The sequence below is a fragment of the Botryllus schlosseri genome, chromosome 13 (genome assembly GCF_051294905.1).
Source record: "Botryllus schlosseri isolate E-star chromosome 13, Bs_hap1, whole genome shotgun sequence".
NCBI classification, from domain to species: Eukaryota; Metazoa; Chordata; class Ascidiacea; order Stolidobranchia; family Styelidae; genus Botryllus; species Botryllus schlosseri.
Window position 1 is genome coordinate 18,751,190 of NC_137248.1, and position 144,179 is coordinate 18,895,368.

The 144,179-nt window shown below is 40.3% G+C and overlaps 4 protein-coding genes and 1 long non-coding RNA gene across 6 annotated transcripts; 2 read left to right on the forward strand and 3 right to left on the reverse strand.

The window, feature by feature from the left end:
* Window positions 1-7,204: 7,204 nt before the first annotated feature.
* On the forward strand, window positions 7,205-19,393 carry LOC145453815 (cytochrome P450 3A11-like). 2 transcript variants are annotated; one of them, XM_080331801.1, is made up of 14 exons: window positions 7,212-7,501; window positions 7,571-7,673; window positions 9,155-9,210; window positions 10,215-10,311; window positions 10,376-10,455; window positions 10,688-10,819; window positions 11,691-11,845; window positions 14,548-14,666; window positions 14,733-14,814; window positions 15,892-16,052; window positions 16,108-16,196; window positions 16,308-16,445; window positions 18,096-18,252; window positions 19,146-19,393. In XM_080331801.1, exons 1-14 carry the CDS (start codon window positions 7,425-7,427, stop codon window positions 19,221-19,223), a joined length of 1,524 nt encoding a protein of 507 aa, XP_080187927.1. In that variant the 5' UTR covers window positions 7,212-7,424; the 3' UTR covers window positions 19,224-19,393. The 2 variants fall into 2 exon arrangements, with proteins under 2 accessions (XP_080187928.1, XP_080187927.1); XM_080331802.1 differs by lacking the exon at window positions 10,688-10,819 and having other exon boundaries at window positions 7,205-7,501.
* A 5,877-nt stretch (window positions 19,394-25,270) lies between these two features.
* LOC145453831 (uncharacterized) lies at window positions 25,271-36,960 on the reverse strand. Its single transcript, XR_013919932.1, has 4 exons — window positions 35,350-36,960; window positions 33,493-35,319; window positions 27,347-33,201; window positions 25,271-27,280 (listed from the first exon to the last, which is right to left on the reverse strand). It is a non-coding gene; the product is annotated as an uncharacterized LOC145453831 (long non-coding RNA).
* On the forward strand, window positions 26,562-52,719 carry LOC145453814 (cytochrome P450 3A31-like). The gene is made up of 14 exons (XM_080331800.1): window positions 26,562-26,657; window positions 26,730-26,832; window positions 30,030-30,085; window positions 31,713-31,809; window positions 34,242-34,321; window positions 34,602-34,733; window positions 36,970-37,124; window positions 45,236-45,354; window positions 45,414-45,495; window positions 47,786-47,946; window positions 48,004-48,092; window positions 48,265-48,402; window positions 49,280-49,436; window positions 52,120-52,719. Exons 1-14 carry the CDS (start codon window positions 26,578-26,580, stop codon window positions 52,195-52,197), a joined length of 1,527 nt encoding a protein of 508 aa, XP_080187926.1. The 5' UTR covers window positions 26,562-26,577; the 3' UTR covers window positions 52,198-52,719.
* Window positions 52,720-53,108: 389 nt separating this feature from the next.
* Window positions 53,109-61,922, reverse strand: LOC145454193 (cytochrome P450 3A16-like). The gene is made up of 8 exons (XM_080332209.1): window positions 61,907-61,922; window positions 60,416-60,537; window positions 60,269-60,350; window positions 56,262-56,422; window positions 56,118-56,206; window positions 55,834-55,971; window positions 55,231-55,387; window positions 53,109-53,518 (listed from the first exon to the last, which is right to left on the reverse strand). Exons 1-8 carry the CDS (start codon window positions 61,920-61,922, stop codon window positions 53,441-53,443), a joined length of 843 nt encoding a protein of 280 aa, XP_080188335.1. The 3' UTR covers window positions 53,109-53,440.
* Window positions 61,923-70,712: 8,790 nt separating this feature from the next.
* LOC145454194 (putative cytochrome P450 CYP13A5) lies at window positions 70,713-71,723 on the reverse strand. The gene is made up of 3 exons (XM_080332210.1): window positions 71,613-71,723; window positions 71,239-71,370; window positions 70,713-71,049 (listed from the first exon to the last, which is right to left on the reverse strand). Exons 1-3 carry the CDS (start codon window positions 71,660-71,662, stop codon window positions 70,713-70,715), a joined length of 519 nt encoding a protein of 172 aa, XP_080188336.1. The 5' UTR covers window positions 71,663-71,723.
* Between the last annotated feature and the right edge of the window lie 72,456 nt (window positions 71,724-144,179).

A 144,179-nucleotide genomic window follows, 5' to 3' on the forward strand; every position in this document is an offset into this window, starting at 1 on the left:
TTCTGGGGGGCTTCGCCCCCCAGACCCCCCTCCGGCGATACACGTTTACCGCTATTCATCATTTTCATTCGGAGTTTGTTTAGTGAATCTGCTTTCGACGCATAAGCGCGCGAAGCGCGGAAAATTTCTAGAGCTGAGTGAGGTGTGTTTGAAAAGGTAGGACCACTCAATATTAATTAAACATCTTCGGGGGTCAGGCCCCTAAAAACGTGGGTCTTGGGCTCCCATAGGATGATGAAACGCCCCCCCCCCCATCACGTTGTTCGCGTTTGCCACGAAATTATCTGTACTATACTGTGAGCCAGCGCCATGCGCGAAAATTTTCGATAATTTATGATGAAATCGATCAATCAGATCGGCGATTGCATATATATTATGCTATCAATTTATTGTCCTCTCTACTCACGTAATTAGATTTACCGGGAGGGCCCGTAAATAATCATTAAACATCTTCGGGCTGGCGGACACGTTGATATGACTTCGTCACATGATGTTATTTCGTGACTTCAAGTCTGCTATATCAAGAAATATAGAATCGTCCAAATGAAGGCTTCTAAACTAAGAGACGCACACGATTTCAAATTGGTATTTCTTCACTGGCATAAAATTTTTCCCAACGGGATGGTATTTGTCTTGTGGGGTTCAGATTGCAAAGACAGGAACATTCGGCGCCAGTCATTTAGGCGCCTATGGACAATTAAACCTATATGTATTTTGTAGGGATGGTGTGAACCCCAGAAAGGTTTGAAAGGTTCTGTGTGAACACGAACGTGAACCTCATGACGTCACGTGACGTCATATTGCTAATTCCGAACTTACATTTCAGTGATGTGATAGCCTTTAACAATGTGAACGTCGACAAACGTCAAGTGTGTCAACTGCGGCAATCAAATCATATAATAATCCCATAAAATCAATATCTTCCGTCGCTTTGCCAACGAGGACTTGCAAGGGAATATAAGCTTACGACTTAACGATCTAGGCCAGACCAGACAATGCATTCCGCGTCTGAGCATTGCTACGTTGATATTGCGCAGAGCGTAAAACGGGTTTCCATACCTGCTACCGATATTGCCCCATTAAAAAGTTATATAGCAGTAGCCAACACCCCAATCGCGACGATTTGTTTTTTATGATGCAATAAACACATGAAATCAAGATTGACCCCGTACGGCAGCTAGATTTTTATTACCAGACAACGATATCAGTTTCATTGATTGGCTGAATAAGCATCATTCGTTGGCTGAATAAGCATCATTCGCTAAGTCAGGGATATCCATGGCTAAGTTGAGTACCTACGTATAGCGTATTTCCCTCTTGATCTTGTGTGATTGCGGGTCAAGCTCACATCACAGAGTCACTAAATATTCACAAACGTAAAGCTGGATATTTCGAGCAAACATTTGTAACCAAGCATGTAGAATTTTTGAGATTTTCAAGGTGCATGGTCGTTCAGTGTTGATTTGTTTTTATGCTGCCAGCGCCACGCATAGAGTGGCTCGCAGTTGACATGCAATAAATTTCAACCAAAGATGTTATAATGAAGTGAAAATTGTAATATATGAAAAAGGTTCGCAGTGCAGAACCTACCAAGGTTCGTTTGTGAACGTGAACCCCTAAATTTCGAAGGTTCACACACAGAACGCGAACGTGAACCTCACGTTCACACCATCCCTAGTATTTTGTATATATAACGAAGTCTTCGGTCTGCATAAGGGCATAGACCTTTTTGGCCAAGCTTTTCTCGCTGCCGATCGTTCTGGCACACCTCTTGGAGTCGCATGTTATATGGCTAAAACTTGATTGTATGTCTTGGTGGGTCGCGGCGCGGTAATGGTCCAATACCCAATACTATAGATAAATGGCTACTTTAATTCGCGCGCAGCGCGAAAAAATTGTGAAAAAATTGCATAAAATTTCAAAAAATACTCTATGATTTATGCTGATTCAGGAAATAATTTTGGGCCCCCTTCGAGCTCGGGCCCCCCCCAATTGGGGGGTTTGGGGTGCGGCAGTTACGGTGCTGAATGCAACGACAGTATTGCCTCAGAGAGAGATATTGGTCGAATGGGTGGAATGTACAATATGACATGGCGAATACACGGGCTAACAAATGGCAAGTCATGTGGTAGCGAGAATAAAGATTAAGTCACGTGATATACAGATATGGCCGATGTACCATAATGCTGTTATATCTTACAAAGTGTATGAACCGTGAGAGGGTGCAGTGCGTTCCACAACACACACAAAACAAAAATGGTTCTTTCAATCATCGGATATCTATTCCAGTGGTTCTCAATCTTTACTAACCTAGGGTACACTAACGCTAGTCTTAGGGTTACCCTATTTTGGAAATCTGAAAAGAGGACACTTTTCAGACTTGTAAAACCGGAGGAAAATCCTGAAAAAAATGGTAAAAACAAGGTCAAATTTCTCGCTCAGTGAACAAAATACAGTTTTTCTTTTACATCAGGTGGTTGGCTAAAAAAAAGGTCCTTTCCGAATCAGCTCCCGAAATACCCGCCGGAGCGTTACTTCGGTGTTGATTTTTACGGTATATCCGTCGAATTTGACCATAATTCTCAAAAAAGAGGACAAAAGGGCGTTCTCCGAGGACACTTTCAAAAAAGTAAAAAAAGAGGACAAATCCTCCTAAAAGAGGATGTATGGTAACCATAGCTAAGCTACATTCAGGAACCCCGATTTTTCGCTGAATAGTAACATCAACCACAATTCGCATCTACTCATCAGTGACATGCTGTTAGTAGGCCAAAGGTGACAAACTCAAATTGTGTCGTGGGCCGGATTCACTCCTTCAGGTCGCTTGCGGGTCGAGCCAGTCAAATAATTCCACAATGCTACCTCAAAATCGATGTCCTTGATTTTCCCACAAATACCAATCAAGCCTATATATTTCGGATCATAGTGTCCTATCTATAGCAGGGTTCGGGAACCTTTTTCGACAGAAGAGCCATATTGACCCAATATTTTCAGATATAACTCCCAAAGAGCCATACATGTCAATCAACTGTTATGTCACAATCGAAAATTCGTGACGTGGTGTATTGGTAACACTAGTACATGGAATTCGTAGTGTGCGCCATATTTTCTCACATGCTCACATGCGTAGGTGTAGTGAAACATGGTCACTACAGCAATAGATATATTGGAACCTCCAATGATTTGGTATTTACTATTGATGCTCATGAATTTGAATGTTTTAACTCCCAATATCAAGCAATTTTGAAATTTATTGTTCGAAAACTAGCGTGCCAAGCCTCGCCTGTGATAGCGCCACTCATCGTAAAAAACTTTATAATCACTAATTGTAATCCAATGTAATTGCGTAGCACTGATACCGAATATCTAAATATTAATCGACTATTCCATTATTCGGCAGCTGATCAAAAGTTGCGCTACACACCTACATTTTAACGGGGCGGACCCCAAGAACATGGATAGCTATGTCGTTGTTTTTTATTTAAATTTCAAATTGTGAATGTCACTTCGAAGGATGAAGTTCATTTCTCGTCGTAGATCAGCAAGACAATGTGTATTTGAAAACTACACTGTCATACAAGCGTCGCTATGTCTGCTGTTCTCTTTGATCATTCAAAGTATCGTGCAATCCAAAATTTTGGGGCGCGCGACGTCGGGTAGATCGAATTCTCGAAAAATGTTAGATTCCGCCGCGACAGCGCTTTAAAAATTTGAGTACTTTGAGAAGGGTATACGAGACTCTAACCATGGATACCCGACTGTCCTGACCGCTCAAAGTCAGTCACGAGAATCTGAGAGAGTTTGTCACTTGAATAATTGTAATGAAAATGTACTAACAAGTTGCTGCCATATTGATAAATTTATTACCAAATTAAAATTTGTTCAAGAGCCATATCTTACACCCAAAAGAGCCATATATGGCTCGCGAGCCATAGGTTCCCGACCACTGATCTATAGCAACATCTTCATTAGCAAACAACGGAAAAAATACGATGATTGGCCGATTGAATACAGCAGTTATATTAAACCGCTAAAACAGTGGCTTAAAAAAGGATCTTGGGTTGACAATCTTGACATATATAGTTCCTATATTTTAGTCGTTTGTTGGTTTTATTCACACAACAATGGCGCTCATCCCGTATAAAGTCATTTGCGTACGATACAGTACTTGCAGTAACGTCAGAAGCGCCCGTAACTTGGTCTTTACTGCCGAATTTCATGGCTCTATGCTCACTTTGGACTTTTCGAAACACTGCTAAGGCAGCGAGGTTAGCAACGAGAAGCCCAGATAAACCTCCGACACATTGAAACTTGGCAGAGTCGAGACTCATCGAATCCACAGCAAGGCCAAAACAGCACTTTGCCAGCCCCCCCCCCAAAAAAAATCGTTTGGGGTGATAAACCAAACTTCTGTGGGGCCTCGCTCCCCCCACCCCATTCGCGATATACTACAATTCACCTCTACTTGTCAGCGACATTTCTTATCCTAATGAGTGAGTATCACTCTACATTGCCTATTGACACGAAGCGCGAAAAAATTTGATGATTCATGATTGAATCGGTCCTTAATTTCGCGAATTGCATATATTGCTATCATTTTTGTATCCTCTGCCCACATAATCAGATTTACCACTAGAGCGCGAGTTAGGTGTTGTCTTGGAAAAAGTAGGGGCCGTAAAGTATTTTACTTCAGCTTAAAATTAGAACGAATTCTCGATAATATAATAATATTGATATTCGAGCGAACGGTAGAGCGAAACATTTACCTAGGACTCGCTCTTTCTATCACTTGAAGACGAGTTGCGACGAAATAGCATTCTTATTTAACATGTATTTTTCGAGAAGAGCACATACAGATTTGCATGTATTAACATGTATTTTTCGAGAAGAGCACACACAGATTTGCAGAATATAAAAGAGAATGTACAGAAGTCTAGTCAAAGTTGCACTAGATCTAGTGTAAAACACTTGGAGTGGTAAAACGAATGATATACATTGTATACATATATGTATGATCAGGGCCGTAACAGCTCTTCGTCAGGCCCCCCCAAAAAAAACTTTGGTCTTGGGCCCCCCATAGGGTTATTGTAGTGGTAGCTCTATGGCGCCACTAGGGTGTGACGACATCGCAGGTGCTTCGGTGCTTGGTCGTCACTGAATACATGGCTGCTTGAGAACCCACGTCTCGTATATTAGACAGACCGTCAGTCACGTTACTACATGGTGGCAGCAGTGGGATTCGAACCCACGCCATCGAAATGACTGGCTTCGCTCCCCAGACCTCCCTCCGGCGATACGCTGTTTACCACTATTCATCGTATTCATTGGGAGTTTGTTTAGTGAATCAAGTTTGTCGCCTATAAGCGCGCGAAGCGCGGAAAAATTCTATAATTCATGATTTCATCGGTCAGTATGATCAGGAATTGCATTTATTGTTATCAATTTTCATCTTCTCTCTGCTCACGTAATCAGATTTTCCGGTAGAGCTGAGTGAGGTGTGTTTAAAAAGGTAGGACCACTCAATAATAATTAAACATCTTCGGGCGTATACCCGCTGGCAGGAACGAAACAGCACCTCGTCAGGCCCCCAAAACGTGGGTCTTGGGCTCCCATAGGGTGATAAAACGACCCCTCCATCCCGTTGTTCGCGTTTGTCACGAAATTATCTATACTGTATTGCGAGCCAGCGCGGGAGGCGCGAAAATTTTCGATAATTTATGATAAAATCGGTCAATCAGATCGGCGATTGCATATATTATCTATCAATTTATTGTCCTCTCCACTCACGTAATTAGATTTACCGGTAGAGGTGAGTGAAGTGTCTTGAAAACGGGAGGGCTCGTAAATAATGATTAAACATCTTCGGGCGGGCGGACCCGTTGATATGACTTCGTTACATGATGTTATTTCGTGACTTCCAGTCTGCTATATCAAAAAATATAGAATCGCCCAAACGTAGGCTTCTAAACTATGAGACGCACACGATTTCAAATTGGTATTTCTTCACTGGCATAACACTTTTCCCAGCGGGATAGTATTTGTCTTGTGAGGTTCAGATTGCAAAGACAGGAACATTCGGCGCCATGCAGTCATTATTTAGGCGCCTATAGACAATTAAACCTATATGTTTTTTGTATAGCCTAGATAACGAAGTCTTCGGTCTGCATAAGGGCATATTATAGACCTTTTCGGCCAAGCTTTTCTCGCTGCCGATCGTTCTGACACACTTCTTGGAGTCGCATGTTATTTGGCCTAAAACTTGATGTCTTGTATGTCTTGGTGGGTCGTGGCGCGGTAATGGCCCAATACCCAATAATATAGATAAATGGATACTTGAATTTGCGCGCAGCGCGAAAACATTTTGAAAAAATTGCAATTGGGGGGTTTGGGGTGCGGCAGTTACGGTGCTGTGTATGATTGTATGTGTACATTAGTACATGTATATAGGGTTACCATATTTTGGAAATCTGAAAAGAGTACACTTTTTCAGAATTTTCAGACTTGCAAAACCGGAGGAGAATTATCAAAAAACGGTAAATTTTTCCCACTTTGCGGTCGGTTGACTAAAAGAAAGGTCAACTTTCCGCCCAGCTCCCGAAATACCCGCCGAAGCGTTACTCCGGTGCTGATTTACGGCATATCAGTCCAATTTTGCAGTAAATATGATCTAAATTCTCAAAAAAGAGGACAAAAAAGCTCAAAAAAGAGGACAAAAGGGCGTTCTCCGAGGACACTTTCAAAAAAGTCAAAAAATAGGACAAATTCTCTTAAAAGAGGACGTATGGTAACCCTAATATATATCATTAGGCAAAACTGCATGTATTTATTAACGAACAGGAATATAGCAATGTTTTCGTGTTTTCGTAACGAAACACGTCACATTATCACGTCACCGGAAATACCGATAGTTTCAGATCGTGATGTCTACTTGCATCATACTGAGAAGAGTTTTCATCATTATGATGCAATATGTGACGTACCATCGAGCCTCGGTACGTATACGACACAAAGATTGCGAAATTGATGATGTAGTCTTGATCGACGCGCCTTAGAGACGCCCATTTGTAACGGTTCGCTGCAAACGTAGACTTTGTTTATAAATACAGTACGCGACAACTCGGCTGGAGTTGAGTTGCTATGCAGCGTGCAGCCGGCATCTGATGTCCGGATGTGTGTGGTTGTGCGTTATGTGCGTTGTCATATGAAAGCTTGAGTTTCAGTGCTGACGAGTGCAGTGTACTGTCAGATCGTATAGACTGGCACACAGAATGAATTTCGCAACCCTCTCGAATTGCTGGATCAGCAATTAAATCATATTCGTTTACTTTTTCCTTCCTCAAAATCACGATCCGATGATGTTATCCAGAAATTGTGATGAGGAAACACCATACTAATTTTTGAGTAAACCTTAAGATAAAACTATTATGATTTCAATGCCTGATTCATCTTTCTTATCCTTCGAATCGCTTATTATATTCATATCTACTTTGTGTTTGCTCAGGTAAGTTATACTGATGTTAAGATTTCGGAGAGGTCTAGTGAATAAAATATCTTTTGCCTTACATTTCAGATATTACATTCACCGAAAGTGGCAATATTTCAAGATAAATGGAATACCACACGATCCGCCATCAATTTGGAATCTTGGTCACATGAGAGGATTTTTTAAGGAGGTGAGAGGCAACTTTGTTAGAAATAATGTTATTTTTCAAGTTGACATCAAGCTCTGAAATTATAAACGAAACTGTTTGACTTCTAAATTCTCTCCTCCAAAAGTCAACAATAGCATTTAGAACTTTGAAATGCCAACTTGGGGCTAATGCTAAGCAATAGTAGGCATTAATTTGTAAGTCATTACTCAAGTAGCCGACAACTTCAAAATATGGTATGGGCTACTATTTGTAAAGCCTACCTCCTTGTAATAAAGAATTGATTAATTGTGGAGAAGGGTGTAGGCCTACCTCACATAAGACAATATCATGACATTTCTTATAAAGTAATGCTCTTTAGCAGTATGAGAAATTATGGCTCACCTGTGTATCGACTTGGAAATTTTGGCATGATTTTCGCTCCGCCTATGACACTCATGTGCGAGAACAAAGTGATATTGATTGATATATTGAATTAGTCATTGACATCGTCATAATAGGTAATGCAGTGATTCCCAGACTGTGTGCCACGAATCTTTTTAAAATTTTGGAAAAAAAGATGTTTGTATTTTTCAAAATCTGGCATGTAGGCTAGCATATGCGACTTGAAAGCGCTCTAAATAAGCATAAGTGAACATTTCAATGGAACCAATCAGGGTATTGACTATTGAGGATGAGTTGGGTGTTTGCAAACGTCAGAATTAGGCTGCTATATGTTGAAGAAAGTCATCATTTCGTTTTACGCTCCTAATGAATCAACTTATAAATAACAAATTACTCAGCGAAATGTGAGCACGCCGCATGGATTTCAACTTTCAATGCAGCATTACTTCTCGGAATTTGTTGCTCGCAACATTATATGGGTAGTTAGTTCATCTGGAAGCATTGAATCGAGCAATCTTCCTGTAGAAGAAAAGCTCATTGGTTTACGAAACGCCCCATATTTAAAACGTTCTTTCCATAAAAATGGACGAGGTATGACTGCCTCATTCCCAATCCTATACCATGGGTGCAAAAGCAATCAGAATTTTATTGCCGTGTGCATCTCTATGACTATGTGAACATAGGCTAGCTTTCTTTGTTTGGACTGGAATAAATAGCAGTGCACGATAAAGACTGCTTGGAATTGACGAAATGCAAGTATGGTTGCCAACAATGCAGCCTCGTTCCAATCGTTGTTCAGTCGTTCGCATAAATAAGCATTTAACCATCACATCGCGACACATTTTTTCAGAGAGGAACTTATTGCAAGTGTGCCACGAGCGTTTCATAAATTTTCAAGTGTACCGCAAGTCAATAAGGTTTGGGAGCCACTGAGTTGATGCAATTTGCCTAGTATGGAGGATCAGTTATCCAAGGTTTAGGTCGGATCTTCTCTGATACAACTCATGTATCAGTGTTTCATCGCTATAGAATTATATCTTCATGATTATTACAATCCACATGAATAACAAGAGCTTAGGCTATACGTATCATGAACAGATTATTCTTGAGATTACTTGCAGGGGTCGTTTTCTGATTCATTTGCGGAACAAAAGAAAAGGCTCGGACCAATTTATGGGTGAGTGTTTGCTATTTACTGACATGCAAGTAGCACTTATAAGCTTTTGGACCTGTGTGTGTAGTGGAAGAAGCTGTACACTGTACAGTGTCCCAGTGATATTGATTACACTTTTGAGCATTGCAAGCAGAAAAGCCCAAATATCCTACGTACCTGCCTTCTTAGCATCCTATTTTCATCCTGCATATTGACACTGGTTGGCGAATAGGCCTGCATTGAAGCCAATATTCAAATTTGGAAATATATAGGTCAGATCATTGCCCAATTTAACACGCTATTCAAGTTGATTGGTTGAGTTTGCTCATGCTCAGTTTTAAATTATTTTGCTGTCGATGTGTGTGGCTATCCAAACAGTGGATTGTGCTGTTAACCCATGATGGAATTTTGCTTAACTGTTTCTTGCATATTCTATTTTTTTTCAACTGTGACATCATGTTAATTTCATTTTCCCAATAAAACAATTGCTTATCAGCTCAGCATCACAGTGATTACTTTTTTGCAAGCATTCAATGATTCGTAGTCACCCGGTTTTACTCATATTATGTTATCAACTTTGATTCCTTATAGTGATTTGTTCCATTAATTGCTATGTAATATTATAAATGATCCTACTTTGTAATTAATAGAAAGTTATTGAGGACATTGGTGAGATGATTATAGCTCTCCTGATTGCTAAGGTATAGCAACGGAATGCTGTTAAAGGCACATACTAGGACAAATATTGTGGATATATCTACAGTAATATACTGGTCATCATCTGTCATCTAAAATTGATCGACCATTGAGCTCCATGACCTGGTATTGTCGAAGCTGTGAGATTATCGACCCTTTGGTGGTTCCATTTTAGTCAACATACCGGTAAGGCGCTGAATACTAATATGTGTCACTGGCCTTTTGGGTCGCATTGCGCCTTGAGAAGTATAGCAGTTATTTTTGTGAGTCTTTTTCTCTTATTTGTGAACACGAACATTGGACAATCATGCAAATTACGACGTTTGTTTCAGCACCTACTTCGGGTTGGAGCCTGCGATTACTATTTTTGACACAGAAATAATGCGGAAAATCTACACCAAAGAATTTCATTCTTTTCCAGAAAGGACTGTGAGTAAAGTTTTCACCATGTACGTCTAAATTTTACTAACGCCATTGTATTTGTATGTTACAGAAAATACTCACCAAACTCAACGGAGAGGATATGAACGAGGCCCTACTACCAAGCAAAGGTGCAAAATGGAAACGAACTAGGTTTGTTTGAGCTTGAACTAGAAAACGTTCAAACATATTGAATGGATGAGTCAATGAAATAGATGATTGGTTTGCTAGTGCAGGCTTCCTGAAATTAGTGAAGGGGTGTAATCGTGGTTACGCATATGTGTTGACCAGAAACGTTAAGCCTTTTCAATAGTATTACTGTGACACGGATTGATAAATTAAAGTAGCCTGGTAATATCAATGAAAAAAGCAACTTTCTGTTCAGATCTGCGTTGTCCCCAACCTTCTCTGTTTCCAAAATAAAGCAAACAACGATTGTTATTCGAGAGTGTGTGGAACAAACATTGACAGTGCTTGACGACATTTGGAAAGATAAGAAGGAATTTTCGGTTAAAAAGTGGGTATCTCTTAGATGAAAATATGTATTAGATATTATTATCGTGATCGCCCCACCAAGGTTTTCGAGTAATCATTATCGTAATCAGTGGTTCTATTTTTATCCACTTAAGACACACAATGTACAATGCTATACACAAGACCCAATGTGACTGATAGGACTGAAAGGACCCAGCTCTGTTTCTCAACAGCCAAATAGAACGAAATGTGACCGTGTTCTATTTAGCTGTCTTCCTTTTTTGGCGCTTTTTCTTGCTCTTGTCATTCGTGCTTCATCAGGTCTTTTTCTGAAAACCTCTTGACAATAAGGTTCAGGCATAGACCAATATTCAGAGAATAACGAAGTCTTTTACTTTGTTTTAATTTGGTCCGATTCTTATTTTAATCTCATACACTTAGGCTATATAAATATACAAATTCCTATGACAAATATGCAATTTCTATTGCTGTTGATGCATCTTATATTTTGCTGAGTCTTGTGTATACTTTGCACAGTACGTGCGCATGTATTACATGAACGTTGATTTGCGAATTATGGAGAAATGGTGAAGATGCGAATGTGTTACTAATTATTGTGAAATCCTGTTTAGAAAGTTGATATAAAATATTGGCTTAATGTTTACGAACTAGATTTCACAATAGTTATCAAATTAGTTCAAGTCAGCGTGGTGGTACGTAGAAGACAAGTTAGACAAACCGTCTTCCAGATCACTGCTGCTGATAACAATATCACCTGTTGATGTGGAAACCTATATGAGAACCTTATTAGGATGAGCCTCCTCTGGCTATCCCGTTGTTTTGTATTCCAGCAGATAATGCGTTAGAAAGAATTTGTCTGCTTGTATAGTATGCATTTGTGTTATATTTTCCAGGCTATACTCAAATCTTTCTTTGGACGCCATTGTCTCGTCTGCTCTCGGCACAAAAGTCAACACTCAAACATCAGATGGCGTGGACACACGACTCACTGAGGAAGTCCGAAATCTCTTTACAAGAGGATTTGCTGGGGCCGTGGGATTTATGAGCAGTGAGTATATAGCCTACTGTACTGCTGTGATTTCTAGCCTCTGTGCCGCCACAGATTCACAGGCATGATGCGAATCTTTTTGTGATTTTCAAAAAGAACTGTTTCAATATTTGAAATAAGGCATGCCATGCTGTCAAGCGTATGCGACTGAAAATCCCTACAACTGCTTCAATAGCTCATAAATAAGCTCGTCATGATTAAACCAATTATGACATTGCCGATTAAGTCGGGTAATTTGCAATGCCATGACTGGGATGCTATGTTAGAATCAACTCATAAACAAGAAACCATCCTGTAAATCATGAGTACCATGTCTGCACTTAGCCTTGTACTCCAACATCACTTCCCATGATTGGCTGTTAAAAACTGTAGGTGGGTAAAGTTAAAGGGGCACTGCACTCAAAAAATAATGTGGTTTCAAATTGAAGGGCAAAACGAAAAAATATTTTTGCCTGCAGCCATTTTCTTCAGAACGCCACCGTAATGGAGCTGCAATTTATTGAAATTTCCACAGGACCTTCACGCTCCAGCTGCCTTGGGGGGCGCGGGAGGCTCTCAGGGGGGGCGCGAGAAATTGACAAAGTCTGTATAAATTGTGACTAATCATGTGTTCCACAACCATTCTGAATAGACGACTGTTGAAGATTAAACTTATTTCGTATTCTAGAAAGCTTGCCAAACTCAAACTCCAGCAGTCGCGCTCAACGGAGTATAGGCTGAGTTCAACTTCATCTGGGCAAATTTTTGATATTTTTTGAAGATTTAGAGCAATTCCTACGTGCAAGCCATTCGTTACTGGATAGCTTTGGCAGTAGCCTAAATCTAAGTGCGCTAGGTAATAGCTGGCGAACTGCACTGATTAAGACGGACTGACATGCAATATAGGTTGCCCGGTTTCGCCCTCAATTAGGCTATAAATCAACACAGTTTAATTCATTTCCAAAACTGATCAAAATTAGCATGGCCGGACAGAACGACGCCGTGCTCTCTGTAGTCACTATACCAGCATCAGGATTAGTCTCAGTGCAACCTACCTTGAAATCAATTGATGTCCTGTGCAATGTTTTTTTGTTATTTTCAATCAAGTTTGGGGAAATTTGCCAGCAATGTAAAAGACTCAACAACTGGAATACGGATTCAAAATTGCCGTAAGATATACCTTATGTATACTATTAGATCAGGGGTGGGCAACCTGCGGCCGTACGCGGGGGAATTTGTGCGGCCGTTGACGCCTAATTCAATTAGTATGTGTTGGCGTCCGTAGATATGCAAATTGCAATTACGAATTCACTCCCGAATTTTTGAGAGATATTATTTAATCTTGAAATTTTGTTCGTGCTCAGCGCAATTCAACAAGACTTAATTTTTCGATTTTAATGCAGCAGCGTCCTTCTTAATCTGAGCCGGAATGGGAATCGTCAAGAAATAACATTCATTCGGGACTCCGAAAAATTTTTGCGCTCAGCGCGACAATATTCACTCCAGCAACTATTCATAACATTGCCACTCGCGATTTCGATGCGTACAATAGGGCGTTGTGAAAAGGGAATGGATATGGACAGTTTACCATAGGTATTTTGCGTCCAGATCGTTCGTTGCGGCTATGCCCTGGAATGCGGCCTTAGGCTACATAAGTAATGGAAATACGGCCATGATTAGCAAAAAGGTTGCCCACCTCTGTATTAGATGATGTGCTCATTTTGACATGACGATAAATGCAAGGAGGGTCAGGGGGCGCGATTTTTTTGACCATCGCTAATGGGGCGCGTGTCAAAAAAGGTTGAGAACCGCTGCCGTAGAGACTGCTTGCAATTGGCAACGGGTATGTTTTTCCAAGAAGGCAACCTTGTTTCAGTCTTATATGGTCATATCAACTGGCATTACACGTGAAAAATTTTATGGCAACTTTGCTTCCCTCGTAAGTGCGCTGCAAGCTTTCCATAAACTTTACGATCTCTCTTCTTATCTTGGGACCTGTGATATTAAAACTGCGAAATTGTTAGCCAAACCTTTCCCACTCGAATCTACGCTCTAATGAAGGTACAGCCAGTTCAGGTGTAGGCTACTTGATGTGGAATATCATATAAGTAATTGTACCGACAGCTGCAGCTCGAGCACCAATATATGGACTTGCATTTGCACAAATTCATCAACAACTAGCAAGGACGATATTTTTTTTATCTAATGAACTGAAATATTAATTTGAGATCATGAAACAGGGATGTTTTTCTCAAGCTGGCTACATTTTACGGTGACTGCATTCCATCAGATTCCTTCATAAATTATTCAATGCTATCACACTTCTGCAGCTTTTTGAGCATGTCTTGCATGTGTGTGGCTAATCATTGCAGCTGCTGCGGTGTTGATTTTTGCCTTTATTAATAAGTTGCGATTTGTGATTTTTAAAAAGAATCTTTGGCCGGTTTTTGTTCACTGCAAAATTTAGATTTGAGCATTGTTTGGTGTAATCGCCCCTGATCTAAACAATGAATTTTTCTGCGTATTGGTATTTCTTGACAGTTGACTGCAAGAGTAGCCTGCAATGGTAGCTCTTATGTTTACTGCTAATCAAACGCTATACGTATCTGTCATTGTATGATCATTTGATCTTATTGTTAACAAATGTTCATCTTGGCGACTTACATGAAATATGAACATTATTCCAGCTATATAACTAGATCACAAAATGGTTTTCTTTCCAGTGCTATTCCCTCCGTTGGAGCATGTATTTGAAAAACTGGGATATGGCCTGTTTCCAGCAAAATCTCTGCAGTATGTACGAAATTTCACTAACGCCGTCATAGAAGACAGGCTCAAAGGGGTAACGCTGCAATCATGGTGATATATATATGTCACTCCAGATTGCATAATCATTATATAATAATAGGATAAGCATCACGTGGACCTCTTGCAGCTTATGCTGGATGCCGAAGTGCCTGACAGCGAAATTACGGAAGAATCTACGAAAGGTGATTTATTTCCATTTTTTGTTGCTTTTTTCATTTCATGTCTAGTAACTTTTGTCACGACATTAAGCAAAGACACCTGTGGCGCATTATGGCAAATTGAGAGATGTCATCTCATCCTACATTCTGTCTTTGAATTACTATTTCCAGGGGTGCTTGACCTGGGCTCCATGAACCCCTTGGGGTCCGCAGACTGGTATCAAAGGGTTCATGACAGACCAATGGACAATGGTGAAACTATAACTATAAAACTACATTGTTCTTTATAGCACCAGTCCTTATTTTTGGCTTAGGACTATTTTGTCTTATTTTCGGTGCTCACCCCCGGGAAGCTTTTTGAATTGTAGCCTATATTCATATTGGAATGAACCCGAATATTTTCGGCTGACACTCGTCAGGGGTAATCGTCAGCAAATAGAAGAGAATTGGAAAGAATATTGTATTGTTAAAATACATGAAATTTCGAATAAGAGGGCGTTCAATGTACTATTTTTGAATGGTACACGAACACCTTTTGTTGACACAGCCTTTGCTGGTGTATTTTGATTAAAGTCGGCTCCAAGGCACACACTGAAATGAATTTAGATATCCGTTCCAGTATGATGGTTTAGAAACACTGTTATTACTGCGAGAGTCAGACTGGCACGAGTGGGTGGGTCGAAATGATCATTGAAGAAAATAAAGGTTAAGTTAAGTTAGAATTAGAGATTCGCAAAATGTTTCGAAACTACATGATGACAAAACTACAACACGTCTCGAGGTGGTCGAGGTGATCACTGATGGGACTCCAGTAGGAGTAGAAGTGATGCTGTAAATGTAGGCTACTCCATACGTTTTAAAACATCTGACAAAAGTTGTGCAATTCATTGTCCAAATATGAAGACCCTAAACAGAAAGTGATCACTTTGAATTTTGGTCACCTTGGGACCAGTTCATATTGATTCAGGTCGGAGAAGCAAAATTGCCCTGTTGTCTGATACCTATTTCAGCAGTCCAGCGTTGGTGTGAAAATAGAGCGGCTCATGCATGAAATTTAGTCTGCATTTAATTGAGTTCACGAGTATAACCGTGCCTATACAGGACTCACAAGAAGAGAATTGATAGGAAATGCGATGCTCATGATTGGAGCCGGCTTTGACAACACTGCAAACGTCATGACAAACTTGTCTCACAGTTTGGCGTTTCATCCCGAGATACAAACCAGGCTGCAGGCTGAAATCGATGAAGCATATCGCACCAAGGTATTGCTTGAAGTCACTGCCTGTTATATATTCATGTCACGTTTCGCATTGACAGGGATGCTTTGACTATGAGACTGTGAAGGGACTCAAATTTCTTGATATGTGCGTAAATGAGACAATGAGATTGTATCCTGCTATTTTGATGTGAGTGTTTTCGAATTATTCAATCTTTCAACGCCTTTCTTGTATAGCAGTTTTTAGCATATGACGCATCACGTGGAAGGTGTGCTTGATTTTTACTGTAATTTTTTTCAGAAACTCACGTGTGTGCAGAAGCGACACTGTCGTTAATGGCCTGCGTTTACCAAAGGATATCGTTGTTCAATTTCCCGCATATTTTCTGGCGCACGACCCTGACTACTGGGAAGATCCGTGGAAATTCAAGCCAGATAGGTAGGTTGCGATTTCAAAGCTCTGCGTCTGTTGGTCATCCAAGCTACACATCCATCTATTGGTCACACTATGTGGCTATCAAAGCAGTCAATGTTTGGTCTCAAGTAGAAGCCGAAGTAACTCTTTGATTCTGTTAAAACGCAATGACAAATGGTAATAGCGATTTCCAAGATTAGTCAACACTACTTCGAAGTTGAAAATGAATGTTTGTAAAGAACTGATATGCAAGTAGTTATAAAAAAGATTTGGTTGAGGGGTCGCATGCTTGTAGCAGTTATTAAGAGGGGGCTACTTTCCAAACTGCAAGGTGCATCATCTCAGCTATTGCATAATGACTAATGGCACTAAAAAAATCTTGAATTTTCAAAACGATATGGAGTTACCATGTTTCAGGGGTAGTTTCACCTGGCTCATATGAGAATTTCACTCATGAAGGTGTTGCTAACATCCAGTGTTGGGATGACTCGAGTCATGACTTGACTCGAGTCAGACTCGAGTCACCTTTTTTGCATGACTTGACTTGACTCGAGTCACTTTGCTAAAATGACTTGACTTGACTTGACTCGGAGTATCAGAAATGGGGATTGACTCGTGACTCGGAGCAAAATTAACGAGTCAATTTCAAGTCATCAAGCAATCAGTGTCGATAACAATCACTATATCTCGCATATGTTCGGATTGTTCGCGAAACGCTGGTGTAACCCGTGAGAGCGACCAATCATTCAATGATCGTGAGTTTCACTGACCCTGGATTGTTTTCTCGCAAATAAATTGACCGCAAACGAAGTGATCGATGCTTACAGCTTACGTTGTCGTAACTCTGGTAGTAAAGTAATAAAATAGCAAAATGTCTATTTCCGTTCTCTGTTCTTACCTTAACCAATAAATCTATTGTTTTATTGAAATTGAATTCGAATATAGTTTATTTAGTCATCAACAATTGGAGCAAGCTCGAATTGTATCATATCTATTTGTAAATGGGTAATGTAGGCCTATTGCATATTATCAATTCGTTTCTATATTCTCTATTTTGGCTGGTAACTATAAACTGTGGTTAGGCAATTACGTAGTTTAACAGTTCTACGTATATGTGAGTGATATAGCGCCTTCTTGCGTGTATATTCAACTCTATATTCGTTCATCGGTTCGGAAACAATTATCACTCAAACTTTATTTCAGACAGCTAGCAAATTGCAATGACGTAATCATGCCTCATACATACTTCAAAAAGGCAACTTGACTTGAAATGTGACTTGACTCGTGACTTGACTTGACTTGACTCGAGTCACCTGCAAAAATCGAGTGACTTGACTTGACTCAAGTCACCTTTGAAAATCGATTGACATGACTTGACTCGAGTCAAAATGTGCAATGACTCAAAATGACTCGTGACTCGAAGGTAGTGACTTGATCCCAACACTGCTAACATCTCTCAACACTAGGCTACTTTCTAATTAACAAAATTCAAAGCGTAAAAAGTAAATAGTTTTGCCCTAAAAATCAGAGTGATCCTGGGAGTGGTTGAAAAACATAACGACGTGAGTAAGCAGTGCACGTTGGCAAAACCTACTTGAGTGCTCTGGAAAAGTAGAAATACTTTGTAACTTTTGCTGCTTACAGTAGGCCTATTATTATATCCTTCTGCTACAGAATGGAGGATATGACACAGATCGACTCCATGATGTTCCAACCGTTTGGTGCGGGACCCCGGAACTGCATCGGAATGAGGTTTGCGGAAATGGAGATCAAAATCGCGATGTGTGAAATCCTGCATAAGTACTCCTTTGAACCTTGCGCGGACACGCCGGTATGTTTATGGTCGTACGATATGATCCAAGTACTATTTATAGTTGGAAGAACTAATTACTGATTAAAGCTTGTCACAGTGATTCGAGTCCATTGGTAAGAAATTTTTTTTTTGTGCTGAAATTACGCTCACCTTATCACTAAGGGTTATATTATCAACGACAATTATCATAGTTGCAATGTCTTTTTCTCAACATGGAAGCTTTGAAACCTCAGTTAGTCGTGTTACACCATCCTAATTTCGGACACGGCTTATCTCATTTCTGCGAAATCGTGATCAACCCACAACATTTCACAATGTTCAATGAAGCCTGGTAGAGTAAATACTAAAATATCTGTTAATGGGGTGTGGAACTGCCATTATTATGTTTATGATTGCATAAAAGGTACATTGAGTGATTGATTGATACGCGAATCGAAGTTGATTACTATATTTGGAGTAGAATCACTCAGCCGTATAACTGATGAGGTTTTTGGATAGCCTACTTTTTTCACGTTAGAAAACTACTGTAGTAATATTACTTCACGAGTGCAATTACATTAGGCTTACAGTGGCGTTGGATAGTGTCCCAGTCACCAGTCAGGGTGCTAAAGGGCAGAATACACCTCCAAATTTTTGACTGGGTCATTCGTGTTCAGTATGTCACAAATATTATTCTTTGTGTAGCATCATTTAAGAGATTCGTCTCATCACACACTAATTTCATCCGGGCTACGCCATGGATGAGGTGGCAATTGAAGGAAAACTGCTGTGTTAGTCAAGGTTGGCCTTGATGAGTTATTGTATCAAGGTAGGCCTTCCAGAGAACTGGGTTCAAATGATCATTTTTCTTAGCAGGAGCAATAAAGACTACTCTAATTTCTCGTGTATTATGGTGGGGTACTTTTTTTCAGAAACCACCACTGCAAATGACTTTTAAGCTGGGCATGACTCCGAAAGAAGAATTCAAATTGCGATTAGTGAAAAAATAGCAATGTGATTGTCTTCCTGTTTTAATAATATACAGGATCTCGCATTATGGTTTCCGCTGTTTTAGAATGGTATCAATACTGAGATATGAGATTGTACCGTCTGGGATATTGACTCTTTATCATGAAGTTCTCATTTCGTGTGTGTATTATAATAAACTTGCAGAAAATGATTTTGCAGATTGTAGCTTGCTACAGTATATTCAGCAGGATCGAAACCGCACTCAGTACGGTGTCAGCCCGTTTCTCCTCGACTATTGTACTCGGACTTGATTCGGTGGTGAATTGAAAATGAAATTACTCCACTTGACTAGGAAGCTTGTGACTTGTTGGTTACAACCCTCACTTCAACATCTAGGACAGAATTCATGTGCATTGCAAGCAGCCGAATTATAATTTCACAATTTTATAAATGGCAACCGCAGTAGTCGTTTGCCGATTGGATCGCTATTTCAACTTCACGTGTTCATATCATAACATTTAGGTTACCGGAATTAAAAATAGCTGATATTACAATTTTTACGGGAAATCTTGTAGTGTAGACTAAAAAACGGTCATCACTTCGACTCGACTCCCACGAACTATACACTTTTAAACGATACTGCTCTGGTGTTGACCGCGTAGCCCGCCGTCTGTCTTTTAGGCCTATATTTAACGTCTTTCCTAGCCTGGAGAGAGAGAGAGAGAGTCTTTATTTTCATCGAACCAAAATACATAGCAAACGGCAGTGATGGTGGTACAGAAAATATGCGTGCACAGCATTCGGTATTAGATAGGAATGATCGATAAGACCGTGAAGGTCATCTAGTCTGATCACACCAGCATCAAACAGGTACACTTGACTCTGAACAGTCTAGCTGTAAAGAAATGTTTAGTTGAAGGAAAATAGAAAAAAAATTTAACAATGGTGGCAAATGATCAATGAAGCAATGTCTGGGCGAGGTAGGGCAACAGTGTTAGTGTAACGACAAGAGGTGATCAAGTAGGGCTTTTTTGAATCTATTATAAGGCAATTCACGGATATGTGGTGGTAATGCATTCCAGATGATAGGTCCCGAGTAGTCGATAGATCTCTTAGTTAGGTTGCTATTGGGTGGGGGTAAGCAGATGTTTCCTTTAGACGAGGATCTCGTGTAATGGGAATGGACATGTTTAGCAGGTATGAAAAAGTCATCAAACACAGTAGGCAGACTATTGGAAAAATATTTGTGAACAACTTTTGATACTTCGAAGCGACATAGTTCATCAACTCGCAAAATTCGATGCTTACGGTAGTAAGGCGATAAATTGGTACGTAAAGGTACAGATGAGATCAGCCGTATCGCACGGTTTTGCAGGGTTCGAATTCTGCACAAAAATGTTGTGCATGCATTTCCCCATACTACGATTCCATATTGCAGATGAGAGTGGAAAAGAGAGAAGTAGATGGTTCGTAGCACTGATCTGGAAACCAAAGATTGGAGACGGGTCATTATTCCCACACACCGAGCTAGTTTTGATATTGTGCATTCAATATGCTGCTTCCAAGACAATTTGGAATCAATGGTGACGCCGAGATATTTTGCTCAGTCACATCATAGTGTCCTATATGGTGTCGACACAAGCAAATTGCACGGTTCAATGAAATTGTATCACGTCACAGTTTCCATTTGGCTACAGGCAATTTGACGGTGATTTTTGACCGGCTTGCCGACCATTAAATTTGATGAATCGGGTATCAATCGAAAGCTGACTTTGCACTGATTACGAAAATATAAATTTTATTCCGCTCGCGGCCCTGGAACCCCCACAATCAGCCCCCAATTATTCATTGTCGAGTAGATTGGCAGTGTGACGCAACAATGATGTCTGGCGAAACGAGAGACTCGCTCAAGAGCAAGGATGCGGCCGAGCGGCGAGAGTGGGATCAGCCGTCACTGACGTTAGAAACCTCTTATTGAACTTTTTTACGAAGACATCAAGGAATAACTGATTGGTGGTGCAAAACTTGAACATGGCTTTTAACAGTAAATTCATATTTATTGACTCGAAGAACTTTTCGCGTGCCTCTTATCAAGAGCAACCGGCACGATAAAGGATACTGAACAGAGATGGAATGTAAACAGAAACTCGCATCAAAATCCCAATCGTACAGCCAAGTGTTGGCAAGCAGTTCTTCAATTGGCCAGCATTTGATCGACAACCCGTCTTGCGCCTCAAACTATTCCGACGACATGTTTTATCCAAGGGTAGAACCATATTTCATTTAACCCTTACGAGGTGGGGCCATATTTTACAGAATTGACCTTCACTTTTCAAATTCTCACCGTGACCCCACCAGGTCTTGAATCTGGGCCGTTCCAGTTTAAAAGTGGGCGGAGTATAGCCCTCTACTGATTCTACCCTTGATCGACACCCCATGACATGTCTGAGGTTTTTTAATAAGTTTAAATAAACAAGCTTTCCCCCCCAAAAAATCTCTCTCTCTCTCAATTTTCAAGGCTGACCCTCAGGATGGCGTCAGGGAGAGGAATGTGATGCTTCAGTGCGTAGTCACTGTTGCCTGGTTTCAAACAAGCCGTCAACCATGGTTGTAAACCGCGCGGTTCGTCAGATATCAAAAAATGGAAAATACATATAAAATTTACAAATGGGCGTGGTCAGTGAGTGGTCATCAAGGTCAAGTTCATGATCAAGACTCAATCGGCCCCTACAGTCCGGTTTATGGCATAAAACGACGCAATATGCTTTCTTTTGTCATATCCAACCATTTGCAGGCACAGTAAACCTGTTTATGACTCATATGCCGACTGAATTTGCACTTGAACTTGACCTAGATCTTGAAAATCACTGAAGCGTGACCAAAATTTACAAATCTATCTCAGAAAACTCTCCAGAAAACGTTTTGATGTTTGAAACGGCGAAAATTTACACAGAAAACCGTACGTGTCGACTTCTGATGTTCTGGCAGATTTTCCGACAATATTTCCCACTCGGAAAATATCCGGAAGTTTTAGGTGATAACCATATTTGATTTGATTTTTGATTTTTTGTTTATTTTTATAAACTAAAATTTTTGAGTAAGGTACAAAATACATTGGAAGAGTCTCAGCTTTTCAAAAAACGTAGTACCCGATGTCTAGGGCGTGTCAACATGGAGAAATCGGTGTCGGAGACATGCCATATCATATATGATACGCCCACCTCGTAAGCCATAGGTTCCCGACCACTGCTATAGGCAGGGTTGCCATACCGTCCTTATTTCTAAGAAATGTCCTTCTTTTCGACTTGCGTCCTTATTTTGTCTTATTTTCAAAAAACTACAGAACTTCGATCCTTTTCCTTTGGTATCTATGTTCCATAATATTCTAAAATTATATGCTTTTGCGAGATTTCATGATATCATAAATGAAAGGAACTCACGTGACGTACACACCACAGGGTTTGACTTCTAAGTGGCGAGGTAGCTATAGGGCTGCGAGTGGTATAGTACTTTCGGCTGTACCAAGCTATCGCACCAAGCTGTGGGGAAGGCAGCATTTATTGCGTACTGGAGAAGGGCGCAGTGCAGTCGACACTTGGTAAAAGTAGTAAAGCTATTAATCATTGATAAGTTTATCTGAATTATATTGCACATATAGTTTCAGCTACTAATAAGGCTATTTAGTTTAATTGAGCGGGCGTAAAACCGTTTTTCGTGACGAATATGAGAGATAATTCAAAAGTATTAAAGGAAGCTTGAAGGGCGAGTGTTTCGCACATTGCAATATCTGCAATTATGACAATAACATGGAGGCAATAGGAATAAACACCGCTATTTAAACTCACATTGATAACCCAAAACACAAGAATTGTGTCATAATGATTGATTCGAGCCAGTCGATTAATAATTGTTTCACAAGTCGATCAACACCAACGACCACATACTACTAGGCAGCTGCTGCTGAGGTACCTGGGCATTTCATACTGTCAAACCTCAACAATCATTCCTCTACTACGATTGCACATCGCAATTGTTCAAAGCAATATTCCCCGATTCCAACATCGCAAAGAAGTTTGCTTTGGCTAGGACCAAGACTATAAGCATTTTTACAAGAGTGGTTGCTGCATTTTGTCTAAACTTGATGTACAGCCTTATTCCATCTTGTTTGACGCCTCTAATCAGAACGAGATGAAGAAGTTTGGTTTATCACCCTATGGGGGCCCCAGACCAACGTGTTTTTTTTGTTGGAGGGGCTGACGAAGTGCTGTTGCGGCCCTGAGTAAAGATGAATCTAGACCTGAACTGTCGCGACATCCATGAAGCACTTTCTAATAACAAGGAGTTGCAATAGCAGTTTCTTTCTTGCGAAAAGTATGTAATCTGAAATGTCACGGCTCGAATAAATACTAAGTATGTACAGAATCGCATTTTATGGTAATCTGATTTTTCGACTGTCCTTATTTTTTGGTCCATGTCGATGGCAACCCTGGCTATAGGCCTACTCTGACTGCGAAATTTGGCAAGATGATGACCAAAACATAATATCGGTGATCAAATTACGTCATGTCATTGTTTTACTCGGTGTTGATGGTGGTGACTACAAAAAAAGTCGACACCTTTCGCCAGACCTTAGCATAACGACCAAATTGCCCGGATAATAACCTTTTGTTTAGCTATAACCTTCCCAAATGCTATTATATGTGGGTGAGTTGGTGTTCCAACCAAATTGTCAGTAAAGATCCTGGTTTGATTCTTGGCATTATCAAGTTCCGCAGCGTCAGAGTTTTATCTGAAATTCTCCTCCACTACGTCGCTGTGCTTACATCATGCTTGCAAAAAGGCTTAGATAAAGCCCCGATCAAGGACGAAATCAAAGAAGAGAATGAAAAGAGTGAGGAAGCCTAACAAAAGATCAAGATCGAACTTTTTTACATCGGGCATTAGGCTCAGGGGATGCCTGATTGAGAATCCGTACTTGGTCGTTTCGAAATTCTCCTATCTGTTCATTATATCGCATTGTACATAGTGTGTCCTGAGCAGATACAAATATTATAACCGCCGACTATGTGTCATAGTCCTATATAGGCCTACGTCAACCATGTATACCACATTCTCTCACTGCGCTCCTGAGCAGTCCAACTGTTGCGAATACGAAATATCTCGATGATGATAACGCAATATATTTTGACTAACAACAAACTATAGTCGTATGTCTCGGGCATATATATTGGTATTTATTATCGGAACGAGTTGTAAGAAATGTTTTATCTTGGAGAACGCATATCTGAAAAACGTTTCCTTCGTGCAGAATAGGCTACCACTTATCACGAGATTCAGCTGTTATAGCTCAGTTTTGTACGAGCATATAGAGAGACTCTAGAGCAGTGGTCCTGAAACTTTTGTTAGACACGCCATCCTTTATGATAGTGAAAATTACGTCCCTCCCCCTTGCCGTCATATCAAAATATGCAACCAGAAGGCTAGCAATCCCAACGGGTAGTTTGGCAGCATGGAATGTTATGACTATTGATGAGATAATTTTCAAATATGAAATTCGGACTATACACAGAGCAATAACTTTTAATCGGAGGTAAATCGCGCCAAGCGCAAAAACATTCAGTTGACCGTAGCTTCGCGCCTCCCCTCAGATGCTTTCACGCCGCCCAGATTGAGAACCCCTGCTCTGTAGATAAATTTCGTGGTTGTAGCTATTATTGCAGTTGTTTTTGTGTCGGTGACGAGAAAGTTGAGATTTTACGTAATATATAACTCTGCGTAAATGATTCCTCGAGACCTTTGTTCGTATCCATAATCCTATACCAAGCCAACAACCAAAGTTTCATGATTGAATAAAGGACAAGGGTATTACTGAATTGTAAACCAGCCCTTTCCAAAAGTGGGGGTAGCGACCGTCTATGCATGATCATACGTTATGACAAACGCCGCAATAGGATTGCTAAAAAGGTATTTAGATTCATGCGATATGACTCAACATGGAATTGTTTCGTACCGCCAGACTTCAGGGTGAATTGAAATCCAGGAAACGACGATAATTATATTCATTTCACAACTAAACGTGAAGACAAAACTCGAAATCGAACGACGGCCTCAAGTGTGAAGCAGCGAATAATGCGCAAATTGGGATGTTGCTTTTGGCAATCCCATATAATCTGAAAGTCATTCTACGTCGAGAGTCCGTGGGGTATTATTGAAATTGGCGGTATGTTGAAGAGAGGCTTGGTAGTGTAATGTGAATGGCCCGAAATCAGTATATAAGGGTTCCATATTGTACACAAGAATAATTATAATTATACTCAAATCATAGCGGCATGGTTTCAATGGAAGTAACCATCAAAAATCACGCCAATATAACTCGTATTTTACAAAGATGAATGACAGCTAAATTATGAAGCCATAGAAAGACATCGTAAAGTGGCTTATGAATGCTGTAGGTCATTGCTGGATGTATATCAGGGGAATTATAGCTTACAGATAAGGCAGAAACTCGCGGAAGTTATTTCTGTTGGCTTGTTGTGCTCATGATAACATACGGAAATGTGAGTCATATCCTACTAATCAATGTGATCACCTGGGTCATGTTGGTATAATATTCTAGAATGTGTTACCCTTGGACATAGATATGTTGTTACAAAATACACGTGCTCCTATATAGATGTTTCTTCAGTTAATTCATGAGTTACTGTAGATCAAGGGTGTCAAACATATACGGCCCGCGGGCCCCGTACGGCCAACCAAGGAATCCTGATGAACCTGAATCGTGATTTCATAGGAATAAAACAAATTCCAATGTCCGTGTTCACAGTTTAATATCTTCTGTTTATCACAACGCATACACAAGTCTAACGCCAGATTACGACTAAAGCAAAGGGAGCATAGAACTATTCCAACTTATATCGTGATTAATGCTACTGTTTTAGCAGCGGTACGTCACTGTATTCGCAATTGACCGATCATCATCAATTCCATTGCTCGCGAATAAAGGTGTTGCTACTTGTTAGAATACGATCCCTATGATCCGTGATACAATTGTAATATACTATTATATCTATACATGCTTGATAATAAAGTAGTCAAGTACAATGCAAACGGGCGGCTCGCGAGCAATTTAAACCATAATTTGGGTTCGATACCCCTGTTGTAGATCATTCGCAATCGCCGTTACATCTGTCATATGAAAGTTTTGAGTTTCAGTGTTGACGAATGCAGTGCATGTACTGATATTTTACAATGGTATGGAGAATAAACTTCACAACCCTCTTGACTTGTTTGATCGGCTATTGAATCATTCGTTTGTTTAATTACCCACCTTAAAATCCTGCGATGTAATGATGAAACACTATACTCATTCTTCCAGTAAACATCAAGATTAGCTATATGATGATTTCAATGCCTGATGCACCTTTTTTATCCGTCGAATCGCTTGTTTTCGTCATATCCACTTTGTGTTTGCTCAGGTAAGTTGTTTTGTTGTTAAAAAGACTCCGGATAGTTCTTTTCAATAAAACATCTTTTGCTTGGTATTTCAGATATTACATTCATCGAAAGTGGCAATTTTTCAAGATACATGGAATACCACACGATCCTCCGTCAATTTGGAATCTCGGTCACATGAGAGGAATGTTTGATGATGTGAGACGGGAAATTTAGTCACAAATCAGTCATTTTAACGATGCCATTTTAAAAATTCACGCCAAGCTCTGAAATTCTACACAAGACTGTTAGAATTATACACCGTAGGCTACTATTTATTCCAGCAGAAATCAAAACTACTATTTAACACTTTGTAGAGCAATATCGGGGCTAATATAAATAATGGAGTATGCGTAAATTCGCAAGCCATTTCTGTAGTAGGGGAGAATGTTTAGATATGGGTCATCAAATTTCATTCCGCTATAACTTTGCATATTGCTATATTTCATCTCAGATGATAACCTGTCATTTAGTAAACTATTATCGAAACAGCCACGCTTTCAGGTCGTTGTATCTGGACGCAACACCAGATGGTATGAGGTATTGGCCATTCCCTGTTAACAGTCAATCAATCCCATGCATCGTCTTTGAACTGGCAATCCTTCAGCTGAATTAGAACACATCCGAATGTAAACGATTTATCCATTTTAATTCTTACAAACATCAAACAAACCTCTTATTCCGTGGTTCTCAAACTGGGAGACGTGAAAGCATCATCGGGTTGCCCATATCTCATCCTGTTTGAGTCAAACATCAGTGTTTGATGACCCACACTTCAAGTGCCCCGTCACAGATAAAATATATACCAAATATCAAAATCAGCGACATTCACATAGAAATAACGCTTTATCCTATTGACTGCCCAATGCAATAATGTTCACGTCCGTAATTGACGTAGTATACAAGACGATGTAGTAATTCAATCAAGTAATGGTAATGCCCAATCGCGATACACATCACACACCAGTGTGAAGTCGGTAATATTGATTTACAAAATAAATTAGTGTAATACTCTCAGTAGTAACTGCAATTCGCTGGATAGAGAAGATCATTGGTGCTTGGTTTAGGGATGTTGTCATGCCCGACACAAATCATCTATCCATTCCGTATATCATCTCTATATCATCATCTTTTCAGGATTACTATAGGAATGGTGTGAATTGAGGTTCACGTTCGAGTTCGAGTGTGTGAACCTCCGAAATTTGGAGGTTCACGTTCCCAAAGGAATCTCGGTGGATTCTACATGTGAACATTCATAGAAATCACAATTTATGTTATTTTACCCTTCTTGACTGTAATTATTACCATATAAATTTCGGATCACGTTCTCCATGGCGCTGACAGCTTTTAATGAACTTCAGCTAAGCTAAAATTGGATTTGCCAATCTCCACAATTATTTATCGTGTTGCAAAAGTCTGATTGGGATATTCAGCTTTTCCGTTCGTGAATATTTAATAGAGTCTCCGGCAGTGACTCTCAAACTGTGCGGCGTGAAAGCATCTTAAGGGAGGCGCGAAGCTGCGGTCAACTGAATTTTTTTTTGCGCTTCGCGCGATGTACCACCGATTAATAGTTATTGCTCTGTGTATAGTCCGAATTTCATATTTGAGAGCTTTCCGTGCCATCAAGCTATCCGTTGGCACTGCTAGCATTCTGATTGCAACCCGTGATATCATCATAAAGGGGCGCGAAATTCTTCGCTATCATAAAGGCGTGCATGTCTAAAAAAGTTTGAGAACCACTGCTCTACGGCCATTGCTGTTAGCTGGGCCTGCAATCTCGCAACATCACGAACATAATACACTGCATATGAGACAGGTAGTCAGCGAACTGCGTAGGCTCAATCAATCAATTGTCAATTTAACGAAATTGACGAAGAGGATGTATCGTTGTCTGCGAAAAAAATTGTGCTTGTGCAAGGTGCACTTACAGTGTACCAATGTATATATGTGATGACTTTAATATTCTTCGGACGGAGGCAAAGGCACTAGACCACTACTCCGTTCGAAAATGACAATAAAAATATAATTATCAACAGGTATAGGCTATTTCGGAAGGAGACTTCAACAACGGATTGGAGAATGCAGGCTAATATCCATTAATCCTGTGATAAACATACACATAGCTGTGTACTGTGTACAATGTACAAAATACATAGGTGAATCGAGTCATGAGGAGTTGATGAGCTCAAGCACGACTATATCCAGATTAGATATTTTAGTACGACAGTATGGTATAATGTGCTATTATTGCAAGTGAAAAGTGAAACTAAATACTAAAATCATTTGTCTCTGAAGTATGATACCACGTACACATTGTTTACATACACAGTTATATTCTACTGGAAATGTCATGTTTAAAATTAGAATTTTGACGTCATGTGACGTCAGAGGCTCGTGTCCACGTTCACGTTCACAGCGAATTTTTAGTAAAGGTTAGTGTCCACACGAATCAGAACACCTGAGGGCTTCACGCTAATGATGGTGCGAACCCGGAAAGTTTCTGGTTCGTGTGAACGCGAACCTTTTTCAAAGCTTCTGTGTGAACGCGAACTTGAACCTATGACGTCATATTGCTACTTCCAACCCTATATTTCCGTAAAGTAATACATTATTGTACATGAGAACTGGCCACGACCAGTTCCATATTATTCCACAATGCTGAATAACATGGTGATGACCTAATGTATCAACTGCATAATCAGATATTATAAAATTTACGCAAAATCGCTTTGTCAACAATCTCGACGAGGACTCGACTAGACCGGAAAGATGCATTCTCAAGACTGAAACACCGACTTCTATACTTGCGTTAGATATTATCTGAAAAACAAGTCATAACCGATTGGTCGACAAAGCACAATTCACGGACTTCCTACATGTAGTGTGTTTCGTTCTTACTAATGCGTGATTGCTGGCAGAACTCCGAGCAAAGAGAAACGAAAGATTGACAAACGGAAAGCTGAATATTCCGAGCAAACTTTCAAGCAAATAATTTTTTAAATTGTCAAGGTGCATGTTTGTTTAGTGCTGAATTTCATTTCATGTTGCCAGCACCACGCGGAGAGTGGTCCGAAGCTGAAATGCAAAGAATTCCAACCAATGTTATGATAACGTGAAAGATTGTAATATATGAAAAAAGTTCTCAGTGCATAACCTAACAAGGTTCGTTTGTGAACGCGAACTTCCAGATTCCAGAAGTTCGCACACAAAACGCGAACCTCAACCTCGCGTTCACGGTTCACACCAACCGCAAGGATTACCGTATTCTACAATCATACATAAAGAAATCAGAGCGCATTAATAGTTTATTGTGATATATATAATCGATGGATCATTCTAATGATGTCTTGCAGGGGTCCTTTTCTGATTCGTTTGCCGAACAAAAGAAAAGACTTGGACCAATTTGTGGGTGCGTGTTAACAATTTACTGGCAATCAAATGGGTAGAACCTGTAAGCTTGTGACCTAGCGTGTGTTGTGATACGTTGATTAAGGCAGCTATAAGTAACTGTAGCTTGTGCCGTATCCTAGTGCCGTTGGCTACTAGGGAGCGGTAGAATGATACGAATATTCAAATTTGAATCAAGAAATATATCTTTTGATTCGAATACTCGAATATGAATTGAGTATGGTAGCCCATTACTATTGATTTGAATACTCGAATCTGAATAGAGTAGTATTTCTATTGATTCGAATACTCGAATCCTAATAGAGTATAGTATTTCTATTGGTTCGAATACTCAAATCTTAATAGAGTATAGTATTTCTATTGATTCGAATACTCGAAGCTGAATCGAGCAGTATTTCTATTGATTCGAATACTCGAATCTGAATCGAATCGTATTTCAATTCATCAGAATACTCGAATCTGAATCGAGAAGTATTTCTATTGATCCGAATACACGAATCTGAGCATTTCAAGAAAATTTCACCTTAGCAACTTTTCAAAAATAAAATAGCATACTGATACCGTTTGGCCAATACGCGATCGCCGATATTCGAATTTGAAGAATATACTTCGACTTATCACCCAATTTATGTAAGACGTTTTCTTCAGAATCATCTATCTGACGATTACTCGTGACGAGTGTCAACCGAAAATATTCGGGTTTATTCCTATATGACTGCAATATTCAATTGTTTAGAATTAGTTGTGTTTAATTGAAGTTATCATTTCGTCGCTGTACAATTGTACATGGTGATCCAATGCGAGGGTTGTTGTTGCGACACGTGTCAGAATTTCCATTCCCTCCCCTGTTTGTGATATATGCTCCTTTTCCTTAATCCGGCAAATGTTAATTTCATTTTCCCTGTATTTATTTTTCCAATACTCTGCATCACAGCGGTTACTTCCACGTATATTATCTCGTTCACTATCACTATCAATAAGGTGCCTTATGATTTGTTTCATTCATTGTTATGTCATATAATGGATGTCTTTGCGACAACCAGTAGTTGCTCATTTTCTTACACCATTTGAAACCGAAGTGTCAGCTGAGCTTGCCTTACATTCTCGAGTAAATGCGTTTCTACTATTCAAGCTTAAGAAATTACTCATAAAATAATAACCGTGCAGGTTTGAAATAAATGTGTGATTGTTGTATAGCTTATCAGCGTAGAGGTATTAATACAATGATGGAAACTTATTCAGCATATTGGTAAGATGATTAGAGATGTCCGTCAATTGCTAAGTTATAGCAACTAAATGCTGCGTAACTCAAATATTTCGACAAATATCGCGGACATACAGTGATATACTGGCGGTCATCCGTCATAGTGACGATATAGTGAGCCCTATCACATGATATTGTCCGAATATGGTGGCATTTTGGTAATTTAGCACTTACACTTCGTTCAACATTCCGATAAGACGCTAAGTATTTCCACATTCAACTTTGAGAACCTCCCCTATTTTGATATATATTATCATATATTGTACCTGTAGCACCTGTGGGCCTAACTACCACTATATTTTTGTGAGCCTTTTTTCTTGTTTGAAAACATGAATAATCATGTTGTTTACTGTGATTTATTCAGCACTTACTTCGGCTTGGATCCTGTGATTACTATTTTCGACACAGACATTATGAGGAAAATCTACACCAAGGAATTTCATTCTTTTCCAGAAAGGACGGTGAGTGTAGTTTTCACTGTCGAATGTTTTTTTTAATGAAACCATTGTGTTTCACAATCACCTGACCTCGTCGAGAATTACTTTCTTACATTTGCCTTGATTTACTATGTGTACGTATAGCCGCCTATGGCATATGCAGTTTTCGAGGAATTTCGAATTCACATGGTAAGTTTCAGTGTTTGGACCAAGTCACTATAGCTTCGAGTCACGGGTCATCTTGAGTCATTGCACATTTTGACTCGATTCAAGTCAAGTCAATCGATTTTCGAAGGTGACTCGAGTCAAGTCACTCGTTTTTTTGAGGTGACTCGAGTCAAGTCAAGTCACGAATCAAGTCAAATCGAATGTTCGAAGCATCAGTAACGATTGAATGTCATTACATTTTGCTAGCTGTTTGAAAGACAGAATAATTGGCCATTTATCTTGAATCAAACAACGAATAAAAAGCTGAATATGTATGCAAGAAGGCGTTGTATCGCTCATGCACACCTAGAACTACGAATGAAATACGCGAGTATCTGTATAGCTGCAGAGGGCTGTTCAAAAATAACTTTTTTTTGGATTCCAGCGATTCACGGATTAAATTGTCAGGTTGTCAGGTTACCATGAAGAAAACGCTGCACACCAAATTTGGTTCAATTCTGACAAGTGTAAGACTCCGCAGATCCAATTAAAAATTTTAAATTGTTAGGGAAAAATAAAATAAAATAAAAATGCTGTCAACCCCATGGATGTGTTGAGCTGTTTTCAAAGACGATGCAAAACCAATTTGACTCAATTCCAACTAGTAGAAGCGTAGTTATTCGAGTTTTCGTTGATAATTCTTGGATTATCCTTGATTGGTGGATAATCCGAGAATCATCAACGAAAAACACAAATAACTCGAGCCCACATCATATAAAATCTCCCTAGAGCTACAAGCTTTGTTTCATCGCTAAATTTACGATCACTCCATAGCAGGGGTTGACAACATACGGCCCGCGGATAGTATTCCGTCTTATATGATAATCTTGCCCGCGGCTACAATCTGCCGAGATTCCCCGCTACTTGCTTACTACGTCAAATTTTAGTAACTGTATGTTCTTATATACAATACATGTATGCGCACTGCGCAGCGTGCGAGAATGGAGCTTACGCGTAAGTTAGTCGAAACGGGAAGAGTTGTATTATCGCCATTTACGATGTACTCAACCCTAATATCGTTTGTGGCAATCATGGTGTTTGTCGACTACAATGGTCATTTACACCAGGCCGATAATCCTTATTTTTGATTCCGTAGCCGGGTCGTGGCTCGCGGGCCACTTTTCAAATGTCGTAGAAGCCGCGATCCGCATGAATTCAATATCGACATGAAATAGGCCACACAGTTGAACAACGACGCTATCACGTCACCTATTCGTGTCGAGATAGCGCAGTGGTATAATCCGCGGCTGCAACACCAATCGGTGCGGGTTCGAGACCGACCGAGGTCGACTTCCGAATTCCGATACCTAAGTGTTGGAGGTTTACCTAGGCTCCTCCTCGCCACCTCATCCGCGTCAGCGGTGTCTTACAAAAGCCTATAGAGGTGGCCGTGCTGTAAGTCGGCAGTTACGGAAAATAAGCAGAATATCGGCCTGGTGTAAATGACCATAGCAGTCGACTAACACCATGAATACCACACAACAAACAAACAAACGTCACCTATTCAGCCCTAATGAATTGATATCTTGGTACATTTGGGGTACTGGGCTTATCGAACGCCTTGGAATCTTAATTAGTGATTGCTGCGTGTGTTGATTGATAAGAGAGAAGCAGACATGGCGGCGCCTGTATGACAATGCTGTTCTCAAATCCACATTGTCTCCGTCATTATCGGCGAGAAATGGCTTTGAAGTGACATTGCTGTCGTTGAACACATTCAATAAATGCGATTTGCACCTTGTATATGTGGATAAATGGGCGAATAATACATCGATTCAGCAATCCGGCCCGCCAAGTACATAATTTTCCTATATCCGGCCCGCCGGCTGGAGAAGTTGCCCGCCCCTGCCCCATAGCATCAATTTCGTTATACCGAGGCACATAGGAAAACATGGGGTAAACCTGTGATCCTCAACTTATCGTAGCGATCTGGCATCTTATCTTCGAAATACAGGGGAACTCAGGTACAATATTAAACCAACTTCGAAATTTCCACTATCGCAGATACCGGTTTGTCTGACGTTGTCAACGCTAACACACGACAGCTACCATATCATGGGTGAATATAAATGGAATACGCTATTAACGCGAGTTTATTCCACTCCTGCGTGTAGGCTGGCATTTAAAACAAATGGTTGCTTAAAACACTTTGTTGTAAACATGTTGTAAACAGTGTTTTAAGCAAACTCCTGTGAACACCGTATCTAGAATGCTATAATAACTACCCCGACTGAATTTGTTTGTTTCAGAAGTCATTCACCAGACTCAACGGAAAAGACATGAACCAAGCCCTACTACCGAGCAAAGGTGCAAAATGGAAACGAACTAGGTATGTTTCTGATGAAATAAAAATTTAGATATTTTGCATTTTATGCAAGTGTTTGAGCTTGAAAACTTTTTCATCAACTTCTACTATCAATGAAATATATGATGTGTTTGTTTGCCAGTGGTGAAAATTTATGCAGGCTTCTTGAAAATATGGACCTGGTTTCATCGTAATTGCTTCTATTTGTTGATCAGGAACGCCAAATCTTTCCATAGCATTACTCTACCATGAATTCAAAAGTTGAAATTCTAATTTCACCAAAAAATGCGGCTTTCTATTACAGATCTGCTTTGTCACCAACGTTCTCCGTTTCTAAAATAAAGCAAACAACATACGTTATTGAAGAGTGTGTGGAACAGACATTGAAAGTGCTGGACAATATTTGGCAAAATGAGAAGGAAGTTTTAGTTAAAAAGTTGGTATCTCCTGTCCATGAAAATATGTAGGAGAAAGTATTATCGTGATTGCACTGTTTTAAATAAGCCCACGGTGCTTGTTGCTTAACTATTCTAGTCCGTGTTCCAAGTTTTGTAGGCATTGATACCATGGTGATGGTCCACATTTATGTTCGTAATTTCAAATAAAATTCGTTATTCATTAACATATAATCCTACATGAAATAGCAGTGAGATAATCCAACCTTCTCTGGTAAACTCAATCAGACACAATCATGCAACACACAGCCCAATGTTAGTTAAAATATTTGCAGGTAATATAGTACCTTTTCATAACACCATTGTATTCAGTGAACAATCCAGTCTTTTGGTGTGGTTCTGTTTGCTCTGATTTTCATTTTGATCACATCATTACGTAAAGCTGTTACCGAGAACAGTCTGCAAACATATCACTCCAAGTTCGTTGTTGGTACTGGGGATGGTGTGAACGTGAGGTTCACCTTCGTGTTCTGTCTGTGAACCTCATACATATGTTACAAATTTCCACGTCATTATAAGAGGGATGGTGTGAACCTCTGAAAGGTTCGGGTTCGTGTGAACGCGAACCTTTTTGAAAGGTTCTGTGTGAACACGAACGTGAACCTCGTGACGTCATATTGCTAATTCCAACCCTATCCTTCAATGAAGTGATAGCCTATATCAGAGGTCTCAAACACGCGGCACACGGGCTGGCTGCATACAGCCCGCCAGATCATTTTGTGCGGCCCGTGACGACATTTTTGATTTTCAATAATTTTACAATATATTAAGTGGCACATATATCTTTTCAAGTTTTAAAGTGAAAATTCGCTCTATTGCTCCGAAAGCCTGGAACTATTCATTAAACTTCACTATCCGCGTCCATGCAGTAGAATTTTCACTATTTCCCCACATTTCCAATTCATGATGATAAACCCTGACCCTTAGACGATAGTCGTTTACAGCACTATGCTTAAACGATGCGTGACTGAAATTTGTGAGTTAGACTTGGACGCGACCTTTATTAGAATTACTCCGACTCGGGCTGACTCAATGGTTAAATAAAAATGACCCGAGTGGACACGGAGTCATGGGAATAGTAATAGACCAGAAGGTCGTTGCATGGTATTTCGCTCACTAAGCAAGTAGTTTTGGCAACCATTGGCAATCTATTCGTTACATCTTGGGTCGCTAAATCATGTTATTAGGCTACTTAAGGTACGAGTACAGTAGTGGTACGCTCCAAGATGTAACAACAATGGGTTGTTCGGCATTTCGACATTTCTATACCTATGACACATTCATTATTATATTTATATTGTTATTTTTCTGCTCCATATTCGCAGGTAATTGACCATGAGCTTAATAACCCACTTATCAGGAGTATACCCAAATCCTGGATTGGGCTACACTGCTGAACCCCAAATGCTGTGATATCAGATCAATCTCTATCATTATCAATCTGTTAAATTCACAATATTCATAGTAGCTGCAAAATTATAACGTGATAGCTTTTATGATAACATTATATATTTTTCCGCTCTCATGGCGTCTATATCTTATAATTAATATATATCAAGTACAACAACATTTCTATTAAAATAGTTATAAATGTGATGATTTTTTCATGCCAGGCCTAAATTGATACAAGAGTAAATCACATTTTACGATGTGTGTTGAATGTCAGTCTGCTGTATCAGCTCACTTTTAATAGCACAACTTCATCCCGTCAACTATGGCCTACTTGGAATGACATGGAATAGCCTTATTGATGCTGCGGCCCGCGGCGTCGTCAAAAACTGGAAAATTGGCCCGCGACCACATTTGAGTTTGAGACCTCTGGCCTATATTAATGTACACGATACCTAGCGAAGACTCGGGCCATATAATGTCACATTGCTGAAGTACATATTGGCGTTTTAAACGTCGCTAAATGTATCAACCGCGGTTATGAAGGCATATAATAATCTCATAAAATCAATACATTCCGTCGCTTTGCCAACAATTTCGACCAGGACTTACCAGGGAATATAAGCTTACGCCTTAACGGTCTTTGACAGACCGGGCAATGTGTTCGGAGTCTGAGTATTGCTACATTGATATTGGGCAGAGTGTAAAACGGGTTTCTATACTCGCTACCGACACCGTAAACAACAAGTTATATAGCAGTAGCCAGCAAATCATGCCTTCGAAACAATTTCGTAGTTGTTCAACCATTCATCTTTCTTACATTTTAAGGCTATTTTCCAATCTTTCTCTGGACGCCATCATCTCATCTGCCCTCGGCACTAAAGTCAACGTTCAATCGCCGGATGGTGTTGACGCACGGCTCACCATGGAAATTCGAAATCTCTTTACAAGAGGATTTGCCGGTGACGTGGGATTTATCAGTAGTGAGTATACGGTCTACGGCTCCCATTTGGATTTTGAGATCTGGTTCTGAACCCAGCTCAGGTAATATCGAAAACAGCGGAACTGATATCCAGATCTTTTCCAGTTACTTCTACTCACTAATAAATATAGGTTAGGGGAGATCGGAGACAATTGTTACACTTTTTGTATTTTCTAACCTTACGTGTTTTTTCTGGTGGATATTTCATTTCCAAGCTTTTATACCAAGAAGCCAACGACTCGATATTGGATATAAAAACCAAAATCCAATTCAATCAACAATCAATCATGGAAACTTTGGGTCGCGAAAATCGTCGCCTAAATGTTACAATAGCCCCGTACCCAAGGACAATTGTAACGCCCATGCGGGGAAATTGTAACAGTGTTATTTATAACTAAATTCAAACGAAATGAACAACAAAAACGGGAGCACAAATTGTATTATTGCATTGAACTATAAAAGAGAAGTTTGAACGCTTCTAGGCTACGCCCCATCGCATTTTGGCATCTGAATAAAGTATCACCCGCCGTGCCTTCTGCATGAGTTCAAAGTGTTTAAGAAACATTCATTCCATCATCTCGCTACACGTATTCGGCCTCTTCTACCAAGGCGCTGTAGTTCAGCGTTTATAATGGGTTGGGCATTCGGTCACCTGCGAAGGTGCGAAACCGAGCTGGCTAAAATATTTTGTTTGAATGGGCCGATGATAGTGTAGCAAAACGAGGACACAACATTGTGTGGTATCAAAGCTAATGGTATTCTTCTGTTCTGTACAAAATAAAAATAAATTGTTCACACCAAATGACAAAATGTAAGTGGGCCACGCTCGAAGTCTGGGGATGAGGATTCAGTCGTGGGTAAGTTCTTAAGTGAACATTGAAGGTCGAAACACCGAAAGTCGATCCACATAAGATAGGGTAGTAGAATCACGGAAATAACCGGACCATAAGATTCACATCACCACTTCTGTATGGCCGTTCCGACAGAAGATCATGTTAGAATTGGTCTGTTCTGGTATTAAACTTCTGGCTGTTGCAAGATTCATCTGCAGTAAATAGTTATACCAACATATGTACAGTGAACACAGATATTCAGCGTTGAAAATATATTGTAACGGGCAAAAAGTAACAGAGTGTTACAATTGTCCCTGACAAGCTGGATCAGGATCGATGTCTCATATACTACCGTCCCGGCGATGCAAGTCCTAGTTTTCCTATCATCATGGTAGCCTATGGTAACATTGTTCCAGCTACATATATTACATTGTAACCACTTGAGGTACTATTCTTCTGAACAAATCATTCCAGACCAGAAAATATTTACTCAAAGTGTCCAAAATTTCGTTTTATCAAATTATTTTCGCGTCGTAGCTCAACATAACTTCTGGTATGTTAGGAGACATAACTACCGCATGTGCACTCAAAACATGAAGGCGATTTCTTCATCCTACTAGCGGTGAGGTCTATCGTTACATTTTCCCCGTTTTACATTTCTGCCCGGTACCCCATACATCAGCCTTTTCGGCACAGAATATACCAACAGCAAATGTAGCAATAATAACAGCTCGAGAACTAATATATCAGTTTCGCTCTTCCGTGTATATAGGCTAGCTGTAATGAAGTTATCGGCAGCGACGAGCTGGATATCGTATACTGGAATCTCACATTAAGATTACAGTAGGCGAATCCCCAATGGTAAGGCTGCATTTTTATTTAGACTGAATTCAATCGGATTCCTCCGTAAATTATTCCTTACTATCGCACTTCTGCAGTTATCCCAGCGTCTTGCCAATGCCAATGTCTTGCCAAGTGCACTGCAAACAATTGCTGCAGCGCTAGTTAAATGTTTGCTTTTGCTTTTCGATTTTTAACATGAAGCTGCGGTTGGGTTTTGTCAGCTCCAAAATGTAAATTTAGATTTATATTGGTATTTTTCATCGTTGGGCTAAGGAAAAACGGCAGAAATCCAAACAACAATAGGATTAGAGACTAGGGTGCATAAGCATCTTTTATTTTAGTGTTATTTTTGCCTTTCCTAAATCCATTTGAACCTGCGTGTAATGTACCAGTGCAGTGCTTTTTAACCTGTGTGACGGTTCGCACTAGTGCAAACGAAAAAAATTGCAGTGTGAATGACGAAGATGGTGCGAACGGTGCGAATGAAAATCCTGGATGAGTGCGAATGACGAAGGTGGAGCGAATGAAAATCCCGAATGAGTGCGAATGAAAATCGTGAATATTAATTGCTAATTTTTCTGACCTGGAATAATTCAAATAAACCTAACAGGAAATTCAAGGACAGTGTAACTTTTGTTGTAGCGACGCAATTGTTAAAACTTGTCTAACTTACGACCCACCACTAATCGTAGATCTCACAAGCCGTCGTGAATTAATACTTTCGCACTATAATTATTATGTATCCAAAAGCCTTGCTTGAAAGCTTTTGTAGTTGCAGACATACAGTATATCATAGGCTTACCATATTTTGGAAATCCAAAAATAGGACACTTTTTCACAAACTTCAGACTTGCAAAATCGGAGAAGAATTCTCAAAAACCGGTGAATTTTTCCCACTTCGTGATCGGTTGACTAAAAAAAAAAGGGTCTTCTTTTCGCTCAGAGCTAAAATCACCGTTTTTAACTCCCAAATACCCGCCGGAGCGTCACTTCTGTGCTAATTTGCGGCATATAACTCGCATTATTCTGACCTAAATTTTCAAAAAAGAGGACAAATCCTCCTAAAAGAGGACGTATGGTAAGCCTAGTATATCAGCCTGTCTGAGCCTGCGACAGGCTAGAAAAATGACGTCAAATTGACTTCCTGCTTTCTTTCGCTAAACAATCATCTTACTTTCGCAATAACTGATTGATTAGTGCGAGGCACGAGGGTAGTAGTAAATACCATCATTACAGACTCCCATTTGCAAGTTATTGTAACACAAATTTTTACCCCTTCAAGGGTTATTAAAGTATGGACCGCAAAGGGTACAATTTTGGGTCGACACGGTGCCAGAGCTATCTGTGTGTATATGTATGTAACATTTGTTGAATTTATTGCGAAAAATTCTGCGATAGTTTTTACAAATCTAAGGTTGGGTACCGTAGCCAATAAGTGAGACACGCAGAAAATATGGCTTTATCATGAGTAGTCATGATAAGATTTGTCCGACTGCTGAACATGGTTGACGACCGTTGGGATGAACTAGTGTAGGGAATAGGGACGTGTAACGAGCGAGTTCAGGTCTATGAGACTCATTCATTTCGAAACCAACCCCTTCTGCGTCGGGTCACATGACGACGTAAGGTTTTGGCCAACGAGCCGCTGATAAAATGCGGTGCCAAAACATAATCGTCGACAAAACCATGGCCAATTATGACCGATACTGGATGGCCAAACCATTTGATATGGATATGTTCTGTTGTCGGCACGGAATAGTCCCGTTCTTGCAATCTCAGTAGACAGTAGTGCCACTGCGACGCGCAGAGGAATTTAATTCACCCTAATTTGAAATCGCGTGCGTGAGACCTATTTTGTAGAGCTGTATTGGATAGAATTGTGGTGTGCGCATTCTGTATGTCATTCATGTCCGTAAAATCGTAGCATAAGCTACTACTGTAATATTAAAAATTAATTCCTTTTCATGGGAGAGGCTCGGGTCGCGAGAAGCCACAAAAACTCAGATTTTGGAGGTAATCTAAAAAGCTGCTTTAACGTTATTAAACTGTTCTTAATTCTCAAGTTAGATTGAGCTAAAAAGCCGAACACACAGCATCGTGAGTTTATTTACTCTTCCACATATTCGCGAGACAGAAAATGGGAAATCGAAAAAAATTGAAGCAACTTATCATAAGGTAGCTAGCTCTAATGTGCCTACTCTCCTTGATCGTTTGGACCTTATTTTCCAAGAGATAAGGCAAAAGCCTCAACACAAATAAGTGAGTTTTTCACTCTTTCGACATACTGGAGCCTCCTAGGGCCTTTTTGTCAGCTCTTGAAATCGAATTCTTTCAGCAAGCATTTTTCACTCGTGAAAAAATACGTTGTATTTTGGATAGGAGTGCAGAGCAGATTCTAAGACCTGGCCATCCAGCACTAGTAGACGTTCTTGTACAAAACCCAACAGCTTCTTTAGCCGAGAAGGGTTTTACTGAAATTGTTGAAATCAAAACGAGCGAAAATAGCAGCCTTTTTAATGAACCGCTTGATCGCTTAAGACACATAGTATAGTCAATTTGTTGCACATCTGAACAAATAAATGTTGTATTTTCATCTTCTTTTTGTATAACAATTTTTGGTTAGTTTGTGCGAATGAACTTTATTTTACAAAAAGGTGCGAATGAATCTCAAAAAGGTTGAAAAGCACTGTACCAGAGCAATCTGAATTAACCCTGCATCGTGTTAATGCTGACGGTGTCCAGTCGTTACCGAGAATGCTATTACCGAGAGGGACAATACCGAGAATGGACATTGCCGAGAATCGACAATACCGAGAATGGACATTACCGAGAATGGACACCACCGAGAATGGACATTACCGAGAATGCAATATATGCCAAGCAGGCATATTATGCATATCAATAGGTCGTGTGTGTGCATCACGGCGTTGCCACATTCGGTATCGATTCTCAGGTATAAATTTATCGACAACGTCCGTTACATTAAGCTAGATTCTTGGCATTGGCCATTCTCGGTAATGTCCATTCTCGGTAATGTCCATTCTGGGTAATGTCCCTTCTCGGTAATGTCCGTTCTCGGTAATGTCCATTCTCGGTAATAGCATTCTCGGTAATGCCCATCTCGGTAATAGTATGGAACCAATGCTGACTTCTTCACGGATACCACAAAGTTTCGCTGCGACGTGCGTTTGACTTGCGGGCAGGATATTGCACGGCACTTGGAGTATACACGGATTTTATTCGATTGTCGGCAATTCTTTAGCATTAACTCTTGTATGAGTAGCCTAACCTGTAATGGCAGTGAGGTTGTTCAGTCATTCACTTGGTACGGTGGTTTCCAACCGTTTTACGTTCATTCCTCACTTCTGATCTTTCAGATCTTCACTCCCCACAACCTAAAATCCCTCTTTTTAACCCTTAAAAATGCTCCCTCCAATAAAATTTGGTAATTACCTTGTTTCGTAAAGACTTTCTATTGGCACAAGGTAATACGACCCAGGATTCATAGTAAAGATACGTGTAAATGTAAAACCAACCAATAATTGTGGCAGTTGCTCATAACTTTTCTCAAGAATCCGAGGTCGAGTTAACTATGGGTGTGTTTGCATTTAACTTCAGTAATTATACGTTTGATTAAGCTTCAAGCTCACCAGAGTAATATACTGGATCTAACGGACTATTGCTGTCTGCGTATTAATTTAAAGTCCTAAATCAAATATTCCCGGGACATAAGACTTGGTGTAGGCCAACTGGTATCCCGCAAAAATCTGCGATAGCCTATTGCACCAGGGCTTTGGAGCAGCCGTAAATTTGCATTGCTCCAGCTCCGGCTCCGGAGCTTTGTTCTATCATACATTAGCTCCGGCTCCAGCTCCGGAGCCGCATTATTACCACTGCTCCAGCTCCAGCTCCGGCCCCGGCTCTGAAAACTATCGAAGGTGTCTGTCTATCAGGGGTGGGCAATCCGCGGCATGCAGGCCATATGTGGCCCGCGAGAAGGTTTTGACTAGCCCGCGAGCTAATTTCCCATTATATTATCGAAATCCTGTTATATTATCGAAATTGAATTGCTCAGATTGTGAACTTGCAAGGCCAACCAGAAATATGATTAGTCTGGCCGCGACACTTGGGATGTTGATGACTAAAATATCAGTTCCGACGCATTGGAAGATCCAGGGTCCAGTCACATTTTTAGTAAATCGTGGTACATTACAATAAACTAAAAAAAGTAGTAAAGTTTTTCTTTACGCCTCGCGTATTAAATTGTCACACGGTTTCTTGCTCTGTAGCCTGCCCCCACCTGAAAATGAAAAAACTCCCGATTTAGCCGATTGAGTCTAACTATATTCGCAATTCCGAGAGAAAGTCTTTTCGCGTTTGCGCTCTCAGAAAGATCGTCGACGATGAAATGTTGGCCAAAATGATTGTCGTATATTAGCGGAAATCTTCGATATCGATATGTGCAAATGCCGAATAGTCCAGTCCTTGCAAACTGAGCCCAGCGGGCGTTATACAGTCAACCCGCAATATACCCAAGTAATAATAATATTACCTTTGAAAATTTTACGCGCCTGGCGCGGCTAGTGGGCAGCGCACTCGTTCGTCAATTTCATGTGACCCTTCAGCCGAAAAGGTTGGCCACCACTGGTCTATATAGATAGATTATTTATTTAACCGTAGGTTAGGTATCTATAGTAATCTAGACTCTGTCATCCGTCAGTAACATCGGATGCAGTAACGAAGACATAGGTGCCGCCGTGCCGGCCTGTGACGTCATAATGAATACTTGTCAATTGTCGATAACATCATAGTTGCACTAGAACGCACTTCATTCCATGCCATTGCTGCATGTGCACAGCATTAGAATTCTGATGCGGCGTTTTAACACTGGCACTGTACTCGTCAACATTAAGCCACACAGCTCAGCTCAATTCAATCTTTAAATGTGCGATTATTATTCAACTGTAACTGTAGTAAGAGCAATATGGGCGGATATCACGACCTGATCAATAGAAATTCGATTTGTACCAAATGGCCAATGGTTTGACGTTCGATATTGGTGCACTCGTTACCAGCCCATCCGGTGTCGATCAAGTTTGTCGGAATATAATATTTTCTCGTTGAAAGGAATCCAATTAAGCACTGTGACATGCACATTGCGCCATGCCCATAACGCATTAAACTATGCAGTATGCACATTGCACATTGACAAGTCACAGTGCGCGATAATCCGGGGAATACTAGAGTATCAAGCAGACATCAAGAATGAATTTACGAAACAGATGATTACAAATTGGAAATCGCGTATCAAATCAGTAATTTGTCTCCAACATAAAATACCATGCGGTCCTGACATAGTGACATCGCATTGAGTAGCTCGCACCGCGACAATTGTTTGCTGAGTGTAACGGCGTTTTGGGCGACTCTTCTGCCATACCCTATTTACGCTCGAAAATCCTTACTGGAGGGAATGACGATCATGCGCAGTAATGAATTCCAATTCTTATGCATAACTGCATACTCAATAACACTGTCCAATTTCGCGGCCCGATTAAAGAACTATCACGAAAGATCGAGTATTTGCTCATCCGATTCAGAGCAACGATGAGATGGAATTTCTCGGCTCGTGCTCGTCATATCGACATGTGCAACGAAATCACGTTTTTATCCTCTATCCCATTCCGCGTAATAGGCTACATAGTGATGATTATTTTCGCACCGTACAATTGGCCAACAAGGTTGTGCTGATGATGAAATTGCCGGTATGCCGAATACCCACAATATTCACAGGCATATTTCGCATACCGAGGTTCGGGACTCATGTATGAAAATTGAACATTGAACATATAACTGCTCTGCTATTAAATCCCCAGGAACATGGTTAGTCGGAAAAGGTAGCGCCAAAGACGAAAAGATTCCTAATTTCGCGAAGGCCTGCTGTTGAATTATGTGGACACAGCAGATATGGTTGTTGCGTGTTGCATATATAATAGCATCTTATGAAATACATCGGAGTCGGAGCTACCCCTCAAATAACTGGCTCCAGCTCCGGCTCCGGCTGAATTTTATGTAGAGCTCCAGCTCCGGCACGGTAGAAATGCACGGCTCCGGGGCTCCGGCTCAGGGCTCCGGCTCCGGCTCCAAAGCCCTGTATTGCACGTCATGCTGATCGGACTTAACCTGTTTGTGACACCAATATAATATGCATATACTGTATGTATTTATTTCGCAAGTGCGTGTGTACACGTACAGAAACTACCGAATTCCCCACAAGTGGGGGATTCCCACAGGTTTGAAACCACTGACTTGGTACGTCATTCATTGTAGTATTACTTGGGTGGTTGTATGGTTAATGAATATTCATCTTGGCGACTTACATGAAATTTGAGCAGTCTTCCAGCGGAATTCCTAGGACACGAACTCGTTATCTTTTCAGTGCTATTCCCGCCGTTAGAGCGTGTATTTGAAAAACTTGGATATGGTCTGTATCCCACGAAATCACTGCAATACGCTAGAGATTTCACAAACGCCGTCATCGAAGACAGGCTCAAGACGGTATGGCTTCAGTCATTGTATTATGCATATGTCAATACGCAATGATTATATAATGATAGGGTACGCGCCGCATGGACCTCCTGCAGCTTATGCTGGATGTCGAAGTTCCGGAAACCGAAATTACAGAAGGATCTACGAAAGGTAATTTTTATCACTATTTTGAATGCTCTATCTTTGATTCTCAAGTCGTTCGATTTCGCATACGTCGATAACAAAGATACCACACGGGGATTATCTGAAAATGACAGTAGTGTAGCATCCATGTTTGCTACTGCCGCAGGTGACCACTGACCAGTATATCAGTTGTAACTTGGGTTCCAATTGATTTCAAACAAACATGTTTAAAACTTGGCCCTTGTTTGAAACAAGTTTTTTATTTTTTGTTTGCTTTGTTTTTATTTCAGTCAAGACGTCACGAATCCTTAATTATGACGTCAGAGTGGATTGACATTGACAATTTGAAATATCGGGTATATAAATATGACTCCATCGACGAAAAAGGCTCCCGACGACCTTCACACACACACCAAAAATATATTTACCGGGGACTGCATCATTATGCAGCATTTTTACAGTCAGCAGTCATCATCATCAGAACACCTAATCCGTACCAATGATATATATCTACAATCTACATGCTATAACGGAAGAACGGATGACGGTTTCGGGGGTTCCTGCTACCCCACATCGTGTACGTCGACTATATTGGGTGAAAATCGCCCGCAAACTGATACTAGATGTTTTTTAAGTATTTCACAATTATGGCATAAATTTACAACTTTTCTATTCTTTTTAAATAGGATTTTTTAGAACGCTGTTTAAAACATCATTTATTTTAAATGCAGCCCTAGTTGTAACGCATGCTGCATGGTGCTCTTTCTTTTGCGTCGGACTGTATCAGCGAGCTCAGTGTCTGGTGCTCGTCCGATATATTGTGGTCTAAGCCTGGTTAGCGTTGTAAGGCTGCGATAAACACTTACTCGGACCGTGAAAAATGGCCCTACAATTGGCTATTTATGTTTACATATCGACTATTACCTCTGACTTACTATAGTGCGAGGATCGACTTGAGGGGTCTGAATGATAAGTGATGGTAGCCTAATGACGGTGAACTAGAAGTAATGACAAATAATTTTACTCAAGTGCGCTAGAACAGTGGTTCCCAACCATTTTGTATTCGTTCCCTACTTCATATTCATTCCGAGCCTCCATTCCCCGCTACCCGAAACTTCTGTCATTACGGTGCAGCTATTTCGCTTGTTTTAGCGCACAAGACACACAAAACAACCACACCAGTACGCAAGACAATCGCCTATAACTACAACATAAAACGTACTGTGAACCGACACCGGTACCCTAAAAATTTAGCGAACGCGTTATTTCACGTCATATTGGTCGTGCTGGATGCGTTTGTAAAATCGTGATTGGTAATCCGGAGTTGACATATGAGTTTTTGTGAACAACACGAAATATAATTTTCGGTGCATACATTCCAGAGAAGTTAACTGGTAACGGTAATTGCGCATGTGTCTTCGTAAATCTGTATACTATCCTGTATATTGTGTTTAAAAAATGGGTCTATTCTCCACCAGAAACCATTAAATTCCCCCCCCCCCGGTTGGGAACCACTGCGCTAGAAGTAGCGATGTGAAAGATATGTTGAAACCATACGGTGACATGGCCACACGGGGCTGTATCGCTGACTTGTTACGAAGGTTGCATCCATCAAATTTTTTTCATTTCATCTACCCCGACTTCGGCAATCCGGTCTACTGGAATAATTGCAACAAACGGTGTGTTTTGATATCAAAACCGTTGAAATTGAAGTGGAAGTAGCCTAACACCAAACTGATTGAGTAGGTAGGGTTGAACGTTGGAGTTGGTCATTTCGTAAGTATGCCGCTTAAAATTGTGGGGATGCCTGTTCACATGTTCATTCCCTCGTGAAACTATCAAATTCAACCTGAAAGAGGACGCTGTCAATTTACACTGTACAGTGCGCGTTCGAACACATGAGGCAAAATGCTGTTATTGAACCCACTACGTGAACCCTTACGGAAATCGATGGCCTTAGAAAGACTTATTTAATTACCTCATTATATTAACATTTATACCATAATCAACCCAGATATTGTTTCAATTATACATGTCTGCAGTTACAAGTTACTTAAAATTACTCTTTATGCAGAGGCAGTGTACTAGTTTGATACCGGTGTGATAAAAATATTTGACGTCAAAAGGTCGTGTAGACCATCCATATTCTACTATGCTTGCGTTGCTCTTCTTCTGCATCATTATTATATTGCTGTATTTTGCTATGTATTTCGGTAGGATAATAAGGTAAAATTCTCTCTCTCACTCTGTCTCTCTTCCTTCATCATTTGATTATGAGTGGGTAATTGAATTACCTTTTGTAACCATGCCTACACAGGACTCACAAGGACAGAAATTATAGGAAACGCAATGCTCATGATCGGAGCCGCATTTGACAACACCTCAAACGTCATGACAAACTTGATTTACAGTTTGGCTTTTCATCCCGAGATACAAACCAGGCTGCAAGCTGAAATTGACGAAGCATATCGCTCCAAGGTACCGGTTGAGGCTACTCTCTGTTAGATATAATCACGTAACATTTCTCATTGACAGGGACAATTCAACTACGAAACTGTGAGGTCTCTCAAATTCCTCGATATGTGCGTAAATGAGACGATGAGATTGTATCCTTCTCTGTTGGTGTGAGTGTTTTCATAATTATTCAATCTTCGTACTGTTTTTTATTATGTGACACACTGATTTTATTGTTTTCAAACGTCTCGCTGCTTCGCTAATTTTACGGCATGGCACAAGACAGGAAATCGAAGACTGAGTCGTTGAATGTGCTTTAAATTTTTGACTTATATTATTTAGAAACTCACGTGTGTGCAGAAGCGACACTGTCGTTAATGGCCTGCTCATTCCAAAAGATATTCTTGTCCAAATTCCCATGTATTTTCTGGCGCACGACCCTGACTACTGGGAGGATCCATGGGAATTCAAGCCAGATAGGTAGGTTACAATTTCAAAGCTATATGCGTTTGGTGGTCATCCAAGCTACACATTTATCTATTGGTCACCCTGAGAGGCTATCATTGTACTCGGTGTTGAGACTCCAGCAGAAGAAGAACTGACGCTGTAAATTTCTAATCAATTACAAGTGGAACTAACGATTTCCAAGACCTGTCAAAGCTACTTCATTTGGGTGCGTTGGAGTCGACTTTTATCAAAATACGCCAACCAAGCCTGGCCTATAGAAGGAGTTTGTGTACCATCTACAAATAGTACATTGAGCCTAACCGCTCTCTCCGCCCCGATTATTCGAAATTTCGTGCCGGGGACGTCATATATTGTGGTACGATTATTGATATACAATGTTCTTTCCAATTATCCGATAGTTGCTGACAATTACGCCTGACGTGTGTCAGCCGAAAATATTCGGATTTATTTCATTATGAATATACGGTACTATTTATTGGTATATTCAAGTGGAAGTATAAAATGAATGTCTCGGAAGTATTCAAGGGGTTTCAAAGAGAGGATATTTTTGACGAATCGCATACTTTTAGCGGTTAATCAGAGGTGGTTACTTTGCTAATTGTAGGATGCATCTTCGCAACTATCGCATTAGTGACAAATGTCACAACAAATAGTTGCGGATTTGAAAAATATATATTCAGTTGCTGTAATTCAATTTCGACTTTCTAAAATCCAAAGTGAAAAAGTAAGCAGTTTTGCCTAAGAAACTTAAGCGAAAGGGAATCAGTTCAAAATAGCCAATTGTGTAAGCTTTGGAAGTATGCAAAACCAACTCAAGTACACTGAAAAGGTATTTGTTTACTGACCACACGTGGTCACTCTTTCATTCCCACGTATCGTATCGTGCCAGGATGGAAGATATGACGCAGATCGACTCCATGATGTTCCAACCGTTCGGCGCTGGACCCCGGAACTGCATCGGAATGAAGTTTGCGGAAATGGAGATCAAAATCGCGATGTGTCAAATCCTACATAAGTATTCATTTGCGCCTTGCGCGGATACGCCGGTATGTTTGTACTTGCTCGATATGTAACAAGCACTATGTCTAATTGAAGGACTAATATGGGCTGGGCCTGATTCGAATACGAATCGAGTACTTATTGTATGAGTCGAGTAGTAACAGACAATTTTTCAGTACTAGAATTATACGCCTCTTTCCAGTAAGAGGTATATTATTATCAAGGATAAATATACGAAAGACAATATAGCGTAATAGTGGAGCGTCCGGCTTCTTGGATCGGTGGATCATGGGTTAAATCCCCGACCGGCTCTGACCAAAGACCTGATTAGTGTCACTGGTGTCCATGACTTCCCAACTTGGCACTCAGCATTACTGGGATAGCATAGAAGTGCGGTGCACTACTGAGAAAGCCGTAAGAGAGCATATCTGTACAGAGCATATCTGCACCTGCCTCGTCCAGTGACATATCCACATCATCATGCCCTCGTGGTGTGCTTATACAGAGCAGAGATGAGCGGATTTAGAATTTCTAAGTCCTAATCCAATCCAAATCCGAAGCATCAAATCCTAATCCTAATCCGATCCAAACTTAAAATTCCACTTAGAAAGCCTACGTTATATGCATATAATTATGAAGAAAGAAATTAAACGCTAAATGAGGGCCAGAGTATTTGAAGTAATTTTGGTAGGAGGTAACACTTTGCCGCGTTACGCCACGGGACACAGTGTTGGGATGACTCGAGTCATGACTTGACTCGAGTCTGACTCGAGTCACCTTTTTCGTATGACTTGACTTGACTCGAGTCACTCTTCTAAAATGACTTGACTTGACTTGACTCGGCGCATCAGAAATGTGGATTGACTCGTGACTCGGAGCAAAATTCACGAGTCAATTTCAAGTCATCAAGTATAATCGGTTTTGATAAAAATCACTGTATCTTGCATTTGTTCGGATTGTTCGCAAAACGCTGATGTGACCCGTGAGAGCGACCAATCATTCAATGATCGTGCGTTTTGCTGAGCCTCCATTGTTCTCTCACAAATATATTTACCGCAAGCGAAGTGATCGAAGCTTACAGCTTACGTTGTCGTAAACTAGTATGGTAAGAATTTTATAACAAAATGTTTATTTTTGTTCTCCGTTCTTACCTTGACCAAACTTCTTGTTTTATTGAAATTGAATTCGAATATTATATCGTCCTCAACCGTTGGCGCAGATTCGAATTGTGTCATATCAATTTGTAAATGGGTACTGTATTGCATCTAATCAATTCGTTTATCTCACTCTATTTTGGCCGTTGACTATAAACTGAGGCTATGCAATTATATACATACGTAGTTTAGCAGTTCTACTCATATGTGAACGATACAGCGCTTTCTTGTGTGTATATTTAAACCTATATTCTTTCATCGGTTCAAAATCAATGACCACTCAGTCTGTATTTCAGACAGCTAGCAAAATGCCCTAACGTAGCATACCTCATACTTCGAAAAGGCAACTTGACTTGAAATGTGACTTGACTCGTGACTTGACTTGACTTGACTCGACTTGACTCGAGTCACCTCCAAAAATCGAGTGACTTGACTTGACTCGAGTCACCTTCGAAAATCGATTGACTTGACTTGACTCGAGTCAAAATGTGCAATGACTCGAAATGACTCGTGACTCGAAGGTAATGACTTGATCCCAACACTGACGGGACATGAATCTCCCCGAAAGTCGGTAAATACAATCCTAATCCAATCCTAATCCGTCAAACTTTCACAAATCCGGTTTTCCCAAATCCTAATCCTAATCCATGCTCATCTCTGATGCACAGATCGTGTGGATGTCATATCATAAGACGGTGTATATGCCACCAGGAAACATCAAGGAAAAAATACATTACATCCTTTATTTTCACATATAGTTTCCATATATTTTTCTCTACATGGAAGCTTTGCATCATCGAAGCATCCAAAATATACAGAACAAGGGGGAGTCGAAATGACATTTCTGCGAAGTTGAGATCCATCACCCGTAGTCATTTTAATAAAGCTCAGTTAAATAATTTTGGTAGATATTGTATCAAATTTGGGATGTAGAACTGGTATTATTTTGTGTACAGTCGCATAAAAGGTAGATTCTTGAACTTCCAGCATCATCGGTACTCTTCTGGTGTAATGATGTGATAAATGGAAGACTGATCCTGCATTTGAATCACTGAAGTAGGCATACTCGATTGTGCTCAGCCCGACAACTAACTTTTCTCCTTTCAGAAACCGTGTAGCCTACTTTCTGTAGCATTCCATACTCTACCTTCGCAGTACATTTAGATAGGTAAAAAGTGATCGTCGGATATTTGACTGGTGCTCCAAAGATGATGGCAGAGGCATAGCCAGCGAGGCGAGAGGCGGGGAAGCCGCTCCGTATTTTCGACTTGGGCATTGTTATGTCATTGTTTTGCCCAGGCGTCGCAATATTAATTCACGATATTCAAGGGCCTGACATCATTCAAAAAGTCGTCACATCTCCCAAAATATTCATCCGAGCTACGCTCTGGATGAGGTTACAATTGTGATGATACTGCTGTTAGGCACGGTCGGTCGTGATAGAATTTTGTATTAAGAAGAGATACCGGAGAGTACCTTGTGAAAATGATTATATGATTATGATTATATATTTTTGTGTAAAGTGATAACGACTACTCGAATTTCTCCGCATTATGGTACATTCTTTTTTTTTCAGAAACCGCCTTTGCAAGTGACTTATAAACTGGGAATAACTCCGAAAGAAGAATTCAAATTGCGATTGATGGAAAGATAGATGTCCTTCGCCATGTTCCTTCTGATTTAATATTATCTACTGTAATAGCACATTATGGTTTCCCTGTTTAGAGTAGTATCAATACCGAGATGTGAAATTGTACCATCTGTGATGTTGAGTTTGTACCATGAAGTTCCATTCCGTATATGTATTTTGCTGAGCTTGTAGTTAATGATTTTGAAGGAAGTCGCCACTCAACGCGATGTCAGCTATTACATTCACATCCATAACCTTCTTTTTCACTCTAATACTTTATTATCAAGGCTATGTATACGTATTCGTATATTACATAATTATAAATGATTTTCCGTCGGCTTAAAACTTTTTTTGCTTTTATTCCTACTTCTTGTGGTGTAATTTTGTCAAATGTAAATGCTGTTTCACCTCGCACTGCATGGCGTAGTACTATATTTGAAGAAGTACTGTAGTATTTTAACCCGATATGCGAATGTTGCACAATAATACATTGAAACAGTATTTGTTCAATCGTTTGGTAACGAAATACTGTCTAATAAAACTAAATTGGAGGTATAACTCTCAAGCGCTTTATGTTATCAATGCCAATTACTGAGGTGCAGTATAGCGCAGCTGAAATTCATCTATTACTCAACGGTACAGAATTTCTAATGCGCTGGTCACCGTTAGCAATCACCGTCAAAAAACAACCGATTTTCCGCTTAAATCGGCCAAAAGTGTTCGAATTAAGTGGAGACGACCGTATTGTAATTGCGACATTATCAATCTAAGCCAATGGTTCTCAAAGTGAGTGCCCACGCCTCCTTGGGGAGTTTGCGATCTTGAAGGGGTGCTAGCTACAAATTTGGCGATTGGGGGGGGGCACTGAGAGAATAAGGGGGACACTACGAGTAAACGCGGGCGGTATGGACTATGTGTAAAACTATCAGCTTTATGAATTTGTGATCTCGTCGTTCGAGGTCGTACAAGATGCATTAAATCGATATGATCGTACAAGCTTGATGAATTCTTGTGTTACAGGACTGACTGACGTAGGCCTATTCTATTACTGAGTACTATCTCGATCCTGATAATTATTCCAGCACCGAGGCACGATTTCACTTCAAAATCCTCTACTGTACGTTTATTAAAATACATATATTTCATGATACAGCGTTGTTACCACAGAAGGTACATTATCACATTGCAATACCGATACCATACTAAAGCAGCGGAAATGATCACACGGAGTTATAGATAATACTAAAACATGAGGACATTTGCGTATCTATCTTTTCACTAATCTCAATTTGAATTCTTCCTTCGGAGTCAAGCCCAGCTTGAAAGTCATTTGCAAAGGTGGTTTCTGAAAAAGAATTTAGCCCACCATAATACAGGGGAAATTCCAGTAGTCGCTATCAGCCCCGATGAGAACAAATATTCATTTGCGCCGGATTCTCCTGTAGTAGGCCTACAACTATAGGGATGGTGTGAACGTGAGGTTAACGTTCGCGTTATCTGTGTGAAGCTCGGAAATCTATAGGTTCACGTTCACAAACTAAGCTTGGTAGGTTCTGCACTGTGAACCTTAATCATATATTACAATATTTACTTCATTATAACATCTTTGGTTGGAATTTATTGCATTTCAATTGCGGGTCAATCCATCAATGGCGCTGGCAGCATAAAAACATCATCACTAAACGAGCATGTACCTTGACAATATTAGAAGTTTTACTTACTTTGTTACAAAAGTTTGCTCGAAATATCCAGCTTTCCATTTGTGAATATTTAGTGACTCTCTTCTGTGAGTTTGACCCACAATCACACAACATCAAGAGCAAAATACATTACATGAAGGTAGACAGCGAATGATGGTTATTCAACGAATCAATGAAATTGATATCGTTGTCTGATGTAAAAATATCTAGCACGCTTACGGGATCAATCTTGATTTCACATGTTTATTATATCACAAAACCAAAATCTGTGCGATTGGGATGTTGGCTACTGCTGTATAACTTGTTAATGGGGTAACATCGGTAGCAAGTAAACCCGTTTCACACACTGCTCATTATCAACGTAGCAATACTCAGACGCCAAATACATTGTCCGGTCTGGCCTGGACCGCTAAGGCGTAAGCTTTTATTCCCTTGCAAGTCATCGTCGAAATTATTGGCAAAGCGACGGAAGATATGGATTTTATGGGATTATTATATCATTTGATTGCCCCAGTTTATACATTTGGCGACGTTGAAAACGTCAATATGTACTTCAGCATTGTGGCATTATGTGGTTCGAGTCGTCGCTAGGTATCGTGTACACTACAGTAATATAGGCTATCACTTCACTGAGATGTAGGGTTGAAATTAGCAATATGACGTCACGTGACGTCATGAGGTTCGCGTTCGCGTTCGCACAGAACCTTTCAAAAAGGTTCGCGTTCACACGAACCTGAACCTTTCAGAGGTTCACACCATCCCTACCCACAACAACACACCACACCGTCCGTGACTTGCCGCAGTATTTTCACAATTGCCATCCACTCCATTGCGTTACCAGGATGCATTGTTTGAGGGACTGGTCGAATTTTTTGAAAAACGCAACGCCATTAATATTAATTGTGACGTATTGAAAACGAATGACGTGACAATGACCAAGTCGCAAAGTTGGGGGAGCATTCGCTCAAATATCAGTCGATTTCGTCATAAATGCCATTTCAAGCCAAATCTAATTACTCGTGTATGGGTGATGAGTATGGGGGATGAGACCACGGACAGTTTCACGCCACATATTTAAAAATTGGTGTTCCCTCGACCATATACCTATTTCATTACGCGGTCATTTCGACTATCGTATATAGCACTGTTCTACATGTTTTGGGTGCTGTCATACGCCCAACGGACGGTTACAGCTTCCTCGTTGGGACAACGATAATGAAACTGTAATTCGCGTTGATAATATAATCTTAGTGATAAGGGGTATGTAATGTCAGAACTCGAAAATAATCATCTCAGCCTAAATTAGTTCATAAACTAGGAATAGTACTTGTTTCGTGTCAAACAACTGTCAACATACCGGCGTATCCGGGCAGGGTGCAAACGAGTACGTATGTAAGATGTGACACATCGCAATTTTGATCTCCATTTCCGCAAACCTCATTCCGATGCAGTTCCGGGGTCCCGCACCAAACGGTTGGAACATCATGGAGTCGATCTGTGTCATATCTTCCATTCTGGCACATAAGGATAAACGGGCATGAAAGCGTGCCTAGAGCTGGGGAGTAACGATGCAATACTATTTTGGAAGTGCGCAAGTAGCTCTTGACTACTTTCACGACATAATGAACCGGTTATGTTTTCCGACTACTTCCACTTTACTGTTTGGATCTTTGGATTTATAACGTAGAAAGTAGTATTGAAATACGTTTGAACCGCCTTCATGAATGAAATGGTCATAGCAAGCTGGCGAAAAATCTTTACGAAGATTCAGTCTCTTCTTCCACTTGAATTATGACAGATCTTCAAAATCGTTACTTCTTCTTCTACTTGAGTGAAATTTGACGGCGCTAATTCCACTTCTACCTGAATACTGATACTGGCTATAACAACGACCTCTCTGAGACTGACCAATAGATTACTTAAATGACGAACAGACGCGTACTTGGAAATCGCAACCCACCTATCTGGTTTGAATTCCCAAGGATCCTCCCAGTACTCGGGGTCGTGTGCAAGGAAATACGCGGGAAATTGAACAACAGTATCTTTTGGAATACGCAGACCATTTACGACAGTTTCGCGTCTGCATACGCGGGAGTTTCTAAAAATATACGCCAAAAATTGAGCACACTGTCGACGACTTGCATTTGCATTCCTCGTCATGAGCCGTACGATAAAAATAGCGTAGCATCACACTGTTATATATTACAAAATTGTAGCAAGATTGAATAATTTGAAAACACTCACACCAACATAGCAGGATACAATCTCATCGTCTCATTTACGCACATATCGAGGAATTTGAGTCCCTTTACAGTCTCATAGTCAAAGCACCCCTGTCAATGTGAAGCTTTACATGATTATCTAACAGATAGTGACTTCAAGCAATACCTTGGCACCATATGACTCGTCGATTTCACCTTGAAGCCTGGTTTGTATCTCGGGATGAAACGCCAAACTGTGAGACAGGTTTGTCATGACGTTTGCGGTGTTGTCAAAGCCAGCTCCAATCATGAGCATTGCGTTTCCTATCAATTCTCTTCTTGTGAGTCCTGTATAGGTTTAGCTTTAGGAATGATCGTACACTATTCATCTCAATTGTATCTAGATTACATTTCACTCATAATCTGCTCTATTTTCACACAAACCCTGATCAGACCCTGGCGCACGTCTCAGACTCAAGGGTAATTTAACTTCTTGGACCCGAATTGCTATGATCTGGTTCAATGTTTGGACGAATAATTGCACAACCTTCGCAAAATGTGTCAAAATCAACGTACAACGTACAACAGCTAGTACAAAGTAGTCTAAAGCAGTCAGCTGTTTCGTGGCGAATTGAATTGACTTCACGCGGGAATGATTATCTAAAACTGGGTTGCTGTACGATTTTCAGCGGCATATTTTCTTTCCAAATGGTAAACTGAAAGGGACGTAGCCTACCTACTAGAGCTGGGCAAGTGGGCATGGACCGGAGCCGGATCGGATATGGGGCCGGATTTGCTCATTTTTGGTCGTAGCCTGCTCGGAACCGGACCAATACTTTTTCTGATCCCGCCGGAGTCGAGTCTGAGCCGGATCAGTACTTTCACTAAGAAGAGGACAACGTTACCCTCTTCCACCCTCGAATGAATAGTTACAGTGAAACGTTCGTGGAAACAAACAACATGCTTAGTCCAAGTTGGCATAATTAGGCCTACTTCAGATAACGGTTGGGCTTGATCTTTGAGTTTTTAATTTACTGTTTGGATTGCTTCAATCAATATTCAATACTATCCCATGAGTATATAATTATTAGCGGAGTTTTTCGAGCCGGATCACAGTCATTTCTAAAATCCGGCCCAGGAGTCGGATCGGAGTCTGACCAGAGCTTTACAAAACGCATCGCAGTAGAACCACAGACATTGTCGATCCGCCAAGCACTACTCTATTACCTATAGTACCTGACATTGTTTCACAAGCTTGCAAAGAGTTCGCAAGGTTGGTAGGCCTACTCAAGAAGTAGAAGAAATGCTGAATATTTTTACTCAATTACAACTAGTAGTTGCGATTTCTGTGATGTGGCAATCTAGTAGTTCCAGAAGTAGCAGTACGTATTTATTTGCCCCCTCTGCATATTATAATAATCTACAGGTATGAAGACAGTGTTCATTCCACGTTGTATTTTGATATACATATGCATTGTGCAACCACAAAGGGCAGTCTTAAATGACCCACCATGAGTGTTAATTATTTGTTCAGACATTCTGCTGCATAAGCACATGGGCTCTGAACTATATTTCAGAAAGATTCGGACATCTTCTAACCAGGGTTGTAACCAAGTCACAAAGCTCCGAGTCACAAGTCAATCTCCTTTTTATAGTTTTGACTCGAGTCAAGTCGAGTCATTGTCAATTCACCACCGAATCAAGTCCGAGTCCAAGTCAGCGAGAAGAGGGTCGAGTCCGAGTCATGGTATTATGACTCGAGTCCGAGTCCAAGTCATTGTGTTGACTGCTCAGTTTCCAGTTAAAGTCTTGGTAAACCCGCTTTTTATAACTCTATTGGGTGATATCAATTGGTTTGCATTTATAATATACTAATTTTCGTCACTTTTGGCAGTTTCTGGTCGCATTTGAAAGTTACAGTACTAATAGACGCAACCCCATTAGTGTGGTTACATTATTATTCTTCGAAATTACAATGAAATGTCGGTGTTGCTGCGTGAGTCTCGAGTCATATGACTTGGTTCGAGTCATGCACACGAGTCTAACTCGAGTCATTACAACACTGGTTCTATCTATCCCATAGGTGACACGCTATACTTCAATTGTTCAAGAGTGAGCGAATAAGTTCAGCCCACTTCTACTGCCTGCTGGAGCAACTTGGTGTTAGGCTATTCCAGGGTTGTAATGACTCGAGTCCGACTCGAGTCACGATTTTCTAATGACTCGACTTGACTCGAGTCATTTTCGCAAAATTCAGAAATGACTCGACTCGACTCGAGTCAATTAGTGTATTGACTCGACTTGGACTCGAGTCATTGCGCATGACTCGATCCAAGTCATATGACTCGAGACTCAGACTTTGAAGACCGACAATTCATTGTAATTTCGAAGAATTGTAAAGTTACCACGCAATTGGGATCTCGACTATTGGTACTGGTACTTGAAATTGCGACCAGGAACTGCTAAAAGTTAGTATATTATAAATGCGAACCATTCGATATCATCAAACAGAGTTACAAAGGGTGGGTTCAACAAGACATTGACAGGAATCTGAGCAGTCAACACAATGACTTGGACTCGACTCGAGTCATAATACCGTGACTCGGACTCTAGCCTATTTTCGATGACTTGGACTCGGACTTGACTCGGTGGTGAATTGAAAATGACTCGACTTGACTCGAGTCAAAACTATAAATCTGAGATTGACTTGTGACTCGGTGCCTTGTGACTTGGTTACGACCCTGGGCTATTGCACTTTCATTTCAACAGTTTTAAACATAAAAAAAACGTGTTTTAATTCTTTCAAGAATTGGCAAACGTGTATTGGATAAAAATACAAAATTTTGATGACCGCAATCTTAGGGTTACCATATTTTAGAAATGCGAAAAGAGGAAACATTTTGAAAATTTCCAGACTTGCAATACCGGAGGAAAATTCTGAAAGATAGTTATTTTTCCCCCTTTCGTGGTCGGTGGACTAGGAAAAGGTCCACTTTCTTGCTCAGCTCCCTAAATAAAGTTTTTCTTTCACATTATCGGTCAGTTAACTGAAAAAAAGTCGACTTTCCGGCTCAGCTACCGAAATAGCCGCTGGAGCGTTACTTCAGTGCTGATTTATTGTATCTCGGACGAAAGGACGTCTAAGGACGTATGGTAACCCTATATGCAATATCCATAAAAAAGAAGTGGTAAAGTCTCGTTATCATGACAAAAGAGAATAGTTTTGAAATTTTCATTGGTGCGTAGTCAGTCATCTTGCATATTCAAAAGTTGTTAACCGAAATTGACCAATCCCGTCAGACAGGGGTCACCAACTCGCAGCACGAGGGCCGCATATAGCTAGCCAGGACGTATACTGGACGAAAGCAGGTTGTGGAAACAATGTATTGAGTTAATCAGCAGCATCGTAGAACCTTTGCCTTTTGATAGTGCTATGTGCGGGCTATGTGTTATGCGGTCGGTGCCTACCAAGTTGGAAAGTCGGCCTTCATTGAATATTGGCCGATTTTGAGTAGGTGACCCCTGCTTTAAGCTGATATTGCTAGTACTATTCGTCCTATGTCGGTCATGAAGGAGATATCCTGCAATTTTGGAAGTTGTCATCTGCAAGTGACCAACCTGCTTTACCAAAGTAGCAATAGATTTTTTAATGTGTTCATTTCATAGGTGATCGTAAACTAATAACTTCGACGTACTCAAAGTGTTTTTGCGGTTTTTCTGCTTCCACTCAGTGTTTATTAAACTTTTCAGCGCTCGTGTCCCTGAACTTTCAACAAGATTCCTCGGACCCCCGTCCATGCTCAACACAGATTTTGATGGTACCTATCTTAAAATAATAAAAAAATACCATTCACATAAAATCGCGCAAAGCGCGAAGGAAATTCTTGAGTGGAGTACATTCGCGAATAGAATAGTTCACTTTTTGTTGGGTTTGCAAAGTAATTTTACACTCTGGTTAGCGTATATGCCAAATTTCACAATGCATCTGCTACCCCATGCTGTGGTGCCCCGTACCACCAAGAGGTCTACGGAACCCTGGTTATGAAACCCTTATACTTTACCCTTATTAGCGTTATGGATTATTTCGACCTTCCTCAGTCGAAGACGGAATGGATCATATATTGATAATCATATGTTGGTAATCCGCCACCACTTAACAACGAATGGAAAATCAACCAAAATATAACAAATCACCTTTGGTAGATTCTTCCGTGATTTCACTTTCTGGAACTTCTGCATCCAGCATCAGCTGCAAGAGGTCCATGCGGTGATTACCCTATAATTATATTAATATGGTGCAGTGAAAAATACATTAAAAAAAATTAATGATGGCAACCCTACCCCATTTTTGAGCCTGTCTTCGATGACGGCGTTTGTGAAATTCCGTACGTATTGCAGAGATTCCGCAGGAAACAGGCCATATCCGAGTTTTTCAAATACACGCTCGCATGGAGGGAATAGCACTGAAAAGGAAGCGATATCTTGGTCAAAGCACTTCACTGGGAGAGTGTTCCAATTACAAGTAAGTCGTCGAGATATACATTTGTTATCAATAGGATCAAGTCATCCGACAATGGCAGGTAAGTCCAGTGTTTGATTCGAATGGTAGTAAACATCCATGGTTCTATATTGCTCACCAGTTCAGTCAGATTTAAATGATAGATAGAACACAATCATTGTTTGGACCAAGGGTGTGCAACCTGCGACCCACAGAAGAAGTTTCTGCGACCCGTGAAGTTGCGCTAATTGGAATAGTGCGCAGCCTGTGAGTTGGGTAAGTGAAGTGAGATCGAATATGCTAGGATTGCCTAGGTTTTGTGATACGGCCGTAGTCGGGTCGCGGCCGGATTGGCACATTTTACGAGGTCACAATCGCATTTGAGGCTATTGGTGAGCATGAATGTTGTAACTATACCTTCCACGTCGCCAGTTTTCGCATATACAAACCTGTGTTCGATAAAAAAATGTGACTTTTTATTACCATGTTTCTTTTGTTGCAATATTCAACATATAACCTGAACCTACCGTTTGATCTACTGCTTTGTAGTTAACTTGAAATAAGTAATCGTAGAAGATTATCTTCGCAGTGTTTCGGATTGGATCTCGGTCATTTCAAGAATACGGTCTGGGGATCGCACCTGCAATTTTTTTCGATCCGCCCCGAACTAATGGTTAATCATAGCGAACACGGAAACCCACGATTTCAACAGAGTTCTGATTTAGTGCGTTAACCAGCACGACCAATAGTAAAATATGAATATACATTAGGGATGCCGTACGTCCGGAATTGCCGGGACCTGTCCGGTATTTTACTGTTCAAACTGCGTCCTGGAAGATATTCTAAAATATGCCTAAATGTCCGGAATTTTGAAGGATTGAAGTAGGCTAATAGAAATTTCGTAAATCATCATAAATAATTTTACTTATAAGACGATGCACACTACTTCAAATCTTTACTCTTAGTGTAACGTATATTGAATTTGATATGGGTCCACCGCCCTAGAAAAAATGCAATCAAAAATAATTAAAAATAACCATCGTTTACTGAATTAAATCTAACAGTAATCGCAATTATAAGTATAATCCTAGAGCTGTTTAAGGCCGTTTGAATGCTTTAGTTAAGACAGTGATTACAAACCTGTAGGTCATTTACCTTTATTCGGGGGACTGAGAAGAAGTTGAACGTAATCAGCTTCCAAAATAGACCGTGAGTAAGTCAGGGCTTGTTTCAGTAACCAGCTTATCAAATTTTGAGTTGGGCAACGGAAAAATTTGAAATTTGAAATTTAGTCATTCCATAAAAGTTTGGAAGCCACCGGATGTGCAACCTACTGGTGTGGACAGCCATTTCGGCTTATAAATTTAGTCTTATCCGTGCGTCATGAGCATGACTTATCGATGTGCAATTACGCTCCCCTCCCTGCATTTTCGAAGTCATCATCCACCTCCAGATCTACTGCTAACTCCGAACACTTGGGTGGAGGGAGATTCGCGTTTTTAGTGATATATGACAGAAAAAAGATTATAGACGGAATGTATTCCCAAGATTTAACAACCAGATGCTTATAGAAACCAAATACATATAGGTAGCAAGCACCACAGAAGTTGCAACCATTACCCTTGGTGGGCCTATGGTCAGTGTTTTACACAGAGGTGGTCAAAGTAGTCAAGAAAGCTACTCAAGTAGAAGTAGAAGTAACGACGCAAAAATCTACTCAAGTATGAGTAGAAGTACTTCTTCCATAAGCAACCTAAACTACTTGAAGTAGAAGTAGAATTTGATGGCTTTAAATTTACTCAAGTAAGTAGTAGTTTTGAAAACGGTCATAATACGTTCGCACGGACTTTCAAAAGCTGCAAATTAAGCTATGCGAAACGTGCAGAGAGCATCATGCACAATGCATATTGATGCATCGCCGAAGGTATAAATTTCCGACAGCATGAGCATTCGACCGCATCATGATATGCAAATGATAGTTTTGCTATGGAAATGAGATACTAATCTTTTGTTTACTCGAACATCCCGTTTTAGAATATGTAATGGCATGTTCCCACACTCATATTACGGCCTTTAGTTTAGTCGAAGAGCAATACGGAGAAGTTGTATGGATACAATGTTAACACTTTGCGCGATTCATATACGATGATAAAAATATGGAGTAACGTAAAAATGCCATATAGTGTAATTGTATATTTTAGGAAAATAAACGGCGATGCTACGTTTGCATCTAAACTTAAACATGTATGTTCTCCAGACAAAAGAACTTAAACTAATTAGAACTCTAAGAAATGATACTGCGAATCGAACGAGAAATACCTATACTACATCAGAAAAGCGGGAAAGTTTTTTCATGTCTTTTGTTGAGACAATTTTAACGGGGGTCTGCTAAAACATATCTAACGTTTAAAAATTCAGACCCACTTTTCCAGATTAGGACACGCCATGGGCTGGTAGATTACGATATGATGGGTGAATGCTAGATTGGAAAACGGTAGTTTCAAACGTTATGATGGGCCATATTTACTGTGGTGAAATATGTCATATGGGCGACAATGCGGTGCAATGCAACCTGCAACCTAACTAATATTAACTTTCCTGAAAACATATATTCATAACTCTATATCAGTGGTTCTTAACCTTGCCTCCAGCGCCCCCCAAGGGGCGCTGGCGATTTTGAAGGGGGCGGAAACGCTCAGGGGGCGATATGAGGGGCGCTGGGCTCAGGGGGGCGATAAGGGGGGCGCTGAAGAAAATGGCTTTGCAGTAGATGATGTGCTAGTGGGACATATCCTTAATGAGTATTCAGAACAAATTAACATCACAGAAAACATGTAAAATCACGAAATTGTTGGTCGCGCTACGCGACGATGTTTGCTACATACGTTTTCATAAATGTAGTGGGTTACAATAAATAATGTAAAACGAATTGCGCGTACTTTTAGATCGCCAATTTCCCGTTATTTAAAACACTGCCGTCACGCTTGCTAGGGTCATTTTCAACAAAATATTTCGAATTAGATATTACATCCCGCAGCGCACAGCGTGTGAAAATCGAAGAAGGAGGCACTGTATATCACTTTTGATTGAGAGTGAGAGCCCCTTGTACATAAAACAAGTTTTGAAGCTTTGTGCACGAAATGAATAACTAAATATACTTGTATTTGAGACCTATAAAATTAAATTGTCAGAATATTTCTTCATCGTATCATAAAGGATGATACTATCTCGTGTTGTGGTTCACAACCTCAAATGAACGTTATATAATATGAGTTGCATTGTTTGGAATACATTCATGTTAAAATAAATAACTGGGTACAGTACTAAATTCAATGTGAGCAGCAGATATATGCATCCCATTCTCAGTTGTCTTACTTATAGTTACACAAAGCACTAAGACAAAATCCGAACCACAGGGTATGAAACAGAGTTGTAATGACTCGTCGAGTAACGATTTTCTGATGACTCGACTTGACTCGAGTCATTTTCTCAAGATGAGGAAATGACTCGACTCGAATCAATCTGAGTATTGACTCGACTGTGACTCGAGTCATTGCGCATGACTCGAGCCAAGTCATATGACTCGAGACTCAGACGGTCAAGACCAACATTTCATTGTAATTTCGAAGAACAGAAAAGTAACCCCCCTATTGGTCCTGGTACTTGAAAATGCGACCAGAAAGTGCTAAAAGTGAGGAAAATTACTATATTATAAATGCGGACCATCCGATATCACCAAACAGAGTTTTAAAATTGGGTTTACCAAGACGTTAACTGGAAACTGAGCAGTCAACACAATGACTTGGACTCGGACTCGAGTCATAATACCCTGACTCGCACTCGACCCTCTGTTTGATGACTTGGACTCGGACTTAACTCGGTGGTAAATCAAAAGTGACTCGACTTGGCTCGCGTCAAAACTATAAAAGTGAGATTGACTTCTGACTCGGAGCTTTGTGACTTGGTTACAACCCTGGTATGAAACCGTACCCAATTGTTGTTATAACAACCTTGATTTGCCCCTGAATATACCAATTATTATCATTAGGGCAATTTTTTTTTGACATGTCAAAAAAAGTCAAAATTAGGTCAAAATTGTAGCGTTAGGTCAAAATTTGTCAAAATTGTTTACAAAGTCAAACATTTTTTGACCTCTGCATCTCGTTTGTATCGTAGATTTTGCGCTGTCGGTGAACTTATCATTTGATATTTTACAGCTTGTAGCCTACTTTATAGGCCTACCGTTGTAAACGGACCATCGTCTGCTCATTGTGAATCATAAATGGTCAAATGAAACAAATAGTGACATGGTTATATGGTCAACGTACCGCAATATCCTAGCTGAAGCAAGACTGCTTGGACATTGCATGGTTCTTATATCAAGAAGCGCAAGCTGAAAAATTGTGATATAGACAACATATAGATAACCAGCAGTGTGCACACAACTTGAGTGTTGTCAGCCAACAAATGCTGCTGTTGAACGTTCTTTCTCCGTTCTTGGCAAGCTACGTAGTAAGGACAGACACTTTCTACCCGAGAATGCAGGAAAGGATCTTTCGTTGTACTACAACAAATTTTAATTATTTCCACCAGAATACGTGATGTAACTACTGGAATTCTTCATAGGGCCAGATTTCGTTAAAACACTAGTTTTTCATGTAAAAATCTGTCAGTTTTTGAGCCAAAAACGTTTTTTCAGGCCAATCTACTTTGTAAGGACAGACAGTTCCAACCAGAAATGAAGATAAGTAGTACAATTTTAACAATATATGCGAAAACACCTAATTTGCATACGTGAGGTCAAAATTTGGTCAAATTTCAGTTTTTTTTTAGGTCAAAAAAAGTCAAAATTTAGATTTTTTAGGTCAAAATCTTCCGTTTTTTAGGTCAAAAAAAAATTGCGCTAATTTATCATATTAATATATGGTTTATCATAGTCGAATGGTCCTCGAGCGCGATGAAAGCGTGAAATATTTCTAATACCAAAGTCCCAAAAAGACCGACTGAACTTTGACCTCTCACCAAGACCGAAACTGCTGCAACCCAAACCCCCAATCGGTTAGCTCGAAGGGAGCCCTAAATTATTTTTGGTGAATGAAAATAAATTAAACATCATGTTACGACGACTTCCCACGGAAGAATACGCATAATTATAGAAAATAGAAATAGGCATTTCGGCGTCGGCCATTACCACGCCGCGATGCGCGAAGACATATGAAGTTCCGGTAAATATGGGACTCCGAGAAGTTCGTCAAAAAGATCGTCAGCGAGAAAACCTTAGCCGAAGAACATTGCCTTTATGTTGAGCGTAAACTTCGATGTATATAAGTCTAATTGTCCATAGGCAGGCCGTGTTATTTTTGGCATTTCAGGAGCCAGATGCCAAAACTGCCAAAAATAAAAATTTGAAAATGCCAAAAATGAGCAATTTTCGGCATATGCCAGAAATAGCACGGCGTGCCAAATAGTGCATTTCGTTCATGGCGTTGTGTTAACAGGACCGCTTTATAAGCGAAAAGAGCGTTTGTGAAAGGCAGGTTTCTTAATCTGGGTCCAGCCCACCCATTAGGGATGAAAGCATGATGTCCTAAATGGTGTGGGTACAGCGAGATTGAACGGCTGACTGCATTCGGTTTACGTCATACTTTCCATTTGTCCAAGGGCAATTTTACGACCATTTTTGACCGGCTTGTCGAGCGCTAAATTTGATAAAACGGGTATCAATGAGAAGCTGCCGCAGTACTGATTATTAAAATATAAATTATATTCTGCTCATGGAACTGGAACCCCCAAAATCAACCACGATTTTTGCATCGCGATCGAGTTGAACATGGTGACGCAACAAACTGTCTGGCTATTTCTGAGCTGCATAGTCTCGTTTTGCCAGACAGTCTTGTTGCGTCAATGTTCTTAAACAATCTAACCTTCCCAGGACTCTTCCATGCGATTTGGTAATATTAAAGCCCCCTGAAGTGACACAAGTCCTCCGAAAATATATCGGTAGACTGAAGGAGAAATGATAGTCGGGCTACTAAATAGAATGTGTTGAGAGACAACACAGGAAACTCCTGGTAAAGGATCGGGAAGAAAATTCTTTCCGCGATGAGACCGATGGCACTGGCGTAGTGATCTCTTTTCATGGTGCATGGAAGCTGGTTCGGCCCTCCAAAGATTTTGAAGCTCTGAAAACCCCTTGTGGATGACTGGCAACATTCTTTCCCTCAGCGGCTACTGTTGAAGCCGATATTTCCCAGATTCGCTGGGCGAGAAATGAATTTAGGAGAAACTTAGCTGACATGAGTTTGGAAGCACTGTTACAGTGCAAACGATTTAAGTCTATTCAACAGCTGTAACAATCAGCTGTTGAGCGTGTTTGTTAGGCTTTTCTTTCTTTTTTTTTGCTCATTGGCACCGATTCCGGTGGATACTGCACATCTTGTGGTTTTGTTTGATATTATTAACCTATGAAATCGTTAGGTTATTTCTTCTTCTTATTGTTCGTTGGCACTGATTATACGTGGATGCTGCACATTTTGTGATGTCTTTTGACAAACTAGCCCAAATAAAGCGTTTTTGTGACTAATTCGAGGCTGAAACTATCTATTTAGAGGACGATGTCAAAACTGCCAAAAATAAAAATCGAAAAATGCCAAAAATAAGTTATTTTTGGCAGTTTTGGCATATGCCAAAAATAACACGGCCTGTCCATAGGTGATTAAATCGTTCGTGCCGAATTATCATGTCGTCGCAATATGCACCCCACTGTACAAATAACATCCATCACAGAAAATTATTTCCCAGTGACGAGATATCAATTTTTGATCGTGTGCCAACTTCAGTTTAATACGTTTCTGCGTTTCAATTTCTTTTTACTATATAGCGGACATGAGGTAACAAAATAATATGTAACGATTTAATTGTACCAACGGGCACGACCGAATATGTTCAATTATTAATTACGTGGCCTTCATTTTCCAATGCAACAGCTCACACAGTGTTACTGATGTATCTGATTACGTTGGCTGAGAGGATAAGAAGTTTATAGTGACATATTTATGCAATTACAACATATGTCATTCACGTATTATAGAAAATTTTGGCTCCTAAGGCGACCAGGCCACATAAACTTGCGGATCATAGAAATCACGCGAAGCCCTCACGAGTTTGGTTTATCACGCTGTGGGTGCCCAAGACAATCGTTTTTAGAGGGGAGGACGAAGTGCTGTTACGGCCCTCCCTCTCACCCATTGTCTTTATTACAGTCCTTATAATATGAGGTGGGGGGCGCTGGAGCACGATAATTTTTGAAAGGGGGTGCTGGAGGAAAAAAGGTTAAGAATCACTGCTCTATATCGTCTTGATGTGAAGCACGACGGAAATTCTGGGTTTTTCTTAAAATTCAAAGTTAGAACTCCGTGAAAACAGCCAGAGAATTCCTCCGTTTCTCTTTCTAATTGGAGGGTTACACTACTTCTACTTGACAAACTGAAAATAGGGAAAAGTAAGTAAGTAAATATTACGAAGTAGAAGTAGCGAATATTCTATCTACTTGCGTAAGTACCAGAAGTAGAAGGAAACTACTTGAGTACTTCGAAAAAGTAGAAGTACTTCGTTACTGAACACCTCTGGTTTTACAACACACAACCACATAAATCCATCAATTATAGCATCGCTATCGAGCATACGACCCGCCAAACGATTTCATCCGACTCGTGCAGACCAAATGAAAATACAATACAACAATCACCAGAGCTCACATTAGAGATGGCCACCAACGCTGGAGGTCTTGCTTCGCCTCTTAAGCCTATGTTACTAGTTTTGGTATGTACCCATGAGTCTGATGTTTCCTTGACCCGACAAAACTATCAATATGTTCATCTGACTATGTACTGTACAAGTATACACCCAGCAAGAATGTGCTGGTCGAAATATTGCGGCTGACAGAAACCAGCTTAAGAACAAGGGAAGCAACAGCAAGAGCAAAAATCAATACCAAAGCAGCAATCCTTTCCAGTGCACAGGGAAAGACATGATGAAAAAGACACAGAAGTTTGAAAGTATTGAATAATTTATGAAGGAATCGGACGGAATTCATCCTCAGTAAGATGCAGTCATATCACGAAAATTGTCCCATGGGAAATTTATGTGGGTTGATCTTAATTTAATATTCCAGTTTACGAGATGAAATGATCATCTCTGTCGATGTCTTCGTTAAAAGCATATCTTCGTGAAAGTAAATTGATATAATGGTGCTCGAGCCACAGCTTTCCGTGTGAAATATATGATTTGACTGACTGGACATTCATTGGAGCGTATATTCTAGTGGAACGATCTGGATACCAGTTTCGCAGTTTTAATATAACCTGGCATTGGTCCGGAAACAGATCGAAAGATCTGATAAGAGGACGTACGGCAGTGGTTCCCAAACCTTTCAGCTCGTGAAACACTAGCAAAATGATGGAATGCTCGCGGCACACTTACTAGAAAAGAAAGGACGCTGTAAAAGAGATTCACGTGTTACTACTTGTTGATACTAGGGATGGTGTGAACCTCTGAAAGGTTCAGGTTCGTGTGAACGCGAACCTTTTTGAAAGGTTCTGTGTGAACGCGAACGTGAACCTCATGACGTCACGTGACATCATTTTGCTAATTCCAGCCCAACATTTCAGTGAACTGATATATTATTGTACAGTACACGATACCTAGCGGCAACTCGGGCCGAATAATACCACAATCAATCAATCAGTTTTATTAATATTTTCATCATTTCAAAACATCACAAGACAGCGATAAAATGAAAAATAGGAAGGTGTCGAAACAACTTGAAGTATTGGGCTACTGTTTAAACGTCGCCAAATGTATCAACTGGGGCAATCAAATGATATATTTATCCGATATGATCAATATTTTCCGTAGCTTTGCCAACAATTTCGACGAGGACTTGCAAGGGAATACTAGCCTACGTCTTAACGGTCTAGCCCAGCTCGGACAATGTATTCGGAGTCCGAGTGTTGCTACGTTGATATTGAGCAGAGTGTAGAACGGGTTTCTATACTTGCTACCGATGTTACCCCATTAACAAGTTATTCAGCAGTAGCTAACACCCCAGTAGCACTGATTTGGTTTTTATGATACAATAAACATACAAAATCGAGATGGCCCCCGATCGGTTGCCAAATTTGTTCCATCAGACAACGATATCAATTTCATTGATTGCTTGAATAAGCACCATTCGCTGACTATACCTACAGGTAGCGCATTTCGCTCTTGATGATTGCGAGTCAAGCTCACAGCAGAAAGTCACTAAATATTCACAAACGGAAAGCTGGATATTTCTAACAAGCTTCTTTAACAAAATTTAAAAAAAAAATGAAATTGTACGAAAGCATGCTCGTATAGTGTTTATTTTTTATGCTGCCAGCGCCATGCATACAGTGGCCTGCAGTTGCAATGCAATAAATTTTAACCAAAGATGTTGTAATATATGTAAAAGGTTCACCTTCACAGTCCAGAACCTACCAAGGTTCGTTTATGTACGAGAACCTCTAAATTCGTGAGGTTCACACACAGAACGCGAACGTGAACCACGCGTTCACACCATCCCTAGTTGATACCACCATATAAGATTGAAACAAGATTGCATTGTTAACAATCATACCCGGATTTCGTTGTCTGTTACAATCAGTCACTCTAATTTACAGCTTTAATTTTACTCAAAACTGAAAATTCTAGTTCACGTAGAGAGGAAGACGCAAGTGGCATAATAATATTGTTTCTTTTCCACCGATCGTGAGATAGGATTTGAAAGTGGATACCCCATACCTATCCATTTTTTGTTGAAATAGCGTTTGAATAAACGACTTGCTTCGTAAATCATTGAGCTCTTCGTCCGCAAAAGATTGATTGATTCTTGATTTATTACTTTCAAATGGTTTAACTATACCAATGCGAAGTTGTTAACAGCCAATTATTTGAAGTAATGTTACAGTGTATAAGCGCATACGTCCAGACAATTTACTCACAATATGATTTGCAGTATGGCATCTTACTGTCTTGTTCACAAGTTGATTCTCACAGAGCATCCCAATCATGGCGTGACCATATAAGCCAACTCTATTAGTAATGCCATAATTGGTTTCATCACCACATACGCTTAATATGAGCTATTGACGTAGTTATACGGCTAATCATTCGGATATGTTTGACTGCGGGACTTATGTTAAATAATGATACAGTCTTTTTCAAAAGAAAGAGTCGTGGCACCCCTGAGAATCTCTGGCAGAACACAGTTAAAATGTTAGTACCGTACGGCGTATACTCACTGCTTATAAATCCCACGTTACCGGCAAATCCTTTTGTAAAGGAATTTCGGACTTCTTTAGTGAGTCGCGTGTCCTCACCATCTGACGATTGGGTGTTGACTTTTGTGCCAAGAGCAGACGAGATAATGGCGTCCAAAGAAAGATTTGAGTATAGCCTTGAAAATGTAAAACAATGTATGCCATGCAAGAAGATAAAATTTCTAACTCGTGATTTGGTGGCTTGCACAACATCGGGAAAGCTGAGGTGTTTCATTCTGACAAGGTAATTATGATTATTTGAAAACCTTGGCGCGGAAATCACGATAATACTCTCTGATACATATTTTCACCGAACCGATACCCACTTTTTAACTGAAAATTCCTTCTTTTCTCGCCAAATATCGTCAAGCACTGTCAAGGTTTTCTCCACACACTCTTGAATAACAATCGTCGTTTGCTTAATTTTGGAAACAGAGAAGGTAGGGGACAAAGCAGATCTAAATAGAAATACGCCTTTTCGTCGAAATCAGTGTATTCATATCTGAATCTATGATGCAGAAATGTTGGAAAAAGGTTCAACGTTTCCCGTCAACACGCTTACGTAATCAGGATGAATCCCTTTCCATATTTTCAAGAATTCTGCAAAAATATCTACCATCACCAGCAAACCTGCCCTTCATTTTATTTACTCTTGTATTGTAGTTGATAAGAACGTTTTGCTGTTCAGACACAAACAAACCTAGTTCGTTTCCATTTTGCACCTTTGCTTGGTACTAGGGCCTCGTTCATATCCTTTCCGTTGAGTTTAGTCAGCAGTTTCTGGAATATACGAATACAATTGCAAAGAATAATAAAAAGTGATCGCAGTACTGTAGTCACAAATAATAGTGAAGGTGGTAAGTGTTTTCACTCAACATGCATGAATGTATTTCAATGTAAAATAATCTTCGTGGGTGGATTGGGACTTCCTCAAGTAACAGTCGCTTTAAATTATCGTAGTAGCGTTTGGTGGTTGCTGTACCGAATTAGTTTCAATGCAACAAAATGTACGACATGGTTAATGAGAGCGGAATAAAAAAATTCTCCCAAAAATACAGTGACTTTCGTAGTCGGTCATTGCGACACTGTTTCTACATATGAGACATAGAAAGGCCCAATTCGTGCTTGAAGTCGGATTTCCCCAAAAGCTGTGCTCATGGAATGCTAACTACGGTAAATCAAGGCAAACGTGATGTAGTAATTCTTTCGGTAATTATGAAGCACAGGACATATATATATGGCAAAAACTATACACTCACAGTCCGCTCTGGAAAAGAATGGAATTCCTTGGTGTAGATTTTCCTCATTATGTCCGTGTCCAAAATGTTAATCGCAGGTTCCAAGCCAAAGTAGGTGCTGTTTGTTCAATGTTCACAAACAAACAAAAAAAAGAATCACAAAAATAAATAGATAGTGAATACACAGACGCTGCATAGGCACAATACTTTTGATACTAAAACAGGGGCAGCTCTCAGCGTGCCAAATGACCCCAAATGCAAGTGAAAATATTTGGCGCCTTTCAGGAACGTTGACCAGAATGAAATCGCTTAAAGGTCGATGATTTCACCGCTCCGAAAGTACAAGTTCACCGCTCTCAGTCGTTAATAAATTTGAGTAGACCGATGATAACCAGTATATTACTGTATCATTACTTTGTGTGTTCATTTCAACCCATGATAATGCATCTTTGATGGCATGCAACTCCATATAAAATACTGAAAAACCATTTGGAAGCGTCACAGAATTTTTACATTCAACTGAAAAACACTGAATAAACATGATTTCTTCTAAACTGATCCTCGCTGATCCACCACTAAGCAGCGTCTCTTAGCAATGTAAATCACAGCTTTCGATTCGGAAATATAATTATTACGCCGCGGAATGTTGTTGTTTAAACTTTTAGTCCGGCCCGTCAACGTATTTTCTGCTGCTTACTGGTACTCTGGGAAAATAATTTTCCACCCCTGCTTTTACAGTTTTTTCCAGCTCAATTACCGAACGGATCACTACACACGCAGGTCACAAATCATTAAAGTGCTATCCACATGAATGGCAGTAAATATAGTAAGCACACACCCATAAATTGGCCCAAGTCTTTTCTTTTGCTCAGCAAACGAATCAGAAAACGACCCCTGCAAGAAACATCAAGGATAATAATCTCTTCATGATACCTACCACAATAAATTATGAATAAGTTCTCGTCATTTACGCGGATTGTAATAATCATGAAAATACATATCTACAGAGTTGAAATATTGTTACACGATTTGTATCAGAGTGGACCCAATCCAAGCCTTGCGTAACTGATCTTCCAAAATCGGCAAATCGCAGTAACTCCTGTGACCTTATCAATCGCCATAATTCAATCTATAAATCAACATTACTTCAAACTAACGCGAAAATCACGCCGAAATGTCCAGTCTATATGCAGGGGATGCGTGGTTTCTCATGCTGCAAAGGAGCATTACTTTCCAATCAATGCGGCGATAGTCAACCTTACATTATAATTCTTCACATTGTCTTAAAGTGAAATGAAAGGATAGGCCGACAGAATGACTTACGCCCAGAGGTGGTCAGAAGCGAAGTACTTCTACTTTTTGCAAGTACTCAAGTAGTTTTCTTCTACTTCTGGTACTTACTCAAGTAGATCTGATTTTCTCTACTTCGACTTCTACTTCGTAATATTTCGTGATCTACTTACTTACTTTTCGCTATTTTCAGTTTGTTAAGTAGAAGTAGTTTAATCCCCCAATACGAAAGATAGCCTGAGGAATTTCGGGGCTGTTTTCACGGACTACCAACATTTATTATGCATAAAAGTCAAGTAAAGCCCAGAAATTTTGTTGCGCTTCGCTCACAGTAGTTGTTGAGTGACAGATATGTTTTCAATTAACTATCAGTGAATATAATTTAGTTACCGGATTGCTTGGCTAACCCCACACCGCATTGTCGCCCATATCAAATATTTCATCACAGTAAATATGGCCCACCATAACGTTTGAAACTACCGTTTCGCAATCTAGCAATTGTCCATCACAGGGGTAGGCAAACTACTGCCCGCGAGAGTCCAAAGAAACTTATTAAAAATATTGATTAAATTCGTTTTAAAAATCGCAATAATGCAGCGACTGGATTAAACTTTGTCTTAGCATATTTCACCATGATAATTCTAAGGCAATGGTTCTCAAACTGCGGGCGCACCCCCTTGGGGGCTTGACAGTATCTGAAGGAAGGCGCGAAGCTGAGCTCAACTGAAAATTTTCTGCGATTTACATATATCATTCATAATTATCGCACTGTATTTAGTCTGAATTTCATAGTTAAAAATATCTCATCCACAGTCGTAACCTTCCATGCCATCAAACAATCAGTTAGGTTTGCTAGCATCCGGGTTGCGTTTTGTGATATGACGATAAGGGGGCGCGGAATCTTTTACCATCATAAGAGGGGGTCTTAAAAAGTTTGAGAACCACTGTTCTAATGTAAATACTTCCTATATTATTTTTTATGTTTAGTTTCTGACGCAACAGCCCGATCTCAAGGCCCACGCAGTTTGAAAGGCTGCAGCTTCTAAACATCACAGAAATCCTAAACGAGATTGACATAATTCGAATTAAGAGTGTGATTTCAGATTGGCCACTCCAGTGATGTGCTTATAAAAAGCGATTCGCGCGTGTCTTAGGTAGATTCGTTCTCTGTATGCGTTGAATTATGTTATTCATGTTTTATTTACACATAGTAGAAGCGTGTTTGAAGCTAACATGGTTAAGATGCTGTTAGCATTGTGTGTCCTAGAACTGAACCAAAAGTGGAATTAGTAAATCTATGAACAGATCGCTGCTCATTGATATAAATTTCAATCCTGATCTAAGAATCGGGACAACCGACTTTCATCTCTATAGTTTTCACAAATTGGTTATTGAGGTCGACCAGCCTGTGAAATCTCGCCACTGTTTCTGATGTGTGTACGATATCATCAAAGCAATGTTTGGATTGTTTTAAATAAGCATATATATTATATCCATGTCCTCACTATATAATCAAATACCAGTATTGCGCTTTGGTTTAGAATCCCAATTTAACATGGTGCAGCCCGCGAATGGATTTAAATGTTTAATGCGGCCCGCGAGCTCAAAAGTTTGCCCACCCCTGGTCTATCATATCGTAATCTAGCAGCCCATGACGTGTCCTGCTAATCTGGAAAATATGACTTTTTTGAACGTTGCACATGTTTTAGCAGATCACCTTTGAAGCTTTATGGACAAAAGACATGAATTATATTTTCCGCTTTTTAGAAGTGGTATTTGTATTTCACTTTTAATTTCGAGTATTATACATAAGTTCTAATTATACTTTTAGTTATTTTGTCTGCAAAACATATATGTTGAAGCAAACAAAGCAAGTGTAGTAAATGCCTCTATTTTCCGAAAATAAAGCTACATGCACTAAATATAAATTTTACGATCCACAATATTTGGTATTAACGTATACTAATCGCGCAACGTGTTGAAACCGTATTCGGTACAACTTCTCCGTATTTCTCTTCGCCTAAACTTGGGGCCTTATAATATGGGGTCGAGTGCCATGCCATGATATTCTCTAAAACGGGGTGTTCTAGTAAACAAAGGGTTAGTATTGCATTTTCATATCAATACTATCATTTGCATCCCATGATGCGAAAGATTGCTTTTTCTGTCGAAAATTGATACATTCTGGGATGCATCAATACGAATCAAGCTCTCTGCACCTTCCACATAGCTCAATTTGTAGTTTTTGACAGACCATGCGAACGAATTAAGACTGTTTTCAAAACTACTTACTTACTTGAGTAGATTTGAAGTCAGTCAATTCTACTTCTACTCCAAGTAGTTTTAGGGGGCTTATGGAAGAAGTAATTCTACTCGTACTTGAGTAGATTTGTTCGCCGCTACTTCTACTTCTACTACTTGAGTAGCTTTCTTGATTACTTTGACCACCTCTGCCTACGCCACAATAAGTAATTTCGGTACTCTATGCAGCAGTAGTTCTTAACCGATATTCCTGGTATCCCCAGGGGTTGCCTGGGTCAGTCTGACGGGTTCAACGGGAGGTCAGGACACATCATTGATTGCAAGCAATTATAGGCGCGATCACCAGTCGAATTATGACTGTTGTCGCACAAGTCGTTTTCATTGACGCATCCAGGTAAGGTTAGAATTTGACATAAAACCCATTCATTTTGAAATGCCTATTCTATCTCCAATATATATCAACTCATTATTAGCAACTAGTGTCATGCTGTTGCATTTCGTTCGAAATTCTTTTAATGCTCCGTTGATGCACGGTTCATTTTGTACACCAAAAATCGATAGTAATGTATTTATCGTCTTGTTGTTGGTATTATTCAATAAAGCGATCAGCTACGATGGCCTTTTACACCAGGTCTAAAGATTCTGAAAATTCGTTACGGTTGAAATTCTCTGCCGATGAGGAGAACAAATTCGGCCACGAAGAGTAGAATTCGGGGGATCTAATAGTAGGTTTGTGATCCGAAACGGTAGACATAAGTCCGTCGCTGTTCTCTTCAAATGATCGCGTTGGGTCGCACAGCGTTTGCAATTATTCTGAAAGTCCTCAACCGTCTCACCCATACCGCGCGTCTCAGTGGCGAGATAGCGTAGTGGTATAATTCACAGCTACAACACCAATGGGTTTTGGGTTCGACTCCGACCGAGGTCGACTCCAGAATTCCTACCTAAGTGTTAGAGACTTATATGGGCTACTCCTCGCCATATCACCCTCGTAAACGGTGTCTTACAAAAAAGCCTAGACGTGAGCCGTGCTCCAAGTTACGAAATCAAAAATAACGAATATCGGCCAGGTGTAAATGACCATTGTAGTCGACAAACACCACTAATATCACTAACAACAACAACCGCGCGTCTCACATAAACCAGTTTCGTGACATGTGACATTGAATCTGCAGTAGCCTGCTTTCAGTCTTATCAATATTGATGAGATTACTCGCGGGATGTATTGCAGCTTGGGATGTTTGCTTGTGACGCGGTTATCTCGTGATATTGTGAGTTGTCATCCGATGTGGGATGGGGTATATTTTTGTTTTAATGACTCAGCACAAATTTAGGGTTTCCCAAAGTATTCCAAATTAGCGTAAGGCTTCTCCAGGTTATTTAAGGTTACGAACCACTGGTAGGGAGGTCGGCTCTATACATAATGGTCCATATGATACTTTCAAGTTTTATCGGCTACAACAAACATTTCTTGCAAATTTATGCCTATACTATTCTTTTGGAATAGCGCAGAGCTGGCATTTCAATGTTCTAACTGCTATTTGTTGATCTTCGCAGTCTGAGTTAGTTGAATAACGGTTTTCAAGTCAAACAGTTTGGTATGAAAATTCATAGCTTGATGAGTAGGCTACTCGGAAATCGCATTGCTTACGAGAAAGTTGCATCTTTAACTTCTAATTCTTGCATGTGATCACGATTCCAAATCGATGGGGAATCGTGTGAATATTAATGCCTCACTCACCTCATTAAACATTCCTCTCATGTGGCCGAGATTCCAAATCGACGGAGGGTCGTGAGGTATTCCATGTATCTTGAAAAATTGCCACTTCCGGTAAATGTAATATCTTAAATATCAAGCAAAATGCATTTGATTGGAAAGAACAACCCGAAATCTTAACAACAGCGTAACTTACCTGAGCAAACACAATGTAGATATGAATATAACAAGCAATTCGAAGGATAAAGGTACATCAAGCATGAAAGTCATCATCGTTTTATCTCGAATTTTACTAGAAAATGAGTATTGTGTTGTTTCCTGATTACAATGTCTCAATATTAGACTGGACAGAGCCGTTTCCATACTTTCCTGTCATCTCACATTGTGATATCGAGGAGAGAAATTAAGTAAACTAATGATTGCTGTTCATTCAATTCGAGAGAATTGTGAAGTTTCTCCACCATCTCACTGAAAATGATCCGATTGCTCATTGCGCTAGCCAACACTGGAACGTAAAGTATCATATGGCAGACATAGCGCACCACAAGGGATATCGCAGATCCGCGTACCAGATGCCGGCGACAAAGCTAACTCCAGCCGAGTCGTTGCTTTTTTCATGAACAAATCCTACGGTTGCAGCTGGCCGTTACAAAGAGGCGTGTCTAAGGTCGGTCGATCATGGATACATTATCTATTTCACATTCTTGGTGACGTACCGCGTCTACACCACAAGCATTGTATCCCGATGACGAAAACTCTTCTCAGTTTGATGCAAGTATCCATCAAGATTCGAGTACTGGTCGCGGCTAATTTACTACAGCCAATGATAGCCAAGACGGGGGTATTATCTCGAATCATATTTATGAGTTGAGTGTGTGTCCTGACCTCCAGCGGAGCGCCTGAGACCGGACCAAGAAACCCATTGGGTTCCCGGGAGCATCAATTTAGAACAACTAATCTATACAATACAGACTGATTTAATGTGAAGTAGGCCCCAGTGAGTGGAACAAGTCACCACCTTCGTGTCACAAGTCATCTCGAGTCATTGCAGATTTTGACTCGAGTCAAGTCAAGTCACTTGGTTATTGAAGATAACTCGATTAAATTCAAGTCACGGGAAAATAAATCTCAAGTCAAGTCAATTCGAAATTTCGAAGTATGAGGAATGATTTAAGGTCATTGCATTTTCCAAGCTATTTGAAGTACAGATTAGGTCGCCATTTATTACGATTAAAGGAACGAATTTAAATCCTAATTCCGAAAAGCGTTGTACAATGTACAGTCTCAAGTTCATTATTATCAGCCAAAATAGATGATAGAATATAAAAAGTCAGAATGTTGAAAACAATTGATATTATGCAATACACTATACCAACTAGGGCAGGGCATGGATATTGTTCATGGAAAGGAAATCGATGGATTATATTTTTATTTTTCGCCGGAGCCGGTTTCAATCCAGATTCATAATTTTTGATACGGCCAGGGTCGGATCGGAGCTGCATTCCATATTGAAGAAACAGGATTGGGGTAGGACTTGAGAAATTTGTCGATCTGCCCCGCACTACTACCGAGCATCTCTACACGCACCCATGAAATACAGTTTAAGCCGTTACACTTGTTCACGAGTGGTATAAACGCATAAACGATATTTTTTCGATTTCGAAAATTTAAGAGGGTTGGTGAAGGTGAGCACTGTAAGAAATCAATAGAACAGAAATACATTGCTAATATAGATTATAATTATATATAAAATAACAGTGGAATGAGTGGATGGTGACAGATGACACACCGACGTTGGAGAATTATTGGCAGGGCATGGTATGGTATGGAATAGAATGGTAATTTTCCATACTCTATACCCGCACAATCGTTGCATACCATAGCAACATTCTTCCATACCATATTTGATACTTTTTCCATAGGGCCTACTGTCACAACTTGCCCAACCTCTCAAGTGATATTCTATTTTTGAAGTGTGGAGATGTTCCGGCGTTTATATTCTAATTGGTTTGGATGAAATTATCCATCTAAACAGCCCTGATGCACCAATCATATCCCCTCTTCTTTAAATCATATGTCGCCAGCGATGAAGGAGCGTATAATATATATACACACGGGATTATTTGGAAACCACAACAGAATCTCACGGCTTGTGAATCTAGCGTGGTAACGTGAACGCAATGTTGATAAAGCGACAGAAAAATAGGAAGGATTTGCAATTTTTCCAAATGTTCGAAGGTAGCGTCAATTTACATGTGTAAATGCCGAATATGATGCATGGGTCGGATAAACTTTCTGTTGTTGACAAACTTATGCGTATGTTAGCTATAAGCCGCCATAAGCTACACTTTCGCACGCTACTATAACTCGAACAATAAGAAATGTGTCATTTCGTCAGCAACTAGTCAGGCTATGCTATCAATTGGCGATTCCACGGTCTCCCGTGAATATTCATATAGATATAAACTCGTATTACTGCGAATAAGGTGATTTCAATCACACCATTTCGCATACGAATGAATATCAACCTATATGAGGGATATCGCGTGCCGCTGTCCAATCGATTCTCTCTAATTGGAGGGACTGATATCACGAATTGCTGAATTGCAAATGAGCTTTAAATATTAGAGACACGATAGGCATTTAATACCGACGTTTAATAAACAGGGTTAATAATGTAAAGAATATTCTTTCCAAGTGAGTGTATTCCCAACCAGAAGGCCTTAAATTCTCCACCGGTTGGAAACACCTGCATCAGAATATATCTTAAAATATAATTTTACATCATTTTGCAACAGCTGACCAAATCTCCTTTTCCCCCGCAATTCTGTGGTTCATACTCATACTCATTAGCTTCATTAGCCTACATCAGGGTGTCCACTGTCCATTATCTCAGAAATAACCAGATGAAGTTACAAGGCGTGTTGTAGGCCGGTCCGACATATCGTATCGTCGCTCCAAGACAAGCTACATATTTTTGAATTGCAATCATAGGCGCCGACTATAATTTTTGCATGGGGTTGCGGCAGGCGCGTAGCCAGGGGGGTGTCGAAGCCTCCACCTTTTGAAACGCAAAACCCCGTCCTTTTGAAATGACCATTCTGACGCTAATATTCAGTTGCAATTCAACAAAGTCGTATTATCAATGTTACGCGAGGCCGCGAACAATTAGCGAGATGCGTCTGTGCATGCATATCGCATAGCCCAATGCAACACGACGCGATCTCGCGCTGAGATGATCGTAAATTAGGTCATTAATTGCCGCGCGCTCGGCATTCGTCGCTGGTCTGAGCAGTAACACAGCGCGACAATTCTGGAACACGAAAGTCAGACAAGACTTATGATTATAAACGTGCGCGGCCAATCAGTAATTATCGCTTATCCGCCAACACAATGGGTTTTTACTTATTATTAAGTAGCTCGCATCGAGACAATTGGTTGCTGGTTAACATCGATTTTGACTGCATTGCTGCATTTCCCGATTTACGTTCGCAAATCATAATTGGATTAATATTATGGCCACTGGAATAAATTCCAACTAGCAGACACACACAATAAAACACTGTTCAACATTGCGCTACGAGAATATTTATCTCAAAAATGGTTTACAAAATATTTTCAATGCGGCTTGCGCCCATTTAATTTGCGTCAAATCGTGATAGGAGATGGTGTTTCTCACTGTGGGCGATGAAATCTACGTTTCTAACGATGATGTCAAATTTGTACATCTAATAAAGGATCGTTAGTTTGCTGAAATCAGCATCACTACGCTGTGCGAAATACCTAGTAGTGATCAATTTTACCGGACTGTACAATCGGCATGACAGACATGTCGCAAACCTGGAATAATTACTATTACAGGGTGCCCAAGTCATACCTAAATACCCGGGTTCGGCAATGGCAACGAGCACAATTTGTTCAGACGCGGGCGTAAGTTTTAATCAAAAAGATACATAAACACAAACAATATTACACTCGGAGATTGCTACTGTTTGACGAAAGTGTTTCTGCGGGCGGTAGCAGACCTGCATGCGGACGCGTTAAATCAAACCAGCGACGATAGTGCACATAAGATATCGATGACCCATTTCGCATACAAATTATTCTCGCTAATTTGCAGTCCGCAGCATCGATAATACGAATTAGTGAATTGGCATTTCAAAAGGACGGGATTTCAAGTTATAAATGAGAAACTCCCTTGCTACGCACCTGGGATTTTTATGTCGACAACGCGCTGGTTAATATCAGCCCGGGGCCTACGTAGGCCCCGATCAACCAGTCGAATTTGATCGTAAGAAGGTGTGCTTTTAATTACCCATGTGTTATTGCAGTAAGAGCAATATGGGCGTGTGCCGCGACCTTATGAATAGAAATCCCAAACGTTTGAAATTCGATCCGCGATATGGTTGCGCTCGATAGAGTCCGTCCAGCCATGAAGTTTATTGGAACACAGAAGGTGCCCAATGCCCGTTCAAACTAATCGAATAAATTCTGAATTTGCGCCAGCGAGAATCTCGTGTTGCATCAATTTTTGACATCGCAATTCAACGCCTTGCACTGCACAATGCGCAGTATTAATAACAAATCAAACACTGACAAGTGACTCCGAGGGAATACGAGCGTATAAGGCAGACAATAATTAGTAGCCTACAGATGATAGCAAACGAGCAAGCGCTCGTGTAATCAGTAATTCATCAACTTGCGTACTGTACAATGGGGTTCCAAGTCTGACATCGCGACAATTGTTTGAGCTGGATTGTTGCATTTCCTGACAAAAGTTGGCAAAGCCTTGTTAGAGTAATGAATCTGCGCACTTTGCGCAGGAATGACTTTCAATTCGCAGGCATGCACAATTGCACAAGGACGCTGTCCTATTTCGCGCTCCAGGCGTCCAGTTAAAGAGACTATCACGGAACTAACTCAATAATTATTTTGTAAACGAATATGGGCGCAAATATAATTTAATTAAGAGGAGAACGCGAATTCGCTCGTCTGGTCGAGAGAGATGGTGTTTCTCAGCGCAAGCGTGTCGAAATCGAACTTGCTTCGATTGTCTGATTACTAATCACGGATTACAATTTATTGGGGCGTGTTAAGCACAAAGTTCGTCGTCGCCAACGAAGCTGCGTATTCAATTATTCGCGCGCGTATCGGTTAATGGTAAATAGTTGGCATTTACGCGCGGACTCGCTAATTGACAGCGCTGATGATTTGAAATCGCAAACGGATGGCGTTTAATCTTATTGTATGGGGTGGCTGCCACTCCATAAATGTGTCATGGGGTGGCTGCGCCACCCCGCCACCCCGTAACTCGGCGTCTATGATTGCAATGACGGTTATATCAAATAGATATTGCGTGATGATCAAGTAGGATTATTGTCATGGTTCAGGCAAAACTGTCAAAGTATGGAAAAACGTTCCAGAACATACTTGGGAAATCTCCATACCATACCATACTTGCACTTTTCCATATTCCGTACCGAAATTTAGTTCCATACCATACCATACCATACCATACCATACCATACGATACATCCATACCATACCATGCCCTGGTTATTGGACCAATTCTGAGTCGGATATACCAAGAGGTATACCCCCAACGTAACTGCTTTGTTTCTGTACGATGTATCAGGATGCAGAGACGTTCTGATCACTTTAATCATAATACCGCTCACTTCGCCCGAGAGTTTGTCAGATTCTAAGAGAGTATGTACTTATTTTATAGTTTTAAAAGTGATGAATAGCCTAGATCACATGGGCAGAAGGGTCGTGGGTCCTCATATTCACAGATTGACGCAGAAAGTATTTTCTGGACAACGGTAGGGTGAAGACGCCTCATTGAGGTAACTTCGTCAGCTATTACAACTGTTAATTCGAAACGGAATTTATGTATCCGTGCTGAACGATTCTATCCGGAGTTATGCTAGTGAACAGACCTTGCTGAGCAAGAAGAGTTTCCTTTGGTCCCAGACAAGCGAAATCCTTAGCAAAAATTTTCGCTTTGGATACGCATGCATCACGGTCACTATCGCTGTTCGATGCAACTGCAGAAACACGCGGCAGTTTCCGCTTTCCAGAAGAAGAAACTTCTATGAATGTGTCCTGTAGCTCAGCATTGCTAGAATAGCATAAAGCAGGCATGCATGCATAGATCGTGTGTATGTATGTCATGAGTCGGTGTATATGCCCTAAAAACATCAAGAACATAAATATACTATGACCTATTCCTATTCAAATGTTGCTGAATAAGTATTTATTTTTTAAATAAGTAGAATGAAAGTGGAAACAAACAATATATTCCTAATACCAAATTTATTCCACTAGGAGCTTTTCGAGTGACTCTCATTAGGAGCGAACGTCAGTAAATGCGGATACAATATTGAAGTTCTGTACTTCTAAAGGCCTATATTTCATAGAAAAGTAATAGTCACCATTATCGTAACAAGTTCGTGACATCAACACCAAATTCGGAGAAGGCAAGAAAGTACACTTTGGGTTTAGAGTTTTCTCTAAAAATGGACCAAGAGGCAGCTATTCACAGAACCCAAAATGCCAATGAAAACAATCGTAACCAAGTTACAAAGGGCTCAAAGAACGCAAATATCTGTGGTCGCACTGCCATATATCTTCTTACTGAAATGGTATCCGGCCATTTGGTCTGCTGGGATGTCCATTAAATGTGTATTTTTGAAGTACGCCTACGTCACTGGCGGTAGGAAAGGAATGCGTTCTTCAAGCTTTCACCTTCTCTATCGTGACAAGCTGGTTCAATACAATGGTTGGACTATTATATGTTTTAGGTCGTGACTAAAAATTACATATTTGGACACCAGTATGGCGATTTCTTAATAATGAACCAAACTCGATGAGTGATCCAGTCCAGCTATATCACGTACCGAACTTAAATATTGCTTTCAGGACTACATTCATTGCCGTATTATTTATCAATACGAAAACACCTCGTGCTTCCCTTATAGCGAGTTGCTGCCAGAATATTGACAGGCATATAAACAGAGTCACATGAAAACCAATTTTGCAAAGTAAGACGTAACAATGTACGCTAGACATCCAGACCAGTGGTTCGACAAGTGGGGGCCAGCGCCCCCTGGGGGCGTTCGCGAGCGTGAAGGGGCGATGGCTTTAAAAGTGCTTGGTGTAGGTTTAGTAGGCAATTGCTGCGTAGTGTTGAAACGATTGATGAGTTAAGCAGCCAAATACGCAGTAAAATGCAAAATCGATTCAGTCAAGGCAATTTAGCGACGTCGGTCCGAAGTCCGTTGGTTCGGAGTCCGGTCGGTCTTTTCGGGTTGGGACTTCACTATTGGAAATAGCCTGATTCGCGTCCGAGGACCACTCGACTAATGACTGCTATAATAATTTCTGTGTTAATTCGGGATCTAGAACGACAGCGCTGGATTACCGCCGTACGGTTAAAAGTGATATATGACAATATTCGATATTCTCTGCCTAGGTCAGGGGCGGGCAACTTCTCTAGTCTGCGGGCCGGATATAGGAAAATTAAGTACTTGGCGGGCCGGATTGCTGAATGGATACATTATTCGCCCAATTATCCACATATACAAGGAATATATCGTATTTAATGAATGTATTTTAACGACAGCAATGGCACTTCAAAGCCATTTCTTCCTGATAGTGACGAAGACAATGTGGATTTGGGAATATTGGGCTCGAAAGTCACGTGACTTTTCAGCATAGCAACCACCGTCTGGGGCCAAGCGCGTTCCCGGTATCATCTTCTCTGCGACAGTAATGCATTTGTATGTCGCAATTTCTGCTACTGCGCTGGTCTTTGCTGTCACATTACGTGTTGGTGTTACAGGATTGATTTTTTTCGTGCAGATAGATGACATAATGTGTAGTATTCAATTAACATGATGGAGTATAGAGCAGTTTAAGATAGCCTATGTCAAACAAGTAATTCCAAGGTTTAGTACCTTCATCTGGACCTACTAACTGTTCATCGTATGGCTGCAGCATTATTATGCTTCAAGTGTATACTTATCGACACGGAGACAGTGATCAGTCAACATCGGAGATTAGTAATATTGTAAGATTACCGTACCGTGTTAAATTTGATTTCAGATGGATTTGGTTAAGCTACTTTTACGATTTGCGAGTTCTTCAAAAATAATCCGAATCTGGTCAGAAGAAGTCAAAATGATTTAGACAACGACCATCCAATATCAGCAATGTATGGTGGTGATGGCAGAGAATCGGGAAATATTCAGTTCAGACATGAGTAGAATGAAAGTTTATGACGTAGAGGTTGGTAACTGCAAAATTACCTGAAAGATTGGGGAAGCGTTGGAATTGAGTCCGAATCCCACTTGACGCAACTGGGTCGGAGGCTTATCTGGACTCCCCACTGCTTACCTAACTACATAAGTAGCGTCATGTAATCAAGCCTAGATGGCTAAGTAAAGCCGATGAGGCTCGAAAATCGGCACCACTGACGAGGACGTATGGAAGCAAGCAAGAGAAGAAAGATGGAGAACGAATGGGTGACAGGAACTCAGAAAAAGCTTATCAAAAAGCAATAAAGCATTTATGTTGTGGTGCAAACAGACGATCATCATCATCATCATTGGTTTATTAGCAATTTTATCAGTTCAATACACCACAAAATGCGATACAATGAAAAGACGGAAGATGTCGAAGCGACTTGGAGTAGTCTATGGAATCAGACACCAATCTTGGCCTAGGCGATGTAAAGAGGAGGCATGCACACCGAATGAAAGTAAAGAAGACAGTATTTCCACCTTTTCAGAGTACTATGTAATATTGCATACTTGCCGGAGTGTTATATTTTTTAAAGTAGTTTTAGGACATGTTTGCGGCACTTTTGTGATGTGTGTATTGATAGATATCAAGTGTCCCTATTCTACCAAATCAAGATCATTAATAGACTTGGGCGTTTAGAAGAAAGTCTTCATTTTGAAATGAGTCGGTGATACTGTATTACTTGCCCAGCATCACGAGTACTTTGACAAGTGCAGGGCAGCTTGTGCATTGCATACTCAAAACTTATGCCATTTATTCGTTTCTGACCCGACGATACCCTAAGATTCTGAATAGAAGAACTACCTAATTCTGATGTAATAATATTTCCACAACAATACTTTCTTAATCTTGCATACTCTCGCTTGATTTTACAAAATTCTAAGAGTGCTCTAAGAGTGCTGACGAAATCAATAACTGGCCAATAAATTCGACAAATTCACAACTTGAGAATGTATTTCCTTTGTACCGAGAATGAAACAAATAGAATGTAGGTATTGGTAACAGATTAGGTATTCCTGATTAATGTTGCCAACTTGCCATAAACGGATGCAGTTTTGACTTAAGCTATACACTGCTACTGTGGAGGTAGTCTTAAACTGACGACTCACTTAAACACACAGAGTTGGCTTGAAAATGGGCAGGCATAAGCAATACAATTGAGAGGACTGTGTTGGTATATCGAAATTGACGTAAACGATAATAATAGCAAGCAGTGTAACTGTGAGTAGGCCTACTTCATGGCTATCTGTAGTTATTGCGTTGCTGCATCGCGTCGACGTCAGTATCTTCCAATGACAAGCCAAGATCCTGAACGGCGTCTGTGTAAATTTAGGGTGCTCTGGCCCTGGCACTGAGAACGACGGTAAGGGATACAAGTGTTGTTGGGTCCGTATGGTTACGAGGCTGGTCTCACACAAACGACCTACTGGTGGCATTGATGTACCGTATGTCGACAACAATGTCAGTTCCTTCCCAGCGTTTTGAGTGAATTTCTACCAAGTTCAGGAAGTATATGTGGTCCCAACTTTTAAGGCCGGTAGCGTCTTGAAGTGTTCGCTCCACCTCCCTACGGTGACGTCATTCCATAGACAGTTGAGCTGCATTTTCTCACAGTTCAAGGGGTAAATAGCGTGCGTGTGCTTCTCGTTCTTGCGATAAAAGAGATGGTGTCTTCTGGAGAGCAGTTTTTGGCAGAGATACCAATTGCATCATACAAGATGCCGGGATCAGAGATACCCCGGATATGGTTTACGTATGGCGCACAGTGCAACTTCACTAGCACAGCAATCAGGTACAGATTAGTGAGGCTAGCATCAATGTTTGCATTGATTTGTTAAACATCTAAAAGTATCTATAAAGAGAATAAAATGGTTATGATTTAGCCTACCCTCTGATTTTTGTTCAAGAAATTTGTGTAAATTTTGTATAGGGCAATGCAAAAGCTACTGAAGGTAGAAAATTTTAAATTTGGCTAAACTAGCCAAATTTGCTATACATTTTTTTGAAAACTCAACCATTTCATGGCATAGCCAGTAAAATTTTATAAAACTATTTTATTTTTTCAATAAATTATTTTTTTTTGTAAAATCTGATGGCTTTACTTCTGCATGTTGGAATTGAGCCCAATCTAGTGTGCAACCTTTTTTCAAGCCAACCTAACAATTTTGTTCATGAGACAGTGAAATTTGGAAAAAAAGTTGTTTTTGAACAACATCGATGTATAGAAACTTGACCAAAATTTAGAAAAAACATTGGCAGTACTAAATTATACGAAGTAGTCAAGTAGTGTCATGAGTAACAGCAAGACCTGGTCTTCCATTAAAAGAATATTTACATTCCAGTTAGAATGATACCAAATTGTAAATCGCTGCATCATCACAAAAACCAAGTCGAAAGTACGGTACTCTTGTCCTTGTCCGGCAATAGCAGTCTTCTCAGCACTATCCTTGAAACAATCAATAACTTCCTCCTGATTGGCATGGTTAAACTTAAAGGGGCACTGCGCTCTAAAAATGATGTGGTCTCAAATTGAAGGTAAAAACGAACAAAAGTTTTTGGCCGCAGCCATTTCCTTCAGAACGCCACCGTAATGGAGCTTCAATTTATTGAAATTTCTACAAGACCAGCTGCCGCGGCTGCTTAACCCGTTACATGGCATAATATTTTCACCGTCGCACTTGCTCGACGCGATTAGGCAGTCACGCAGAGAACGAATTTTAGATAGTTGTCAGCCTATGTTATGAAGGAAATGTGTCTAAGTTTCGTTCTCTGCATGACTGCCTTATCGCGTCGAGCAAGTGCGACGATGAAGACATCGTGCCATGTAACGGGTTAAGCAGCCTTGGCAGCTGGTCTTGTAGAAATTTCAATAAATTGCAGCTCCATTACGGTGGCGTTCTGAAGGAAATGGCTGCGGCCAAAAACTTTTGTTCGTTTTTACCTTCAATTTGAGACCACATCATTTTTAGAGCGCAGTGCCCCTTTAAATTTGGCCGACCGAAATTCTTGATTATCTTTTTCGATAAATGGCACAGATATCTTAATAGCTAACCGATGCCTGCAGTTGATGCATCTATTCTTAGGCCAATTTCACTATATAAACACTTTAATAAAAATCTAATAATTGCAGGTTATCTTAAATCATTTGCTATTGAAGCTGACTCAATTACGCTGTCTTGGGGCACACAAAATACCAGTGTGACATTTGATACCACCAAACAAACAAGTCAACATTGATCAAATGTTAATTATATTTATCATCCCCACTAGCTTCATTAATTTCAATCACATTCCTGTCGTTTTCTGGCAATTCAGAAGTCGATGGAAAGACTACTTCGAATTGTTTTCTCATCCATTATAACAAATTGGCACGTTATACCCTGGCATTTTGCGCGGCTGCAAAACAACATAAACCTACGTAGTTAGTGTCTAAAAGTCCTGATACTAGCTAATAAGTCATAGAAGATAACATAAAACCCAGAACTGTACTTCAAACAACCTCACTGAGACAGAAAATACGATTTGAAAACAGACCAATATCGCAAATTAACACAGGGAGCGGCTATCTAAGATAGTTGTTTGGCCCCAGCGCACCACAAGTCACGTGACTTTCGAGCCCAATAGCATTGTCATACAGGCGCCGCCATGTCTGCTTCTATCTGATCAATCAACACACGGTGCAATCCTTAATTAAGATTTCAAGGCGTTCGATAAGCCCTGTATAGGGTTAGTTCGGATATCAATAATTTTCACTATCCGGATAACGGATATATCCGGATATTTGGAATTTATCTAACCGGTTAACCGGATAATAACTGCTAAGTGACACAATCGATTTCACGAAGTCTGAATGAAAAATGAAATCGGATCGCAAAATCATTACACAGTGTTATTGTAGAGTAGACCTATACGTACACGCGCAGTACGAGCGAATACGAAAAAAAAACACGAAAATTTAATGTTCACTGCTTCTGCAACGCCCTCCTCATAAAGCACAGCGCATCAATTGTGGCATCCTCTAGCCGGGACTGGAATCTTGTAACAAAGAGTCCACATGCATCGAATGCTCTTTCAGCTTTCACAGAAGTGGGCTGAATAGTAACCAGTGGCGGCTCGTCCTATAGGGCAACTGGGGCATTGCCCCACCTAAAATTCTCTTCAATAACAATTCTTTACCATTTATAGACGCACACCAATCTATATATACCGAAACCACAGCGAAAGTCGTATTATTCTTGTCCTTTCGCTTGTAAATGCCCATATATAGCGAAGTCTCTACGAAAATCGAATTCTCTTCTGTGTTTTCGCTTTGCGAATGCCTAGCCGGGGCATGCCCCGGTAGCGCTCATAACAAGCTTTCACTGTCTATTCTCTCAAAGCCGCGCACAATACAGAAACGGTGATTTACTCTCTCCTATTCATAAAATGACCGAGCAACCGGGGCAAATTAGCTCTGTGCCTATAAGGTGTGATGTAACAATCGTATCTATAGCTGAACTCGGTTACCGTCATATGCGTTTAGTCGACCTTTGGTGGTATAGGTCGATTTTGATGGTGTTTTACACCATGAAAACTCTTGAAACTTGGTATGTCATGTCGTGATGGTGGTATTTAACACTGCCCCAAGTTTCAGGGATTTTACTTAAAGTTTAGGGTAGTAATTCCGTTCCGAAGTTGAGTGTGTGCTGATCCTTCATGTATCGCAAACAGATTTTACTCAAAAGCTGGTATTGGTATCCATTGATTTTGACGATGTTCAATACTGAGATCGGTTATGATATTTGGCACGGTAAGTCTTAACGTTAGTATCGAACGCTGTACCAAGTGTAAAGTTTGTCACTGAACTGTGTTAGTGGTAATTTCGTTTACTAATTCGAGTGAGAGCTGACTCGTCATTTATCGCTAACAGATTATACGCAAAGCCGGTATTGGTCTCTATTGATTTTAACGATGCTCCTTACCTAGATCCGTCATAAGCTTTTGAACAGTATGTCTTGATTTTTATATCGAACGCTATGCCAAGTCTCAAGGTTGACACTCAATGATTAGGGCAGTAATTTCGTTATCAAGGTCGAGTATGGTAGAGATGCGCTCCGATCTGACACTTTAGCCTTCAACGCATTGCGGATATCACGCAAAAGCCGTTGTATCTGCGGTAACGTTAACTGAGATGATGATATCATTCTCAGATTCCATTCAAATATTTACTTTGATATTATATCCTCCAATGTCAATTTCACCGTGAAATTGTGGCCGTCAAGCCATTTGCTTACAACCCCCTCAAGTGCGATAGCTATTTAGTTTTCGATGGCGGCTAACAGCTGATCACTTGATCAGCCTATTCCTCAGTAAATTTTACGCAAAATTCGGTGTTGGTCTGTTCGCATTAATTTTGACAGTGTGCCATAACGAAAAGGGCCACGAGGCCGCTTCTCGATGATGTCAAATAACAGTGTACCAAGTTTAAGGCTTTCATCCACGTATTTATTCGGTAATATATATTCCAAAGGCGATTTCGCAGCAGACCTATAGACAGTAATAAAGCCGTATGTGTCGTGTTACAGTCTCCAGTTTCAAGGCCAAAATCTTCTATGCTGTACCGAGACCGAATTTCCGAGGCTGCTATTCTTAGTTCTTCAGAATGATGTTTTGGATTCAATATGACAGGCCCAATCTATGAGATAACAATTGCGTATCTGTCCGAACTCGTCGACCTTTCCAATTAGGCTTACGCTATCTCTCGAGTTATAGTCATTTCCATTTCTGCAGATAATTAGTCAGGCCTAGTGCGAACATGAACCGTGTTGAATCTTTTTTCCGTACGCCGTTTACGCAGTTACCATACTTCAAGTCACAGCTCACCGGCGGACCTCTCGAGTCTCGTGGCACATACGTTAAAATCACTGTTGCCGGGAAATTCATGTTACCGTACCATCATTAAGTTACTTGTTTACGTTGGAAAACGCGATTGTGACGTCATGTTGATGAAAAGTCGCTTGCAGCCCTTGCCCCACCACCCGATATTGTCACGAGCCGCCACTGATAGTAACCAGCGCTTCGTAGAGAGGCTAAAGCAGTGGTTCTTAACCTTTTTTTCTCCAGCGCCCCCTTTCAAAGATTGCCTGGGTCTGGCGCCCCCTATTTTAGGGAATGTAGTAAAACAATGGGTAAGTGGCCGAAGTCCGATTTCGAGTTGGGAATTCACTATTCGAATACTCGACTAATTAACGGTCTTATTGTATGTGCTATTTTCGGGCATCAAATCCAGACTGTGGTTATAAGAACCATCGGGTAAGGCCTACGGGCTCATAGCATTTGGTTCGAGATCGATGTACACATCCCTAATTCTCATCTGCTATTGGGAAAGTTAATTGTATTGCGTTCTGTTTTAATGATTTGTGTGACTGCTAAATCATCTGAGAATGTGGTAGAAATTTGGTTAAATTAAATTTAGTACTGCATCAAACTATCAACATTGACATGAATTGGGGTAAGAACACTAAGCAGTATCATCCTTTATGATACTATGAAGAAATATTCTGACGATTTCATTTTGTAGCTCTCAAATACAAGTACATTCAGTTAATCATTTTGGCCACTAAGTTTCAAAACACCACTCTCAAAAGTTGTGCAGTAGCCTACAGTGCTTTTTCGATTTCTACACGCAATGCGCTGCGGGATACAATACCTAGTTCAAAACATTTTGTGGAAAATAACCCGAGCTATCGGAGTATCAGTTTATTAATATTTTCATCGTTTCAAAACACCACATAACTGCCCTACAATGAAAAGACAGGGAGGTGTCGAAACGACTTTGAGTAGCTAGCGTGACCGGAGTGTTATAACGTGGAATTGGCAATCCAAAAGTACGTCAAATTTTTTTACCTTAATTCGAATGAACCACTGCCTTCATGGAAACATGGTCGGTGGATATTTCGAGATGAGCGCAATGAAAAACATGATTTGACAGATTTTGTCGAATGTTAGCTTGGAATGGGAACTCACAGGTATATGGAACTATTGTCCTACTATATAATCATAACGTACTTACTTACTAGCCTACACCATGTTCTGCGAGGCTATTTTTCTTCAGCGCACCCCATACCGCCCCCTGAGCCCAGCTCCCCCCATTTCGCCCCCTGAGCATTTCCGCCCCCTTCAAAATCCCAATCGCCCCCTGGGGGGCGCTGGAGACAAGGTTAAGAACCACTGGGTTAAAGTGTTATTTCAATGTGAATGTCGCTGATTTTGATATTTGGTATATATTTTATCTGTAACGGGGCACTTGAGGTGTGGGTCATTAAACACTGATGTTTGACTCAAACAGGATGAGATATGGGCAACCCGATATGTCAACGACTTGACGTATAGGCAAGTACACATTTAAAATAAACATTTATCTGGTCATAAAATTGCATGGAAAGCTTGACGGATAGTTTCGGTGCTGAAATAAAGTTTTCAAAAGTCTAGGTGAGTTCAAATCTCCATAGTCAAGAATTGATTGCAAAATTCAGCTAGGTTTCTGACAATGATTAGCAATGAGGAGTAGTAGGCAGTACCTCAGGATTCATTCAGTCAAATCAAACAAAACTGTGAAAACACAAAATGAATCCACAATTTTGAAAACTTATCATTGACAAGGTTGATAGAGCATTTTACATGAGCCTGTTCCATGTCAGTGTGTCGTCAATGTGATTTTGGCAAATATGTAGCCTATATAGCCTACATCTTGACTTTCTATACTCTGATCCACATACTAGAGCAGTGGTTCACCAATTTTTTTTCGACAGGCTTCCTTTATGATAGTGCAAACTTTCGCGCGCCCCGTATCGTCATATCAAAAAAATATCAAGAAGAGCAACCAGAATATTTGCAATCCCATTGCATTATTTGGTGGCATGGAAGGTGTTATGGGTGCTGAGACACCTATCAAATATGGAGTTCGGACTATACACAGAGCAATAATTATGAACTGTACTTAATTCGCGCAAGCTGTAAAAAATTTTCAGATGAATATTTGATTAAACATAATCATGTGCAATGCCTAATACCTTCTATTACCGCACTTTAGCTTAGCTCAAACATAGGACCTACCGGACCATGAGCAAAATCAAAAACCAATGGCACATCTATACACGCATTCCAGGGCTGTAACCATGTCACAAGGTGACATGACTCGAGTCATTACAACCCTGACGCATTCACTGGTTACCATTAATTCACAGACATCTTCTGATCGGTGCAGGGTTCGGTATCAGTCAAATTTTAGCTTCGATGGAGGGATGGTACAACACAATTATGACATTTAAATGGGAATATGATTAACATTATTGCCGTTTTTGAAACTGGAAAGTTTCAGCATAAATCAAACTCATTCCGAGTTCAAGAAACATCATTTTTTCTATCAATCGACTTTTCGCCTCCTGCCCCTCCTTCCTTCATTGCTTTCACGTCTCCCAGTTTGAGAACCACTGAATAAGAGGTTTGTTTGATGTGTGTAAGAATTAAAATGGACAAACCGTTTATATTCGGATGTGTTCTAATTCATCTGAAGGATTGCCAGTTCAAAGACGATGCATGGGATTGATTGACTGTTAACAGGGAATGACCAATACCTCATACCATATTTTTGATTTCGAAAATTTACGTACGGTTGCTAAATCTGGTGTCACGGCCAGATACAACGACCTGAAAGCGTGGCTGTTTTGATAATAGTTTACTAAATGACAGGTTATCATCTGAGCTGAAATATAGCAATATGCAAAGTTATAGCGAAATGAAATTTGATGGCCTATATCTACACATTCTCCCCTGCTACAGAAATGGCTTGCGAATTTACGCATACTCCAGTATTTTGTATTAGCCCCGATATTGCTCTTCAAAGTGTTAAATGGTAGTGTTGATTTCTGTTGGAATGAATAGTACGGTGTATAAGTCTAACAGTCTTGTGTAGAATTTCAGAGCTTGGCGTGAATTCTTAAATTGGCATCGTTAGAATGACTGAATTGTGACTAAATTTCTCGTCTCACATCATCAAACATTCCTCTCATGTGACCGAGATTCCAAATTGACGGAGGATCGTGTGGTATTCCATGTATCTTGAAAAATTGCCACTTTCGATGAATGTAATATCTGAAATACCAAGCAAAAGATGTTTTATTGAAAATAACTATCCGGAGTCTTAACAACAAAACAACTTACCTGAGCAAACACAAAGTGGATATGAAGAAAACAAGCGATTCGAAGGATAAGAAAGGTGCATCAGGCATTGAAATCATCATATAGTTTATCTCCATGTTTACTGGAAAAATGAGTATGCTGTTTCATCATTACATTGCAGGATTTTAAGGCGGGTAATTAAACAGGCGAATGATTCAATAGCCGATCAAACAAGTCGAGAGGGTTGTGAAATCTATTCTCCATACCAACTTAAAAGATCATACAGTACACTGCTTTCGTCAACACTGAAACTCAAAACACTCATATGACAGATGTAACGGCTATTGCGAATGATCTACAGCAGTGGTTCTTAACCTTTTTTCCTCCAGCGCCCCCTTTCAAAGATTATCGTGCTCCAGCGCCCCCCAACCTCATATTGTAGGGAATGTAATAAAGACAAAGAGTAAGAGGGAGGGCCGTAACAGCACTTCATCAACCCCCCTAAAAACGATTGCCTTGCGCACCCATAGCGTGATAAACCAAACTTCTGAGATCTTCGCCCCCAAAAACCCCGTAGCGTGATTTCGATGGTCAGCAAAGTTTGTGTGGCCTGGTCGCCCTAGGTGTATTGGAAAATAAAGGGCACGTAATTAATAATTAAACATATTCGGGCGTGCCCGTAGGTACAATTAATTCGTTACCAGGGCCGTAACAGCACTTCATCAGCCCCCAAAAAAACGTTGGTCTTGGGCCCCCCATAGGGTGATAAACCAAACTTCCTGGTGGCTTCGCCCCCAAGATCCCCTTCGGCTATCCGCTATTTCCTGATACTGGTTATCTACATCGGCAGTCCATTTACTGAGCCAGCTACTTTCGCCTAAACGCGCGAGGCGCGAAAACTTTCACTAATTACTGATTGAATTGGTCAATATGATCGGGAATTGCATATATATTGATATCAATTTTTATCCTCTCTCTGCTCACGTAAACAGATTTACCGGTAGAGCTGAATGATGTGTGATTGAAACGGTAGGACCCCTCAATAATAAATATGCATCTTCGGGCGTATACCCGTTGGCAGGAACGAAACGACACTTCGTCAGGCCCCCCGAAAAAACTTGGGTCTTGGGCTCCCATAGGGTGATAAACCGACCGCCCCCCATCACGTTGTTCGCTTTTGCCACGAAATCAGCTGTACTGTTTAGCTAGCCAGGGCGAAGCGCGAAAATTTTCGATAATGCATGATAAAATCCGTCAATAAGATCGGGAATATGATATATATTGCTGTCAATTTCTTGGTTGGTGAGTGTGCGCAGACTCGTCAAAACGTAGAGGGAACATTGTGAGGTGTCTTGGAAACTGTAGGGCCCGTAACTAATAATTAAACATATTCGGGCGGGTGGACCCGTTGGCATGACTTCGTTGCATGATGTTATTTCGTGACCTATACTGTCTCCTATATCAAAAAATATAGGATCGCCCAACAGGGATATCGCCCATCAGGGATATCTAGTTCTATATATCCCTGTCGCCCAATCGTACTAAACTAAAAGACGCACACGATTTCAAATTGATATTTCTTCAATGGGGTATAATTTTTCCCTGCCAGATGGAATTCGTCTTCTGAGGTTCAGATTGCCAAGACAGGAACATTCGGTGCCAGTCATTTAGGCGCCTATGCACAATTAAACCTATATGTCTTTTGTAGGCTATATATAACGAAGTTTTTGGTGTTAATTCGCTCTGAATACTCATTAAGGATATGTCCTACTACCACATCATCTACTGCGTAGCCATTTTTCTCCAGCGCCCCCCATATCGCCCCCTGAGCGTTTCCGCCCCCTTCAAAATCGCTAGCGCCCCTTCGGGGGCGCTGGAGGCAAGGTTAAGAACCACTAGTCTAAAGGTTGGCAGGTTGTTTCCCGGAAATTTCAACGACTTTACATTCCTTTGGACCATTCTTCTGTTTAGGTTTGGAGTACTAGAAAGACGAGTAGCTGATACTGGAATTGATGCCGACATGATGCATCGCTCTAATTCCTCCGTGAGAAATTCACGTGATCAGGCACGCATCCAGCCAAAAATTAAGGGAGGGGTTTGAAATAAAATGAGGGGGAATCAATTACGCTTGCACGCACGTACATGTTTGCGAACATTCGATGTCATTCAGTTTCGCGATGTCACTATCACAATCGCTAATCAGAATACACCGGCATATCGTCACCAAGCCATCGAAAGATAGGAGCCAACGCATGCTAGGCCCGAGACGCGATGGTTAGGCCAGCGATGATATCTTTCGTAGGCCTATTGCAGATGCGATTGTGTAGGTCAGCGATAATATCGTGAGCACCAGGCCAATGCAGATGCGATTGTGCTAGCCAGCGATGGTATAGTGTGCACACTGCACAGGGCCTATTGCATAGGCGTTTCTTGTATCCAGCGGAACTATAGGTTGGTTGGAGATGCGATAAATCAGGCCAGAGACGATAGCCGAGCGCGCGGCAATCAATGACCTAATTTAACGATCTTCTCCCATGGGAGATCGCGTCGCGATCTTCTCAGCAGGAAGATCGAGTCGCGTTACATTGTGCAATGTGCACAGACGCATCTCGCTAATTGGCAACACGCTTCTCGCTAATCGGCCGCGCACAAAACTGCATACGACTTATTGAAGCTTACTAAAAAGCGTAAAACGCATTAGCAACGATACTCTTTTATCCGGTTAACCGGCAGAATTATATCCGGATATCAGATATTAAAAATACCTGCGGTTAACCGGTTAACCGTTATCCGGATAATCCAACCCTAGCCCAGTACCCCAAATTTTCCAAGATATCAATTCATTAGGATTGAGTAGGTGACGAGATAGCGTCGTTGTTCAATTGTGAGGCCTAGTTAATCTCGATATTGGATGGATTCATGCGGCCCGCGTCTTCTACGAAATTTGAAAAGTGACCCGCGACCCGTTTTGAGTTGGCGACCCCTGGCATAAGCGGTGTCTTTCAAAAGCCTAAAAGTGTGCCGTGCCACAAGTCGGCGGTTAGGGAATCAAAAATAAGAAATACCAGCCTAGTGTAAATGACCATTGTAGTCGACAAACACCATGATTACCACAAACGACATTTGGGTTGAGTATATCGTAAATGCCGATAACGCAAGTCTTCTCGCTTCGACTAACTTACGCGTAAGCTCCACTCTCGCACACTGCGCATACACGTGTATAATAACATACAGTCAACAAAATTTGACGTAGTAAGCAAGTAGTGGGGAATCTCGGCATACTGGGGCCGCGGGCCAAATTATCATGTAAGACGGAAAACTGTCCGTGGGCCGGACAAAATTCCTTCGCGGTCCGGATCCGGCCCGCGGGCCGTATGTTGCCCGCCCCTGGCCTAGGTGATGGTTGTATTAACATGGAAGCATTGCGCGAAAAATTTATATAATTCGTGTTTGAATCGGCCAATATGATCGGGAATTGCATATATTTTGCTTTGCTACCAATTTTTTATCCCCTCTCTGCTCACGTAATCAGATTTACCGGTAGAGCTGAGTGAGGTGTGTTGGAAAAGGTAGGGCCCCTAAATAGGAATTGAACATCTTCGGGTGGACTCGTTGGTATATTGACTTCGCTACATTATGCTATTTCGTGACCTCCTATATATCTGCTATGTCTAAAGATATGGAAATCGCCAAAACTAAAAGGCACACACGATTTCAAATTGGTATTGCCTTACTGGCAAATATTTTTTTCCGCGGATGGCATTTGTCCATTTGACCTATAACTTCAAATGCCTTGGTGCGTTGTGGCGCAGTAATGGCCGACGCCGAAGTCTCCATTTCTATAAATTGTACGTATTTTCGTGGGGGAAGGGTACCCAATAATTAGATATTTGGCAATCTTAAATCGCGGATGAGGTTTTGTGAAAAACATGCAATATAATTTTCGATACCTACATTCCAGAGCAGTTAACTATTAACGGTAATTGCGCATGTGTCTCTGTGAATATGTGGACTGTCCTGCATATAATTTTGAACAAATGCGTCTATTCCCCACCAGAAACCATTGAATTCCCCACCAGTGGGGAATTCCCCACCGTTGGGGAACCACTGTGTTAGAGAAACATTTTAAGGTAATATCAGTTGTGTATTCAGGAAGTGCTGGATATGTGCAATGAGCAAACCAACGATGCCATTATATATGATATTATGATATGCAACTGAAAATGTCGATGCAAAACAATGACAATGTCGTTTCCAATTGTCTTGCGACATGAAGAAATAAGCCTTTACCAACTTCGAATTCGCTGTCGAGGTCACTTCGTGACTCACGACTAGGGCTGGGCAAATTCGAGTACCTGGGTGATTCGATTCTGAATCACGTATTATGCTTCGAGTCGAGTCGAGTGATCGAGTATCACTAATTATGACGTCATAACAGTATGTAAGATGTCCAAGTTCAATAATATCTTTTATGCCACCACAAAAAATATAATGCCTGTTATGCATCAGATTAAAGATGCTTTGGTACTTTTTCGACCATACCGATTTCGTTGCACCTCGTGACAATGTTGTGGGACGACCATGACTTCGGAAATATGTTATTTCCAGGAACGTTCGTAGCTTTGTACTATATTTTTCGTATGCTGCGATAGGCCAATCAAGGTTTCAAGGCTTCAGGGTGGAAAATGGTATCGAAACTACAATTTTCGTTGACAAATTAGCTTGCAGTGACGAGGAACGTCTAATTTCAGTACTCGAAAAAATCTTCTTTTACTACTCGACTCGAATCATTAAAATTAATACTCGATTCAGATTCGAGTACTCGAATCATTGTGCCCAGCCCTACTCACGACAAACCTTGCACCTGGTGCACCAGACCTCAGCAAGACACTCCTTTTCGATCATCAATACAAATAGTCAGACTTAACTTGTGTTCGCTTTAACTAATGGTGAATGATACCGAAATGTTTTTGAAGTTTGCAATGCATATATTTTTTCGAGAGATTCAACCTGATTATAAAACAATGCATTCCATCACGTAGGCCTAATCGTATTAATTCTGGCGTCACCATTTCTGTAAAAATTTGAAAATCGGTGCCAGTGCTGTTATAGACCAGGGCTCTTCAACCGGGTGTTTCGTACACCCGAGGCCAGGGTATACTAAAATGTTTAAAGAGTTTACTATTAGAATGGAGTGTATTGAGGTGTACCGGATTCGCATTAAAATCGACTTATAACTGGCTATCACAATAAATAAGCAAGTTCATGCTTCAGCAGTACAGGTTGACCGGATGTTCAATATAGTACATTGTTCATATTGACTGAACGCAGCTTGCAAATTACAGTCCTATTGAGATGTCCTCAGCAAATGTTTCTCTTCATCATTTAACCCAGTGTTTCCCAGCCATTTTCGACTCATCGACCCCTTATCAATCTCGACACAAATTTTCGCTCCATATAATTACGGATCACAAAAAGAGGACATATAATCAGGAAATTTATTCACCTATCTCTGATCTCTTTTAATTTATTAAAAAGGCGTTGTAAGTGCCCGGAAAACCGGTTTCCCCGTCTACTTTTCGTTGAGTTGGCCTTTTTTCGCATCATATGCAAAATAAGCAGCCTTCACGTCCATTATTTTATCGTGGTAATTACATTTATCTCACTATAGAAGCTCATTCTCCCCCCTATCGGCCCATTTCGTATTTTCGTCCCCTTGTTTCTTAGAATCGCCCACCGGGGGGCAATATCGCTAACGTTGGGAGCCACTGATTTAACCATTGCCAATGGACTTATTGATTCCTTTTGGAGTAGAACAGGGTGGAGTTAACATGTGTTCAGCTTGCGATAATTGTCTATAATGATTCTCGACTAAACCACCATGATAGATCAGACATTTCGAATTGCTACTTCCTGCCAAATGGTTTTAAATAGCGCAGTCTACATAATTGCAGAGGTATAGCCAGAGGGTCTCGGGGTAGAGTTTGTTCATTCATATTTCGATTAGGCAGAGGTGGCCAATCAGCATGCATACAGCCGTAAAACCGGCCGTCTACACATATTTATTTATATTAACGTGTGGTGACGGACATCTACATGCAATTTGAATTCGTTCCCAAATCTTTGAGAGATTTAAATTCGACTTGAAAATTTTCTTTACGCTTAGTGCGATTCAGGGTTGCTTGGATTTTTCGTTTTTAATATAATAGTGACCTTGCAATCTGAGCCCCACCGTACAAATGCGGAACGCATAGGAAAGTGATGCGCTCCTTAAATACATACCAAGTTGGAATCGTGTGCGTCTCACGAATAACGGTCTTTATAGCAGGGCTCTTCAAACGGGTGCATCGTACACCCCAGGGTGTACAATAATCTTTAAATGGTGTACCACTTGGATGGGGTGTACTCGGGTATACCAGATCCGCATTAAAATGGACCGATGACTATCACAATAAACATGCAAGTTTATGCGTTGAAACAGGTTTATCGGATGCATAGGCCTACAATATCGTAAACTGTTCATATCAACTATACGCAGCTTGTCAATTTCATTCATTTTGTGATGTCATAAGAAAATGTTTCTACTGATCATTTAAGCCAGTATTTCTTAACCTGGTCGCCAGCGATTTTGATTTTGGAGGGGGCGGAAACGCTCAGGGGGCGATATGGGGGGGGGGCGCTGGGATCGAGGGCGGTAAGGGGGCGCTGAAGAAAAGTGGCGTCGCAGTAGAGGGTATGGCCGTATGATAATATAGCAAAACAACAGTCCTATATATCCCTGAGTTATCATCGAAAATTAACATTCGATGAAATCTGTCAAATCTCGAAATATTTCATCGCGCTACACGCCAAACATGTGCCATCAGTCTGCAACATGTTTTCATGTATGCAGTGGTTTATTATAATTCATCCTTTCCTTTCGTCGCGTGATTTCATATGTCCCTTCAGGCCTACATTTAAATATGAGTATAGTAAGAGAAAAATTTGCATATATTAGAGAAATTGGTATATCGGCAGTGGCGGCGACTATATACCACACATTGAACAGGAGGTGGACCACAGAACAATTTCAAAACCGAAAATGGGCAACGGCAAGTGAAGGTTGAAAACCCCTGGACTCGCACATAGGACATAGGCCTACAACTACCTGTCTTATAGCTGCTTGTTAGTTTATTTCCTCTTCGTTGTCGCAAATTTCACTGTGGAAAGTAATTCATTTGCGAATTATGTCTCCGTCGTTGTAACGAGGCTATTTCGATGGAGTTCACAAATTTTCAGCTAATCAGTGTCATAATAATTTTTCGATAATTAGTGATATCCATATCCAAACGCTATCACAGGCCCTTTTCAAGATGGATATATTAAATATGTATGGAAAAGGTACCAATCTCCTTTCATGCATACCTGGAACACGATGTTTAGTAATGCCTAGGGCAATTTTTTTTGACATGTCAAAAAAAGTCAAAATTAGGTCAAAATTGTAGCGTTAGGTCAAAATTTGTCAAAATTGTTTACAAAGTCAAATATTTTTTGACCTCTGCATTTCGTTTGTATCGTAGATTTTGCGCTGTCGGTGAACTTATTATCATTTGATATTTTACAGCTTGTAGCCTACTTTATAGGCCTACCGTTGTAAACGGACCATCGTCTGCTCATTGTGAATCATAAATGATCAAATGAAACAAATAGTGACATGGTTTTATGGTCAACGTACCGCAATATCCTAGCCGAGGCAAGACTGGTTGGACATTGCATGGTTCTTATATCAAGAAGCGCAAGCTGAAAAATTGTGATATAGACAACATTGTCAGAATGAAGCAACACGGTTTGTCACCAGCAGCGTGCACACAACTTGAGTGTTGTCAGCCAACAAATGCTGCTGTTGAACGGTTTTTCTCCGTTCTTGGCAAGCTACGTCGTAAGGACATACACTTTCTACCCGAGAATGTAGGAAAGGATCTTTCGTTATACTACAACAAATTTGAATTATTTCCACCAGAATACGTAATGTAACTACTGGAATTCTTCATAGGGCCAGATTTCGTTAAAATACTAGTTTTTCATGTAAAAATCTGTCAGTTTTTGAGCCAAAAACGTTTTTTCAGGCCAATCTACTTTGTAAGGACAGACAGTTCCAACCAGAAATGAAGATAAGTAGTACAATTCTAGCATTATATTCGAAAACACCTAATTTGCATACGTGGGGTCAAAATTTGGTCAAATTTCAGTGTTTTTAGGTCAAAAAAGGTCAAAATTTAGATTTTTTAGGTCAAAATATTCCGTTTTTTAGGTAAAAAAAAATTGCCCTAGTAATGACTAAGGCAAGTTTTTGCAACCTTGCAACTTTTTTTACAGCATCCGGCAGCTTCGTAAATACTCGGAAGTTATGTAGAGTGCTGTTTCAAGCTGTTTGAAGGAATATTATAGTGCAGATTTTTGCAGCTTTCTCCATTTTTTTCATGCAACTTGTTCGATTTTTCATGAAACTTTTTGTAAGTTTTTTCGTTTTTTCATGGAACTAACTTACTCCTGGAAATATTTGGAACGATATGTAAATAGATCGCTTGATTACGTCACTGTCATTTAAATTTGACGGACAATCAGGCTATACCGACGAAAATTATATTTTCACTTGGTCAATTTTTCAGGCTATTGATTTTGTTGAAGTCACAAACACCGAGTTTTGCTACAGTGCCTTGGATACGGAACGATTCGAGCATCTCATAACCTAATAATTTCATGGGAATTGTCCATAAATGCAACTTTTTACTGCAACTTTTATGAAAAATATATGCAACTTTCCACGGATTTGACTGCAAGAAAAACTTGCCCTATAGTCATGACCAAGTAAGGAAATGTGCCAACGTAAATACTTTCATTACCAAAGATGACCAAAATTTCAATTGGCTTCAACGGGATCGAATTGAGCCAACTTTGGTGCGCAGTGAATCCCAGAAATACGAAAACAAAATTATTGAACAACCCTAATCTGTAATCTCTTTAACAGCCGAATTAATATATTAATGAAGTTTCAATTAGTAATGTGATTCACTAGTAGGCCTACCTGAGTGGTCGCTTTTCGTACGAATCGTTCTGGATGCGGCAGTGCAACAGTACGCACTGACATTGACACACCCTCACAATCACGCGATTCGCGCCTGATTGCGTAGATGGAAGAGTTCAATTGAGAAATCGCCTCGACATCAAATGAGATGCGCTTTTGTGAATAAGGCAAGGAACGGGCAGTTTATTAGGAAAGATCGGTCACTTCGTTTTATGCCAGAGTTGGAGATGTCAATAACGGACAAACGCAATCATGCGACAACTTCAATATTTCATGCGGTTATGGTCACGTGAAGATTTAACAACTTCCTCAAAAGAATAGTTCTCTTCGCCACGCTTGTCTGAATCTGCATTAAACAAATTAACGAATTTAACTATGCAGTAATGTTGGCAACTATTATGTGCCATAGCGAAATTATTCTCTAACAATAGCAAAACCCTCACGCCTAAATTCATTTAATTAATTATGAGATATTATGGTACGTGCTTGGCGTCTGACTGGTCTTCATTGCCACATGAAATTAGGATTTGCTATTTGCTAAGTTGTATGTCGGTTAATCGTCGATCTCTCCAATTTATAATCCCTGTTTCGCGAATGCGCGTCTCCACGAATAACCGTGAACCAACACAGAAAGAAGTCTTGGTGCAGCTCTAACATTTTGCAGCCATTTGATTTATTTCATCTCAGCAATCATTTCGGGTGCGTCTTCGGACTTCGCAGCTACTTCCTTTTCTCCACACCTCTAGCATGGCTACAGATACGATTTCGAGTCACTTCATCGCTTGCCAAATGCTTGGGATTAATGTGATTTTTGATTACTTCTGGACATTCAGCTCGCACTCTATCAAGGGTGGTTTGTTCGATGGCTCCAGGCCCTTTGGCGCGTGCTTCGGAGTAGATTTCTCCCACCTTTTTGTTTTCGCTGTCGGTCCATTCTGCCGAATAATCAGAAAATATATATATTATAGTGCGCCTATTTCACGATTTCATGGAAAACCGTCAGTCCGGCAGATTACCGAGGAGAGAGAGGGAGAGAGGGGGTATGTGTGAGTGATGGTAAGAAAGGAATAACGCATTTTACGACTTCAGAAACATCTGAACTTATTTTCTTTCAATATTTCGATCTAGGTCTTGTAAAATTTAACCACATTTTCCCTAATATTTTTTTATATCTCTTTTCCCGCCCATTAGTCCCCTAGCGGTGGGATCTATCCCAGATAACAACATAATCCATACGATATGCATTTAAAGAGTCGAATTTTCAGAGCTTATGATATTTGATCAATTGGGGCAGTGGTACCCAACATGGGCGATACGACCCCAGTGAGCGATTTTGAGGAAAAAGTGGGCGAAAATGCCAAGGGGCGATGGAGGTCGAAAATGCTAGACCGTCCCATGAGATATATTTAATTAACACGGCCGAAAAATACACGTGGAGACGGCTTATTCTGCATATGACACGGAAGTTGACTAAAAAAGGTCATAACTGGAGCGAATTTTTCTGACATGTCAAAATATGTCAAAATTTTGTTAAAATTGTAGCGTTAGGTCAAAAAATTGTCAAAATTGTTTACAAAGTTCAAAAAATTTTGCCACCTGCATTTCGTTTGTATGGTAGATGTTTGCACTGTCGGTGAGCTTATCATACGACATTTTACAGCTTTTAGCCTACTTTATAGGTCTATACCGTTGTAGACGGCACATTATCTGCTCATTGTGAATCATAAACGGCCAAATGACAAAAAGAGGTTGACATGGTGTTATGCTGAACGTACCGCAATAAACTGAAGCAAAACTGCGTGAGCATCGGTTCTTATATCAAGAAGCGCATGATGAAAAATTGTGATGTATGTATGGACAACATTGTCAGAATGAAGCAACACGGTCAGTGTACGCGCAACGCACAATCCTTCAGTTTTGCCAACAACTGCTACTATTGAACCTTCTTTCTCCGTTCTTGACAAGCTACTAGTACGGATAGACACTTTTTACCCGAAAATGAGGAAAGTTTCTTCCGTTGTACCACAACAGATTTTGATTATTTCCACCATATTGCGTGATATAACTACTATGGAATTCTTCATAGGTCTAGATTTCGTTAAAATAAAGTTTTGTAATGCAAATATTTGTTAGTTTCAAAGACAAATAAGTCTTTTCAGGCCAAACTACTTCATCAGTACAGACAGTTCCAACTAGAAATGAAGATAAGTAGTACAATTCTAACAATATGTGGAAAAACACCTAATTTGCATACATGAGTTCAAAATTAAGTTTTTCGAGGTCAAAAAACGTCAAAATTGTGATTTTTTAGGTCAAAATCTTCCGTGTTTTAGGTAAAAAAAATCGCCCTACACATAACTTAACGGAAAATGGACGCGCAAACCGGTTTTCAGAGCATCTGCTCGGAAAAATGACCTTATTTTTAGTTAATTCACCAGCGATCACAGTTAGATCAATAAATTTACTGTAGGCCTACATATGTTCTCTTTTTGGATCCGTATATATTGGGGGCAAATAATTGTGTCGAGATTGATAAGGGGGCGAATATTCGAAAAGGGTTGTGAACCACTGAATTTGGGGAAATTATGCAGCGTCTGGCAAATTCACCTTCAAGATATCAGACTGATTTAATCGTTACTTCAGCGTAAAATTGAAACTCTCCTTGTTGGTCGAAGATTCAGCGTTCGCAGATGCATTGATTCCGATACCGATTCCCTCGGACCTATATTCAATTCTTAGCGCATAAGGCAGTGGTTTCCAACCGGAGGCCCACGGACCCCTTATGGGTCCCTGAGAAAGCATATCGGGTCCGTGATTACCTTGATGAATTGTTTTTTTTTTGGGGGGGGGTGGGAGTAACGAAAAGCGATAATTATACTTTGATAACTCTTTTTAAATGAACATGCGTCAAGTTCAGGCACGCGAGAATAAACTTATACTGTTATGCATTAAGTTTAACAGAGGTGGTCAAAGTAGCCAAGAAAGCTACTCAAGTAGAAGTAGAAGTAGGGACGAAAAAATATACTCAAGTACGAGTAGAAGTACTTCTTCCATAAGCAACCTGAAACTACTTGAAGTAGAATTGACTGACTTTAAATGAACTCAAGTAAGTAAGTAGTTTTGCAAACAGTCTTAATTCATTCGCATGGGCTGTCAAAAGCTGCAAATTGAGCTATGCGGAAGGTGCAGAGAGCTTGATTCCTATCGATGCATCCCAGGAGGTATCAATTTTTGACAGAATAAGCATTCTTTCGCATCATGGTAAGCAAATTATAGTTGTTTACTAGAAGACCCCGTCTTAGAGAATATCATGGCATGGCGCCCTACTCCATATTATAAGACCCCAAGTTTGAGCAAAGAGCAATACGGATAAGTTGTATCGGATACGGTTTCAATACTTTTCGCGATCAGTATACGTTATTGACAAACATTGTGGATTGTAGAATTTATATTTGATGTAGCTTCACTTTCGGAAAATAGAGGCATTATTACACTTTCTTTTATGCTTCAAAATGCATGTTCTGCCGACAAAAGAACTGAAAGTAACTAGAACCTAAAGTATGATACTTGGAATTGAAAGTGAAATACAAATACCACTTCTAAAAAGCGGAAAATATATTTCATGTCTTTTGTCCACAAAGCTGCAAAGATGATCTGCTAAAACAGGTGTAACGTAACAAAATGCCGCATTTTCCTGATTAGCAAGACACGTTATGGGCTGCTAGATTACGATATGATATGTAATTGCTAGATTGCTAAACGGTAGTTTCAAACGTTATGGTGGCCGTATTTACTGTGATGAAATATTTGATACAGGCGACAATACGGCATGAGCGGAACCAAGCAATCCAGTACCTAAATTACATTCCCTTATACTTTGTCACTCCATAACTACTGTGCGCATAGCGCAACAAAATCTCTGGGCTTTATTTGACTTTTATGAATATTAAATGTTGGTACTCCGTGAGAACAGCCCCGAAATTCCGTGGGCTATCTTTCGTATTGGGGATTAAACTACTTCTACTTGACAAACTGAAAATAGCGAAAAGTAAGTAAGTAGATCAGAAAATATTACGAAGTAGAAGTAGAAGTAGAGAAAATCAGATCTACTTGAGTAAGTACCAGAAAGAGAGGAAAACTACTTGAGTACTTCTAAAAAATAGAAGTACTTCGTTACTGACCACCTCTGTAATAAATTTAAGTGATGGTGGCGAGATAGCGTAGTGGTATAATCCACAGCTGCAATACCAATGGATTGCGGGTTTGAGTTCGAACATGAGAGAGAGAGAGAGATGATATTCTTTTTCGCCTGCACCATCGAGATGCTTTGACGACGGAGTTGCGATACGGCCGCGAGGTCATCTAGTCTGCGCCCCCGAGGTCGACTCCAGAATTCCTACTTACGTGTTGGGGGCTTATCTAGGCTCCTCCTAGCCATTTTATCCGCGTAAGCGGTGTCTTACAGAAAGCCTAGAAGTCGGCCGTGCTACAAGTCGGCAGTTACGGAATAAAAACGAAGAGTATCGGCCTGGTGTAAACGACCATAGTCGTCGACAAACACCATGAATACCACAAACAAATAAACAAGGTAAATATAGCTTTCAATACAACAGCCATTGTAACGGAATATTTATTGAACTCAAAAAGTCTTCGAGTTCAATAAATATTCTGTTACAATGGATGTTGTATTGAAAGCTATATTCAAGTTCTGTACCACCAACGAGCTATTTAAACAAGGTAAAGTGATGCTGCTGTCCGCAGTTGTGTACGTTAACCCCACACTACAATACTGCACCTACCACAACGGGTGTCATTCACAGTCAAATAAGGATTGCCTCGTCTATTACGTAATAGAAAACATGCTGTTTGGTTCAGGAAAGGCAGCAACAGCTCTTTAGTTAAATTTGCTGGCATGGCACTTTATGTCACCTTAAAAAAACACATCCCCGAGGAAAACCGCTTGGCGAAAGGCTATTAAGTCCTCCCGCTAAAGACGTCTGGCCCTCTTTCCGGCTGTGCAGATGTAGTGGGTTGGTCGTTAGCCTATCTCGTCTTTTTTTATAGATATTCACCCCACTTATTTCTTGTTTTTCTATTTTTGTATTATGTCAATTGTTTATTTAACTTTATGCCAATGGTGTATTTAACTTCTGTTCTTTCGTTCGTTAGTTCTGTTGTTGTTTTTCTTCCTTCAATAATAAAAACAACAACAACTTGACACAGTACATTAGTTAAGTAACATAATCATTACAATAGTCAAATAGTTAGTTAATTGAGTTTCAGGCAAAATTTAACGACGGGTCCGCAGGGGGCAGAGACAACAAAAAGTTTGGGAACCACAGGCATAAGGCTACCATTAACAAGCAATGAGTTCGCGTTTGAGTTTGAATATTAGAAAGTTATGTTGGCAGCTAGGCATCATTTTGATAAAATTCGCCAAAAATTTCTTTTAGCAATACGCTAAGCAAAAACATTGACTCGAGTCACGTAAGTTTTCTTCGCGCCTCGCGCGATTTAGGGTGACTGTATTTCTCGATTAGGAATATACTGTAGTAGTGTATTTGCAATCTAGGCTCCACAGCAGTGTTCTGCTCATGACACAGAAGCCCCAAGGGCTGTCCGCGATGCGAAGTCTCCCAGCAATTAATTTACCATGGATATTTCGCGTTCAGGTGCTCCATCACGACTGCCCGCTGAAATGAAGTCGTACGATGTACAGGTAGTTGGAACGCGGCCGTGATTACCAAAAAGGTTGAACACCCCTGGTGTAAAATTTTTAATAGCTCATCAGAGAATAACTGTTTCATACCATAGGAGATGATAGCACTGAATAAGGCATACTAGCCTCGCCAGGTTTAATATATTACCAGACAACCGACGAGTATCATTCATTATATAATCTTTTACTTTACTTTTGAAGAACAAACGGTGACTATACAGTACGGGGACGGCGCAAGCAGCATTTTAATTGCAGGATTGCCTAATAACTTGGTCACCATTTCAAGATGCCATTGAGGCAATTGATGTTATTCCCTATTTCTAAAAAATATATGTAAGTCTCAGGGTTTAGTTTTGTGTAACAATTACGAGATTAAACCGTGCACATTGATACTTGGGTCTGAATTTAAGATGCGAAACAGGCATGTATAGCCTATATGGTATACTACTTTTAGGGTTCGAATCGGAATGAGATATAGATACATATTTAAGTCTAGTTATGGTCGGGTTCGTGCTCGGGCTATGTGTAAAAAAACGGGATTCCCGCTCTGAAGTTTACTTTGCACTAGAAACAGTTCATTTGAGTAGTTTGGAGATATGTTGGTATCATAACTTGAAATTCATTTGTGCGACAGTCAGAAAATGAGCTCATCATAGAGACGTTAGCGTACTTGATGATTTTTTACTTACGATTTCTTCCTGCCATCATGTAGTTTCTTTTGATCGGTGATAGCCGTCACGTAGACTTCTGTTACCTAAATATTGATTCTACTCGTATATGCTGTAAATATAAAACGATAAGTTAGAGGGGTGATATACATTGCTTTACAAGCGATTTAGATGCCGCTTTTGGCGAGTGAGGTGAAATCCGTACTATACTCAGATCTTCATGTCTAAGGATAGATGTGGTTCTCGCTTTAGGTAGCTGCAACATACTACCTTACTAATATTATATATTTTATATATGAAGAGCATTTTGGAGGTACAGAACTTCAATATAGGTAACAATGGAATAGTATATTCATATTGAAATGATTACCCCTGATCACCCCTGACGAGTGTCAGTCGAAAATAGTCGGGTTCATTTCCATATGAATATACTATTCAATTGTATATTTGATAGGTATGTATTCTGACTCCATATCACATTGGAATCTCTGCAGGCCGTATATTGTAGACGAATCTTCACCATCACGACACTATCGGGAGCAGATAAAGACAGTGAGTGAAGGTTAGTGGAGCCTTATAAGTAGACAGCAATTGACACAAAAGGGACGGTTCGAAACGAGAGACACCGATTCATAAAAAAGCACGAGGGTGAAAGGCGACTACATATTACAACGTGAATGTTGAGACGTGTTGTCACTGAGCTTCCCGTCGTACTCGGGCATACGTAAATAAAAATACGAAGAGTGGTGGGCACATTTTAAATAGTTTGGAGGAATTCCCCCAAGTACGTCCATCATACTAAAAGCAATTTCATCACTACCGTTCATACACACGCACACAATCACATATACCCCTTTCGTCGCGAACGAGTCCAACTTGCTAATTTTAATGTCAGGAAAAACGAGTGTGCGATGCATATGTATTCGCGCCAAGCGCGAAAAATTTTTAAACTGAGATGAGTATTTAGCTATAATATTGGCAAGTCCATATATTACATATACATGATCAATAAGTGATGGCTTCGAAAATTTAAGGCACGCATTGATAAAACTTGAGCAATGTTCATCCCACACGCCCCCTCTAAAGCCTACTTGTGTCAACTCTCTGGAACCAACAGGGCAGCGTTTTTCGCCGGGCGCTCCGGTTTTTCCCACAAAACCTCTGTTGGCCGCACCCCAAACACAGACGAAACTAAGACGAAAAAAGAAACCTGTAGTAACCATGGGTTCTAGTGTCCAATGACACTAGTAATCCTATCACCATCGGGGAGTGCCTACAGCTGAGTGAAATATCTCAGCTATAGTCACAACTATCCCCACGGGAGGAGGTTGGCTGTGGCCCCTCCAGACCCCTAAAACAATAATTTTAAAAAAATACCATGTGATAGCACGATACTAATTCCGAACACTACATTTTCGGAAATACCGAAAAGGAATACCGTTTGGAATGCTAATGGTTGCCGATAGATGATGGGGTATTGCTATTGCTGGTCAACGGTTTTTAACTTTGTTTATCTCAAACCTGTTAGGTATGGGGATGTTATATATTGAAAACCGGTTGACACGGCGGTTCGTGAATTAAAAGGCGCTGACTGCTGGTGCATCTGCGTTACGACATAAAATTTGTCCAGACGCAGCAGGCGCAACACTCGTTGGATAGATTGCTGTCATACAACATAAAGCGCATTGTTTCGCTGCTCTGCGATTATATGCGCAAACATGGCCAAATTCGTGATACGATGCGGTTTTGACGGGATTCTGTCTGCTGTCCTAGTGCCCGACTTCGTTGAAAACGAGTTACACAAAGCGCATTTCAAAACTGTGATGGATGAAAATCCGTTACCAGTGGAATGGAAAGTCTTTCGCTAAAGCACAATAAAGCAAAGAGGAGCATCGGCCGCTTCAGAACATGACTTCCAAACGCTACTCATTTCTATTTAATAGTCAGTCAACAAGCTTTTTGTATTGTAGCGCGGAGTTACCTCATGGCTATACCTTAACAAATACCAGGCAACCAAATTTGGACGCTTCGGCGAATCTGATGAATGACTCGTGTCCTATTGTGTTACAGTTAGACTGCTCAGTGAGTACATTGCAGCTTTGAATACCATCAATAAAAACATTTATGATGTCTCACGTCCTTGAGCTGATAAAAGCGCCAGGACGAACCTCGACATGTCCAAATTATCAAAAAATTAAATAAAAACAGTTTCTATTGTAATAAACTACTGTTGTGCACCGGCCGTTCAAGTACAAATTCAATGAGCCTCATTTCTATTAAATAGAAGGCCGATAACTGATATCATAGGCCGATATTAATATGGAAGGAGATGAGAACCATTTCGTGCAAAATATTATATTTTAGGCAAGATCGCACTTGTACATTCCACAGAAAGCCGAACAATAAACGAGAAAACTGAAATTATTATTGCTTATTTGTGCACAATCATTGAAATTTGGGATAACCCTAAAAGCAAAACGTGATACTGAATTGCAGATCAGTCCTGTAAAGGTAGATTGTAATGCAGGAAGCATAGTTTTTGTGCATGCTCTGCTCATGCTCACTCAGTTAAACACGTCCTGCAAGGGTCTCGATAATCAGGAAGTTCCAAATATCGGCCTCGATAATAGGCCAGGTCGATAATCAGTCGACCTCTACTTATCTGTCACGTCTGCATGTGACGATATTTAAAACTTCACTATGGAAACTGACTAAAACATTATTAAAGCGCATGATCATTCGCTCGGATATTGTGATCACGGCAACCGTGGGATAATGAGCTGCCGCGAAGCGGGTATACGGATATGAAAATATTGCCGTTTATGACAGTTTTTCCGCGCTTAACGTATACCGCTAATCTACAAGATATTGTTTGCGGCGTAACTGATGTTTTCGGGTAACACCACAGATCTCCTGCGTAGGATTTGTATCAGTGGTTCCCAACGTGAGCGATATCGCCCCCAGTGGGCGATTTTGAGAAACAAGGAGCGGAAATACCAAAGTTGGCGACTGGGGGGGGGCGAAAATATTAGAACGTCCAGTGAGATATATTTAATTAATACAACCAAAAAGGCATGCGAAGACGGCTTATTCTGCATATGATGCGAAAAGGTCAACTCAACAGAAAGTCGACGCGGAAACCTATTTTCCGAGCACCTACCACCTCGGAAAATGGGCTTTTTTTGTAAATTCTCCAGCGATCAGAGTTAGGTGAATAAATATCTCGGTTACATGTCCTCTTTTTCGGGTCCGTAAATATGGAAGGCGAAAATTTGAGTCGAGATTGACAAGGGGGCAATGAGTCGAAAAAACTGGACAGCCACTGATTTATATGAATACAATACATATATCCGTGCCACATGTAAAAGCTACATCGGCGTAACCGTTGAAGAAATTTTGTCCTCAAAATTTTTTTCGACCACTCCAAACTTTTTATCCTGGTTACGCTTATATGCTCGTGGCCTAGTATTAGACTGAGAAGTGAGTACATTGTGGTTTTCAATATCACCCTTATAACTTCCCATGCATCACGTTTGTATAACTAAATTTCAACCATGCAAACTCACGAAATCATTCCTTAAAACGCCCGATTATAATTCATTGAAATGTTGTGATTCATGTAGCTGTAGTGTAGGGTTACCATGTTTTTATGGATCAAATTCCAGACATTCTTTAGTGCCCACTAGCGGATTTTAAAATGAGGCATTAACACATTGTCTGTCAACAGGACGTCACACTAGCTAAGCTTTGCCTATCGACCAGAGGTGGTTGCGATCCAGATCAGGAGCCGGAGTATGTGGCTGTGTGTTGTAACCAGGACCGAAACAAAATTTCTTCAGATCCCTCCTGCCCAAAAAAACACTGATCTTTAGCCCACATACGGTAATCTATAGAACTTCTGAGAGCTTACCATATGCGTCTGGTTTCTATGTTCATCTGGTCGCTAGATTTGTGAATGAGAGCTGTCTATAATATTGATTCTTCCACATATTAGGATAAAATTTTGATCCTCTCTCCGCCCACATGATCATATTTAGCAGTGGAGCTGGTGGGGGATGATGCGACTTCGAAAATGCAGGGAACGTCATTGTACATCGTAAAGTCATGTCATGTCACACGGATAAGACTATTTATGAGCCTAAATGCCGGTCCGCACCAGCAAGTTGCACATCCGGTCGTTTTCAACTTTTTATAGGCGCGACTCCATATCTAATTTGAAAATGTTGTGTGGCCCAGCTGAAAATTAGATAAGCTGATTACTAAAAAACGGTCACCACCTTTACACAGACTTACTCACGGCCTATTTTGGAAGGTTAATACGCTCAATATCTTCGCGAACCCCAAAATAAAGTCAAACTACCCCCAGGTTCAGAGCCACTATCTCTGACTAAAGCAGTGGTTCCCAACCTTTTTCGACTCATCGACCCCTTTTGAAGCTCCACACCGATCATCGCCCCCCAAATATTGGGAACCGAAAAACAGCACTTTGTCACCCGCTAAAACGTTGGTATTTGTCCCCATAGGGTGATAAACCAATCTCAGACCCCCTGTCAGCCAGTGGGCTTTTTTCGCTACATATCAGCTATACCCTATTTCATGTACTGTTTGGTGAGTCACCGTATTTCGCCTAAACACGCGAAGTGCCACAAATTTATATAATTCATGTCTGAATCGGTCAATATGGTCGGGAATTGGCAGGATTGTAATGACTCGAGTCATGACTCGACTCGAGTCCGACTCGAGTCACCATTTTCTGATGACTCGACTTGACTCGGGTCATTTTTTCAAAATACGGAAATGACTCGACTCGAGTCGAGTCAATCTGTGTATTGACTCGACTTGGACTCGAATCATTGCGCATGACTCGGACCAAGTCATTGACTTGAGACTCAGACGGCACAGACTGACATTTCATTGTAATTTCGAAGAATTGTGAAGTAACCATCCTACTGGGATTTCGTCTGATTGGTACTGGTACTTGAAGACGCGTCCAGAAACTGCTAAAAGTGAGGAAAATCAGTATATTATAAATGCGAAACATTCGATATCACCAAACATAGTTATATAAAGTGAGTTTAACAAGACTTTAACTGGAAACTGAGCAGTCAAAATAATGACTTGGACTCGGACTCGAGTCATATTACCATGACTCGGACTTGACCCTCTGCTCGATGACTTGGACTCGGACTTGACTCGGTGGTGAATTGAAAATGACTCGACTCGAGTCGAAACAATAAAAGTGAAATTGACTTGAGACTCGAAGCCTTGTGACTTGGTTACAACCCTGGGAATTGCATATATATTGCTATCAATTTTTGTTTTTTGTCCTCTTTCTGCTCACGTAATCAGATTTACCAGTAGAGCTGAGTGTGGCGCGTTGGAAAAGGTAGGACACCCCTAAATAATAATTAAAAATCTTCGGGCGTATACCCGTTGACAGGAACGAAACAACACTTCGTCAGGCCCCACAAAAAAACTTTGGTCTTGGGCTCCCATTGGGTGATAAACCGACCCCCATCACGTTGTTCGCTTTGGCCACGAAAATAGGCGGAATCGTTGTCATATTGACTTCGTTACATGTTGCAATCTCATGACCTCCTATATCTGCTATGTCAGAAGGTATGGAACTCGTCAAAACGTAATAAACTAAAAGACGCACATGATTTCAAATTGGTAAATAATTTTTTCTTTGCGGGATGCCATTTGTCCTGTAGGGTTAAGGTCGCCCGGGCAGGAACATTCGACGCCAACCATTGAGGCACCTATGGACAATTAAACATATATATATATATATCGAAGTTTTCGGTCAGCACAAGCATTCCTTTTCGGCCAAGGTCTTCTCGCTGCTGATCGTTCTGGCACACTTCTCGGAGTCGCATGTTACATGGCTTCTAACTTCATATGTCTTGGTGCGTCGTGGCAGTAATGGCCGACACCGAAGTCTCCCATTTCCATCAATCCTGCGTAATTTTGTTGGGCGAAAACTAGGGACGACATACGACCTCTTGGAGGGTTCTTCTTCGTGTGAGCATATGCTTGTGACGTCATATGATGTATAGAATTCTTCGTTGAAACTATAGGCGTGGCGGACATGCAGACTTTATTAATTTTGTCACACAGTTGCCAGATCTGTGTCTATACTCTATTGAACGTGGAGTTGAACTTTTATAACATGACATGCATCTAATAACATTTTACACTCTATATTGACCTGCATCTGGGAAATTGCCTTGATTTAAAACGGTTTACGCAGTAACAATGAGGAGACATTCACGTTGAACAAACCAAGACCTGTCCAATCTATAAATAATGAAAAACCGTTACAATTGACATCGAAAAAATTTGATTATAGCTAGACTATTAAATAGATGGACCGTCAGTTTCTGAATACGAATTCCGATTGCATCTCATTGTCATTAAATAGTCAGTCAATACGGTTTGTTGTGTTATGACTCATGGCAACGAAATACCCTGGAAAATATTTCAAAACATCTGAGAAAACTGAAGACTGACTCTTGCACATAGCGGTGGCCTTGGTGGCAGGGCTGTGGAGTCGTAGTCGGTGGAGACGGAGTCGGCGGAGACGGAGTCGGTGGAGTCGGAGTCCGTGGAGTCGGAGTCGGTGGTGTCAGAGTCAGAGTTCGGCTAATTTCCCCTCAATGGAGTAGGAGTCGGCGCATTTTTTTAGCATGCCTTGGAGTCGGAGTCAGAGTCGGAATCGTGAAAACTATAAAGGCTGGAGTCGGAATCGTGGAGAAAATACTGACTGGAGTCGGAGTCGGAGTTTGTGAAAATGACCGTGACTCCGACTCCGACTCCAACTTCTTATTAATTATGAAAACAATTGCTTTCAAAGGTATCTTTAAATTACTAATAATAACTAAAATAGGATTTTTGTGTACCATCAATCACTGGCATCAGTAACGAAATAGATAAAATCGGTCATTATTTGCAAATTACAATTCAGTAACATAGTCGAAGAAAATTGCAATATGCATCTTCGCAATGCAGTCACAAATTGATGCAATTTTTGGAATTATACCATGATACTGTGACAGAGTTAATATATCGTCAGGTTTTGTAAAATTGTAAAATCGATGTAAATATAACCAACACCGCATCACACTTGACAACAAATATTTGCAATGTAGCTTAGCTGCATGCATGGATCGAACAAATGATTAAGAGAGACAGCAAGCCCTAGTCCTTGAGTAGGCCTACTAGAGTAACTGCATGTAGACTAGACACATGCTATTTCAATACTTCCTAAATTTCGTTTCTGACCAATGTTTATAATGAGTGTGAGAGTATGTGTACTTGTGATCAGGAAATTAGTATAAGTTGCTGACTCATACAAAAGAGCTACACTTCGATTATTTTATCTGCATTTAAATTATACAGGATTGAATATATGTCATGTTCGGATGATTCATTCATATTAGGATATTATAGAGTCCATGTTATAAAAACTTATAAGATGTGAAATGGAAAGGATATTTAGAAAGTCATTATTTCTGGTAATTGTATAGTGACTAATTCGAGCTGTGCCATCAATCAATTTTGCATGCCATCGTCAATCATATGTTTGCCTATATTTAATAGTTATTTGATAGTCATTTAAACGTCGCTGTGGCATATAATTTTCGAAGTAAATTGGTAATACTGTTGGAGTTGGAGTTGGAGTCGGAGTTCTCTTAAGAAAATAGTCGGAGCAGGAGTCGGAGTCGGTACGTTTACAGGCTCGGGAGTCGGAGTCGGAGTCGGAGTCGGAGTCGGAGTCGGAGTCGGAGTCGGAGTTGGAGTCGGCATAAGGGAAATGTCTGCAGTCGAAGAAAATTTCAAGATTAAATAAAATCTCTCGAAAACTCGGGAGTGAATTCGTAATTGCAATTCGCATGTCTACGGCCACCAACACATACTAATTGAATCAGGAGTCGACGGCCGTACAAATTCCCTTCTACGGCCGCAGGTTGCCCACCCCTGATCTCATAGTATACATAAGGTATATCTTACGCCAATTTCGAATCCGCATTCCAGTTGTTGAGTCTTTTACATTGCTGACAAATTTCCCCAAACTTGTTTGAAAATATCAAAAAAGCATTAAAAAGGACATCAATTAATTTCAAGGTAGGTTGCACTGAGACTAATCCTGATGCTGGTAGTAACTACAGAGAGCACAGCGTCGTTCTGTCCTGCCATGCTAAATTTGATCAGTTTTGGAAATGAATTAAATTGTGTTGATTTATGGCTAAATTGAGGGCGAAACCGGGCAACCTATATTGCATCTAAGTCTGTCTTGGACAGTGCAGTTCGCCAGCTAACAGCAACAGCTACCTAGCGCACAGAGATTTAGGCTACTGCCAAAGCTATAAAGTAATGAATGACTTGCACGTAGGAATTTCTCTGAATCTTCAAAGAATATCAAAATTTGCTCAAATGAAGTTGAAGTCAGCCTATACTCCGTTGATCGCGACTGCTGTAGTTTGAGTTTGACAAGCTTTCTAGAATACGAATTAAGTTTAATCTTCAATAATCGTCTCTTCAGAATGGTTGTGAAACACATGTTTAGTCACAATTTATACAGACATTGACAAAATTGACAAAAATTTCTCGCGCTCCCCCTGAGAGCCTCCCGCGCCCCCCAGGTTGAGAACCCCTGGTTTAGTGTGAACACCAGAGTGAGCACGAGCCTATTATTGAGTCTAAAAATGTTACAAAGTAGATTCCAGGAGCAACAATTTCGTAATGAGTGAATTTGCACAATACTTGATGAAGAAAGTAGATTTTTCAAGCGCAATAATACCGCATTGTCGCTGTAGGTTTTGGAAATATAATGACATCACACACACTTGTTTCAAAATCAATACTATAGTAGATTGCGTGACCAACTGTCAGGAAGTAGTTGGTGATCCCCCAATCCCCATAGACAACAATCAAAACACAACGTGGTTGCAATGAAATCACGAATTACATCCAGACTTGTGGGTGTCCGTATTACGAGTGTGGTATGGTGTACTTTCGGGTGAGCTTAAATAGAGAAATGATAAATATAACTGACCAAGACCGAGCGATTCGATTTCTAGTTCAGTATTGGGCGTCGAATCGAGTGTTCGAGTACCATTCATTATGACAAAATAACAGGATATGGATGACTAGGATAATTCAGGTAATGCATGTTTCATCAGTTACACCACATTTGATATTATTTGAAACTTTCCACTCTTTATAATGATTTATAGGCATTTATTTCTTAACGAAACCCCTCCCCTCCGAATTCAAGCCGCCGACGTGAATAATATAAAAGAGTGGATTGAAGCCCACTCGTTTAACGTTCGCGTTTGCATGAGAACTTCTATATTTCGGCGAAATCTCTGATTCACGGACCCGGCCCTAACAATACTCAGACTAAGACTTCAATCGAGCAATAGTAAAAATTCGAAAATAACCTGCGGCTTGGAACAACTCGACTTCGTTGAAACGCGTTAGACATCACAGTAGACAACCACGCATAACAAACCGGGACAGCTCAAAACTCTGATTGGCGATAAAGCGTTACTATAAAATATTTGGAAGAAATTCACCGTCAGTTTCAGAAAAAAAAAATCCAAATGCTCCTCAGATCTATTAGTACAGGGACGGGCAACATACGGCCCGCTAAGGGATTTTAAGCAGCCCGCAGAGAGTTTCCGGTCTTACATGATAATGTGGCCCGCGGCCGGAGAGAGATGGACATGAATTCACTTGTTCCGTTCGGATCTACATACATTTGTAAGCAAACATTTTCGACCATGAAAATGAACAGACAATGCTGTGTTTCAATTTAACAGATGCTCTCAAGCAGTCTTTACGTGCGACATGCGACCAGAGTTCAAAGAACTTGTCGACAACTTTGATCGACCCCAGATAATAAATTCATTAAATACTGTTTTTGACCTCTGTGCTTTCAACTTAAAATTCACATTATATACGATATATACGAAATATATAACTGGCGACAATAGTTATAGACGCGACTAAGAAAGTTGAAGAATTACTCGTGTAGTTAGTAAATTGTAAGAGTAAAATTAACGTCCATCACGTATGTGTACCGATATCAAAAGTTCTCCATGTCATTTGACAAAAACAACGCTCTGAACGCTTATTAAATCGATCCTATATTGCGGTGGTTCTCAAAGTGGGCGCCAACGCCCTCTAGGGTTCTAGGTTTAGAAGGCAGCTGCTTCGTAGTGTTGAAACGATTGATGAATATAGCAGCTAAATATGCAGTAAAATCCAAAAGCGATTCACTCTTGGCAATTTGGAGTCGTCCGTCTATTTAATCAATCAGCTGTGCCGGAAAAGTCCATTGTTACTTGACAATGTAGATCCTGCACATCAGTATACTAATTTAGAATCACTTGAAAGCGTGTTACATTGTGCACTGTGAGAACTATGCGCAGTGTCGGGGCAGTTATTGCTTACTGCAGGGCGTGATGCTTTTTGAGAGAAACTGTCCTGCGTGATTTTAATATCTGCTTCTAACGATCGTAGATTATCCACAGTGGTACGACCGCGGCCTTCGACACGACGTTCTGGTTGCGAGAAACGATATCCCTTCTAGTGTTACTTGACGAGAAACGATATCCCTTCTAGTGTTACATGACGGGCATATTCTCCGAAATTTATGAGTAGAATATTTCTATTCTCAGTAATAATGAAACCTGATAAAGATGATAACAGCACAGTCCGGTGAAAAGCCCGTTATATTTCACTCAAATTTTGCGAGGGTGAACTGTTCCAATTATCAAGCTTACATAACAAACCGGTCCAGCTCGAATACCCGATTTTGACGAAGAACCATAAATCAATCATCTTAGAAAACTGCACAAGGATATGATGATTTGATTCCAGGATAAATTCTAATTAGAAACTCCTTACCGGATTATCTTTCCATCCTGTAAAGTTTCCGAGCATGAAATGATTGAGGAGCTGATGAGTAATTACATTGTAGTGTCGGTGGAACAATTTTGAGTTCAAATTGAAGTTCATTATCTCCAATCAATCGTTCTAGTTACACAATTAAATCAAATAGAAATACTCTCACTGGAGTTTGGTCGACTTTTTCGTCGTTGCCCCTCCCCACTCACATTTGATAGAACGTGTTTTCAGTGTCGTGAGAAGGACGTGGAGACTGGAGATTTTACAATGAGATTGTTCTTATCAACACTCAAACCCAATATGACGAGGATTGTGACAATAATTATCCAGCTTGATCCGTCTCATTATTATTATCATGATTTAGGCGTGGTGAGTGGAGTGGGTGGGGGCGGGCGTCACTTTATTCGTAGTCCAGGGGCGGTAGCTTAAAAAAGTTTGGGAGACACTATCATATTGTGATCCGTGTGAGCACTGAGCATGCTATAATGGCCTGTTTCACATCGGATATTATGTCGTTGGACTTTTGAAAACTAGGCAGGATACAAGCCCCCGAAAGGTTCTGCTTCGTTGCTTCGTGTGAGCGCAACATGATCACGAATCTGTAACACGATGTGATGTCACAAGGGTAATTCCAACCACTACATTTTCGCAAGAAGTGCCGTTTGGAATACTCAAGGTGGCCGCGAGATGATGAGGTATTGCTATTGCGAGTTGCGACTCTACAGTCTTTAATTTTGTTTATTCCGAACCTGTTAGGCGGGAATGTTATGCATTGCTAACCAGTTGACACGGCGGTTCGCGACTTAATAGGCGCTGACTACGGCTGCATCTGCGTTATGACATAAAATTTGTCGAGAAGTAACGGAATAAGGCGTAACGCACACATCGCATTGTTTCGCTGCTCTGCGACTACGCAAACATGGCGAATTTCGTAATGTGGTGAGGTCTTGCCGGAATTCTGATATCTGTTGCCCTGGTGCCTCGACTTCGTTGAAAACGAGTTAGACATAGTAATGAGGATACAATCACGTACAGCAGACAAACACATTTCTATACTGTGATTGAGAAAAACCGTAACCAGTGTAATAGAAAGCAGGCTATTTCACTGAAGTGCAATAAAGAAAAGAGGAGAACCTGCCGTTTCATAAAATGAATTCCTAACACTACTCGTTTCTATTTGATACAGTCAGCGTGCTTTGTTGTATTATAGCGCGAAGTTGCCTCATGGCTGTAGCTTAACAAATAACAATTGGACGCTTCGGTGAAAACTGATGAATGACTTGTGCCCCATTGTGTTTGATTGCGCAGTGAATAGATTGCAGTAAAATAATAAAAAGTATTTATCCTCTGTCGCGTCCGTGTGCTCATGACAACGGCAGGACGAACCTAGACATGTCTATTCTGTTGAAGAATAAAACAAAAGCAGTTACCATTGTAATAAAGTACTTTTGTGCACCGGTCGTTTCAGTATACGAATTCAAATGAGTCTCATTTCTATTAAATAGTCAACCGTTATTCTTTATTGTGATTAAGCGCGTCGATATCTCATGGAAAACAAATAACAGGCGACAATATCTGTTCGCGTCGGTGAAAAGTGATGAATAATTCGCGCCCAATGGTGTTGGAGTTGGACTGAATAGTGAGTGGATTGTAAGTTTAAATATGATCAATAAAAATCCCTTGTCCTGTGTCACGTATGTGCGGTGATATTTTAAAATTTATCCATGACAACGGTAAAACAAATTTAGTCATGTCCACTCTATATGGATACTAAACAACCGTTGGCGTTGTAACGAAATTTTCAACTGGACCTCTCAAATCATCTCCCTGGCTACGCCTATGCTCGTTCCCGCTTGTGTAAGACTGTACAATGTACGTTGTAATTTTCCATATCCCCCTTAAAAACACTTATCTATCACGTCTGTGAGTGACGATATTTAAAACTTCACTACGGAAACTGATTATAACATTACTCAAAGCACATCTGATCATTCCCTCGGATATTATGATCACTGCAATTGTGGGATAATGAGCTGCCGCGAAGCGACGGACCTTTCACTCTTGAAATTTAGAGATTGCACGAACCAGTATTGGCATAACTCGAGTCATAACTTGGCTAGAGTCGGGCTGTAGTCAAAATTTTTGAGTGAGTGTTCTTGACTCGAGTCACGACAATACACGAACGATTTACTTTGAATAACAATCCTAATCTGTGAGCCGCGCGAAAACGTCACCATCATATTCCATCCTTGAAATTCACCATTAAGCGTTATGCTTCATTTTCTCTCAAGTTTTTTTTTTGGCAAATAAACCAGTTCAAAGATATTTTATTTATCAGCCAAGGTCTTAGTTGTCTGCATGGGGTGCGCCAGTGGAATATCACTGGGATGCGGTCATAATTCTGATTTACGAAAAGATTAACGGTACGAGGTCATTTCATAATTCATGCAATAATTTGTATGGCCCTATCGGCATTACTACGCGCATCGTTAACTCATCCGCAAGGGCCTCATTTCTGTTTTAATTTGATCATTTTATGATATTGGAATGAAACATACATGTCAAAATATTGCTAAACTGTGTATGATTTGAAGATATGTGACATATGAAAGACATAAGTGACACGACTTGTTCGTTAAGAAATAATGGTGTTGCAAATAATAAAATACGTATTTTTGATTTTTAAATGACAAATTTAAATTTATTACGGGGCATATTACGGACAATTACAAATAGAAGTTGCAAAACATATCAAAGCTACTTCAAGGTGAAGTCGAAAATGAAAGATCTGAAAAGTACTAAAGTCTGTAATGTCAAAAGAGCATATTCTGCCGGGCGGACCATTCTCAATCGCAAGGTGCATCTTTGAGACGGACGCAAAATAACGAATCACTCTACCCAATATGTAGAATCTTCATACATTTATGCAGTTACCGTGATTCGAAGGCTATTTGATGCGGTTCATATGACAACTCGACTCGAAAGATTGACACAATTTACCCCTAAACTACTTTATACTTCTCAACTTACAAATTGTAGAAGTAAGTAGTTTTTCTGAAAAACTGTTCACGTAGAAGTGGAAGTAGTCTGAAAACACAACCACTTGAGTAAGTAGCGAGGAAAATTACTTAAGTACCGAGAAAATTAGAAGTATCCATATATATACTATATTCAAGACGTGACGTGAGAGAAAGGAAAACGCCAAATTCGGATTCAGCCCCCCGAGACTAGGTGGAAATGACTCCAACACAGTCTGAAGCAAAAATGGGTAAACCAGCAGTGAATCATAGAACAATTTTGCATTGATTAGCTACTTGTCGGGTACTTCAGACGATGCAGGTATTGGGCCATCAGCAGCATACATTAGCGGTTACTGATAATACTGCGTCAACGTAATATACCGTAATTACGATTAGCTGCGAACGGGTGATTACGATCACAACAATATATTGCAGTAGTCGATTGTGACATAGTAGTAATCACGATATTTCATTTTTACCTGCGTGTCAGTTTATTTTCTCTTCATGGTCCCCGATTTCTGTCTTAAGTATTCTATTTGCAAGTTATATCACCATCGTAATCACAAACCTATTTCAATGTATTTCAGTTCCATCTAATAAGTGGCATATTAATTTCTCATTAATTAGCAATGTCATTATCCATACTCTACCACAGGCCCTTATCAAGATGTATCGCTTACCTCTCAGGCATGCCTGGACAAGATGTTTCGTCCTATCGAAGTGTCTATATCTCCCACCGTAAATACTATTAGTTTAGAAAATTACCGAAATTTCGATTTTGGATTGCACGGCGATGGCTTCCACACGTTGGAATTGACCCAAACTTCGTGTGTAGCGTTTTGTCAGGTAACCTCACAATTTAATCCTGAAGCAAGTGTAATTTGGAAGAACTATTAATTTTCATAAACCAAAATGTCCAATTGTTCATACAAACTTTCTAGCTCCCCAATGGCTTATAGATGAGAACATATTGTTATCAGAGTGACAGAAATATTAGAACATTGCAATTGAATATCTACATCCTGTAGTCCGAGGTTATTGTTTAGGGCTGCTACGCCGCTACAAGGGGACCGTACTTATTTATCACTGACCTTGGATCTTTTATTGATACTGCTCACCACAGACGTTAAATGATTATAATATCTATAATTATAGATATAGTACTTATTGGAGAAAAACCTAGCTACTCATGTTACCTTACGGGGCGGTAAGCACGCGGCTCATCTCAGGCAAGGCCATGTCACTACACTGGGGCGAGGATGACGTCGGCGACTCAGTCACGTCAATCCGTTGAGTCGGGTCTACGCGATCACTTTGCTTTGTCGCGCATGTCAAACATCGTGAAATTTACAGTAACTACCAAGATTTTTGACAGCTAGAAATTTCCCAAACGTAAAAGAAAACAAATCGTGAAATGGTGGCCAACGAAACGGCCGCTACATATGACTTGGTCAGCAGGCGAAAAATATAACAACGAATGATGCATAATAAGACAAATATTCCGTTTCAGAATATGAAATTGTGCTCGAGCATTGATGGTCAGCGGTTCGCTTTTACGTCAGGAAGTCAGCATGCCACAACGTTGACTTTCAGCGACTGTCAGTATAGCTGACATATTGGTATGAATATTGTACAATAATAATGATGTACTATAATATAATAATAATATGATATAACTGAAGAGATAGTTATATGGTTTACAGCAGTCTTAATAATATAATAGCCTTGCGGAGGCGTTACGCGTTCTCATCGTCAAAATTCATAAGAATGCATGTAGGCTACTTCAAATATGATAATGGATAGCTGCAAAACGAAAACCTTCGCTTCGATAACAATCTAAAATCATCGAAAATCTTCGCATCGATCACAATGCGATTCCAACAAATAGCTATATGGTTTACATCTCCGTTTATAACACGATAGCCTTGCCGAGGCGTTACGCATTGTCATTGTCAAAAATGCATAATAATGAATGTACGCTTCGAAAACAATCTGAAATAAACAAAAAATCATCGCTTAAATCAAGCCAAGTTTTCATATTCCGGTGGAAAACCATGCCCTCAAAGCAAATTTGAAATACGGATCCAGTCAGTACATTAAAAAGCGATGAAGTCCTGTTCATACTCCGGCTCCTGAACCGGATCGTGGCCGCCTCTGAGGTCTACCCTAGGGGGAGGAAATTGACTGATGGACATTGATATTGCCAATCAGGAATCTTGAGAAGTTATACGATATCCGAATCTGCCATCTGACATGAAAGGCAACAACGATGAAACTGCCGTTTAGCAAAGTAACGTAGGCTATATCTTGATGGTAAAGTGATATGAGACAGTGATTTGTTTTATTGAGTTTTCTGAGCAACGACAGGCACCACTTCTGGTACCTTTTAGCCACCAGCGGTTCTTGCTTGCCCTACTAACGCTGAATCGACGCCGGAAAAGATCCTGCGACCTTTCTTGGCCTATCGCTGAAATTCCTCCCTGATATTCTCAGACGCGGGATAGTACAGGAATGGATTGATACATTCGCTAATACGAATCATCGCATGGGGTATGACGCCTATGACCTCTACGCCGATGGGGGACATCTCAGAAATCAGAAGGTAGGGTAGCTTCACCACATAATCGACACCGTATCCTACTAGAAAAGATATTGCTATCACTTTGAGCTGGAGAATAGCTTGTTTTTCTCTATGCTGTGACTGAGAGTTGGTGGACTGGGCCGTTGAAGATGATTTACGTTTCTGCAGAAATACCAAGATCGCGATGCAGAATACAACAATCAGTATCATGGGCAGGAAAATACCTAGAGTGAAAGTAAGCCAGCTCAAGATGTCTATCCACTCCACAGAATGTTCTGATCGCCCATTTTGCAAGCGAAACCATTGCCATATTCTACCAATTCAAGTTTTTGAATCAGCGGCATCGGAAACAACCCGAAAGAGACTATCCTACAGCCAACGATTATTCTACGGCACGTTTTTTCACTTATGTCTTGGTCTAACCCGTATTTCAAGCTGCGAAACCGAATTACCGTCAGCAACAGTACGTGTTGCTGGGTAACGGCAGTGGTTGCTATGTCAAATGGAATCGGTAAGTAGCAGAACCACTCGAGTAGCCTGAAATCTAGACGGTTCGAGATTGAGTACAAGAAGAAGGGGCCGTTACAAGATGACACCAGATCGGACACACAAAGCCCAGTTACGATAATATTAAATAAACTAGCTTTCATTCTCGACAAAATCACAATCATGATTCCGCCTCCAATTAGTAGTGCCAGTGATAGACATCCGAACAACGCCCAGCACGCCGACGCAAACACTGTGTTAAGACGGAAAGATTCTCCGGTCACATTCATAAATATTGAGATTGAAGTGAGAATAGTAGAAGAACTCGTATATTCCTCCATGTTTATCGCCATCTCGTCAATATTTAAAAACTTTCCGGCTCAGCTCCCGAAATACCGGCCCGAGCGTCACTTCGGTTCTGATTTACGGTATCTCAGTCGAATTTGGCCGTAAATTTGACCAAAACTTTCAAAATAGAGGACAAAGGGCGTCCTCCGAGGACACTTTCAAAAAAGTCAAAAAAGAGTACAAATCCTCTTGAAAGAGGACGTATGGTAACCCTTAAATTGATACGATACAGGCTACCTCATTGGGTGGTCAGCCATGAAGTGCTTCATGGGTTCCGAAGTAGGTTTAAAGTAGCCTATACTTGCACTGGCCTACTGTTTACGCCAACCAGGCGCCCCATCGACCACAATCAATTCACCATCAGATTCGGACCAGACACCATCCAAGCCAAGACCTGTGTACGTAACCTAGGTATTTACTTTGACGGCATGCTCTCAATGGAAAAACATATCGACTATACATCAAATATCTGTTTCATGTATATCCAAAAGATCAGTCGAATCAGGAACTACTTATCTGAGGATGCATGCAAAGCCATAATACTGTCGCTGGTGATATCACGGCTTGACTATGGAAATGCTCTGCTTTACGGGGTAAACCAAAATATCATCAACAAGCTACAAAAGATCCAAAACATCGCTGCTCGTTTGGTAACTCGGTCAAGGAAGCGTGATCACGTAACGCCGATTTTTAGATCCCTTCATTGGTTACCCGTGAAATTTAGGTCTGAATACAAGCTTCTTCTGTACGTCTTCAAATGCATGGAGGGAAGTGCACCAGCGTATCTTCGTGAGCTAGTGACAATGTATAATCCCGGAAGAGCGCTACGTTCTCAGTCGCAAAAACTCTTGTCAGTTCCAAGAGTCAGAACATCAACCTACGGCGAGAGAACCTTTTCTTCCTAGGCCGCCGTTCTGTGGAACAATCTTCCATTTTCTATCAGACTATGTGACTCGCTATATGTTTTCAAATGCAAAATCAAGACCTTTTTATTCACAGGAGCGTTCGAACTAGAGTAGTGTTCATTCCGCCCTACAACTATGCACTTCGTCTTTTATACATATCATTTACTTTTATATTTTATTGCCTTTTATGTACAGCGCCCTAGTGTAGTAATGATATATTGTTATATTCGGCGCTCTATAAATTATTATATATTATTATTACTGGCCTACCTACTTACTATGCCTACTTATACCGCTAATAGTAATTTTGAGCGTATGAATCAAAATTGCTGTAAATAGATGATCAATCAGTTAGGAAAAGATTTAGCAACTTTTGAAACTTTTTTATAGCTTCCGGCAGCTTCCTCAATACCCAGAAGTACGTAGTATGATGTCTTAAGCTGTTTGGAGGATTCTTATATTGCAACTTTACTCCATTTTTTCACGCAACTTTTTGTAACATATTCGATTTTTCATGAAACTAACTTTTTACTGGAAATATTTGGCACCATTTGTAAATAGATCACTTCATTATTTCACTGTCGTTCGAATTTGAGGTCCCTTCTGATTCGACGTACATTCAGGACAGACCGCCGAAAAATATATTTCCCCTGGGTCAATTTCGTCATGCTATTGATTTAGTTGAAGTCGTCAGCAGTGAATTTTGCTACAGTGCCTTGTATACGGATCGATTCGACTATCTCATACCATATTATTATCAAGGAACTTGTCCATAAATGCAACCTTTCAGTGCAACTTGTGAAAAAATAAATGCAACTTTTTATTGCAACTTTTGTGAAAACAAATGCAACTTTCCACCAACTCACTGCAACAAAGACTTGCCCTAGTAATCACTGGGTCTATTTTTTACCTAAAAAACAGAAGATTTGACACTAAAAAATGACAATTTTGACATTCTTTGACCTTAAAAAACTTAATTTTGACAAAGTTTCGCCCTCGTGTGTATAAATTAGGCATATTCACATATAACGTTAGAATTGTATCGCTTTTCTCGATTTCTGGTTGGAACGAAATAGCTTGGCCTAAAAAACTTGTTGGCGTATAGATGACAAATTTTTACATGAGAAAACTTTATTTTAACTACATCTAGACCTATGATGAATTCCAGTAGCTGGATCACGCATTGTGGTAGAAATAAATAAAATTTGCTGTAGTAGGCTACAACAAAAGATCATTTCTATACAAGGAAAAAATTGTTTCTTGACGAAAAAGGGTGATTTTTCTGGCGCGACTCCCGACTGACCAACTTTATATTATAGTGCTACGGTATTTTCCTGTCTTACTCCCGAGTGACCCGCCCGAGCAACCGCATTGCAGATTTCACGTCATTTAGGGCGTTTTTAGTGGCGCTTGTCCATCAGTCTCGCTATCAAAGAGGACGAAATCCCCAAAAGGAGGACATTTGGGCGTCCCCGGAGGACATTTTCGGTTTCATGACAAAGGAGGACAAATCCTCCTAAAGAGGGATATATCGTAACCCTACATTACGCATTATGGTACAAATGATCAAAATTTGTTGTCTACTTTAAAACGCCTGTCATAGTTCTCGAATTGAATGCACAATACACAAAACGGTTTGCCATTTAGGTGCTTGCGAAACTCTCTGCGAAACTGTCGCATGTGAAGTGAATGCTAACTTTGTTGTCGCGTTTATTTGACAATTTCGACATTTCAAAAAGCAAAACCGAAGCAAGAGCTGCACCGTACCTACAGTTGCCTCAAAATCACTTGGGATATTGGGGTATACGCTGAGCATAACACCATATCAACTAATGTGTTTCATTTGACCGTTTATGATTCATAATGAGCAAACAATGGGCCTTCTACAACGCTAGTAGGGCTATAACCTATAAAGTAGGCTACAAGCTGTAAAATGTCAAATGATCAGTTTACGGACAGTGCAAACATCTGCGATACCAACGAAATGCAGGCTGCAAAGACAATTTGACTTTGTAAACAATTTTTACAATTTTTGACTCAACGCTAGAATTTTGACAAAGTTGTTAAGGTTAAACTTGATTAAGTTTAGACATTTGCAGTTCAACACTTGATCACGTTCAAAATACTGAATATGAGTAAATGACCAAGCGAAGAATAAACTTATGGTCTTGAAAATCAGTTTGTGACAAGAGTCGCCAATGTTGCCAAGATTAACTTGCAATTATACATCAACAGTTTGAATACGTGTCGAAAAGAACGCTGTGAAATTATATTTAAAGACAAATCATTCACAATAATGGATTTCTTCAAATGTAAATTACAAGAATGTATTCTCTAAACACTACAAACTTGTGCTGCGACCACATTATCAATGTTTTATTAGCAGTCGGTGAACCTTGCCGTCAAACATAATCAGATTTCAACCACCGCAACTCACGTGAAATAGCTTGTAGTAGTCGCCGCTTCTCGAGACATCCAGAAGGTTCGCCAATATAGATTGTTAGTCACTACATTCTGCAGCTCGAATACCAATGGCAATATCATATGTCTGCATCTATATACATACAATGGAAATTGCAGTTTACGTACATTTATTACATTCTCCAACCGCACCCTGTTATTCATTTAATCGTCGAATCTTGGAATTATATTCCAAAGCAATGCAGAATGGGTTTGTGAGTGCTAATGCAACTTAAAATTAAGCTCTGATGTGCGTGGATTGGAGGTTGGTGAGATCAAATTAACTTCCTTACGGTCTTTCACAAGATAATTTTAGATACATCGATTGCCAAATAGGTGATCCTGAATTCACTTGCCTGGTGTAGGAGTGTAATTTCAGCATATCCTGACCTCCACATTTTAGATGATTCGGAGAGCTGATCTACATTAATTTCAATTAGATGCCCCAGGTATTCCATGATTGCATGCGTAATGGGTTTATGGATCAAAGTATAAAGTGAATTCGTGTACGTCAATGGTTTCCTAAGTGGGCGTTAATGCCCGCTGGGGACAAGAAACAAGCCGTTCACTAAAATCAGCTAGCCATATAGGGCTTTATATATTTGCGAATCCGATTCTTAAAAGGGAATCTGCCTGCCCAACCATAAATCATCGCATTGTGTCTTATCGCATTGTACATAGGGTTGCATTCAAAACAACGGTGTCATGACAAGTCATGACTCGAGTCATCCCAACACTGCATATAGACTTCTATAGATTCTATATAGGTTATTTTAGCATTGATAGGCGCAGATTGGCGAGTGCTATACATTGAAATAAACTGGAAATACATATCATTACTACATCATAGTATTATAGCGTTATGTGATACCTCTTCAGTCTCCATATATTTCAGCACTTAGTGCACAAGTTTGCGGGGGGATTATACACCAAGTAATATTGGCCTTATTGCATGCTATAGGCTGCTTGTCTATGATCCGTTATTATGATGTTACTAAAATTGTGTCGAAATTTACTCTTCACAGAAACGATATATAAAGGTCTATGACCAGAAGAACTCGAGATATATCCTTGTTTCACGTGCATTCATCCATGCGTTTGACGATGGTCTGCAAGAATTCTCTTTCCCAGTTTTCAGAAGCGGCCTTGGACGGCTTTAAACATAACTAATACCCCCTATTTTAGCAACAGAAATTGACTGTGCCTATTCATGGAAACAAACAGAAACTGTCGTTTATTTTATTTAGTGGCATATTTACAGGTCATTCAGCGCCGCAAGGAAAGCTACCTTAGAGCCGCATGCGTCTCTGAGAGCCGCGGTTGGGAATCACTGATCTATAGCCTACTATTCAATGGTATGTATGAAGGAGATTTGTTTCTCAATAGGGAGTTTTGAAAGCAGTGAAACTGTGTCATCAATCGATATTGTGATGCATTGTTAGACCAGCGCAAAAGTACAAATTTTGCTAGCCATGTTGTTATTGAGCGCAATGACATGGTAAATATTCGGCTACAGAAGGCGTGACACATATCCATTTCCTGCGAACAAGTTACGGGTTCGTCTTCGTATTTCCAAACTACGCACCATTGAAGATAATCTGGGACAAGAGAATGCGGACAACAGAAACACCATCGGTCGAACGTATGAATGTGAGGTTCAATAACACAAACCTTCTGATGCTAATGTAGGGAGTAGACATCAGTTCCAAGTTGCTAGTAACTGTCCAAAGATTGGTGAAGAATTGAAGGCAGTCACTGACAATTCTTGATATAGCAGCGATATTGATACCGTAAAGTCCTGAAACCCCAAAGTTTTTGATTCTGTAATTCCGGACGCTAAATTCAATACGCCAGCGGTTCTCAACCGCCGGTCCGCGACGACTTTCCTGCCGGTCCGCCAAGTATATTACGATCTTATACCTTAAGTTAAAGATGCAATATGTTGAAGTTTGTTTATTTACAAAATAAATAAAACATCAAAACATCATTGTCGAAGAGCATAATGTTATTCGAGTTTGCGTGGTCGGCCAAACCCCCGGCCTTTGGCGCGAAAGACTGTAAACAACTCTTGGCGGTAGCACGTTTAATAAACGTCGTTTAGCTCAGATTTACCTAGACTTAGCAGACTCACTACCGTAAAATCACATGGATGCCATCATGAACATAGTTAGGCCTAATGAGGATTAAACCCCTCTAAATGTCATTCTCTAGCACCATATGCTTGCAAAAAAACGCTTTCATACCTTACATGTTTGGTTGATTTCAATTTTTGAAAATACACCGATCCGCCATAAATTTTTTGAAATTTTACAGGCCCGCCAGGGGACAAAGGTTGAGAACAAGTGCAATACGCTAAATGCCCGTAAAAATATTAGCGTTTTCCGACTCCCAGCGTTGGTGTATCAATTTAATTGGGGAGCGGCTATCTTATCGAATCAATCCACTATAGCTATGTCTTTAAATTCCTGACTTTTTGTTACTATCATAACTGCATCTTCCGCCATCCTCGGCACCCGATGTACTATCCAATTAGTATTTATTTTTATTGAAATAGTATTAAATTAGGTTTCAACGCTGATTTCTCACATAAACTTTATTTTTGTATTATAGGATGCGACGATTTTCCATAACAATTAGTATTATAATATTACATTATGTGTGTAGTGAATTAGATTTATGTATAATGAACTCAGAAAAGGGGCTTGTCTTTTACCTCATCAATTTTTTTCGGGCTACGCCCATGCCTGAAATCCGGAGGGATGCATGGTATGCCGAGTGATTGATGCGTATACTACCGCACCGACGCCAGGCCTAATGTGAAGCAGAAAATACGTTGGCGGGCCGAGACAAAATTTTAGACTGTATTCCGCGGCGTGCCGTTTCATTTCTAAATTCAAACCCCTGAATTACATTGTTGAAAAAAATTTGCTATGTGAAGGAACTTTTCGTGGGCCGCTCAGAAACGCATCATATACCTATTTGGCCCGCGAGCCGCACAATGCCCAGGTCTGCTTCACATAGTGGGTAGCAGACCCAATTACTAACCGAGGCGAGGTTCCAACATATCGAACTATGGCCATGACCTGATGGCCCGTCACGACGAATGCGTATACTACCGGCTATGAAATTCCCCTGTGGCCTGCAATGAGAAGACTCTTTTTATAGCCGAAGACTCTATTTATGGCGGGTCACAGGTTTTTATGACAGCCACGGAAAGGCCCAGACCTCTACTGCAGTGATAGTAAAGGTATAATTGATAAGTCACCACCGCACTTAACTAAATGCACACTTGTAATGGCGACTATACGTGGCTCGCATTTACCCGTATCATATGGATTGTAGCAATACTCGTTATGGTGAAATTTTGTGATCATTTTGTCGAATTCTCAAATGCCTGCGTTCTTTTAATCAGGCAGTCACTATTCTGCATGGTCAAAATTTGACGCCGCTCTGACCTTCCCTCGGTAACAGCATGTTAGTAGCTGCAGCGAAAATTGGCGCAGGGTGGAGATCGTTACCCGAATATAGTTGCCAATAATAATAATAATTGTTAACGTAATCAGCAAATGACGTCAGACTTTTGTAATTATGTTTTACCGTCACGCAGTCACATCTTAGTTGTTACGTTGTCCTCGAATGTGCCCTAAGCTCAAATACAAAAACCAAAATCAATAGACTCGTGATTGCTTCACCATGTAATCGACATTCACAACTGAGAGATTTTGGTGTAACTGTATGTATAATCACTAATCGCTTTCGTGTAACGACGGGTGTTTGATCTCTCGCTCTTTCATGAACCTTTTCGCTTCACGGACTAAGTTGTTTCCTGTTATGTCAGAATCCCGATTGTTAAGCAAAGGATGTCGCTCCAAAATCCCTGTTGGTTTCACTTCTGTGTATACACGTCCTTGCACGCCCCGTCCCAATTCGTATTGTCTCATGAAAATTTCAATCAGGACGCTTTTGTCTTCCTCCGACCAGTCTGAAATGGCCCAGATGAGGCATGAAAACATTGTGAATAGACACTTATATTTCATTAATATTACGTAAGACCTATGACTACTTATGAATTATATTATATATTATCTTATCTGTAAAAACTCGTAGGCTACTGATCATCCTGTGACAGCGCAATTCATTTTAAATAGATCAGAATTTATAATTACTGATATAAATCTAATTTAACTATAGCATAGCACTGATTCCGATTATAAATACTGATCGACTTCTCAAATTCGGTAGTAACAGAAACGTTGCATTTTAAATGCAGTACTAGAAAGCTACTTGTCAATTTGGACGTGGATAGCGAAGCAATGTTTGTAATTTGAATTTGTCTTCGAAATGTCACTTCCAAGGCAGTTCATTTCTCGGCGTAGATCAGGAAGACAATGTGTATTTGAAAACTAGATTGTCTTATAGGCGTCGCCATACCATGCTATTCTCTTGATCAACCAACGTATGGTGCAAGTCAAGATTACGGGTACATCGAATTTGCGAGGGATGTTGGTCGCTGGCGCTACAGCAACTTAAATTTGAAGATTTTGTAAAGGGGTCTGAGCCCTTAAACCTGGATACACCACTGCCTCGACCTGTCAAATACATGTTTATTGTTTATGCTTGCACGAGAATAATTATTCTGGCCGTTAAAAAAATTTATTCACAAGTTGCTGCAATATCTATAAAATTAGGTACAAAATCAAAAATATGCTAAAGAACCATATCTTATACCCAAAAGAGCCATATATGGCTCGCGAGAAATATGTTGCCGGCCACTGCTATAGAACATGAATGTTACAGAGACGTTTAGCGGAAACTGCTAAATCGCTTACCAAAGTAAACAAAGGATGAAGTAAAGATGTTTCCTTTACAGTTCGTTGCTGATTTTTCCATAATGATATTTTACCGAGCTAAATGATTTTTTCTCTAAATTCCTGCTGTTTGGTAGTGTACACTGTACAGTAATAAAGTAAAAATACCGTTTCACCCATGCTTCTAGGCTTGGTTTCGTGCTGTATTTGAAGAATTGTTGTACTATTTTACTCTGGTGTGTGAGTCACACGGTGTTATGTAGCATTTGTTGAATCCAGGGATACATATATCCCTGGTTGAATCGTTTCGCATCGAACTTCTGTAGAATACAAATAACCTAAAGGTATAACTCTTGTGGGTTTTATACGGTCATTACCAGTGACTGGAGTAGAGCGCAGCTGCAATATACATTTATTAGTATGGCAAGTTTTTGTTGCACTAAATTCGTGACAAAGTTGAACTAAATTTTAACAAAAATTGAATTTATGCGCAAGTTTTTGGCATACAATTCTGGACAGATGTTGGGTCGGATCATTACCACAATTGCTTTTAGGTCAATGTTCCGTTTAAATCAGGGGTGTCAAACTCAACTTGCGTCGCGGGCCGGATTCAAGCTTCAAGTTGCTCGCGGTCGCAGGCTGCAACGGTCAAATTCCATAATGTTACCTCGAAATCCACGGGCCTTGTTTGTCTCTTGGATACTTTATTATCAGTATAATATTATATTACGGATCATGGGGGATCTATTCTGTCAATACCGTCAGACGTAAATAACGGAATTGGCAAAATACGATTGATTGACCGGTTAAATACAGTTATATTCCATTCAAACAGTGGCTCCAACGGCCATATGAATTAGGAAATGTCTATGCTCGCTTTGTTTTAGTCGAAATCTGCCGTTAGCCTTGCGTACGCGGTGTGAGGAGTACAAGATATACTAACCGTAAACGCGAACGTTGGAATTTGGCGCATTATCATGAAATCGCGATACGAGTTTCTATGGAGGCCGGGTACTTTTAAATCAGAAGTGATACAGCATTGCGATCATAGTCATTTGAATTGTATTTATGTGCGACTATTATATTTTTAATGTAGCCTGTATATAACGGTTTTGCACTGGCGTTTTCGCTTCTGTGAATAAATTATTCTCGGTAATTTTTTTCCATAAAAACCTTGCATTCAATGAGCAATTTTTGTATTCTCGGAATTGGGTGTAAATGTAGCCGCGACTTGTTCCTAATCGTTCGTAGAGTGAAAATACAATACCACTGCCGGATGCTTATAATGCGGCCTCTGAACATGCTTGACATTTGCCGTCTTGAGGGATTATTTGATGCAGTGGTTCTTAACCTGTCTTGTGTCAGCGCCCCCTTTCGGAAACTTTCATGGTTTGGCGCCCCATATTTATTTTGAGGAATGTACTAAAAACGTTGCGGTAGAGGTCCAAGTCTGGTTCATTTTGTCGGGTTAGGACTTGACAATTGGAAGAATATCGCGCGTGAATCGCTCCTGACGACCATTCGACATTCGACCCTGAGTCTTTCCGTCCCTTTGAAATCGAAATCGCCCCCAAGGGCGCTGGCGACATGGTTGAGAACCACTAGTTTAACGGCAGTATTTCCTGCTAAGAATTCAACCAAAACTTTTGTTGGAAATGTGCTGGAAAATACAAGCATTCTTTAATCTACACTTGGCATTGCTTAGCGGGCCGGATGCGGCCCGCAGGTTGTATGTTTGACACCCCTGGTTTAAATTGATGATCCAAATACAATTTTATTCTCGACAGATCGCTGCGAAACTCAAATTCATGACCTCCTCCATGTAGGCTTGATCAACGCTATATTTCGCAGTAGCCTACTTAATAAAAGTTGAAGTAAAATGTGGCAAGAAAAATAGAAAAAAGTTGCAATAAAAGATTGCTACGAACAGCTTACAGCATCATACTGGATAAATTTTGAGTATTCAGGAAGATGCCTGGAGGTGTACAAAAGTTACAAAAACTTGCCATAATTATTAAGCAACAATACAGTGGGCCTATCGCATTTTAATGCCTTTTCCAACTTTGAGCGGGACCATGAAACGAACAATTGATTTTCCGCTTTAATTCAAACAAAGCCGTTTCTCCGGGTAATTCGACTGAAAGTGAGGGGACCAAATTGTCTAAATTAAGCGGAGTCAACTGGTTTTGAAAAGACCTGAACTTTTTAATAATATCTTCCTTCAATTCGTCCTTGATCGGTTTTTACTCTGGTCTTTTCTGTAACAACACTGTGAGCACAGCGACGTGAGGCAGGGACCTCCACCGCCAATGGTGGTGGGACACTAACTCGCCGACGTTTAATAGCATTATTGAAAGATGGCAACTGAGCAAAAGATCATCACACGGGGTATTATACCGTGATGTTGAGACTTGTCCGGAAGTGTTGACCTTTTTTCTAGTCACCCCCACCAGAGTCAAGGGCGAAACAGTGAAATGACGCTGGTTGATGACCTTTTTTATATTTCCTTTTTAGTCGTCTTCTTGCCAGTCAAGGTACTCGCTCTTTTGTAGTGTTCATTGTAGGCTATATAACTAAATACCGTATGAATTTGATAGCTCGGAGACGTATTTCTATGAATAATTTTGAAGGGGGCTTATGCGATTCAAATATTATTGCAAATAAGATTGGAGAAATGAACCATAATTATATTCTCGAATTCGAAAATACTTCGAGTTTGGGGCTCTCCGGTTCGGGCGTTTAGGGTGCGGCATCCACTACCATGTATATGTCACAGACATGTTACTGATGGTTACTAGAGTGAAGACACAAGATTGCGACTGGACGTTTATAATCTGGCATGCGGGCGTGAACAATTGAATACGTCAGACATTTACCGTCGTAAGGAATTATTTATACCTGAATATATGTCGTGGTACGCCTATTAGATATGCCTGTTCAATTGTAATCGGAGTTGGTAATATAAAACTGCAAAATCTCTTTCACATCTGATTCTGGTATTTGATTCCGAAATCCCTAATTCTTTCCTGCTGTTGCTGGTATTGATTAGGGAACTCCATGATGTATTACCCAATCCCAATGACCGTTGAGATGATTGAACAATTGAACATTCCACTATTCCTATACAATTTGCGTAAACTTCAGGGTATATTTTTTTATTGTGTATAGCGTTTAAACAATTACAAGATTAAGCAGTGTCAATGAGACAATGGGTTTGAGTATAGGATGCGGTGTTATCTATACGGTTCTTGATCCCATTTATGGATGCCTTGTATTGAATACTACTTTTAGAGTTCAAATTGAACTGAAATATCTCCTTCGGGTCCAGACTCGAAGTTGTCGGGCTTGAGCTCTGCGTAAAAAGTACGATGTAGTGTATATATTTAGTCAATTGGTTCCCAATGGAGGCGATATCCCCCCAGTGGGCTATTTGGAGAAGAGAAACAGTGGGAAGAAAATAACAAAGGGGGTGATAGGGAGCGAAAATGTTAGAACGTCCAGTCAGATATATTTAATCACCCGGACACCGGATACCGGCAAAAAACGTGTTATTCTGGAACTGCCGCGAAAGTTGACTAAAAAAAGTTCAAACAACATGACACTAACTATCCTTAGATACCGGCATCACCGTAGAAAATCAACTATTTTTTAGGCAATTTACCAGCGGTTTACCCGGGTTAACTGCCTAAATTTCCCGTCGATATGTCCTCTTTCTCGGATCCGAAAATATGAGTGGCGATCGATATATGTCGAGCTTGATGAGGGAACGATGAGTCGAAAAAGGATGGGAACCACTGCCGAACCAGTTTATTTGAAGATTTTTGGAGCATATCCTATCCATAGCCTCACTTGCAATTCGTTTGTGTTACAGTCCAAAAATGAGCTCATCACAGCTGTTTGCACACTTTACTATCATGTACTTACGTTGCTTCCCTTCCATCTTGTAGACGATCTTGATCAGCAGAAGCCTTCACGTTAGATTCTTTCCACCTAATATTGTTACTAGAATTAGCTGGAAATATGATAAAACAATGCGTTTGAGATGCAATAAAGTTTATTTTCACGCCGTAAGTTTTGATGAAGGTATAATCCGTTATAGACTCAGGTCGTCATGTCTCGGTGAGGATAGAGTGTTTCATGTTTTAGGTAGTAACAATATATTACCATACTATATTATTATATCTTTATGTGTGTGTGTGTGTGTGTGTGTGTGTGTGTGTGTGTGTGTGTGTGTGTGCGCGCGCGTGTGTGTGTGTGTGTTTGCTGACTGCTGAGTCGCTGATTCAGTCAAACATTGTACTCTAGTGAAATCTCTGCATTCCAGTATCTATTAAGCTAATCGTCCCCACCGCAACACCACTGGGAGCAGATTCAGGTCCCGGATCAGCCTAGCTTCGATATACGCGTCAAAGTTTATCTTGATTCCTCATCGCCACCTCATTCTCTGCGGATGCAATGCATATAAAATGCCAGAGTGAGTGACGGTGCGTTGCGCCTTATAGGCTATGTGGACAGCAATGTAGAAAAAAGGATGCTTTAAAACGAGAGAACCTGATTGATGAAATAACGCAGGGTGAAAGGTGTCAGCAGAATACAAATTGAAAAACTCCCAACATTACTGAGATCACATGCAGTCGTGCAGCAAATCACCTTCATTGGCGAAAAGCGACACCGTTGTATCTATGAGTAAATAAAACTGGATTTTCTGCTCTCTTGTCATTATATATAATTTAGGGTTACCATATTGTTTCATAATTTCCTGACACTCTTTAGCACCCACTAGCTGGTTTCACAATTACGTATGAACACATTGTAAGTGAATGTGACGTTACACTAGCAAAGCTTCGCCTATCGACTGTATACAGGAGTGGAGTGGAACAAAGGCCCTGAATTGGGCCATCTCTAATGTGAGCTCTAGTGATTGCTTGGGTCTGCAACAGATTTCTTCACGGGCCGGATGGAATTATCTGGTGGACCTTATCCGGTCCGCTGGTCATGTGTTTGGCATCACTGCTATACTGTTAGATTGGTGTGGTTATCTGGTTGTGTGCTAGAACCAGGTCCGAAACAACATTTCATTTTCAACCCCTTCCGCCCAAAAAAAGCACTGATCTTGGGCCCACCATAAAGCAATCAATGCAACTTCATGGGTGCTTTACTATAATGCATCTGCTTGGTAGGTAAATTTTGTGAATGAATTTCGTCAATCATATTGGTTCGGCCATATAGTACTATAAAATGCACCAGCAGGTTGCATATCCGGTAGTTTCCAACCTTTTATGGTCGCGACCTTATTTCCAATTTTAGAATGTCCAGCTCAAAAATTGATAGGCTGATTACTAAGAAAGGTCAGCTTGCTGGCCCAGACTTACTCACGGCCTATTTTGGAAGCTATTAACGTCCAACATCTTCGCGATCCCCAGAATTAAGGCAAACGACCGCAGGGTTTTTAACAACTGTTTCTGACTGAAGCATCCAAAATCCAAAGGGCCTTAACCAACTCTAGGAATATACCCTTATCTTATAATTGTGATTATAATTAGACTTATTTTAGTAAACAGTGGTTATTTTTAATTATTTTTTATTGCATGTTTTGCGACGGTGGAGCGTGGTCTCCATGTTAATACCAATATACGTTGCACTAAATCGCACGCAGCGCGAACAAAAATTTAAAAACATATAAATCTGCTTAAAAATATTATTGTTTATGTTGATTTAGGAGAAAAATTTAGGCCTACTTTAAGCCTTCAAAATTCCAGACATTTAGACATATTTTAGAATTTCCACCCTGACGCAGTTTTACAGTGAAATTCCGGACATGTCTGGGAAATTACAGACGTATGGCAACCCTAATATAATTATTATTAGATTACCTAGCTGATTATCAATGCCCCACCGATCGGGAGGATTATAGTCATTTCTTATTCATTTTCCACAAGCTTAAAACCAATTTGATCTGGAGAAGGAACGGCAGTCCGAAAGCTAACCAAATTGTTGGACCATGCTTGAAGAAATTTGTAACAATCGCCATACTTCTTTCATATTAACATGGTCGAATATATTCTGCAACTTGAGCATTGCCAGGCGTATATCTCCCAGATACTTACGAACAATCACAAATGTCATAATTACCACACACAAAATTATTGCAGTTGGCCGATTATATATTTATCCATGCATGTGAAGAATACCCAATCTCTATTAGTGCATATTTTCTACAACTTGCATCTGTTGTGCATGTGGATAGCTCGTAACTAAACATATGATGTCTAACGTTGCCAAATAGCAATGACTCAGCAATGATTTTGTTGGATGTAATAAAGTAAACTGCATCACGGAATCAGATAAATAGGACCCAGGATGACATGATAATGGTATAAATAAAATGTAATCAAAATCTAATCGAAACAAAAAATCGATAAAATACGCTTAACCTTGAACATATCGGTTTGTAATTAATATGTAATCTCAAGACCATATTCCGTGGTGGTCTTTTGGGGTATCCGAAATTGCAGTGAATCCCAACCGCGCAGCTATTTCAAGTGGGTCGCAAAGAATTTACAGTTTTGTATTCAATTTGTCAATTAAGCCAAACACCTCATCTTCTTACGATTGGACGGAAAGAGACCCGTTCTCCTCCTCTAAATGAGTGCCGAAAGCCACATCCCCGTGCTCATAATAATTAATGAGCCAGCCTCTCGTGACAGTCATTTTGATTGGAGCGCAAAGTTTGACAGTGCGTTATTGTGTATGCCCTAAATTTTAATTCATTTCCTTCTACAAAGCCTGTGCGAACCTTGATTGGAAAATGCAATTGCCGCGACGCAAGCTATACTCGGAACCCCTCTGTGTTCGACGTAAAATACTAACTACTTCTTGAATACGCGCTTTATCGTTTGCAATCATATATCACGTAAGTTCTTGTCTGCTTCATATATTCGTTTTCTCTAATTGTCGCCTAGGCACGTCGAATTACGTTCTCATTCGTTCGGCCATATCTCATGATGGGTCGCGAACTGAAAAAGGTTGGGAAGTACTGCTATATTAGGTATCGGCACGTTATAGAAGCCTGAAAACGAGTCTCGGAAACGTAATGAATTTCCAATATGCGGTGGCTTTCGATTTGTAAGGGAAAAGATAAGGTTCTTGTTAAATCGATTCGACGTAGCATATCTCAGTAAAGTCATACAGATGCCACATCATATCTGAACTCTAATGTGGTGTCACAGTACGGATACCTGAATCCAAATCTAGACTAGAAGATTGTGTGACCAGCACCCAGGAACTTGGCGAACCCTCTTACATTTACCGATCACGAACACAAAATGGTTACACAGCACAGTTTAAAACTGTGATGGATGAAAAACCCGTATTAGAAAGTATTTCGCTCTAGCCCAATAAAGCAGGAACACCAGCCATTTCAGAATATGAATTCCAAACACTACTCACTCATAGTTAAGAGACCGTCAACATGCTTTGTTGTATTAGCGCACGAAGTTGCCTCATGGCTGTACCTTAACAAATAATATTTGGACGCTTCGTTGAAAACTGATGAATGACTTGTGCCCCATTGTGTTACAGTTGGACTGAACAGTGAATAGATTGCAGGTTTGAATACCATCAATAAAAACGATTTATATCCTCCGTCACGTCCGTGTGCTCATACAAACGGAAGGACGAACCTAGACATGTCCAATATATTGAAACAGTTGCCATTGTAATAAAGTACTATTGTGCACCGTTCGTTTCAGTATACGAATTCAAATGAGCCTAATTTCTAATAAATAGTCACCCGATGGGCGTATTTTGATAAAGCGCTTCGATATCTCATGGAAAACAAATAACAGGCGACGATATTTGAACGCCTCGGTAAAAAGTGATGAATGATTCGTGCCCAATTGTGCTAGAGTGGGACTGAATAGTGAGTAGATTGTAAGTAAAAATATGGTCAATAAATATTATTTGTCCTATGACACGTATGCGGCGATATTTAAAACTTATCCATGACAACGTTAAAAACACTTATCTATCACGTCTGTGTGTGACGATATTTAAAACCTTACCATGGAAACTGACTAAGACACTACTCGAAGCATGTATGATCATTCGCTCGTATGTTGGGATCACTGCAATTTTGGGATAATGTGCTGACGCAAATCTATTGTCGACGGACTTTCCACTTTTGAAATTAAGGGACTATGCAAACCAGTATTGGGATCACTCGAGTCATGATTTGGCTCGAGTCGGACTCTAGTCGAAAATTTCGAATGAGTTCACTTGACTCGAGTCACGACCCTACAAGGACGATCTACTTTGCATAA

What these genes read in the sequence shown, in the direction of transcription:
- LOC145454194 (XM_080332210.1), bottom strand. Translation starts at nt 71,662, where the DNA reads ATGAACGAGGCCCTAGTACCAAGCAAAGGTGCAAAATGGAAACGAACT. An exon ending in GCAAAATGGAAACGAACTAG is followed by an intron (nt 71,371 to 71,612) that starts GTTTGTTTGTGT and finishes ATTTCTATTTAG; the next exon opens with ATCTGCTTTGTCCCCTACCT. An exon ending in AAGGAATTTTCAGTTAAAAA is followed by an intron (nt 71,050 to 71,238) that starts GTGGGTATCGGT and finishes TACATTTTCAAG; the next exon opens with GCTATACTCAAATCTTTCTT.
- LOC145454193 (XM_080332209.1), bottom strand. An exon ending in AAGACAGGCTCAAAAATGGG is followed by an intron (nt 60,351 to 60,415) that starts GTAGGGTTGCCA and finishes ATATAATTATAG; the next exon opens with GGTAATCACCGCATGGACCT. An exon ending in TTGTATCCTGCTATGTTGGT is followed by an intron (nt 55,972 to 56,117) that starts GTGAGTGTTTTC and finishes GTATATTTTTAG; the next exon opens with AAACTCCCGCGTATGCAGAC.
- LOC145453815 (XM_080331801.1), top strand. Translation starts at nt 7,425, where the DNA reads ATGATTTCAATGCCTGATTCATCTTTCTTATCCTTCGAATCGCTTATT. An exon ending in ATTCTTTTCCAGAAAGGACT is followed by an intron (nt 10,312 to 10,375) that starts GTGAGTAAAGTT and finishes TGTATGTTACAG; the next exon opens with AAAATACTCACCAAACTCAA. An exon ending in TTGTATCCTGCTATTTTGAT is followed by an intron (nt 16,197 to 16,307) that starts GTGAGTGTTTTC and finishes AATTTTTTTCAG; the next exon opens with AAACTCACGTGTGTGCAGAA.
- LOC145453814 (XM_080331800.1), top strand. Translation starts at nt 26,578, where the DNA reads ATGATGATTTCAATGCCTGATGCACCTTTTTTATCCGTCGAATCGCTT. An exon ending in GCAAAATGGAAACGAACTAG is followed by an intron (nt 34,322 to 34,601) that starts GTATGTTTCTGA and finishes TTTCTATTACAG; the next exon opens with ATCTGCTTTGTCACCAACGT. An exon ending in TCGAAGACAGGCTCAAGACG is followed by an intron (nt 45,355 to 45,413) that starts GTATGGCTTCAG and finishes ATATAATGATAG; the next exon opens with GGTACGCGCCGCATGGACCT.